This window comes from Sorghum bicolor, chromosome 2 (assembly GCF_000003195.3).
Source record: "Sorghum bicolor cultivar BTx623 chromosome 2, Sorghum_bicolor_NCBIv3, whole genome shotgun sequence".
Lineage (NCBI taxonomy): Eukaryota > Viridiplantae > Streptophyta > Magnoliopsida > Poales > Poaceae > Sorghum > Sorghum bicolor.
This window is the reverse complement of record NC_012871.2, coordinates 9,582,496-9,713,354: the sequence shown is the minus strand read 5'-3', so window position 1 is coordinate 9,713,354 and position 130,859 is coordinate 9,582,496. Positions and strand designations below refer to the sequence as shown.

General features: G+C 42.4%; 16 protein-coding genes and 2 pseudogenes across 30 annotated transcripts; 8 read left to right on the top strand and 10 right to left on the bottom strand.

The window, feature by feature from the left end:
* Positions 29,152-30,769, top strand: LOC8081819. 2 transcript variants are annotated; one of them, XM_002461722.2, is made up of 4 exons: positions 29,152-29,530; positions 29,627-29,816; positions 29,967-30,167; positions 30,312-30,769. In XM_002461722.2, the coding sequence occupies exons 1-4, from the start codon at positions 29,247-29,249 to the stop codon at positions 30,552-30,554; spliced, it is 918 nt and encodes a 305-aa protein (XP_002461767.1). In that variant the 5' UTR covers positions 29,152-29,246; the 3' UTR covers positions 30,555-30,769. The 2 variants fall into 2 exon arrangements, with proteins under 2 accessions (XP_002461767.1, XP_021308259.1); XM_021452584.1 differs by having other exon boundaries at positions 29,624-29,816.
* On the top strand, positions 39,097-40,675 carry LOC8081818. The gene is made up of 4 exons (XM_002461721.2): positions 39,097-39,470; positions 39,558-39,753; positions 39,889-40,086; positions 40,227-40,675. Exons 1-4 carry the CDS (start codon positions 39,181-39,183, stop codon positions 40,479-40,481), a joined length of 939 nt encoding a protein of 312 aa, XP_002461766.1. The 5' UTR covers positions 39,097-39,180; the 3' UTR covers positions 40,482-40,675.
* Positions 40,688-41,910, top strand: LOC8054426 (horcolin). The gene is made up of 3 exons (XM_002461720.2): positions 40,688-40,701; positions 41,296-41,416; positions 41,548-41,910. The coding sequence occupies exons 1-3, from the start codon at positions 40,688-40,690 to the stop codon at positions 41,800-41,802; spliced, it is 390 nt and encodes a 129-aa protein (XP_002461765.2). The 3' UTR covers positions 41,803-41,910.
* Positions 47,413-47,940, bottom strand: LOC110432603 (ethylene-responsive transcription factor ABI4-like). The gene has a single exon (XM_021453364.1). It carries the CDS (start codon positions 47,938-47,940, stop codon positions 47,413-47,415), a length of 528 nt encoding a protein of 175 aa, XP_021309039.1.
* Positions 48,672-54,112, bottom strand: LOC8054425 (IAA-amino acid hydrolase ILR1-like 7). 2 transcript variants are annotated; one of them, XM_021452702.1, is made up of 5 exons: positions 53,565-54,112; positions 50,173-50,298; positions 49,645-49,959; positions 49,334-49,462; positions 48,672-49,242 (listed from the first exon to the last, which is right to left on the bottom strand). In XM_021452702.1, the coding sequence occupies exons 1-5, from the start codon at positions 53,955-53,957 to the stop codon at positions 48,832-48,834; spliced, it is 1,374 nt and encodes a 457-aa protein (XP_021308377.1). In that variant the 5' UTR covers positions 53,958-54,112; the 3' UTR covers positions 48,672-48,831. The 2 variants fall into 2 exon arrangements, with proteins under 2 accessions (XP_021308377.1, XP_002459630.1); XM_002459585.2 differs by having other exon boundaries at positions 48,672-49,209; positions 53,565-54,110.
* On the bottom strand, positions 55,058-57,980 carry LOC8054424 (IAA-amino acid hydrolase ILR1-like 8). Its single transcript, XM_021454516.1, has 5 exons — positions 57,525-57,980; positions 56,549-56,674; positions 56,042-56,356; positions 55,788-55,916; positions 55,058-55,669 (listed from the first exon to the last, which is right to left on the bottom strand). Exons 1-5 carry the CDS (start codon positions 57,909-57,911, stop codon positions 55,295-55,297), a joined length of 1,332 nt encoding a protein of 443 aa, XP_021310191.1. The 5' UTR covers positions 57,912-57,980; the 3' UTR covers positions 55,058-55,294.
* LOC8054423 (IAA-amino acid hydrolase ILR1-like 9) lies at positions 59,600-63,142 on the bottom strand. The gene is made up of 5 exons (XM_002459583.2): positions 62,625-63,142; positions 60,778-60,903; positions 60,381-60,695; positions 60,126-60,254; positions 59,600-60,040 (listed from the first exon to the last, which is right to left on the bottom strand). Exons 1-5 carry the CDS (start codon positions 63,024-63,026, stop codon positions 59,663-59,665), a joined length of 1,350 nt encoding a protein of 449 aa, XP_002459628.1. The 5' UTR covers positions 63,027-63,142; the 3' UTR covers positions 59,600-59,662.
* On the top strand, positions 63,259-65,606 carry LOC110432602. Its single transcript, XM_021453363.1, has 4 exons — positions 63,259-63,575; positions 63,681-64,278; positions 64,357-65,452; positions 65,542-65,606. Exons 1-4 carry the CDS (start codon positions 63,259-63,261, stop codon positions 65,604-65,606), a joined length of 2,076 nt encoding a protein of 691 aa, XP_021309038.1.
* LOC110432190 lies at positions 65,577-66,584 on the top strand. The gene is made up of 2 exons (XM_021452153.1): positions 65,577-65,996; positions 66,082-66,584. Exons 1-2 carry the CDS (start codon positions 65,614-65,616, stop codon positions 66,404-66,406), a joined length of 708 nt encoding a protein of 235 aa, XP_021307828.1. The 5' UTR covers positions 65,577-65,613; the 3' UTR covers positions 66,407-66,584.
* On the top strand, positions 69,675-78,969 carry LOC8054421. 4 transcript variants are annotated; one of them, XM_021454290.1, is made up of 7 exons: positions 70,888-71,093; positions 72,997-73,122; positions 73,421-73,547; positions 73,641-73,708; positions 73,800-74,580; positions 74,693-74,920; positions 78,448-78,969. In XM_021454290.1, the coding sequence occupies exons 6-7, from the start codon at positions 74,759-74,761 to the stop codon at positions 78,637-78,639; spliced, it is 354 nt and encodes a 117-aa protein (XP_021309965.1). In that variant the 5' UTR covers positions 70,888-71,093; positions 72,997-73,122; positions 73,421-73,547; positions 73,641-73,708; positions 73,800-74,580; positions 74,693-74,758; the 3' UTR covers positions 78,640-78,969. The 4 variants fall into 4 exon arrangements, with proteins under 4 accessions (XP_021309963.1, XP_002461764.1, XP_021309965.1 ...); XM_021454289.1 differs by having other exon boundaries at positions 73,421-73,565; XM_002461719.2 differs by having other exon boundaries at positions 70,858-71,093; positions 73,421-73,565; positions 73,641-74,580.
* LOC110432301 lies at positions 81,185-85,696 on the bottom strand. 10 transcript variants are annotated; one of them, XR_002449716.1, is made up of 5 exons: positions 85,281-85,696; positions 84,950-85,063; positions 83,068-83,116; positions 81,700-82,266; positions 81,185-81,573 (listed from the first exon to the last, which is right to left on the bottom strand). XR_002449716.1 is itself a non-coding variant. In XM_021452416.1 (5 exons), the coding sequence occupies exons 1-4, from the start codon at positions 85,419-85,421 to the stop codon at positions 81,719-81,721; spliced, it is 396 nt and encodes a 131-aa protein (XP_021308091.1). In that variant the 5' UTR covers positions 85,422-85,696; the 3' UTR covers positions 81,185-81,573; positions 81,700-81,718. The 10 variants fall into 10 exon arrangements, 9 of the variants coding, with proteins under 9 accessions (XP_021308091.1, XP_021308087.1, XP_021308094.1 ...); XM_021452416.1 differs by having other exon boundaries at positions 81,700-81,810; XM_021452412.1 differs by having other exon boundaries at positions 81,185-82,266.
* LOC8081816 lies at positions 87,422-88,495 on the bottom strand (annotated as a pseudogene).
* LOC8081815 (NDR1/HIN1-like protein 2) lies at positions 91,587-92,840 on the bottom strand. Its single transcript, XM_002459579.2, has one exon. The coding sequence runs from the start codon at positions 92,557-92,559 to the stop codon at positions 91,888-91,890; it is 672 nt and encodes a 223-aa protein (XP_002459624.1). The 5' UTR covers positions 92,560-92,840; the 3' UTR covers positions 91,587-91,887.
* On the top strand, positions 94,872-96,005 carry LOC8054419 (NDR1/HIN1-like protein 10). Its single transcript, XM_021454502.1, has one exon. The coding sequence runs from the start codon at positions 94,898-94,900 to the stop codon at positions 95,708-95,710; it is 813 nt and encodes a 270-aa protein (XP_021310177.1). The 5' UTR covers positions 94,872-94,897; the 3' UTR covers positions 95,711-96,005.
* On the bottom strand, positions 100,037-101,472 carry LOC8054418 (annotated as a pseudogene).
* Positions 110,647-111,828, bottom strand: LOC8081814. Its single transcript, XM_002459577.2, has 2 exons — positions 111,616-111,828; positions 110,647-111,535 (listed from the first exon to the last, which is right to left on the bottom strand). Exons 1-2 carry the CDS (start codon positions 111,826-111,828, stop codon positions 110,945-110,947), a joined length of 804 nt encoding a protein of 267 aa, XP_002459622.2. The 3' UTR covers positions 110,647-110,944.
* Positions 116,129-120,559, top strand: LOC8054417 (protein CIA1). The gene is made up of 10 exons (XM_002461716.2): positions 116,129-116,479; positions 116,604-116,750; positions 116,848-117,066; positions 117,270-117,334; positions 117,923-117,988; positions 118,076-118,153; positions 118,711-118,773; positions 119,287-119,356; positions 119,881-119,964; positions 120,164-120,559. Exons 1-10 carry the CDS (start codon positions 116,297-116,299, stop codon positions 120,239-120,241), a joined length of 1,053 nt encoding a protein of 350 aa, XP_002461761.1. The 5' UTR covers positions 116,129-116,296; the 3' UTR covers positions 120,242-120,559.
* On the bottom strand, positions 120,988-123,769 carry LOC8081813 (vesicle-associated membrane protein 724). The gene is made up of 5 exons (XM_002459576.2): positions 123,267-123,769; positions 122,638-122,779; positions 122,430-122,550; positions 121,460-121,522; positions 120,988-121,378 (listed from the first exon to the last, which is right to left on the bottom strand). The coding sequence occupies exons 1-5, from the start codon at positions 123,529-123,531 to the stop codon at positions 121,220-121,222; spliced, it is 750 nt and encodes a 249-aa protein (XP_002459621.2). The 5' UTR covers positions 123,532-123,769; the 3' UTR covers positions 120,988-121,219.

Here is a 130,859-nt window from a genome sequence, read left to right as displayed (position 1 = left end):
CATCTCAGTCTCAAAACTACTTTGGGGAATTTTTTTTTGACCCTGGCAGCACGTGCCTACGTCACCTACTACCAGGCTCGGGGACTAAGTGGGCACACTTCACCTTGCGGTGAATATGCTTGCTATTTTGAGGTCTATACTTTTTAGAAAAGTAAAGTGGGCACACTTCAACAGGAAAGAAATCTTTTTTAATTTAGAGCACCATGCATTCTTCGAACAACTCGCTTCTTCGATGTCAATGTTGATCAACTGTCTTTTGAGTTGGTCAAAGAACCGTTGCAACTGTTCGGGCGACTTTCCTGCTTATTGAAGACGTCAAGTCTCACTGATCGAAGAAGCTCAAGACGGCGTGTTACATCACAATACATGGTGCTCGGGGACTAGCTGTGGGGGTATAAACCCCTATACCCTTACGGCTAGACTTCGGCCAGGAGGCTTGGCCCATTACGAGACGAGTTCAAGGCTTGATCCGACAACCTAGAGTTTCGCGCAAGGAAACAAGATGTGGAGATCAAGCAGGATTCTAGTCGGTTAGAATAGGAATTGATATCGAATTATCCATGGCAATTGTAACCGACTAGGATTAGTTTCCAGATCTGTAACCCTGCCCTCCAGACTATATAAGGAGGGGCAATGGACCCCCCTAGGATACACATCATATCCTCTCAACACAAATCAATACAACCAGACGCAGGACGTAGGTATTACGCCAACTCGGCGGCCGAACCTGGATAAAAAGCTTGTCCGTGTCTTGCGTCACCATCGAGTTCGTAGTTTGCGCACCGTCTACCGATAAACTACTACCGTGGGTATACCCCAAGGTAGACTGCCGACCAGCTTTCGTCGACACTAACCTTGTTGAGCTAGCAAAGAAGGACAAGGAGATCCAAAGATTAAACACAATTGTCAAGATTGGTTGCAAGTGCAAGGACAAGCAACCGGCAAATGTGTTCAAGGCATCAAGGCACCCCATAATCAAGGATGGCCTCAGTTACAATAGGTATAATGGTAAGGCCAATGGAAGAAACATGATAAATGGGGTGGCTTGTGTGAAGTTCAACAAGAGTGTGCCTCTTGTTGACCTTATTGACAAGGTGAACAATATTGCTACTCCTACAATTCCACTTACAAACAACAAGAACATCAAGAAGAAGCAAGTGGAGGTGCCCAAGCAACAAGTGCCTATTTCACGCAATCACATTTGTGATTACATGTGTTGTTGGGACAAGGATGGCAAGATTGTTGTGAAGTATGTGGGTGCCCTTAAGAAGAGACAAATCTTAAGGAGTGTTTGGGTGCCCAAGTCTTATATTTCTAACCCCCTAGGTCCCATCTCGGGACCTAAAACAACAGCTTAATCTCGTGTTGTAGGAATACTCCTCCGGTGGACCAAAATGGGTGCTTGATAATGGATGCACAAATCATATGACCGGAGAGAAGAACATGTTCACCTCCTTTCAATCAAATCAAGTTGCAGGTGAAAGGATTGTCTTTGGTGACAATAGTAAAGGAGATATCCTTGGTTTGGGTAAAATTGCTATCTCAAATGATAATTCAATTTCAAATGTATTACTTGTGAATTCGTTGGGATACAATTCGTTGTCCATCTCACAACTTTGTGAGAAGGGTTACAATTGTCTCTTTACGGATAAGGGTGTGGAAGTCTCTAGAAGGTCGGATTCCTCTATTGCTTTTACGGGTTAACTTAAGGGCAAGCTCTATCTAGTTGATTTCTCATCTAGTAGAGTGGGGTCCAAGACTTGTTTAGTGGCTAAATCTAGCATGGGCTAGTTATGGCATCGCTGTCTAGCTCATGTTGGGATGAGGAACTTGGCCGATCTTCAAAGAGGTGGATACATCCTAGGACTAACAAATGTTTCTTTTGAGAAAAATAGAATCTGCAGTGCATGTCAAGCAGGAAAGAAAGTTGGAGACAAGCATCCCACTAAGAACATCATGACTACATCAAAGACCACTTGAGTTACTTCACATGGACTTATTCGGACCCAATGCTTATATAAGTATTGGAGGTAACAAATATGGTTTTGTAATTGTTGATGATTTTTCTCGCTTCACTTGGGTGTTCCTTTTGAGAGATAAAGGTGAAACCCAAGGGATCTTAAAGAAGGTTTCAAGAAGAGCTCAAAATAAATTTGAAGTGAAGATCAAGAAAGTGAGAAGTAACAATGGGATAGAGTTTAGAAACACCAACATTGAAGCTTTCCTTGATGAAGAAGGCATCAAACATGAGTTCTCGGTTCCATACACTCCACAACAAAATGGTGTTGTGGAGAGGAAGAACCGGACGCTCATTGAAGCCATAATAGCAATGTTGGATGAATACAAGATTTCAGAAAAAGACTATTGGGCGGAAGCCATCAACACGTCATGTCATGCTATCAACCACTTGTAACTCCACAAGTTGAGGAAGAAAACCACCTACGAGCTTCTAACCGGTACAAAGCCTAAGGTGGACTACCTTAGAGTTTTTGGATGCAAGTGTTTCATACTCAATAAGAAATGCAAAAGCTCTAAGTTTTCACCAAAGGTTGATGAAGGTTTCTTAATTGGTTATGACACTAACGAACATGGCTACCGTGTCTTCAATGAGACCACCGGTCAAATTGAAATAGCGGTAGACGTGACTTTTGATGAAAGCGATGGCTCTCAAAAGGAGCAAGTCAATGCTGAAATTTTAGGTGAAGAAGAACCATCTCATCAAGTGATCAAAAAGCTTGCTACCGGTGAAGTGAAACCCGTTGAAGAATAAAAAGATGATGCACATATGCAAATTCCTCATGATCCAAACTTGCTTCATGGGTCAACCAATGCCCATGATTATACTTCCACTTCAAGAAGGGGTCATGACTCAAGGGAACAAGCTAGTCAAGATCCACCACAAGCTCAAGACCCAACCAAGGTGGTGATCGAGACAGTCTAGATCTTGATTCTCCAATCAACCAAGACTATGAAGATGAAGATGATGGTCTAATTCAAACAAGAACAGCAGTGCCTCACCCAAGAGTTCATCACTCCATCCAATGGGATCATCCCGTTGACAGCATTTTGGGAGACACACAATGAGGGGGTAACAACACACTCTCGTTTAGTTGGTTTTTGTGAATATTACTCTTTTGTCTCCTCGATGTTGCCAAACAGGGTGAAGAATGCTTTGAAGGACCCAGATGGGGTGATTGCCATGCAAGAGGAGCTAAACAACTTCACTAAGAATAAAGTCTAGTCCTTGGTGGAAAGACCCAAGCAAAATGTGTTAGGTACCAAATGGGTCTTCCGTAACAAAGAAGATGAGTATGGCATGGTCACAAGGAACAACGCACGATTGGTAGCCAAAGGTTTCAGTCAAATCAAAGGTTTGGATTTTGGGGAGACCTATGCACCTGCAGCTAGGCTTGAATCTATTCATATATTACTTGCCTTTGCTGCTCACCATGATTTCAAGTTATTTCAAATGGATGGGAAAAGTGCATTATTCAACGGCCCCCTCTCTGAAACCGTGTATGTGGAGCAACCGCTGGGTTTTGAAGATCCACATCATCCCGACCACGTCTACAAGCTTGACAAGGCACTCTATGGGCTCAAACAAGCCCCTAGAGCTTGGTATGGCTGTATCAAAGATTTCCTACTCAAACAAGGGTTGAGATTGGAAAGGCCGATCTCACTTTATTTACTCGCAAAGTCAATAATGATATTTTTATATGCCAAATATATGTCGATGACATTATATTTGGTAGTACTAATGCGGACTTCAGTGAGCAATTTAGTAGGATCATGACCAAGAGGTTCGAGATGTCCATGATGGGGGAGTTGACATACTTTCTTGGATTTCAAATCAAGCAACTCAAAGACGGCACGTTCATAAGTCAAACCAAGTACACCACCGACATGCTAAAGAAGTTTGACATTGACAAGGCCAAACCCATAAAGACACCAATGCCAACAACCGGACATCTTAACCTTGATGGAGACGACAAGGCCATTGATCAAAAGGTATATCATTCCATGATTGAATCTTTGCTTTACCTTTGTGCATCTAGGCCTGTTATTATGCTTAGTGTGTGCATGTGTGTATTCGAATAGGCAAAAACTCTTGTGAAAAATTGTGTAAATATTTCAAAATCTATTTTTCACAGCTCAAATGTGTCCATAGTTATGTAATGGCTTCATGAAATCTGGACAAATTTGAGTTGGTTTGAGTATACTATGTGGTTCACCTCCTTTAGAATTTCTGCTCACTGGTTTTTGACCTCCTGCAACTTATGACATTCAAGCATAACTGGAACACAGAGGTTATTTGTCAGTTTTGGGCCACAGTTTATATTGATGTAGAGCACAAGATACTTCACTAGATGACTGAGGGCCTTCACTGCCACTATGATTACCGCCAGTTCTCCCACCTTCTTGGGTTTGATCACCATGACTGTGATGCTCCTAGCTTGTATGGTCATTATCCAAATGGTGTGGGTAGGGCTGATTTCATTGAAGCAGCCTGATGATGATCCGACTAAGGCAAATGGTAAGACAGAAGGTCTAAAGCCTTATCTCTATGTGCTCAACAATTTGCTCCGTGCTACTATTGACCCAAAGGTTGGTGATGCTACTTCAGTTCAGAATCATGATGCAACCATCCTTGTTTGCTTTGGGCTTAAGAAGAGGTTCAGTGTGACAGATCTCCTGTGGCATCACATTGAGGAGGGTTCCTAGACCTCCAACCAGTCCTTCCCCTATGCTCTGTATCTCATGTATATCATTGAGCAAGTCATTGGCTTTGCATTCTAGCAAGACAGTAAGCACCTAGACTGGAATGTCAGATGTATTTAGGCTAAGTCCAAGCAAAGGGAAAGGGCTAGCAACAGATGATAATGGCAATGGTGCAGCATAGGATGATGAGGTGTAGCGTGACACTGAGTTTGAGCAGCAACAGGGTTTTCAGTGAACCAGTGCCTTTGATGATGATGATGATGATATTGTTGAGTAGTTCACCTACTGCCTTTGCCCCTTGGAGCTTCATGAAGCACTACCCTTTTTGGCATTTGATGCCAAAGGGGGAGTGTTAGGCTTATCTCATATGGTATTAGAGGCTTGGTATTAGGATTATCGTGTGGTGAACCATGTGGTAAACTTAAACTTTGTGTGTGTGATGGTTGATTGTAAGCTAAACACCTTTGCTTCATTATTTTTTCCTGCTTGTGTTAGCTGATTTGGGATTGTGCTGATGCAATGTTGTTTATGAATGGTTATGATAAGCTAAGTCCTTTTCTTTCTTGCATAACCATTCAAGTTCTTTCTTTTTATTCTTTGTGATATATCTTGTCATATGCATCACACTTTATTATCTCACACACACTTAGGCACCCCATGGATTGCAAAATTTAGGGGGAGCTTGTTCTTAATGTATGCCATCTTGATTCTAATCAAGATTTGAAATTCTGAATCCAATGCATACATTAAGGGGGAGCTCAACTTAAATTTTTGGAATTCAAAAGCTTCAACTCTTTCAATTTTTATAAGCCTAAGTTGGTTGTCATCAATTACCAAAAAGAGATAGACTGTAAGTGCATTCGCCCCCGATGTGGGTTTTGATAATTAATGACAACCAAATTAGGGACTAACATGTTTATCGAGCATAATCTACAGGTGTTAGTTCATTGATGGAATTGAACGAAAACATTCGGTGAATTATAGCACCCCTAGATTTCTAATGGATGAACGGTGTTTCGACTCAAGTGGCTACAAAGTTTTTATTCTTTGTTTGAGTTATAGGAAACGCCGCACTATCAAGAGGGATGCAAATCAAGTTGATAAGATGAGGATAAGGGTGCTCAGGTCAATTTACTTCTTGCGCTTGAGAGACACACTTGCACGCACGAAGCACTAGGAAATTTCTTCTCTGCCAGGGTGACCCGGTAGTACCAACCCTCAGGGCCGGTGGTACCGGCAGTGCCAGCCTTTCTCCTGAGTTTTGCGAGAAAATGAACTACCGGTAGTGCCGGGCTCGGGCCGGTGGTACCGGCCAGCACCAGTAGTACCGGTGTGAAACGCCGGTAGTACCGGCAGGCCAAATCTGCGCTGACTTTGGTTGCGGAGATTTGAACTACCGATGGTACCGGCCTTCCACCGGTGGTACCGGCAATGGTCGGTAGTACCGACAAAAGCCCGGTGGTACCGGTAGGCTTATTTCTCGCAAATCATAGAGACTTTTTACCGTTAGATCTGAGGTAACCGGTGGTACCGGTGGTTGCCCTGGTAGTACCGGCAGTTGTTCAGGACCTATGTATAAATAGCTCTTCCCTCATTTCTGACCGTTAGCTCTCCCATTCCTTCAACTCTACATCTAAGAAATCAGTCTCCAAGCTTTGTCTCACCCACTCTCTCTCCCTCTTTGCTCCTAGACTTCACTCCTTGAGAGATTCGAGCTAGAGAAGTGAGATTAGAGAGTTGGGAGCATCGATTTGTGACTTGAGCACTTGGATTCTTCGTCTTGCCGGTTTGGTTTGCATTTGTTACTCTTGGGTTCTTGGAACCCTAGCCAGCTAGGCGTTCTTCGTGGTTGCCCGTGTTGATTCATTTGTGAGGGCACCCCGAAGTGTTTGTATAACCCTTTGATTCTTAGTGGAAATCTTGAGCTAACCTGTGTGGTTGCTTGAGGGAGGAGACCTAAGTGGTCGGACCTTCATGGTCACCTCAACAACGGGGACGTAGGAACTCCTTTGTGGGGATTACCGAACCTCGGGAAAAATATCTTGTCTTGCTGTGGAGGTAGCATCGACTACCCTTGTTCTTGTGTTCTTCGTGTTCTTCCTCTCTACTCCCTTTCATAGGTGAACAAGGGCCGATCTACGTTTTGGAGAAGAACCGAGCCAAGGGAACTTCAACATCATCCTCTACTACATCTTAGAGAGTGGGGTAACTCTTAGATCTGAAATCAAAACTCAATCTACTCTGATTTTGTAGCTCTCATAGGGCGTCGGTAGTACCAACAGTTGTGTCGGCAGTACTGGCTGTCTTACGCCGGTAGTACCGGCCCAAACTGTCGGTAGTACCGGCAGGCATTTAACTTCCGCAACTTGAGTTTTTGAGTTTCAGGTTTTTTAAGATACGCCTATTCACCCCCCCTCTAGGCCAATTAGATCCTTTCATAGACCCGTTGGCTCTGTCATTAGGCAAATCTTGGGGGCACTGGACGCTCAGCAGGGTACCACCGGACACTCGACCCCCTATGTCCGGTGCTCTGGGGTTAGCCACGTGTCCACCTTTGAATCTCGTGCGTCAAACTCTAACGGTCACCTACGGACCACCGGACGCGACCAAGTGAGCACAGGACGCGTTCGGTACTCACCAGAACCGTGCGCAGAGAGGATCACAAAGACGCTCGATCACCGGACTCGGAGCACCAGACATGTCTGGTGCTCACCGGAATCGTACATAGAGAAGACTGCAAACCGCACTAACACCGGACGTTGAGCACCAGACTCACTCCGGTGTGTCCAGTGCCCTGTCAGAAAACCTTGCAGACTAGCTCGCTGACCCCAACAAGCACCGGACTCGTGAACAATAGTCTTCTTGCGTCCAGTGCAGAGCGTCCGGTGCGCTCTGCTTGTTCTGGTCAGACTCCGACAGTGCATCAGATGCGTTCGGTGCCTCTGCGCACTGCATCCAGTGTGTGTTTCTCAGCGAGAAACACTCCCACGACTTCCCAAAGACTTCCACCAGCGCAATAGAAAGTATACACTTAATTTTCTTAAAAGCGCCAAATCTCGCCTCCCAAGCTCGGCGGGAGGGAGAGAGGAACCAAAACCCCTCTCTACCCTAGGAACTACACCTCCTTTGTAAATGTGCTAACACCAACAAGTGTTCACCACCAAAGTGCATGTGTGTTAGCTTTTCACAAACATTTTCATCAAAGGAGTTAAGTTAGCACTTTACTAGATCCTAATGCATATGCTCAAGATATGGACCTAGTAGCACTTGATTTGAGAGATGACTGTGATTTCCCCTCTTGATAGTTGGCTATCTATCCTAAATCCGTTCAATCACTTCTCTACTCAACTTAGACCGATAAAAGTAAAACCCTATGTTTATACCTTTGCCTTGATCACTTTACTCCTCGTCTATCACCATGATGTTCACTTCATGCTCATCCCTTTGTGATCATGTGGCCACCTTTCCATGCCACCATGCACCTTCATCACATGTGTTGCTATGCCTAACTCAAATCACTTAAACATAAGGCATTAGCAACTTGGTGTCATTAATTACCAAAACCAAACTTGGGTTTTCAGACTGGAAGATTAGTTGAAGGTGCAGAGACAGGCTACTCCATGAATCCAGAGGATGTTAGATAACACTAGGGAAAGTATCCAGAAGCCGAGGATAAAAGCATGCTCAGTAAGGAAGATGATCCATAGGTGCTGGTGTCCCTTGTGTAATAAAGTTGTTAGTGCGTAGGTCATGTCGAGTCATTTAGTGTTTCATGAACTTGATTGATTAGTTGGATTGTTATTGTAACAATGTTTGAGTTGCATTTTTCTTATGATTGTTGGGAAAGTGTGGGCCTATCCACGACTTCCATGGTTGAAAACCTAAAGTTCAATTATTTGAATAAGTTATAGTTGGGGTTTCGTTTTATCTCGATCTTGCTGTTTTTTATATCCTGGAGTAGTCTATGTTCTTTATCATACACTATCATCAAGTCGCACAAAAATTATGAAAATTTGTGAGAACAACTAGAATTTTGTAACTTTCATATGCCTCAAGAATCACATTTTTATCAATTCTAGTTTTCAAGATCTAACTTAGGAAAGTTAAGTTTGCTGATTAGAATCTAGTGAAGAGTGTTGCGACCAAAAACCCCAATGTCTGCTACCGTTGTGGAGAGCTTGGCCACTATGCCCATCAGTGTCCTAAGAAGTAGAACCCACCAGCTCAACAGAACCAAAGCAGCAACCAGAGGCCCAATGCTCGACCCCCTTACAATGGTAAAGTGAACAATGTGTCCTCTGATACAGCTCAGGAGGTGCCCGAGGTTATGTTGGGTATGTTTAGTATCAACTCCATCCTTGCTATAGTACTTTTTAATTCTAGAGCTTTGCATTCTTTCATCTTGCAAGCTTTTGTTAAAGTGCATAACATAGCTCTGTGTGCTATGAAAAAACCATGTTAGTAAATTCATCGGAGGTAGCATGCCAGCTAGGTATTGGAGTCCCTCCACAAGTATTTCTTTAAAGGGGGTAGATTTCAAAGGGAGCCCTCTTGTGCTAATAACATCAAGAATTGATCTCATTCTAGGAATGGATTCGATGAAGCAACTCGAGCAGTGATGCAGTGTCAAGAGAAGTCAGTTGTGGTGACTGTTGACGGTCCTTAAGTACCAAATATAATCATCAAATAAATAAAGAAAAGGATCCAAATGCAACCAACACCCAGACTTAGGGTTTTAACTGACAGAATTCCACGAGTTTTAGTGTTTGTCTATTTCTGCAGGGGGTTATCAGGAAATATGGAAGAAAGGCCCACACGTCGGGTTTACATAGAGATATTAACGTGTCGCGCAATTTTCTATCATCTAGAAGACTCCAGAAGCCACGGGAACGAACGGGAAGGTGATCGGGCCCGGAGGCAGGGCGCCCGCCCTCCCCCTTGGGCGCCCGCCCTGATGCATAGACCAATCAGGTCCCGTCTCGCGGATTACGCTCCACCTACCTAAAGGATCAAGGATAACCATTCAATCAATGTCGGTTTGATCCGACGGCCCAAATTCACTTGAGGGGACTATATAAGCAGACCCCCTGGCCCCTGGAGGAGAACAAGTTCATCATAGAGTTGAGAGGTGCCCTCGAAGGATAACCTTTCCTCTAAATAGACTTAGGGCTTAGCATCCAATGTGAGAGTAGACTAGATCTACTAGATTGACAGAGATAGAGTGGAGGTGTAGATCGGAGGAAGCCCGGCCTGTCGGTGTCTACTCCGAGGTTGTACCTACGGGATCAAGTTCTCCTAACCCGAGGCTTGGTCCTAGGATTCTTCAGTAATTTGACTTCTAAATTCTAGTAAGTTCTTGTTTTATTGTTCTTTGGTTTATGAGTTTACTTTAATCTCTTCCGGTTGAGTTTAGAGTAATCATTGCTAGCGTAAACGTGGTGTTTGGGCTAGGGTACTCATAGATATCCCCTGACTAGTTGGACTGTGGTAGTAGCGAAGAACGTGACATTTCCGAGTTACTTTTGCAGCCCACATCTCGTTAGCAGGACGGGTAGGGTTTATAGGTGCGGGTCGAACATCCTCTGTGGTGTCTAGATTCCGTGAGCCTCCCTAATAGAACAGTAGATCATCCTTACCAAGGTTAGAACGAGATTACGGTTGTAGTCTTCTCTATACATCGCTCACATCGAATCACATTCTTTGTAGCCTAAAGGGTAGTAGCAATAGATTTGGTTAGTCAGATGCACGCTTTCTCCCAGTGGTAAAAATATAAATACGATACTCTGGATAACCTCCCGGGTGAAGTGCTCACCGATATCCGTGCGCTTGCGGATCATTTCCTGATGGCGTTACCAAATATCAACAAGCATTTCTGGCGCCGTTGCCGGGGAGAAAGACGGTTTGCTGAGATAACTTTAAGTCTTGCTATTATCTTTTATTATACTTTTATACTTTTATTCTTTTATCTTTTTATTTTTTCCATCTTTATGGATAACTCAAATTCCACACCTATTATTGAAATTTTTGCACCTTCGGAGACCAGCCATAGACCATGGGAGTGAACAAGTCCTTTCTTTGCCCCTAATTATGATTTGTGTCCGGAGTTGATTGCAATAGGTCAAAACCAACCCTTTTCTATAGCTGAGGTCCTATCTTTTAATCAAGAAGATAATGAACTTTTAGCTACACCAGGGGAATCTTTTAATCTTTCTATAAATTCTGGTTTAAACCTAGCCCTACAAGACCATATTTTTCCTCGATATTTTCACATTGGTCTTAATCATATAACCTTTGGTAGAGTTTTTCTTTCTTTATCTGATAGTAAAGCAAGGTATGTCTTCATTCGTGGACATCCTTCTTGCACTAGACTTCATAAAAAATCCTAGAGATAGAGAAGGAATCATCTCCCACACGAGGAAACGAAGTTTCAATAGCCAATTTCCAAACATTTCAATCCCATGATTCGGCTATCCAACCCAAACTTGTAATGCTCCAAAATAATCTAAGAGAAGAAGAAATTCTACCTTTGGAAATTTATTTTGGGATGAGCTTAAACTTCCTACTTCATAAGAGACCTTTGAGTGCATACAGTCTGAACCTTCCTAAGAAGGGATCTCTTAGAAAGCATCTCAAATCCAATCCCTTTGATGGACATCTAGAAAGACTCAAGGATGGCATCTTAAGTGATGCAATAGAAGGAGAGCGAAGCCATTTAGAAGACAATCTCATCTTCTCGCCTTCTATGCCCACTTTTGATAACTTATTCGAACCTATCTTTACACCCATCCTTGAGCCTAATAATTTCTACTCTTCTCTTTCTCTTGAACCTCCCGATGATCCTATGAATCTCTCTAGACATCCCATGCATAAGGAGGATCGAGAAGAGCAACATCAATGGCTAGAGGGCATTAAAAATCCATGTGCTATCACCATTGAGTGGATGGACAAGGAAGAAGCCTTAATGGATTCTGACTTTGGCTCAATTTCAAATGATGAGTTCTTGATTCCCTTTGAAGATGAGATTCATCCAACTACAGAAGAGGACATAGGCAAGACCAATCTAGGAGAAACTCCGAACATTCAGATTGGAGATGAAGATAACATTAATGAGCATGGAATTTATTTCATAGCCACTTCATTTACTCCATGCTCATTTGCAACATCTTCCCAATCTATTGGTCTCTCCAAAATCACCACATTTGAGATCTCCAACCCCCTCTTCCTTTTTATTTATGACAAATTTAAAAAGGCGGTTGTCGATGCATATGTCTATAATAAATATTGCAGATCTCGTTGAGTTGATCTTGATATAGGTCAGCGTTGGAGGGGAAACCACTTCGCCGACATAAATTGATGGTTTCCCAAGGACAAGCTTAGTGTCCTAAAACAAGCACTTATCAGATCGTAACATGAACTTCTAATTATTTGCAACATTGCCTTGTGTATTGAGCATATAAAGATAATTGTAGAAATATTCCTTCGGGTATTCGTGTCACTAACCTTTTTAGGATTGGAGCAAGAAGATCCGAGGATGACAAGCGCAAGGTATGCCCAACCAATCATCATGCAACATTGAATTAAAATTCATGCAATCTTGAATTTTGCAAAATTCAAGCTTGGGGGAGTACTTCACATGAAAACATCCTTTGCCAAGTTGCTATGTTGGTTGTCCCTACCTTTGAGACATGCTTGATTTGTTAAATACTAGTCACACTACTTCATCTCCACTTGAGTAGATCTCTATAAAATCCATCATGCTACCTTTGTTTATCCTAGTAAGTGTTGGTTTGGAAGTACTGGACATACTTCCATTGGCATTTAAATTTAGCGTAGTGCTTAGGTTAAATAGCCTTCCTTAATCTGATTAGACATGGAGTCTAGTTTGGTTACTGAACTAAAAACTACTTGAGTAGGCATTGGTATATTTTGTTGGACTAACCCCTACAGGAAAACTTTCATTATCAACCTTGGAAGTCCTGAGATACAAACTCACATTGGAGATAAAGGAGACACATGAAGTTTAACGATTTGCACAAGGAAGGACATAACACATTCATCATAGAGAGATGATCCATGGAAGGAGACAAAGTACATAAACAAGATACACACCCATTACGAATGGGAAGCTTCCACAAGGTGAGATCGTACCATCACTCTTCAAGTAAGGTGACATCTTAAGGTACTTGACTATCGCTTTTATAAGCTTCTCCCTGGTTCTGGCGTTCACATAAAATAAATAGACAAACATGTATGGTTTATAACTCCAAATTAACCAACCCAACTGATTCAGCATGTTTAGTCCTTTAATCTTTGTTTATAGTACTACCTTTGTGATCCCACACTCCTAATCATATAAGCTAAAATGTTGCACATTCAATCTCTGGAAGATATAAACAGAACATAAATATAGATAGATTATCTTTACATAAGGTTGAGCAATCTGATCTGACAAATGTTTTAAATGCTACACTCATGATCTTATTACCCATCAACTTTGTCTTGCTCACTATGCTTAAGGATAGAGAAGAATAAATATACTTTTGGTTCTGTTGGTGTTTTCCACCAACAGGATCCATGCACTTGATCTCTGCCTTGTCTCTATGAGCAGGACACATTTTGAGAAACATGGAGGATTTTTCAACTCCCAGACTCTACCAAGTGAAGGACTTGGATCTACGAGCACAAACACAATAGAGATACTGGACACTCGGGCAATCACTGCTCTGAGATGCTTGGGGACGTAAACTACATCAACAACTACTACTACTACAACCGTCCTCAATAAAATCAAGGTTAGAATCAACAGAGGCCTAACTACTCAGCTTGCAGATCAGACACTAAGTCTCCCAAAGGGAATATTGAAGAACCTTTGCGTCCGAGATGGTACCTTGTACGCTCCAGCAGACTTCATGGTGATAGAGACTGGTACTGATGAGAGGGCACCCATCATCCTTGGGAGGCCATTCCTGAACACCTCGAGAGTTGTAATCTACGCTAGTGCTGCCAAGATCAGTTTCTACATCAAGGAGAAGAAGGAGACGCTTTCCTTCAAGAACAAGACTACACAAATTTCAGAGCAATCCCGACATGAACCAGGGAAGAGGACCAACAGGAGGAACAGGAACAAGCAAATGTGGACCGAGTCAGCTAAAATGGTCACTGCAGCTCAAGGAGGTCAAGATCGTCCACTTAAGTCACCGTTCCTGACCAAAAAGGATGACCCAGGTTATTGATATGGGAGAAGACGAGTACAATCCACCCATCATCCTTGGAAGACCGTTGATCGGCACCGTTAAAGCAATCATCTACATTGGAACCGAGAAGTCCACATGCACTTCCCCTCTAAGAAGATGACGCAATCGCAACCAGAGGAGGCAAATCATCAAGGACGGATGGGTAGACTACGAAGGAGAAGTGGTAAGGTCTGAAGACATACAATTTGAACAGAACTGTCCTGAGGAGACCGTAGCACCGAATCAGAAAGAGAAGATAGTTATACACGAAGAGGAGGCGCCACCGAAATCACCGACTACGCCATCCAGCGAATCCCAGGACGACTGAGAAAATGAAGAGTCCCGTTCGGAGGACTTAAAAACATCGAACGCCTTTCCAAGAGTTCCAGAAAGCTTTGTTGTCTATTTGAGCTCCATAGAATTCAAGGATCAAAGAAGACTAGCCGGCGGAGGACATAGTAATCGCTGTCAGGGTGCTGCCGACATTCAAATACACCTCTGTCACCTGCTAGCTACATGAGAAGAAATTATGTCAAAATCCAGCTTGGGGGAGAGCACCCCCATTTATCCAGCTAAGTGTTTCTACTCGCGTTTATACTTTACTCAAATAATAAAAAGATGCATAATCATGAAAACCCAAATAAATTTTTTTTGTGCTTATATATATCTTTGCTTAGTTTGCTAAATAAATAAATAAAGTGTCTAGGCCAAACTGAACTTAAATGATAAACTCTTACATGGATATGATAAATAGTTGCTCTGCCACGTACTTAGTTTTCAAGTTTGAGCTCTCTCTCAAGTTTAGGCATAACTGTTATAATTTAAACCTGCTCTAAACCTGTACTTGTGGGAAGAGTACTTGATCTAAAGTCTAAGTCGTTAACGGATATGATATGGAAAGGTTGAGCTGCTGTTTATTTGTTCCTAGAGATGCTAGAATTCTGGAGAATTTTATCTTTGAACATCTTTAAAATAACACATGATGAGTTCCTGTATGATGAGAGTTTAAATTCTTACCACAGCCATATATACATACTTGGTAGACTTTGAGCCACACATTTACTTTTTACTGCTTATGAGCATTGAGTGTGGTCAAGCTGTGTAGACCCTTAGGAGCTTGTCATGCGGTTAAAATCAAGATCCACTTGCACTCACACATCCTGCTTCTACTCCGGAAGTACGCATCCACATATATCCACTCATTTCCATCTCCAGAGCCACCCAAAAGTATTCTACTCCTAATCTGGGAGAGAATAGCCAAAAACATTCTCCTATTTCTGTTTTCCCCTGTGCAATAAATGCTCGAGTTATCTTGGTTACTACCACTTGCTATATTATTTCAGGAGATGAGTGCTCTAAAAAAAGAGAAGTGTATACGAGGAAATAAAAAGGGGCAAGTGCCCGGAACCTCGAAGAAAAGAAAAAGTGAGATGAGAGGTAAAAATTGACAAGTGTCCGACAGTAGAATTAGGGGTACAAGATACCCACCTGAGGGAAAAAAAAAAGAAAAATATAGAGCATCTCATTCTCCTCAAAAAGCTTCAAAGTGCAAGAAAGGTATGTATCCCCTTAAAAGAGCAAAAGTAGAATTAGACTTTCACCATTGTTATCACCATCATCACCATACACCATTCACTCGCCACACATGCACATCTTGATTTGACTTATTGACTTGTTCTTCTGGATCCATGGTTTGACTATGCAATAAATGTCTTGTAAGTATGTATTAGCTGTCTCCCACCTATGAGCTCCAGATATTAAAGCCTCATTAGAATAGGGTGAGAGAGAAGGCAATATCACTATGCCTCATACCAAAAATACCACATACTTTGAGAGAAGGCAGATACCATCACTGCCTTGGTGAGGATCCAGAAATACCACAAAAGAGAGATCTGAGAGAGTCATACAAGGAATCTCTGAGTTTTATTTTGAAAATCTACAAAAACTCCAGAGCTATAGTTGATCAAGAACAAGAGACATGGCGCTTGACTTGACCGTTCTATCTTTTAACTGCTCAAGACACAAGTAACGGTTGCAAGCCCCATGGAGAAAGGTAAAATGAGTAAGTTTTAAGTCTTAACAGTTTACTCTAACTCAGAGATGAGATCTTGTTTGAACGCATGTGTACTTTTAAGGCATGAAACCACTGCAGAAACTCTTGAGTCCATCCTTGCTCAGAGACGAGCAAGAGGTAAGCTTGGGGGAGTTGTGGACGGTCCTTAAGTACCAAATATAATCATCAAATAAATAAAGAAAAGGATCCAAATGCAACCAACACCCAGACTTAGGGTTTTAACTGACAGAATTCCACGAGTTTTGGTGTTTGTCTATTTCTGCAGGGGATTATCAGGAAATATGGAAGAAAGGCCCACACATCGGGTTTACATAGAGATATTAACGTGCCGCACAATTTTCTATCATCTAGAAGACTCCAGAAGCCACGGGAACGAACAGGAAGGTGATCGGGCCCGGGGGCAGGGCGCCCGCCCTGATGCAGAGACCAATCAGGTCCCCTCTCGCGGATTACGCTCCACCGATCTAAAGGATCAAGGATAACCATTCAATCAATGTCGGTTTGATCCGACGACCCAGATTCACTTGAGGGGACTATATAAGCAGACCCCCTGGCCCCTGGAGGAGAACAAGTTCATCATAGAGTTGAGAGGTGCCCTCGAAGGATAACCTTTCCTCTAAATAGACTTAGGGCTTAGCATCCAATGTGAGAGTAGACTAGATCTACTAGATTGAGAGAGATAGAGTGGAGGTGTAGATCGGAGGAAGCCCGGCCTGTCGGTGTCTACTCCGAGGTTGTACCTACGGGATCAAGTTCTCCTAACCCGAGGCTTGCTCCTAGGATTCTTCAGTAATTCGACTTATAAATTCTAGTAAGTTCTTGTTTTATTGTTCTTTGGTTTATGAGTTTACTTTAATCTCTTTAGGTTGAGTTTAGAGTAATCATTGCTAGCGTAAACGTGGTGTTTGGGCTAGGGTACTCATAGATATCCCCTGACTAGCTGGACCGTGGTAGTAGCGAGGAACGTGACATTTCCGAGTTACCTTTGCAGCCCACATCTCATTAGTAGGACGGGTAGGGTTTACAGGTGTGTGTCGAACATCCTCTATGGTGTCTAGATTCCGTGAGCCTCCCCAATAGAACAGTAGATCATCCTTACCAAGGTTAGAACGAGACTACGGTTGTAGTCTTCTCTATACATCGCTCACATCGAATCACATTCTTTGTAGCCTAAAGGGTAGTAGCAATAGATTTGGTTAGTCAGATGCACGCTTTCTCCCAGTGGTAAAAATATAAATACGATACTCTGGATAACCTCCCGGGTGAAGTGCTCACCGATATCCGTGCGCTTGCGGATCATTTCCTGATGGCGTTACCAAATATCAACAGTGACACCCCTAAAGAGAGACAAAAATTGTGTGGAAGTGGCATTGATAGCACAACCGACTGCCACCGTGAACCAGATGAGTGATTATGCCAGCCAAGAAGGACCAAGTGGTGAATGAATTTCTAGATGTGTTCCCTGATGAATTGCTAGGTATGCCACCTAATTGTGACATCAAAATCCTTATTGAGCTTTTACTTGGAACTACACCCATAGCTAAGACATCATATAGAATGGGATAGATGAATTAGAGAAACTTAAGAAACAAATTAAGGAGTTGCTAGAAAAGGTTTTATTCATCCTAGTTCTTCACCCTGGGGAGCACCAGTTATCTTTGTTGCCAAGAAAGATGGCACTAGAAGAATGTGTGTGGATTATTGGCCACTTAATGAAGTAACTATAAAAAAATAAGTACCCATTCCATAGAATTGATGGCTTATTTGGTCTATTGAAAGGTACTTGTGTATTCTCTAAAATTGACTTCCACCCTGGTTATCATCAACTGAAAATCCGTGCATCTGATGTACCTAAGGCAACCTTTACTATAAGGTATGGCTTATATGAGTATACAGTTCTGTCTAACAAATTCACCTGCATACTTTATATATTTGATGAACAAGGTGTTCATGGAGTTTTTGGATAAGTTTGTGGTGGTGTTCATTGATGACATATGAATCATTGCTAAAATTAAAGAGGAACATGTTGAGTATCTGAGATTAGTCTTGCAAAAGCTATGAGAACATAAGTTGTATGCTAAGAGAAGCAAATGTGAATTTTGGCTAAAGGCGGGTCACCTTTTTGGGTCATGTGGTCTCTAATGGTGGAATAGCAGTAGATCCCAATAAGGTGCAAGATGTGTTGAAATGAAAATCCTCAACCAATGTTAGTGAAATCCATAGCTTTTGGGATTAGCTAGGTACTATAGAAGGTTTATTGAAGGGTTCTCTAAGCTTGCTAAGCCTATGCCAGCTCTCTTAGAGAAGAATGCCAAATTTATCTAGTCACATAAGTGTCAAGCTAATTTTGAGGAACTAAAGAAGAGGTTGACAATAGCCCCAGTGTTGACCTTATCGGATTTAAGCAAGAGCTTCTCCATCTGTTGTGATGCATCTCGCTTAGGCCTTGGGTGTGTACTTATGCAAGAAGGAAGAGTGGTTGCATATGCATCAAGGCAATTGAGAAAACATGAGCTGAACTATCCTATAATTTAGAGTTAGCAGAAGTGGTCCATGCTCTGAAGATCTAGAAACACTATAGAATTGGGCATAAGAGTGACATCTATATGGATCACAAGAGTTTAATTTATATTTTCACACTAACAGATCTAAACCTGAGCCATTGTCTTTGGCTAGAGTTGATAAAGGACTATGACTCGGAGGTGCATTACCACCTAAGAAAGGCAAATATTGTTGTGGATGCACTTAGCAGGAAGAGGTGTACCAATGGCTTTAGCTGACATTTATATCCATAGAGTTATGTGCTAAAATAGAACACCTCAACTTGGGTTGTTAACAATGCAATAGAATTGGTGATAGAGCCTATGTTGGAGCAAGAAATATGTAATGGTCAGTTGGAGGATGAGAAATTAAAGGAGATAGCAGAGAATGATGTGCTTGGAAAAGCACTAGGCTTCAGGTTAGATGAGAATGGTACACTATGGTTTTGGGAAAGGATGTGTACCTGCAGTAAAAGCTATTCGTGATACAATTCTTGTGTGAGGCACATGACTCTGCTTATTCAATACACTCTGGAAGTACCAAGATGTATTTGGATCTTAAAGAGAGATATTGGTGGTATGGGTTGAAAAGAGATGTGGCACAGTATGTGGGTTTATGTGATACTTGTCACAAGGTGAAAGTTGAGCACCAAAGACCTACATGGTTGTTGCAACCAATGTAGATACCTAAGTGGCAGTGGAAAGGAGTCGGTATGGACTTTATTACTGGATTACCTTGCATTCAACATGGATATGATTTGATTTTGGTAACAGTGGATCAACTCACTAAGGTTGCACACTTTTCTACTGGTCAAGACTACTTACAATGGTGCAAGGCTAGCAGAGTTGTATATGGATAGGATAGTGTGGCCACATCTAGTCCCAAAGAAGATCATGTCCGATAGAGGTACTCAGTTTACATCACAATTTTGGCACAAGGTACATAGAGCATTAGGGACAAAGTTGAACTTTAGTTCTTGTTATCATCCTCAAATTGATGGTCAAACAAAAAGGACCAATTAGATCTTGAAAGACATGTTCAGATCTTCCGCTTTGCAGTATGGTACCAGTTGGGACAAGAGTTTCCCTTATACTAAATTTTCATACAATAATAGTCACTAGAAAAATCTCAAGATGACACCATTCGAAGCCTTATATGGATGTAAGTGTAGAACACCTCTATTCTAGAACCAGATATGTGAAACTCAAGTGTTTGGACCAGATGTCCTAAGAAATGCTAAAGAATAGGTGAGAATGATTAGGGATAATCTAAAAGTGGCACAATCTAGACAGAAAAGCTATGTTGAAACCCGAAGAAGAGAGTTGAGCTTCAAAGTGGGTGATTATATATACTTCAAGGTATCACCAATGAGGAGCGTAAAAAGATTTAATCTGTTCGGGCTAGCTATCACCGAGGTATGTTGGACCTTTGAAGATTATAGAGAGATGTGGAATGTGGAGAAGTAGTCTATCAGTTAGAACTACCAGAGAGTTTGTCATGTGTGCATGATGTGTTCCATATTTCTCAACTAAAAACATGTTTGTGAGTAACAGAAGAACAGGTTCCTTTAGAAGAGGTTGTTGTTAATGCAGATCTTACTTATGAGGAGTATCCAATAAAGATCTTGGAAACCGCAGAAAGGGTTACCAGGAGCCGGACTATAAAGATGTACAAGGTTCAGTAGAATCGTTATTCAAAGGATGAGGCCACTTGGAAAGTAGAGAAGGACCTGAGAAAATCTTATCTGCAGCTGTTTGAGTAAGCACCATCTAATCTAGAGGACGAGATTCTTTTTCAGGGGGAGAACTGTAACACCCTAAAAAAATTTGCATCCTTTCAAATTAGTTAAAGTAATTTAAATAAGCATTTTGTGAGCATTCAAATATAGGAAAAATAATATTTTTATAAAAAGTAAAAACAAATATAAGGTAAGGAACATGTTGGTGCAAACATGCTGGTGCATTTTATTTTTGAGATGTGTGGTTTTTACCAAAATAAAAAAGGAATTCAAAATTTAATTTGAAAAGGCTTTGGAAATTCTATTTAGGAAAAAAAGAATCACTTTTCATTACCCCCCTCCCTTGGTTTTGAGCTACGCGGCCTAGCACTCCTATGGTCCGCCCGCCTCCTCCCCCTTTCTTCTTGGGCCAGCCCAGCCTGTGGCCTCGCAACTGCTGCCATCCTCCCATCTCCCTTAGTCGCTACCAGGCCCACCCGTCAATGCCTTCTTTCCCCAACTCCCTCCCTCTCTCACGCGCCAACGCTGCAATAGCCGGAGTTGCTAGTTAGCTATGATAATTGCTGGTTAGGTATGATATAACCAGTTGTAGTTTCCCACAATTGTAGTTTCCCAGAAGTTGCTAGTTAGGTATGATATAACCAGTTGTACCAGGGTGGTTGTTCAGAATTGTATTGATATTTGGTAGTTTTTTTTTTTGAATGAACCTTGTTAGTACTTTTCATACATAGAAATATTTAGCTTTGATTTCCTAGAAAGAACGAATTTTGAAGAGATGTGAGCTGATTCTGACTACACCAATTTCTAATTGCAGGCATTCATAACCAATTGTTCTGCAGCTGCAAGCTGTCTTTAGTGCCACAGGGTAGCCATAGAAACCAGTTGGTCCGTAGGCTGCAAGCTGCCTTTAGTGCTGCAGAGTAGCCACAGAAATAGCGGGAATAAATTAACTTGTTTAGTGAACAAATATAGCTGGTACATGTATTCTAGAATTGATATTGTATGAGCCGAAATATCATTTAAGGCTGGAATAGCCGAAATATCATTTAAGGCTGGAATATATTCTGTTGTATGGGTTGTTTATTACAACTAGCAAAAATACCCGTGCGTTGCAACGGGGTCAAAAATTAATTAAGACAAAGCAATATGTTTTACTTTCTCTGGAATGACACACACCATTAACATTTTGATAATAATACCACACGATGCAACATAGTCATGAGGTCATGGGAATTTTCCGGTTTGTTTTACCACTGAACATACAATTTATTGTGTCATAGAAAATATGCAACTTGTTGTGTAATGTGGATAATGATGCCATTAGCTATTACTACTACTTAATTAATTAATTATTAATAAAATAATTATATACACGAACCACTCGGCCACCCCGTTCAGTGCGACCAAACCAAATATCGGATTAACCCCTCTCCTCCCCGGGAAAGGAAAAAAATCTAGCTCCATCGCCCGCGGATGGATAGCCCACAGAACACATGTGCTCCTTACCTATTCGGTGCCCCTGGTAATACGCATTCGAATCTAATATCCAATTATGGGTCTGTTTGGTAGAGCTCCACCTTCTGTCAAAACAGCTTCAGTTCTAGCTTCACTTATGGAGCAGATTCACTTGTAGAGCTCAAGCAGTTTTTTAGACCATTTGGCAAAATAGTTTTGTTTCGTAGTCCAAAATAGTGAAATGTCTATAATACCATGTTTTCATTTTTTGTCTTTTCTTTTTTTTCTTTTTCAATCTTATCTGCTCACCACGCATGCGTATGAAGTAAACCGCATCTCCTTCAACCTTATCTCCTCTCTCGACGTGCATATACACCGCATCTCCGACCACGCCGGGTTCGCCCTCCACGTCCGTACGCCCTCCCTCACTCCCTCCTAGTAACCGCCTCTGTTCCCTGCCAATGCGGCCGCACCCTCATGCGCCTCTGCGACAAGCCATCCTCGCATTGTCTCTCCTCATCCCTGCGTGGCCTCTCCGCCTACGCCCATTGCCACGCGCCAAGATGTCGTCCCTTCCGCAAGGGCAATGACGACCATGGCTGGACGTGGGGCCCGCCGGTGGAAGCTAGCAATACCCATACACATCCCATCCTGCTCCGACGAACATGGGCAGCAGTGTACTCAGTGGCACACCTGGTGACCGACGACGAGAACAGGAAAGAAAAGAAAGATAGAAGAGAAGAGAAATAGATTTATTCTTTTCTTTTTTATTCAGATTCCTATTCACTAATAAAGAATTCTATTTTGGATAAATAAGTCAAATAAACACACGAATAAGGTTAGCTGTTCTTAGGCTTTGTTGGCCTTGTTTAGTTCTTAAAAAGTTTTACAAATTTTTTCAGATTTTACATCACATCGAATCTTGCAGTATGTACATGAAACATTAAATATAGATAAAAGAAATAACTAATTGCACAGTTTACCTGTAATTTGCGAGACGAATCTTTTGAGCCTAGTTAGTTTATAATTGGACAATATTTGTCAAATACAAACGAAAGTGCTACAACGTTTATTTTGCAAAGGAACTAAACAAGGCCTTATTCCCAAAATTTTATCAAATCTTACAGCACATGCATGGAACATTAAATATAGATAAAAGAAATAACTAATTACACTGTTTACCTATAATTTTGCGAGACGAATCTTTTGAGGCTAGTTAGTCCATAATTGGACAATATTTGTTAAATACAAATAAAAGTGCTACAGTGTCCATTTTACAAAGAAATTTTGGAACTAATGTAGGCCTTAGTGTTGAACAAGAAAAAAGAAACAGGTCCAAGAAAAAACAGAAAAAAGAAAAGTTAGAACGTGGAACTAAATGAAAAACCATAGCGATTTAAAGTTGGAAGGAGGGAGAGGGTGACAAACATTTTTTTCACTTCGTCCTTACACGTTTTTGCAAGACTTCTTAGAATTCCAACTTTTTTCTACATCACATAATGGATGTGGCGTGGTGCTATTTGTTTGCCCTTTGATTTTTGGAGACTGCACGATCAATTCCTTTAATAGTCTGTTTTTTGGCATATATATGATAATTTTGCATTGGGATTCTTATTGTCTTGGGCTCTTGGCCAGTATTATTTAAATGCAGGTCTTGCATGGGACAGCGCCAATACACAGGGCTTGCCGGTGATAATATCTGTTTACAGGAATTTGATTCCTCTAAAATTTTCCAAAGCACCTCGATGCATATCAAGCATACTATAATGCAAGTGCATACAGAAGGCAATGCAAGATATTCATTAGTAAGTCTCGCTTCAGATCATTATGTCAGGGCATCTTTCGAATACATCGTTATACTCCCTCCATCCCAAATGATAAATGATCCTAAGAATCTTAGAGAGTCAAACCATCTCAAGTTTGACCAAATTTATGCAATAAGATAATAACAATTGTGTTGGCAACTATATATCTTCTTTATTTAGTTATAGTTTCATATATGCCTCTTTAATGTCATAAATCTTTATAATTCTCTTTATAATTTTGGTCAAACTTAATATACTTTGACTCTCCAAAATTCTTAGAATGACTGATAATTTAGGATGTAGGGAGTAGTACACATGAATATAAATACTATATACCACCACTGCGAGGGAACGACGGAAGCGATCCCGTGAAGCACGTGAAATCACAACATCCTATATTTTTTTTTGGCTATTTTCTTATTTATTATTACGGACGTCAAGATCCAGAATCTCTTAATTAGAACCAAATCGATAATTAGATTAGATGGCGTTGACACCAAATTAGGCCACTCACCAGCAACGCGGCTAGCAAGCTAGCGAGCACACCCCACAGCAAGAACATAGCAAACGAGACAAAACTAGCAAGGAAGCCGGTTAGGCCGATTTGAAGCTCATCCTTCACTTCGTAGACTCCGAACGCCTTGCGGAAAGAGCCATCAAGGACGAAAGAGCCTGGCTAGTTTGGGTAGAGCAAGACCAACTTGGTCATTTTCTCACCGCTTTGATTTTTATTTCACCAATTTTTTTCCAATATTATGTTGATCAGAAACTTATTAATAAAGTCCCTAAATCTCCATGTTGGCACATTTTTTATCGTCAACATACCCCCTACTTTTATCTGAATCTTGCATGAACCTGAACACACAAAGCACGATAGCAACAACGTCCAACTCATTGGCTACGTAGCATCTAAGGGCATTTTATACATTGGCCATATTTTGTTTAAATGGCAATACAAATATCATCCATTGTTTGGAGTGCACTATAGGTTTCTAACCAAACTTGGAATATAATTTTATAAATACCTCCAATTAATTGCTCTTGGGAGACTATCATCTTTCAAAGTCTCAAGAAGACATGAATTGAATTTCCAAATATCACTTTGATAACTTTATAAAGACATTCCCAACTTTGTGACCACTTGCCAAACTTGTTGCTGTTCGTCACAATTGGTAGTATGGTCTTCCACACTAAGTCCAACTTGGAACGACTCTTTTAACCTTCTTGTTGTATGCTCGGGCCACTTGAATTTTGCCTTTCTCAATATGCATTAGAGCCTTAATTCTCTTGTCGGCCACCTCGTTAATATTATCCATCATCAAATCAACAGACAGATCTTTTACTTAGCAAGTCTATCTGCATCCAAATTCACCTTGACGGGTAACACAACTTCTTGCCCAAACACTAGCTCAAAAGGAGTAACCTTTGTAGCACCATGTCTAGATATATGATGTGCCTATAGCTTCAGACAATACCTCATGCCACCTTGGACTCTCAATTTCCTTCTTGATGAGCTTGATAAAAGTTTTATTATTTGACTTAGTTGGACATGAGCTTGAGCATAGTATCTAGATTTACTAAAGTCTAGCTCCTAACCATGAAAACGCCATGGTTTGATAATAGGATGTAACATTAATTACAACAAGCACCAGTTTAATATTACCAAACCATTGGTAGTCCTCACATCCTTTATAGTAGCGAAAACAATAGACCACCATGGTAGGCCAATAAACACAAACTGTACGTAGTGACCACTTCATCTTTGGGGCCGATTGATGTGTCCACAAATACCTTGATGGACTTCTCCCATAACCAACTTTGCCTAATCAAATCCCAAACACTTTAGTAACAAGTCCTCGATAGTTCCTCAGCATAGCTCATCATTGTGCAAAAATAAATTTGAATGCACTCTGCCAAATACTTTTGTCAACTTTGATGCTTGGATCATGTAGATATCTGAGAATAGAAGTCCACCAATCATCCAAATTGTCTCCAACATCACTAGAGTAAAAATTGAGCTAATCTGGACATTCAGTGGAAAAACCATCCTAGTCAGTGAAACTGGCTTGGTTGGTTTTGGCAAACCAGAACCGCCTTGATTTGTTTGCATCGTCTTTTCTTTGATGTAAACTTACTCCCACCAATGTCAAAGCTAGATGCTTGTTGAGACAACATGTTAGCCTTATAATTAATTATAATGCCTTGGAATATGACAAATCTGAAGTTTGGCAAAAAAAAAAAGAAATAATATCAAGGAACATATCAAAATGTACATTGAGTTATCCCTCCAAAATTTGAAACTCAGTAGCTACTTGTTGTACCACCAACAAAGAATCACCAAAGTCTTGAACATGGTTCACCTCCATGGATTGCAATATTTCCAAGCTGAATAAAAAAAGCCCCATATTTGGCTTGATTATTGGTGCAATGGTAATTTAATTGCCTCGACATCTCAAATTCAACATCTTCTCGAGAAATAATGACTATGCCAACACCATGGTCTTCTTTACAAGCCAATCAAAATAAGGCTTAATGCTTTTCGATGGTCCAAAAGTCAAATGATACTCAATTAATGCATATGTCCATTTACCGATCCTTCCATTAAGGATTGGCTGATATAGCATTTGCTTAATCACATCAGCCTAGCAAGCAACGAGGCATGTTTTTTTGCTAACAATTATAATGTCTCATTTTAACACATGGAAAGTAATGCGACAAGCAAAACTTTCAATATGGGCATACCGTGTCTCGGGATCAAGAAGACGTCGACCAATATGGGCGATCACATATTCTTTTCCGTCATCTTCTTAAGTCAAAACAGAACTGATGGTCTTTTCTTTAGCAGCAATATATAATTGAAAGGAGCTCCTCTCCTAGGTGCACGAAGAACTGATGGTGTTGACAAATATTCTTTGATCTTCTCAAATGCCTCTTGTTGCTTTGCCCTGCAAGTAAATTCAGATTCATCTCTCAACCAAAGTATGGGGTAAAAGGAATAATTTTCCTAGGTAAGTTTGCAATAAACCTTCTCGAGTAGTTCTCCTTTCCTAGAAACTTTTGCAAGTCTTTCTTACATGTAGGCACCTAAAGTTTCTTGATGTTGTCTATTCTCTTGGGATCAATCTCTATGCCTTTGTCATGAATATTAAGCCCAATGACTTCCCAGCTGACACACCAAAAGCACACTTCCATACTGGCGCATCCTCTCAAACGCAAGACACATATTAGCAAAATGAGATGTATGAATAGCCGATTTGACCATAATATCATCACTATACACTTCCATGATCACACCAATCAACTCATGAAAGATCAAGTTCATAGACCATCAATAAAGTAGCATGGGCATTCTTCAATCCAAATGTCATCACAACCCACTCAAAGAGACCAACAAAACTAGGACATATGAAGGTAGTTTTGGACATATACTCGTCGGTCATAAACATCTTACTATAGCCGACTTTACCATCAAGAATGTTGATAACCCAATGTCCCAAAGCATCATTAATAAGCATATCCACAATAGGCATAAAATATTCATCTTTTGGCGTGGCTCTATTCAAATCTCTAAAATCAATATAGACCTGTAGCTTCTTGGAGTCTTTTTCCTCTCAATTCGCACAATATTAGAGACCCACTCTGCATACCTCCATGGCTTAATGAATCATGTTTCTAGTCACCGATTAGTCTCTTCTTTAATTCGGTCGTATATTGTAGAGTTGATGAAGCAATGAGGATGTTGCTTATGAGGCCTAACCTAGGTTTGATGGGAAGACAATGCTCAATGAACTCATGACTTAATCCAGACATCTATGTATAATTACATGGAAACAATCAGTATATTTCTTGAGAAGCATGATTAGCTTAGCTTTGTAATCAACTTTCAAGTCTTGGTTTATAAACATCATCCTAGGCATGTTGCCATCCCCAATATCAACCTCTTCCAATGGGTTGACCTATGTAAAACCTTGTTCAAACTTATCGAGCTCCTCAAAATCATCAATTTCTTCATAGGCATTGGTCTTAGCAATGCATGCTGATGAATATGCATGGACAATCTTAACATCATCCCCAACCCACCAGATGAGTAAATGGTGCAAACTAGAAGGGACACACCAATTTGCATGGATCCAATCATGCCCACATATTAAATTATAGCTAGCTACCTTTGCACCTATATGAGAAGAAGGCAGTGGCCAAAGTCTTGCTCCTGACATAGAGCTCCATCGATGCAACCCCTTTGGCCAGAATAGGCTTGCCTCCTCCAACACTGTTGATCATCAAGTAAGTTTTGATGAGCTCATCATCTGTGCCACCAAGCTTCTTGTATAGCAGATATGGCATCAAGTTCACAATCGCCCCGCCGCTATCCACCAATATATTGTGAACTGGCATCTCATTGGTATGGCTTTTCAAATGCAGTGGCTTGTAGTGATTTACAAAGTCTTTTGGTGTCTTGAACACGACACTTTGAGTAGCAAAATCAAACTGAACCATCTTCGAACCATCTTCCACAAAATAGTACTCCAGAAGACAAATAAATCACATTGACTTCCTCCCTATCCGGAGTGGGTTCATAATCTAGTATCTCCTCGTATTGCTCCTGAGTGGACCCCGCAGAACATGTATGTAGGGAAATCAAGGCTTACAACCATCTTTTAATAGATCCATTGTAAACTTAAAATTCTACAATATGGAAATAACAACTTTAGTCACCTTCTCCGTATCTAGTTTACTTGCATTGTAAGATCTAATGGGTACACCTTATATATATACCATGTCTGGAAAACCCTATCAATAATATGTGGCAGACTCATAAATCACGAGAAGGTCGTGTGTGTGGGGGGGAGGGGGGGGGGCTAAAAAGTAAATGGCTAAAGATCTTAGTAGGGGCTTGTTTGATGGCCACACATGGTGCAGCATCATGATCGTGACTCACAACCCACAGCATAGAAAACACAAGCGCTAGTTCAATCTTGCAGTTTATGAATCCGACGCGTTGAATAAAAATCATGATGCCATGAGCTGTTTAGCGAGAATTTTTTTTTATTCTGCGGTGGGGTGGCTGCGGATATATCGGATTCTTTTGACATCTTTAATTTCTTGAACTTTCAATTAGCTAGTGGGGAAGCCAGAATGAAATGATCAAAACACACTCGTTGCCACAAAATGTCGACACAAGTAATTAGGCAACCGTGGGAAATATAGCAATCGACGGCAAGCATGTTTTCTTCGCTTTCACCCTACTTGAAGGCTCTATCGACTGAATTCCTTTATTTATTCAGCACGCACTAATAAGTTCGGTTCTGTTGGCCTCCTCTTCTACCTACACTAGTTTTGAGATTAACACTTCTCTGTCAAAAAAAAAACAATAAATTAGGCTGAGTCCAGTCGCTACTTGAGATCTAGATTGCCCTAAGATCGAGGTACATGTATATCTATATCTTCAACACTGGTGAGGTTGCAGCAGGAACCCGTGTGCTGCACGAGGCATAGTACAGCACGTGCACCATGCATCTTTAGTTCATCTCCACCTACCGCGGAGGCCGCCCTTGCCCACAGGCATTCTATAAATAGAGTTGCTCGCCCCCATCTTGGGACACACAACGCAAAAGCTCATCCTCATCTCATCAAGTCCTGAGTGCATTGCTAGCTAGCTCCTAGCTGAGAGAGAGAGAGCCATGGCCAAGCTCCAAGTCACTCCGGCTGCCGCGTTCACTGAGTACAAAGAGCTTAACTTCCAAGGCCTGTACCTGCACCACATGTTCTGGAACCGCCCAAAGGCCAACCAAGCTCGGATCATAGAAAACAAGGCACCGCTTGGTATTGGTGCCACCGTTGTTAACAACTGGGAAGTATATGACGGGCCAGGGGAAAACGCAAAGCTTGTTGCCCGTGCACAAGGCTCGCATATCTATGCCGGGAAATGGGCCAATTCCTTCAGCCTAGTGTTCGTGGATGAAAGGTACCTGCTGGTTAATCTGTTGTAATCTATCTTTACCATTCTCTGTTTGAGCAAGCCGCTGACACTGCATATATATATACTTACTGCATGGAGCAGGTTCAGTGGGTCCACACTTGAAGTGATGGGGATAGTAGTTGAAACTGGGGAGTGGGCTGTTGTTGGGGGCACCGGTCAGTTCGCTATGGCAAACGGTGTCATCTCCAAGAGGTTGCATAAATCGACAAGCGATGGGAATATCATAGAGCTTACAATCCGTGCCTTTTGCCCACAGCTCAAAGGAACAATGGTAAGATAGCTAGCCACACAATAGTATATGGTTGTTATTAAATTTTAGGTGGGGTTTACGATGTATATACATGTAGTTGTTAATAGTAGCTTTATTTAATTTGATTCTAAGAAAATAAGACAACTTTATTTTACCTATATATACATGCAGTATCCGGTCATAAAAGTTGGGCCATTCGGTGGGAGTGGAGGGTCTGCAATGGACATCACAGAAGCACCCAGGCGTCTGGAAAGCATCACCGTTTACGCTGGCGTGGTCCTGGACTCCATTGCATTCTCCTACATCGACAACAGTGGTCAGAAGCGCTCTGCTGGTCGCTGGGGTGGCCCCGGTGGAGGAGGGCCTCACACGGTAAGTGAACAGCATACACTGTAGATTTACTCTATAGGTTCTTCGATGGATTCGTAGACAAAGAAAATGTATATATATGATGAGTGACGGCTAATATATATAATCCACTCTTTTTCTCCTATTGCTTGTTGTTGGTGCTCACAGATCCAGCTTGGCGAGTCTGAGGTGATCACAGAAGTGTCTGGGACATTCGGCACCTACTACAATGCCACCACGATAACCTCCATCAAATTCGTCACAAACCTTAACAAGACCTATGGGCCTTGGGGCGGCGGGCAGGGTGCTTCATTCACCATCCCCGTGCAGCCAGGCAGTGCCATCGTGGGCTTCTTCGTACGCGGTGCGACATACCTCCAGGCCATTGGTGTTTATGTGCGGACCCTCTAGACACTGAGAAGCAGCCGCTTTGCAGATCCAGTTTCTTTCATCTCATTTCCTACTAGTTGGATCGTCGCTAAAGTTCTCAGTGTGGCATGTTTACCCTTCTACGTACTTCACTTAGTTGCTATTTTCCTAATAAAGTACTGTGGTCAGTGTGATGTATGTTACCTCTGTCATGAATTTTCACAAATACAGACCTCCATTCATGCTTGTGTTATTTCTCTTGGGCTGCCTTAGATGTCATCTATATTTTTATATTACTTTTGTTTCATTCCGACTGAGATGTGACTTTGAAGATAGACATTTGCAGTTCTCAAACCAAAGTGAAATTACTCCCTGCGGTCATAAATATCTTATCAGATTTCTAAATTTTTTACTATACATGAATAACATGAAGATCATTTACACAGAATACCACGACATTACAATGGGAAATATCCGGTTAATAAATCCCTTACGAGAAAATTATGCTGAAACCCAGAGGCAATTGATGTGTAAAACATATAGAGCAAGGCGAAACTACAATTTTTCTATTGGCACAAAACTAATTGAAATGTGCAACGTGAGCTTCACTATCAAAACCCCTACAAAAGCAGTGAGGCAATCAATCACATTTCAATGCGCCGTTCAATTTGCAGCAGTTGTGTGTTTGTTCAGGTATTCCAAGGCAGCTCCTACAGGCAGCACATCCTCGCAATAGCAATGTAATGGCCTGCTTGGAACACAGATATAAAAACAAAGGAGAAAACTATAGGAATCGAATAGAGTGAAAACTTCAGGATTTGAATAAATAGGAACGGAAAACTTAGACTTGTTTTGAATACAGGAACTGAAATACATGAATGAGAATGGCAGGACGAAGATAATAAAACCATTAGTAACTAGATTAGCACTAATCATTACACTCAAACTAAATCAATAGTCTCCTGGCACCTTTAGCGACTCATTTAATGTCTAAATTAATTTATCCTTGTCTGGATATGACTTGCCCGGCCTGAAGCCTGTAACCTGCATTGGGAATAAATAATATTAAATAATATTTGTGGTAATGCACGCATCTTTAGATCACTGTAAAATGTTATTTTAATTTTTCTTTTGATGTATTAGTAAATTTAAATTCAGATCCAATATATATTTCACTACCATCTCTGTTCTTATATTTCATAACAATAATGGAGTACCGTACATGCTATACTAATAAGAAAAAAGTATTGGCGGGGAATCAAAAGGCACTGTGGAAACTCGACGATGTGGTACACCACCGCCGACGACAATATATCATTGTGTCATAATATATAATAACCAATTAAGGACAACGGAAAATGTTCATCACGTTGCGCCATAATTTTCCTTTACAATTATATTATAGCTGACATCTGGAGGCAATCCAGTATTTCGAAAGCTTCTGTAGGTACTCTTCATTGGTGGGGAGGGTGGTCGGTGGCGAGCTCGGGCAGCGGTGTTGGGTGGCGGCGCTAGCTAGGGAGGCGCTGGCGCAAGAGAGGAGAGGACAGAGGAGGCGGCGAATGAGAGAGAAAGGAGAGGGAGAGGAATAAGGTCTTTCGGCTATTTTCTAATTCATTTTCAACAATTACACAACGTATTTAGTCCTCGAAGACTTGGCTCTTAAGCAATTCTAAGAGATCTTTATAGAGGCCTTGTTTAGTTCCCAAAAAGTACCAAAATTTTTTCAAGATTCCCCGTCACATCGAATCTTACGGCACATGCATGATGCATTAAATATAGATGAAAATAAAAACTAATTGCATAGTTTGTCTGTAAATCGTGAGATGAATCTTTTAAGCCTTGTTACTCCATGATTGGATAATGTTTATCAAATAAAAAATGAAAAAACTACAGTATCAAGATCTAAAAAATTTTGGGAACTGAACAAGGCCAGAATACAAATTCTTCTTTGCTAAATAACTCAATTCTTTTCAAACCTATTAGAACTCAACTATGGTAACTAATTGATAATCTGACATGGTGGCAGTGGTGATATATAGCGGCGGTGGCAGCCTGGGCACGCCCCTCCTCCCCCTTAGGTGCCAAGCCCTCTTAGGGCGCGGAGTCGGGGGCGCCCGACGCCCCCTCTTGGGCCGTTGCTGGCCCATTTATTCCACCATGAGGAGTAGCCTGCGTTAGGCATATAACATCACTGCCCCTTCTCCGATGAGCTCGTCCTCATGCTGAAACATTTGTCACGTGCTGGAGTTGGTCATTGGTTGATGATTGCCCCAAAGAATCTCCATGAGCTAGATAATCACATGCCCAAGTTCTCCATTGTCTGGCTCGCCATTGTTGTTGTCTGTAGCGAAGATGCAGGAGTAGTGGAAGGAGCCGAAGTAACCCAAGATGATGTAGTCGTATGTCATGCCTTCCCACTAGGAGCCATGTGCGTACATGGCCTCGACCAAAGCAGAGCGAGATAGAATCCCTACAAAGTGAATCGTTCACATAACCCGTGGAGGTTGTGGGAACGAATGTACCTGACCGGCGTTGATAGTGCCTCAGAAGCGTCTGCATATTGTAGCTGGTGCATGATGTATCGTAGTGGCACATGGTACCGAAGAGTGTGTTGTCCACAGTGTCGTAAGCTTGTGACACGAGCGGATGGACACTCTCTTGATGTTGGCAGATGTCGACATCGTTGATGGAGATGAAGTGGCCGTTATTGTCAAAGAAGATAATTGTTGCTGATGGTAGGGGGTCTTGCGGCCATGGTTCCAGGAGTTGGATGGTTGATGGAAACGCATGCCAGGCTGGATCTAAAGTTGCTAAATAGAATCCAACTACAAGGAGGTGTGGTGCTGTCATACCAGGTGACTGATCCAAGGTGTCCTAAAGTAGCGGTGAGGTGGCCGGGAAGTAGAGGCGGTTATCGTAGTAGATAACGCCTTCGCAGAGTGTCCAGGCTGGGTGCTTGAATTGCGATGTGTCGTATATAATTTGCAGTTCACGTTCATCCTCACTAGCCATACGTAGTTGGACGAGGATATCACTGATGTCAGTGGTGTATGGAGCGTCCTCAACTGCGTCCCTCTGTATGGCGCGAGGGGCCGGTGGACAATCTAGTGTTGCTGATGATACTGCTATGGCGGCTTGTTGTTGTCAACGAGCCTTGAGATCTGCTATATGGAGGTCTAGCCGCTCCTTGGCATGTGTGCCTATGACGTGGGTGTCGTCGTCGTGGTTGGTTAAGGGGGTATGGGCACCCCATCCTTCCAGGCATCCTGTTGAAGCTGCTGACCCGGGACTGAAGCTGGTGTAGCAATAGCGTGATAGCTATTATGTTGTCTAGGGTGTGGGCAAAGTTGATGGCCGTCCCTAGGTATAGTGAGAGGTGGCGTACCAACGCCTCTCGAAGCTCGTGTTGTAGGCCGTGGACGAAGAGGCTGACTTGGTGTTGCTCACTTTCAAGGTTGATGTGGTGAGCGTAGGCGATGAAGTTGTCGATGTAGTCGTTCATGTGGTCGTCGCAGCGAGCTGGTGCCATGTCGCTATCGGTTTCTCGGTTGGAGCCAAAGGTGCGCATGATGCTATCGGCAAAACATGACCACTTGGTGATGGGCGCCTTCGCAGTGGACCACATGTACCAGCATCCTGCCCATCAAGTCAAAAGCTGCGTACCAGATGCGTTGCTCCTCTATTAGATGGTAGAGCTCGACGAGTTGGTCCATGTGTTCCAGCCATGATGCTGATCTTGGTCCCTACATCAGAATGAGGAGGATTGCCAAGAGTTTCGAAGCTCTTCTTTTTACTTTAGTTAAATACCTTGAGTTTGAGTTTGTGTGGACTTTAGTGGTTATGCTTATAATAAGGAACAACTATATGTATTGGTCGATGCAGAAGCTGCAATATTAATATATTCACTTTTCAAAAAAAAAAAAGATAATGGCGGTGCAGCGGTGCACGGTGGCATGAGCTTCTATGATCTTTGAAAGAAGTATAAAGATATCATTTATTTGCTGTTTGAATTGCAGTACATAAATGTTAATTTGAGTTGATCTTGATCCACTACAGATTGATGGTGAAATCGAGAAATAGATCGAGTGTTTCTTTCATTGTTTACCTCTTTGATCCTCTTCATAAGATACAAAAACCCTTCTGTTTTCAAGCCTTCTCTGGAATGACATTGTGAGCATCACCTCCTTTCATGAACATCACCAAGACCACCTGACGGTGACAACAAAGACGAGATCATGCTATTATCACAGCAACATCTGGATTTGTTGATCCATTGTACTGCCCAAAGCTGAGTGCTACTGTCTGCGCCAACTTCTCTAGGAGCTCCATCTACCGCTTCCCTTTGCCACGGTTGCCATATGTGACAATGTCAGTGCTCTCTACATGGCAGCCAACCCCATTCATCACTGTCAGACCAAGCACATTAAGATCAACATCCACTTCGTCCCCGCGAGAAGGTTGTGCATGGTGAAGTTTGTATCCTACATATGCCATCGTCATCTCAGTTTGCGGATAACATGACACTGATTTTTGGTCCAGTCTATGCATCGTGAACCTTCCGCTATGACTACAGGGGAGGGGGTGTTAGACGTGTGTGTGTGTGTGTGTAACCCCTCTCTAGTGGAGTGAGGTGTTCTCCTCGTTCCTTTCTACAGAAGTTCCAGAAGTTTCTTGAATAGACTAGGTATAGAAAACTAGTACATGGAGGAGTGATAAGGATAAATGGTACGTAGCAATCTAGCCTTGAGCAGATGCTCGCCCCGAGCGTGAGCTCGCCGCGTCTGGTACTCTGGTTCCTCGATTCCCCTACCTTAGGTGCTGCTGTAACCTCACGTACCTGGCACCTGCATTGGTATGCCTACCTGGGCCAGCGCAACCACCGCCCAAGTCTTCCGGTCCGTCGCACAGCACAAGACCAATTCAACACTTCTCTTGCCCACTGCACGGCGCTAGTACTGGAAGTTCCTGACATTCCTCCGCTGATGAAACACGGTTTGTGCCCAAGTCGTTGCTACAGTAAACCACCGGGATCCCGTGTTTGCCAAGCACTCTGGTGATTCAGAGATCCATCAGAGAAAAGTATAGTACCACTTGCATTGCATCCCCCAGCATTTTTTTTGTTTCCAGATACAGATTAAACAACTCGTGTGATCAGCTTCGTGCTTTAGTAAATGAAATTTATGCTGGGCAATGTTCTGAATGTTTTTCTCATTGTCCATTTATCTTGAACCCCAGACTAAACTTCCTGAAATGATCACACGAATTGTCATCCCGTGGCCACGAGGTTCACTTCGAATTTGCTCCCAGTGAATGCCAGCAGCTTGCTGAATTTCACAAAATAAGCAGACCTGATTTAGATTCATGCTGTGAATCTTGCACCAGTCCAGTACATTTAATTTAGAACCCTCCGAATCCGCACATATAGAGCCTTCTCTTCGTGTACAGGCAAACTGAAGTACAACTTTCTCATTGCAACTAGATACTTGTAAAGTAACTCAATGCATTAGCACGAGCTTCAGCTGGATAGCAGCCAAAAGACAGCCAAGGCCAAGGCCGGAGCTCAATTTTCTGTTCTGCGACCTGCTTGTATACATGCAGTGCCCCTGGTTTCAAGCATAAGACCATCTTCTCATTTTCCCATTGCTTCTCAAGAGCAAGTGTCATATCCTGGTGCATATTAGACATTTTTCCTATTGCTGCCGTCTTCAAAATGCTAGTAGGTTGTTCAGGTACACAAATTCAGCTTTGATTGCAAAAAGCCCACTTCCACCCTTTGCGTTGCCACATGTCAACTAGTATTACATGAAGATGGCCAACTTTAATTTCTCAGCCCTACAAAGAAAAGGAATTTTCTGTACTAAATAGAGATGACGTTGATATTTTTTGTAAATGGCATAGAAATAATTCCGGAAATGATCGGACACGGGCGTCCGTCTGTCCGGACGGACCGCTCGCTCGCGGCGCGGCCCCGTTATTAACCCAAACAAGCAGGTCAGAACAGATATAGCTCTATGTGACCCGTTCCGCACCTGCCTGTGCCAGTTTTTTTAATATAGAAAAGTGCTGGTCTAGTTATAACTGAGTTCATAGACACAACTTTGCTAACATAACACTAGTATGTACATGTACATATATATGGCACATGAATACGTGACATACATGTATACTAGAAGAGAATATAATCAACATGCATGGAGAGATATGATGTACTGAACGACCAGCTAGTGCAACTTATAACGACCGTCTATACTTACATGTATGTGCACAAAAATGCCTTTGATCTAAAAACCCCTCTGGTGCATGCAGATCTAGCTCGCTGAGTCTGAGTTTGTCACAGAAGTGTCTGGGACTGTCGGCAACGACACTGGTTACACTGTGATAACCACCATCAAATTCGTGACAAATCTTAACAAGATCTCATTAGTACAAAGAACGGACTTAATATGAACTAACTAAAGCATTTAATGCTGAAAACAAAATGAGATTACTTTCCTTCGTCACAAATACATGATATTTTTTAGCAATATCTGATCAGACTTCTCAAATTTTTGACTACAAATAAGTTTTCAATCAAATTTATATATTTTTTTTTTAAAAAAACATGTTGTTTGTTTACATAGAACACCACCAGTGTCGAGTTTACAATGGAAAAAATCCCTTACCAGAAAAATTATACTAGAACCCATAGGCAATTGATGTATAAAATATAGAGCAAAGGCGAAACCACAATTATTTGTATAACCTGAGCTTCACTATCGTAATTCCTACAAGCAGTGAAGCAATCTATCACAGTTCAGTACGTAGTTCAGTTTGCGGGCCAGGGGTTGTGTGTTCGATCAGGTACTCCATTGCTACTGCAGCGTGGAAGGGAGCTCCTACTGGCAGCACATCTACATCAATCACAAAGTAAGGGGAGTGGAGGGGATCATTTTCCTCCATGCTCTTGTTGCGGACTCTGATAAAAACGAACGCCCCTGCGAATTTCCAAACTATTGTCAGTCAAAAATATTTGGCGGTTCTGCGGCAAAGTTTAAGTGATCCTTTCACGCTGAGGTGGCACTAAAATCTTGTTTTGGAACAAATATCGATCAAATATTGGAAAAGAAAAAAAATAACCTCATCATTAATGGTTTCCAATAATTTATACGTTTAATAGAAAATAAAAATTCGACCTACTAGAAGTTGCTTTTTTCCTTATAGTGTCATACTCACAACCGGATTCGCTTGCTTTGCTGACTGCTGGAGGCACTCGGTAAAGCCCCAAATGCATTTGGCAAAGGCTTTATTGAGTGCCACACTCGGTAAAGAGCACGCGCCAAAGATTTTGATGGTAAAGAGTTCTTTGACACTCGGCAAAAGCTTTATTGAGTGCTAAAAAGATACTTGGCAAAATAAAATAAAATAAATCCAAAAAAATTAAAATCGAGGGAGGCCCAACCAGCAAGCGCCTGCCCAACGGAGTCGAAGTCACAAGTCACGGCATTTTTCGTGTAAAGTTTGCATGCTATGTGGTCGGCGGGATTTGAACCCACTAACCCTCTCGCGCATCTTCACCTCTAACTGTTTAACCACACCATCACTTGTGTTTATATTTTGTTTTGGTTCCCCACATATTATACCATACCAAGTGTAAATTAATTATTTATAGTCCTAAATAAATTCAAATTAAAAAGTTGTCAACCGTAAAGTTTCATACTTTTTGATATCTATAATTTTTATTTACGATGTTTCTCTATCGACTTTCAATTTTGAAAAAATTAAACGTAGTTTCGCACGGCAAGATGATTTCAAATGAAAAAGTTGTCAACTACAAAGTTTCATAACTTTTGGGATCTACAGTTTTAATTTATTTAGGTTGTTTTTCCATCCGGGGTCATTTGAAAAATTCAAAGTTTAAACTTTTAAAATTCAAACGTAGTTTTGCATGACAAGATGAACTCATATGGAATAATTGTCAACTAGAAAATTATATAACTTTTTATGATCTACAAAGTTTATTTTGGTTATTTAGTCATTTGTTCATCCGGCATTGTAACACCCGCAAATTTGCAACCTTTGAAATAGATGTAAAATAATTTAATTTTTTATTTTTGTGCTTATGAAAATATAGGAAAAATAATATTTTTCATTAAATTAAAAATTATCATAGGAGTTAGCAAGTGGAAGATTGTGAACTTTAATTTCAGAGCCCTACGAATAAAATGAATTTTATCTACTAAATAGAGATGACGTGGATACGTTTTTAATTAATAAGGGATGACATTTTTCATATTTGCTGAGTTTATGTGGACGCACCTTTTGTTGCAGGATATTGATGCAAAGAATTCCAGTGTCCGTTGGTAGTAGCGCTGCATCTTGCTTAATCCAGGTTTCCACGGCTTTCTTCAAAGCACTAGATAACTCACCTCCCATCGACATATCTATATCATCTTCTCAATTAGGCCACCTCACCTGCAGCCAGCACATGTGTGAACTCACCAGACATGGGGGCATGTGTGAACTCACAAGACATGCATGGAGGGACCATGGAGGCGGCCCCTGGTGTTCTATAAATAGAGGGTTGCTCGCCTCCATCCTCTGCACACACACAGCACATACAAGAACTCCTCGACCCAAGTCTTGTTGAGTGCAAGCACAGAACAACTCCTAGACGAGAGAGCGCGCCATGGCCACCCCATCCAACCTCCAAGTTACTCCTGCTGCCGCGTTCACTGAGTACAATGAACTTAACTTCCAAGGCCTGTACCTGTACAGGTACATGCCCGGCAATGCGTATGCCAACCAAGCTGGGATCATAGACAACACCAAGATTGGTATTGGTGCCACCGTAGTTAACAACTGGAATGTGTGGGACGGGACAGGAGCGGACGCAGAGCTTGTTGCCCGTGCACAAGGCTTTCATATCCAAGCCGGGAATTGGGTCAATTCCTTCAGCCTAGTCTTCGTGAATGAAAGGTAACGTCGTTGTATACATCAAATGACCGGTACAGGGGACCATCTACTGGCTAATCTGTTGTAACCTTTACTCACATATATCTGCAGGTTCAGTGGGTCCACACTTGAAGTGATGGGGATAGTAGTTGAAACTGGGGAGTGGGCTATTGTTGGGGGCACCGGTCAGTTTGCTATGGCAACCGGTGTCATCTCCAAGAGGTTGCTTGATCACAGAAGCGCTGCCGATGGGCAAATCATAGAGCTTACGATCCGTGCCTTCTGCCCAGTGCTCAAGGAACCAAGGGTGAGGTAGCCACACAATAATTAATTATACGTTACTATATATACAAGTAGTTGTTCATCAAGTCGGTAGCTTTATTTTAGTTGCTTCTGAGAAAATAATACAACTTTATATATTACCTATATTGCATACACACAGTATCCAGTCACAAAAATTGGGCTGTTCGGTGGGAGTGGAGGGTCAACAATGGACATCATAGAAGCACCCAGGTCTCTCGAAAGCATCACCGTTTACACTGGCTGGGTCGTGGACTCCATTGCATTCTCCTATATCGACTACACTGCCCAGAAGCACTCAGCTGGTCGCTGGGGCGGTCCCGGTGGAGATCCTCACACGGTAAGTGGACCACGTGCATTGTAGATGACGTAGTAGATTGCTCGACAGATTCGTAAAGAAGAAAACGTCTATATATGATGAGTGATGACCAATATAATCCACCATTTTCTCCCCTCTTGGTATGGTGTTGGTGCACGCAGATCAAGCTTGGCGAGTCTGAGGTGGTCACAGAAGTATCCGGGACTGTGGGCAACCCCTACAGCGGTACCAATAAGTTGATAACCTCCATCAAATTCGTGACAAACCTTAACAAGACCTATGGGCCTTGGGGGGACGGGAAGGAGAAGGATGCTCCATTCACCATCCCCGTGCAGCCAGGCAATGGCATCATGGGCTTCTTTGCACGTGGTGGGGAATTCGTTGAGGCCATTGGCGTTTACGTGCGCCCCCTCTAGACTCTGAGAAGCAGCTTGGTTCCAGATTCTGCTTCCATTTCATTCCCTACTAGTTTGTCACTAAAATTGTCAGTGTGGTGTGTCTACCCTTCTACTTCAGTTGGTTGCTACTTGCTAATAAAGTGGTCAATGTGATGTGTGCTTCCTCTGTCATAAATTTCGATAAATAAAGACCTCGACTCATGCTCGTGGTATTCGAGTAATCAATGGGCTGCCTCAGGTGTCATCTAAATTTTTGTATTACTTTTGCTTCATTCCGACAGAGATGCCACTTTAATTTGAAATACAGACATCCAAATCAATGGGACTCTTAACAGCTAATATAAACTAAAGCATTTGCAATTCTCTGAAACCAAAATGAAAGTATGCGACAATGCTGACATTTTAATACATTGCTTGACATGCTGACATATATACATATCCAATCCACCGCCCTTCCCGCCCCTCTGGTGCATGCAGATCTAGCTCGCTGAGTCTGAGTTTGTCACAGAAGTGTCTGGGACAGTCGGCAACGACACTGGTTACCTCCATCAAATTTGTGACAAATCTTAACAAGATCTCACTAGTACAAAGAACGGACATTCGGTTTGCATCGGATTAGCCTTAATCCTGACCATATTTGGTTCCGACACTAAAGGTAAGTATAGTCTCAGTTGGAGCCACCAATCGGGACTAAAGTCCCCTGCCCAATGGCTTTTGCACGAGGGGACTCTGACCGCTAATATGAACTAACTAAAGCATTTAATGCTGAAAACAAAATGATATTACTTCCCTCGGTCAAAAATACATGATATTTTTAGCAATATCTGATCAGACTTCTCAATTTTTTTTACACTGGCTGGGTCGTGGACTCCATTGCATTCTCCTACATCGACTACACTGGCCAGAAGCGCTCTGCTGGTCGCTGGGGTGGTCCCGGTGGAGATCCTCACACGGTAAGTGGACCACGTGCATTGTAGACGTAGTAGATTGCTCGATGGATTGGCAGCGAAGAAAACGTCTAGATATGATGAGTGATGACCAATATAATCCACATTTTCTCCCTTCTCGGTGTTGGTGCACGCAGATCCCGCTTGGCGAGTCTGAGGTGGTCACAGAAGTATCCGGGACAGTGGGCAACCCCTACGGCGGTACCAATAAGTTGATAACCTCCATCAAATTCGTGACAAACCTTAACAAGACCTGTGGGCCTTGGGGGGATGGGAAGGAGAAGGATGCTCCATTCACCATCCCTGTGCAGCCAGGCAGTGGCATCGTGGGCTTCTTCGCACGTGGTGGGGAATTCGTTGAGGCCATTGCCGTCTACGTGCGGCCTCTCTAGACTCTGAGAAGCTGCTGCTTCGTCAGCTTGATTGCAGATACCAGCTGCTTTCATTTCATTTCCTACTAGTTCGTCACTAAAATTGTCAGTGTGGTGTGTCTTCCCTTCTACTCCCTTCTACTACAGTTGGTTGCTACTTGCTAATAAAATGGTCAGTGTGATGTGTGCTTCCTCTGTCTTGTATTTCGAGAAATAAAGACCTCGACTCATGCTCGTGGTATTTGAGTAATCAATGGGCTGCCTCAGATGTCTTCTAATTTTTTTGTTGCTTTTGTTTCATTCTGACTAAGATGTCACTTTAATTTGAAGTACAGACATCTGAATCAATGGGACTCTAACAGATAGCTAGTATGAACTAAACCATTTGCAATTCTCTGGAACCAAAATGAAAGTATGGGACAGCGCTTTGCTGGTCCCTGAGTGGTCCCAATGGAGTGCCTCGCAGGGTAAGCTAGCGTACGATGACATTGTACTACATTGGTTGACATGTTGACATATATACATACCCAATCCAACCCTTTTCCCCCTCTGGTGCACCCTGATCCAGCTCACCGAGTCTGAGTTTGTCACAAAAGTGTTCGGGCAGTCAGCAACCACAGTGGTTACACTGTGATAACCTCCATCAAATTCATAACAAATCTTAACAAGACCTACCACTAATAGAGTGATAGGATTACGGATCCTACCAGACACGTTGCGCAGGTTGTACGGGTGAGAGGGTGGTGGCCGGCGCTAGGTGGACAGCTCGGCGACGGCGCCCTGGCACACTGGTCGAGAGAGGAGGAGCACGGTGAAGGGGAAGACGCAGCTAGGGCAAGAGCCGGAAACAATAATATGTTTCTACTTAATTTCCCAAAAAGGGGTCTTTTACAATATATGGTCCTCCTAATAATAAATGCTGAACAATTACTAATAAATTGCTAATAATTGGGTAAATTTCCCCTAGCTGCCGTAGGCCCCCTTCTGACCACTATTGGGCCGACAACGCGTATACTGGATGCCGTGCCTAACATCTCTCCCCGCCTGCGCAAACAACTCGTCCTCGAGCTGGAAGTCAGGAAAGGAGGCGCGAAGGTCGTCAAGAGGCTCCCACGTAGCATCCTCCACCGGAAGGCCCTGCCACTGGATCAACACTTGCCATTCGCCACGGCGCTGCACAGCACACAGAGCACGAGCCGTGACTGGGAGCAGCCGACCATCCATGGAGGGCGGAAGGGCACCCAGAGCGGTCGGAGGCTCCCCCGCGGTGCTGCTTGAGGAGGCCGACATGGAAGACGTCGTGGATGCGGGCGCCGTCGGGCAGCTGAAGACGGTACACCACCTGGCCAATGCGCTCCAACACCTGAAAAGGCCTAGCATAGCGAGGGCCAAGCTTATGCCTGGAACACGGGTCCAGGGACTGGGTGGTGCGGTGCAACAGGCGCAGCCAAACCCAGTCGCCGACCTAGAACTCCACATCACGGTGACCAGCGTCGTAGTACTTCTTGGACAACTGTTGAGCTTGAAGAAGACGTTGGCACACCTCAGCGAGCATTTCATCACGGGCCTTGAGCAGGCCATTAGCGGCCTCAGTGCGAGCAGTCCCCGCGCGGTACGGCAAGATCGGCAGGGTAGAACAGCCATACACCACCTCGAACGGCGTTGTGCGGAGGGCAGTATGGAAGGAGGTATTGTAGCAATACTCCGCCCATGACAGCCAATCCACCCAGGAGCGAGGATGGTCGCCTGTAACACAACGAAGATACATCATGATCACCTTCTTCACCACCTCAGACTGGCCATCCGTCTGGGGGTGAAAAGCGGTACTCATCTGTAGCTTGACACCCGCCATATGAAAGAGATCCCGCCACACGTGACCAGTAAACATGGGATCCCGATCGCTCACAATGGATGTCGAAAACCCATGTAGTTGGACGATGTTGTTGAAGAAGGCGCGGGCGGTGGACGTGGCCGTGTAGGGGTGGCCTAGCGCAATGAAATGTGCGTACTTTGAGAAGCGGTCGACGGCAGGCAAGATCACCGATTTGCCGCCCACCTTCGGCAGTCCCTCAATGAATTCCATGGAGATGTCAGCCCACACCTGGGATGGCACCTCGAGCGGCTGGAGCAGCCCCGCCGGCTGCAAAGTCTACATCTTGTTGCACTGACAAGTGGCACAAGCATGCACCTAGTCCTGGACAAGAGCGCGATCACTAGGTATGTAGAAGTCATCGCGAAGGCGGTGGAGTGTTTTTTGGACACCCTCGTGGCCAACCGCATGGGCTAGCTGAAGCGCCTGGTGTCGGAGGTCCCCCGCGTCCGGAATAAAGATGTGGCGTCCATGCAGCAATAGGCCCCCATCCTCGCGCCACAAGGTAGCCAGGGCGTCGTCCAGTAGGCTACGCCGGAGCTGCTGCATGTCTGGGGCACACGTCGTGGCACTGCGGCTAACATCCAGGAAGGCAAAGGACGGCCCGGAAAGGGCCGCCACTGCACTCTCTGGAGCATCGACAACGGTTCAGGCTTGGCACAAAATACCGAGAACCGAGAACCGAACCGAAAATACCGAGAACCGAACCGAAAGTACCGAAACCGAATTTTTCGGTACCTTGTTTGGTTCCTAATTTTCAGGAACCGAATTTACCGAGGTAAATTCGGTATTGTACCTCGGGGAACCGAATTTACCGAAATATGCTGAGTTTGAGTGTAGTTATATTATTAATAACACTATTTTAGTCTATTATATTTTATACATGTGGTACTTTACTCATATAATTTTGTAGACTTATATATGTATGTATTTGACACTAATATTCTTTAAGAATTATTTCCAAATTATGTCAAAATTAGCTTTTGAACTTACTATTATATGTTTATGTGATCAATTCGGTACTTTTGGGTAAATACCGAAACCGAACCGAAAGTACCGAAACCGAATTTCTTCGGTACCGATTTTTAGAAGGAACCGATCGGTACCTATTTTTCGAGGAACCGAATTTCTATAAAAACCGAAGTACCGAATGCCCAGGGTGAACAGCAGTAATGTCGGCGTCATGGCGGGAGAGCGCATCCGCCACTGTGTTCAGACGACCCGGTCGGTACTCCACCGTGAAATCGAAGCTGAAGAGCTTGCTAATCCACTGGTGCTGCGGAACGGTGGACAAACGTTGGTCAAGCAAAAATTTGAGACTGTAGTGATCTGTGTGAACCAGGAAGGGACGCCCCCAGAGGTAGGGACACCAATGGCGCACTGCCCAATCAACTCGTGTTCGTAGGCAGTGAGCTTGAGATGGCGCGCTGCAAAGGGGCAGCTGAAGTAAGCGAGAGGTCCCGTGCCCTGGTGAAGGACGGCGCCGAACCCCGCGCCCGACACATTGCAGTCGACCACGAAGGTCACATCGAAGTCCGGCATCTGCAATACGGGCCCGGTGATCAGGGCGCGCTTCAGTGCATGAATGTCGTCGTCGCGTCGTCATCCCATGCAAACGCGTCTCACCGCAAGAGACGCGTGAGCGGGGCAGCGATTATGCCGAAGTCCCGAATGAACTTCTGGTAGTAGCCCGCCAGGCCCAAGAAGCCCCGGAGTGCCCGAGCGGAGCGGGGAAGTGGCCACGCAGCCACGGCGGCGACCTTGTTGGCGTCCATGGCGAGACCGCCCTCGGCGATGACATGGCCCAGATAGGCCACCGACGGTGCTCCAAACAAGCACTTAGAGCGTTTCTGATGGAGGTGATGGAAACGCAAGGCGTTGAGGACGATGTTGACATGCTGCAAAGGTTCCACCCATGACGAGCTATAAATAAGAATATCATCGAAAAACACCAGGACAAACCGCCGTAGGTAGGGACGGAGGACATCGTTCATCAGCGCCTAGAAGGTGGCCGGAGTGTTCACGAGCCCAAATGGTATGACCAAAAATTCAAAGTGGCCGTGGTGGGTTCAGAGCGCCGTCTTGGCGACATTGTCAGGGTGCATCCGCACCTGATGGTACCCGAAGCGGAGGTCAAGTTTGGTGAAGAACCTCGCCCTGTGTAGCTCATCAACCACCAGAATAGGAAACTTGTCTTTGGAGGTCTTAGCATTGAGGGCCCGGTAGTCGATGCAGAAGCGCCAGGACTTGTCCGCCTTTCGCACCAAGAGGACGGGTGCTGAGAACGGTGAAGTACTAGGCCGGATGATGCCCTGCGCCAGCATGGCCATGCACTGCCGCTCCAGCTCGTCCTTCTGCAGCTACGGATAGCGGTATGGACGCACCGCCACCGGATTGGTACCGGGCAGCAGATGGATGCGGTGGTCGTAGGGGCACGCTGGTGGGAGCCTAGTGGGCTCCTCGAAGATGGCGGCGTGCTGAAGGAGTAGCGCGTCCAGTAGAGGCAGCCGGGAATCTAGGGCCACTGTGGCCAACAGCTATGCAGCAGCGGCTGGCGGTGGTGTAGCAGCGCCGTCCACCCCCTACCAGACCACCCGACGGCCATTCCTCCAGAACGATAGAGTGAGGGCCTCACAATCCAACAAGATGGGGCCCAAGGTACGGATGAAGTCGAAACTGATGATGAAGTTGAAACCGCCCAAGTTGAGGCCAACGCAGGTGATGGCGAAGTCCTCGTCGTAGATGTGAACGGGGACGTCGCGGGCGATCCCTTCACAGGGCATGCGGTCCCTGTTGGCCACCGTGATGCGAAGATGCTCCCCACTAGCAGGAACAAGACCGAGGCGGCGCATGGTCTCCCCAGCAACAAAGTTGTGCGTCGACTCGGTGTCGAGGAGCGCGAGGAAGTGCTCGCCCTTGATCACAATGGGCAGCAGCATGGAGTTGGCGGCTCGAATCCCTGCCACAGCCTGAAGAGAAACCACAAAGGCGTTAGCTACGGCCTGCACAGGAGCCTCCTGGTCGACCGTCGGTTCCTCCTAGACAGCGGCTTCCGGGTCATCGTCGAGGTAGTCGTCGCACTCCAAGTAAAACAGGTGCTAGCACACATGGCCACGGACGTACGACTCATCGCAGTTGAAACATAGCCCCTGCCAGCGCCGCTCCTGCTGCACAGTCGGCGACAAGCGCCGGAACTGGCGCACCGTCTGGCCCCCTGGACCGGGGGGATCCATCGCGGCCTGCACGGGGCGCTGCGGCTACTGCGGCGCCCAGGGCGCCCGTTGTGGAGCCCGTGCACCCCGAGCTAGATAGGGAACTGTAGGGACAGCGTCCTCGAAGGCCCGCGCCAAATACATGGTGGACTGGAGATCCTAAGGCGCACGCAACTGCACCTGCTTCTTGATGTGATCTGGAAGGCCGCCCACGTATAACTCCGCCTTCTGGCGAGGGGAGAGGTCGCGGGTGTGGCAGAGCACGACGTTGAAGCGCTCCGAGAAGTCCTCGACAGTCGTGCCAAAGGGAAGGCGTGCGAGCTCGGCCAAGCGAGTGCCCAGAACCGGTGGGCCGAAGCGAAGCGAACAGAGGGCTCGGAAGCATTCCCAGGATGGCATCCCTTCATCCTGTTCCAGGGCATAGTACCATGTCTGGCGGCGTCGCGTAAGTGGTAGGACGCGAGCCAAGTCCACGCCAAGACAGGAGTTTGCTGACCCCGAAAGAACTGCTCGCACTGGTTCAACCAATTCAGAGGATCAGCTGAGCCATCATACGTTGCAAACTTGAGCTTGTATAATTTCGCCCCCCTGGGAGACCGTGGCGAGGAACGCCGCGAGGCCAGGGTCTACCGGCCCGGTTGCTTGGGTAACCGCGGCTAGAGGCGAGCTGAGGAGCAGCGGTACGTCCACGCCTCCGTAGAGGACGCCGCTGGCGGGAGGAAGCACGGAGGCCGGTAGCGTTGCTGGCGGTGTGTGTGTAGATGGGAACGCTGTGGTGATCGTTGAGGACGACGGCGCTGAGGCCGCTATCTGGGCGCGCAGCCACTCCGGCAGGGGCGACAACGAGGGTGGCCACTGCAGGTGGTGGAGCGGCATCGGTCCGCTGTGCGGCATCCCGTAGGAGAAGGACGCCGCGGGCGCAGCCATGGTGGATGCCGACGGCGGTGGGAACGGCGGCGGCGCGGGCGTCTGCAGCACACCAGCCCACGCCGACTGCATGGAAGTCACGACGGTGGCGATCTGATCCACCTTGGCGCCGAGGGACTCCATGGTCAGAGGGGTTACCACGGCCGACATCCCATCGGAGACATGAGTCAACGAAGGTGCTGGCGGCGACTGAGAAAATGTCGACAGGGAGGCGTCGGCAGCGGAGTCGACATCGAACCTGAGTCTGCTGATACCAGGTTGATAGGATTACGGATCCTACTAGACACGCTGCGCAGGTTGTACAGGTGAGAGGGTGGTGGCACTAGGCGGACAGCTCAGCGACGGCGCCCTGGCGCCATAGTCGAGAGAGGAGGAGCACGGGGAAGGGGAAGACACAGCTAGGGCAAGAGAAACTCCCGGCTCCCTTCAGGAAGCCGAAAATAATAATATGTTTCTGCTTAATTTCCCAAAAAGGAGTCTTTTACAATATATAGTCCTCCTAATAGTAAATGCTGAACAATTACTAATAAATTGCTAATAATTGGGTAAATTTCCCCTAGCTGCCGCAGGCCCCCTTCTAACCACTATTGGGCCGACGGCGCGTATACTGAATGCCGTGCATAACATAGAGAGAACAGATTTTCGGTTTGTATCAGATTTTAGCTTTAGTCCCGATCATATTCGGGCCCGAGACTAAATGTGGGATTAGTCCTAGTTGGAGCCACCAATCGGCAATAAAGTCCCCTACCTAACGGCTAGAGCCACAAGTTTTTGCAGGAGGGGGACTCTGACAGCTAAGATTACTCCCTCCATTCACAAATACATGACGCTTTTAGCAATATCTGATCAAAGTTCTCAAATTTTGTACTACGAATAAGTTGTAAATTAAAGTTTATATATGATGATTAAATTATGCTGAAACCCATATATAGGCAATTGACGTACAGAGCAAGGCGAAACTACAATTATTTGTAAAACATGAGGTTCACTATCATAATCCTTACAAGCAGGGAAGCAATCTATCACAGTTCAGCGAGCAGTTCAGTTTGCCGCGGCTGTATGTTTGATCAGGTACTCCATCGCTACTGCAGCGTGGAAGGCAGCTCCTACAGGGAGCACATCCTCATCAATCACAAAGTAAGGGGAGTGCAGGGGATACATTGCCTCCATGCTCTTGTTGCGGACTCCAATAAAGAAGAACGCCCCTGCAAATTTCTGCGCATAGAAGGAAAAATCCTCAGCGCCCATTAATTGGGCGCCTACCCTCACGTTCTCCTGCCCAAGCATGGTCTCCGCCACTTCTCTGGCGTGATGGTACATCCCTTCATCGTTTACAGTTGCTGGATATGGACGGAGCTCCTCCTCCATGAAGTCGATGACGGCGGTGCAGCGGTGGACGGTGGCTTGAGCTTCTATGATCTTTGAAAGAAGTATAAAGATATCATTTTCTTGCTGTTTTAAGCGCAGTAGATAAAATGTAAATTTGGATTCATCGATCCACTACAGATTGATGGAGAAATAGAGTGCTTCCTTCATTGCTTACCTCTTTGATCCTCTTCATAAGATACGAAAAGCCTTCTGTTGTCAAGCTCCTGAAGGTACCACCGAAGGATACTTTCTCCGGAATGACATTGTGAGCATCACCTCCTTTCATGAACGTCACCGAGACCACCTGCGGTGACAACAAAGAGGAGATCATGCTATTATTAGAGCAACATCCGGATTTGTTGATTCATTGTACTGCCCAGCCTAGGCTTCTTGTTTTTAATATAATTGGCAGCTCTCCCTTCTGATTCATTTTTTCTTTTAAAGAAAGATAGGCTGCAAAGTCACAATAATTCTGTGATCACATACTGCAGCCTGCAGAGGATCAATTTCCCGGGCAACAAGCATCTGAAGGCTGACGATGGCAGAGGATGCTGCAACAATGGGATCCACAGCATCCTGGGGCCCTGCAGCATGTCCGCCTTTTCCATTGATCGTCACCAAAAATCTACCTGATGCTGCTAGAAATGGCCCTGGTCTGGAGGAAACGGTGCCTACAGGAAGTCTTGGATCAACATGCAAGCCGAAAATGGCTGACACATCGTCCAGGACACCTTCTTTGATAACATGATAAGCGCCAGCGTGACCTTCTTCTCCTGGCTGGAAGATAAGCCTCACAGTACCCTAGAAAATACAAAGAAAAAGGAAAAAACAAGCAGTTTGCTAATAAGTGTTTGATCGAGTAAAAGGGCAAAAACAATGAAGGACATCAAACCTGTCTTATTTTTACTTAACGAACTCTAAGTAATCACATATCTGCAGGCATATATAATTGTCACTCCAGTCCAAGGAAGGTACAGGACTCGAGCTCACAAGTGCAGCTTTTTTATACAGTACCTTCAAATCATCCTTCCGAGCATGAAGCAATTTAGCTGCCCCAAGAAGCATCGTTGTGTGAGCATCATGTCCACAAGCATGCATCTTTCCACTTTCCTTGCTCTTGTGTTCCCAGTCTACCAATTCCTGCCAAATGAATCGTCGAAAAGCAATTGGTCAAAGAGAGACAGTTTCAAGCTGATGAACAGATTCATTTTGCAAACAGAAGAGCGAATAATTACTTGTCTCAGTCGAACGGGTTTTTTGGATTGAGGCTATTACAGTTCTATGAGTTTTGAGAAGCGCCATTACAATTTGTCTATTCTGAAATCTGCCATTTTAATTTCATCTATCATTCATCCATGTCATTTTCTATGACTACCGCGTATAAGGGCCCATTGTCTGGCATGTATGTGTACAGCAAGGTATACGGACGTCATGTTGCCGTCTCCTCCATCAGACCGTGCGAGCGCACCCGCAGCAGACGAGCACTCACCCACGGTGACTTGCGTTGTGTATGAGCAGAGCGGTGGCGCTCGCACGTGGTGGTCTGCGCACATGGGGGACGCATTTCAGAATTTTGGCGAAATTCGTTTCTATCGCCAAGGTCCTGTAAAAGCCCATACCAGCCTTTCAATTTCGGCTCAGTTTGAATTTATTTTCAGCCCAACCAACCCTATATGGCCCATGTTTGCAGCAATACAACTTTGCAATACAACAATGCATCTTCTGTTGGAGATTAAAGATCATCAGATTTATTGTTCAAAATTTGGGTTAATTTTGTCCAATCTCATATGGAAATTCAAATAGGTTTGACTATTTTTTAGACTGAAATTTGTCGAAAATCGCCGAAATTCACGAAATCCGTTTCTATCCCTGGGGTCCGATAAATTTTCATTCAACGGTAACCTGAACCATGGGGGAGCGGCAGCTCTCGCCCACGGCGGCCTGCATGCAAAAGAGCGACGGGAGTGGAGCGCTACTTCTGACGGAGGCTCGTTCAAACGGAGGAGCCAGGGTACTTGACGTTTGTATGTCTTGTTGTACATATACTTGCCTGATAGTGGGTCTTGTACACGGCATCCGTAGAAAATGGCATGGACGGGGAAGAGATGAAATTGTAATGGCAAATCTTAGGCGAATTGTAATAGTGTTTCTCAAAACTCGAAGAATTACAGTGGCCTCGATCAAAAAGAACCTTATATTTAACTACCAATGTGCTCGTACTTTGCAACGGAACCCAAAGTGTATAGAAATCCGATTCTGTATCAACGCTAGACGCAAGTTCTTCTAACTTGTATTCATATTTCATGAGTCCGGGTCATATATGCAATATGGAGGGCACAATCCAATATGTATTAGAGTCGGACCCTGCATCGTCATCGCTAGGCGCAAATTGTTTTAACTCATATATGTGTTTGGTTCATAAGTCCACATGAAGTAAGAAAAAAAAAGTGGAACGGAAGAAACTCTCCACCGTCCAGATAGTTAGATGAGTGGACGGAAAAAAAAAGGATGCACACGTATATCAAGATTCAAACTTTTAAAACTTTAACCATTAATTAGACTAATAATTATTAACTATTATAACACAAATTTTATATAATTAGATTTGTAAAGAATTATACTATCCAATGATTATAAGTTTATAAGCATAAATAATATAATATAAAGTAAATGAATGGTCAAAATGTAATCTAGAAGACCGTGTCAGTCTAACCTACGTCAGATAAAATTGGCCGGAGGGAGTATGACACAAGAGCTCTCTCAATTTTCTATATGGTAGCCCTTGTCAGGAATTGTGTCGTAACATGTGTGTAACTCGCAGCCATGTTTATTTAAATTGCATTGGATAACAAACTGCCCAATAGATAAACTTGGGGTCTGCAAGCCAAAATATAAGACTGGCTCCGGATCAAGGAGGGGATCTTGTACAAAATACACTTCTAAGTTGATTAGTTGGACCATTCACTGATCTTGATTTTATTAAGAATAGGTTCCATTCCTATTCAAAATCATATCAACAACTTATTTGTTATCATCTTTATTTCCAAACAAAGAGCCAACTATCAAAATAATATAGAAAATATAAGTGGGCCCATCAGACATAGAGCATCTCCAAAGGCTTTGGCAAATTGACTTGGCATTTGTTGTTGTTTGCAAACTTCCATAACAAAATGCAAAGGATAAAAATAGGCCATCTCCAAAGAAATTGGCATTTGGACTTGGCAAAGGATAAAAATAGGAGGTCTCCAGGCGCGCGCGCTTTCCTTGCGTGTGACTTTGCACGCGCGATCAGGTTTGCAAAGCCGTCTACAACTTGGCATTTTTGCCAAGTTTGCTCCGTCATTTGTCAAGTTGCCCAAATTGTAAACTCCAAAATGCAAAACCGTTGGATACCCCTTTTGGAGCTTTTTGGCAAATTACTCAAATGCAAACCTCAAATGCAAAACCCTTAGAGATGCTCTAATAATAAAGATCCCGAGAACAAGAAAAATCATAGTTAGAGGGAGAGGGACCAAATAATAGACATACTGAAAAATAGAAATGAAAAATAAAGATCCTGAGAACAGGAAAAATCAGAGTTAGAGAAAGAGAGGGACCAAAAAATGGACAAACAAAAAAATAAGCTGAAATTTTATCTTTTTATTATAATTAGGTATAGATAGACAAGCCCGTGATTCTTCTACTTTAACTAGCAAACCCATGAATTGTTTTGATAATGAATATAATGGCATGCATGCTGTTTCGTTGGTGTCATTAGTTTGTTGGACGGATCTCTAAAGTCGTCGTTGGTGTTATCATCACAAGGCATCCCAGTGCAACGGAGAGGACAACAGAGGACGGCAGAGATGCCAAAAAAACAAAAACAAAAAAAAAACTTGTCAAGAAGCAACCAAATAGACATGAAGGCAGGCACCATCGAAGATAGATTATTGCTATAGAAGGTTGACTTCTCATGAGTTCAGTCGAATTGCTTGCGTCTGTTCTTTTAAACAGAGGTACGATATGAATTTAGAACATTGAATTTTTGTGCTATTTGCTCAAATGTTTTGGAAATGAACCAAACAGGAGTACAACACAAACAGACGAAAATAGTTAGATATATAAGACCAACACGTTTTTCTAGCCTCTACATGCTCGGTCATCTAAACAACCTTGAGATATGTGCAGTAGAAAAAAGTGCAAAATACTTGAGAAAAAAAATGCTGAACACAACAAAAAGTGTGCTGCAGCACAAATCTTAGAGGTCTTTTGGATGGTAGGAGATAAGCACCCTTGAGCTGCCACATGCTATGATAACACAACAGAAAAATTCGAACTTTCTGCAAGAGAAGAAACATGCAGGAACCGATGCGAAACACGTGCTCGATCCAACCAACCAACTCACACGATCGAGAAGGCATACGGACCTGCAAGGGTAGCGCGTCCATGTCCGCCCGGAGCGCGACGACCGGCCCATCGCTGGCTCTGCCGCCGCCGCCGGGGGCGATGGTCGCCACGACGCCCGTCTGCGCGACGGGCCACGCGTACGGCACCCCGATCGCGTCGAGCTCGGCGCGGACGAGCTCGCTGGTGCGGTGCTCCTGGAAGGCGAGCTCGGGGCGCTCGTGGATGCGACGCCGCAGGCCGCGCAGCCACGCCGCGAAACCCGGCGCGCCGGCCGCGCCCAGGAGGTCGTCACCGAGAGACGACGGCGAAACCGCCGCCGCCGCGGCGGCGCGCGGCGAGTGGCCGTGCAGTAGGACGAGGAGGAGGAGGGAGAGGAGGGAAGTAGCGAGGAGAGGCCGCGGCGGCGGGGCCATGGCTGCGGTGAGCGGCGAGTGCCGAGTGGCGACGTGCCGGGAGCGACGGCTGAAACGCGCGTGCACCTGTTACAATCAGTGAGATAGCGCATCGGCCTGCAGGCAAGTGAGGATGCCGGGTTTGTTTTCTCTCCAAACCATAGTTTTTGTTCTCTCTTTGGTACTGGAATTTTGGAAAACTACTTTTTGATACTTGGAAAGCTACTTTCCAAAATATCTTCAGAAAATACAGTATTTGGCGGTTCTGTGGCTAAGTTTAAGCGATCCTTTCAAGTTGAGGCGCCGCTAAAACCTTGTTTTGGAATATTTCCAAAAAATATATATATATTGGAAAAGAAAACATAACCTCATTATCAAACGGTTTTCAATAAGTATGTCTAAAAAATAAAAACTTTTTTAGTCCTAGTGCCACATTAGGGGACTTTTTTGTCATACAGTGCCGGTGTCACCATTGTCACCGCCACTCGTCCATCTCTGGCACCTAGCTCATATTTTAAGAACCTCGAAAACAAGATCGTCATTACATGTTCTGTCTTTTAGTATTTTAGAAAGGCTTGCAAAACAGTAATTTAGAAGAACAAAGTCTGAAGTTTCTAAAACTTCAAAAAAAACTTACTGTTTCAAGAACACTAAACTTTTAAATTACATTAATGCATCCAAACACCTCTGATCTTCTAAAACCAAAGCATAGAGCATCTCCAAGAGTTCCCAATAAAGTTTTCCATTCTAGGATTTTGGACAAGAATAGAAATATTCATATCGAGTTTCCAATCTCACCTCCTAATCTTTTGGCACTTAAAAAACACCAAAGGTGCAGATATATCCATGCGTCTACCACACACATATCAGTCGTCCAATCTAAAGGTCTAAAGGTGTGAGGGGAAAAGAGTAGAAAAGGGTTCTCAATGCAAATATACATAAAAATTATACAAAAATTGTTAGAATTATTTAGAAATAGTATAGGATTCCTGATATAAAATTATCTACTATAGGACGTTGGCGTTTGCAAATTTTTCTGGCTTTGGTAAGTACGGCAAGTTGATGTTCGAAATGGTTCCAATTTATTTCTGAGTTTTATTGGTTAAGAAGTTTTGTAATCCTGACAAAGTTCTTTACCTACTCACAAAATAAAGACGGTGAAGAACATGGTAATTACTGCGCATGATGCAGCAAATTTCGACAGATATGCATTACACTTTACAACATTCGTGTGTATCCTCATCTTTTCATTCCAGTTTGATATATGGCACACTAACACTAAGAGAATCTGCATTTCCTTTTTCCAGGAATCCATCCAGCACCTTGATCCGACCAAAACTGCTCCTTACTTTCAGGAATCAGGTGCACTGGTTTTTGTTCAGATATTCAACTGCCACGGCAGCATGGAATGCCGCTCCAATAGGAAGGGCGTCCTCATCCATGACGAAGTACGGCGAGTGCACCGGACGCACCCTCTCCATGGTGGTCTCGTTGCCGACGCCGATCAAGAAGAAGGCGCCCGCTGCCCTCTGCGCGTAGAATGCAAAGTCCTCGCCGCCCATAGTCTGGGGAGCAATCTTGACGTTGGCTTTCCCAAGCATGCCCTCAGCAACTTGCTTGGCATGCGCATACATCCTTTCATCGTTGACGGTGGTCGGGTATGGCCGGAGATCCTCCTCCAGGAAGTCGACGGTGGCGGTGCAGCGGTTCACGGCGGCTTGTGCTTCAATGATCTTCAATTTCATACAAACATCATGTTGTCCCTTTGCATTGTCAGTTGGTGGGGGAAGGAATATCCATTATAGATAGAAACTGAGAATCCAGATGGGAGGAAATGGTGTTTTCATTTACCTCTTTGACCCTCTTCATGAGAAATGATAAACCTTTATCTGTCATGCTTCTGAAGGTGCCACCAATTGTCACGGATTCAGGGATGACATTGAAAGCATCACCTCCTTTCAGCATTGTGACAGATACCACCTGAAAGTTAGTTAGCAACACAGATGAGATGATAAATCGATCATTTTTCAGAGGAACTGCTAGCTACAAAAATAAATAATGAACAATCATATGGATGTTAATCAAGCTGATGATCATGTGCATACAGCAGCGTCAAGAGGATCAGTTTCCCGGGACACGAGTTGTTGGAGGCTGAGGACGGCAGAGGACGCAGCGATCACAGGATCAATGGTGTCGTGAGGGCCGCCGGCATGCCCGCCTTTTCCGGTGAGCGTCGCCATGAACCGAGCTGCTGCTGAAAGGAAAGGTCCTGGCCGCGATGCGACAACGCCTACTGGAAGTTCTGGGATGACGTGCAAGCCGAAGATGGCCGAGACGTCGTCCAGGTCACCTTCTTTCACAACGAAATAGGCCCCAGCATACCCCTCTTCTGCTGGCTGGAACACAAGCTTTATTGTACCCTGAAGATGAATGACATATGAATTCACCATAATTTATGACCCGTCAAGCATCAAACTCGTTTAACAATAATTTTTACTAAGAAAGAACATTGACAAGTGAGCAACTACAAGTCTACAGTATGGTAGTACTGTTCCTAATTACGATATTCAACAGTGACTTTAATTTCATCATAACTTTAGTTGCGAAATTACCTTCAGGTCATCCTTCCGAGATTGAAGTAGCTTAGCAGCTCCAAGAAGCATCGTGACATGAGCGTCATGTCCACAAGCATGCATCTTGCCATCTTCCTTACTCTTGTATTCCCAGTCTACCATTTCCTGCCGAAGGACGACATTATCTACCATTTTCAAGAAAACAGACACACAATAGCAGCATGCAACCTGTTATTAGAACCCTTGTGGTGCAATCACTGACATAGTATGGTGCTTTCAGTAAACATTGTTAACTTCTACCCAAAGCGTAAATTTTACTATCGTTTTCGTTCGTATAATGTACGCCATATATTTGATTTGTCTGACACTTTAATGCCGTGCAAGATGTGGCCAAAAAATGACTCATCAGATGTGTTTGTTGTTCCATGTCTTTTTCATTCTTAGTATTTACATCATGTGTGGCGTCATTTTGACTACTTAAACTGGGCGTTAAAGAATGCAAGCAAATACACAATGATGACTAATATCACACAGTAGGTCTCTAATGCATGTTGGGAGTTGGGAGTTGGGATTCATCACTCATGACTCATCAGTAGGCCTCCCTGTAGTTGTCTCCCTACCTTTCAGGAGTTCTCTATCGGACAAAAAATAGGAGCAGTTGGTAGCAATGACATATCTCCCAGATAATGACAATTATGCAATGGATTGCGACATATACGTCATCATACGCCGAACCAACATTCATCATCGTGCCTAAAAAACTTCACAAGTTTCCGTACTATTATATAGCAACCATCACATTCGCATTCGATCCTCAATTATGTTTACAGATCTGAGGATCTCCATACTTGAATAAATTAACGCATGAATCTTCATCAGTTCAGTGAAAACAAATTAACTTTTACTGCAACGAAGCATTGAACACTTGACAACTCTGATCATTACCTGATGTTCAAATGAAGAGCCAAAAGAGAGCGCAGTAGCAACCGTAGCAAGCGAGTAGTTCAACGCTAACCTGAACGGGCAGCGCGTCCATGTCAGCTCGGAGAGCGACGACGACGGGGCGACCGACACCGCGGCCGCCGGTGATGGTGGCCACGACGCCTGTCCGGGCGACGGGCCAGGCGTAGGGGACGCCGAGCTTGTCGAGCTCCGCGCGCACCAGCTCGCTGGTGCGGTGCTCCTGGAACGCCAGCTCCGGGTGCTGGTGGATGCGGCGCCGGAGGCCGCGCATCCACGCCGCAAACCCTGGCGCACGGGCCGCGCTTAGAAGGCCGCCGCCGTCGGCGAGAGTAGTCGTCGTCGCTGGGGCGGAGACGGCAGACGACGCCAGGTGAGTGACGAGGACCACGGCGAGCAGGAGGCGGCGGCGGCGAGAAGCAGACGACGACGACTGAGCCATGGACGCGAGCGCCACGAGACTTGTGCTCACGTTTTCTTCGTTGTGAGTGTTGGACAATGGTCAATGGGACACAGCAGACGGTCGGTAGGCCGCGGTAGTACGGCCACTTTGTACACTACAGTTGCCTCGAGAAGTGGAGAGATACTCTTTTTTTGTTTCTCACTCTGTTACAATTTCTAGGGTCTGTTGGGATGGAATTGCAATTCCTAGGGTCTGATGGATCAAGGGCTAACTCATAGCTAACTAAAAACTAACATAAATTAGCTCTATTGTATCAAGCAGTAGCGATAAGAGCTTGTTGGATCCCCTCTAAATAAACTTTAGAGTTTTAAAAATTTTAGAGCACTTTAGCTCAGTGAACCTTTAATGTGATGTGAACTAAAGTTTAGAGCTACATTTGTTTGAAGACTTAAGCTCTAAATTTTAGAGGGAGAAATCTGAACAAGCCCTAATAGGTGGGCTAATGTCTTAGGCAAGTTTTTAACTATTTGTTAGCCAATTAGTTAACCAACAATATTTAATTTAGGGTTAATTTTTAGCCCAACTAGTAACTAGCCATGTGTATCCATATATGCCCTTATTTCTAGAGGAGTCAAACGATTTTAAATTTAACTAAATGTATATAAAAATAATTATATTTATAATACCAAATAAATTATATTATATTAATTATGTAGTGTCTTTTTATCATATAGTTCGTGATCTAAATATGTTAGTATGTTTTTTCTTGAGAAAAAAATGTGTTAGAATGTATGAGACGAGTGGTTGATGCCTTGACGGTGTATAACTTTTTTTTTTAGGGGACGGTGTATAAATAATTGCGCGGGTCGTGTTGTGTCATGGGCTGAAATTAGGCTGGTAGCGGGCCGAGATGTAAAGGTCAGCCGGCAATGCTTAATAACAGAACCTATTCCCAAATTCCTATGATTGTCAAAAAAAATATTCCCAAATTCCTATGTATTCGTTATCTTGTTCTTGCTACTACTCAATTCTAGTCCAACAACAACAATAATTGTAACCTTCCTTGCTAGAAACATTTAGTATTAGAGTCTGCATTGCCGTTATTTCTCTTATTGAAAACGTAACAAAATATTAATATTATTTTTCTATAAATATAATTAAAATTTTTAAAAAAGTGCCTTGTCCTAAACATAAAAATTGCATTCTAACACAGTTTTTGTATTTTTGTTTATTTATATATTTCACACACAAGACCCCAAATACATTGATTAGTGTTTTATGGATTTTATTGTCAGAGCACTTCAGTTTAGCGACAAATGTAACTTAAAAGTCGTCGCAGACTTAGGACTGTTTTGTTTCTATTGAGTATTGACAGAAACGAGAGCGATATCTGTCGCATACTCGCATTAGTATATAAAAAAAATTTTCTGTTTTGGGCCCATTGTGGGAGAGCATAAATATGGTCCTGATTAGATCAACGCCACCCACACGGAACAATGAGCCCAGATATCGTATGGATGTCCAACGAATTTTTTGTATGATTATTTTTACTGCTTCGGTTAGTCAATTAATTCAGTTTGTGGTTTTAGTTCCATTCTCTATCAAACAGTCTTGTACAGATCCAAGGCTTTGTCAGAGTTTAGTTGGGGTGATGATACGTTAATCTGAAAACTTTAAATTTATCTTGTGCTAAAATTCAACCCTCCCTCCACCCACCACAATTCAGAAAAGCATAACTGGAGAATGCCCAAACTATTCAAACAAGGCTTTTGTTTTTCCAATTATTCAGTTTAGATTGATGCATGATTCTTCTTCACATATTCAATTGCCACACCGGCATGGAACGCAGCTCCGATGGGAAGCACATCCTCATCGATCACAAAGTAGGGTGAGTGAGTGGAATGGATTGTCTCCATGGTGCTTTTGTTGCCAACTCCAATGGTGAAGAAGGCGCCCGCCATTCTCTGCGCATAGAACCCGAAATCCTCTGCACCCATTACCTGGGGACCAAGCTTGACGTTCTTGTCCCCAAGGAGGCTCTCAGCCACTTCCTTTGCGTGAGCATACATCCTTTCATCATTGATCACAGCCGGATATGTCCTCATCGTGTCCTCCATGAAGTCCACAGAGGCAGTGCAATGATGTACCAGTGACTGTCCTTCTACGATCTTCCATAGAAACATTTATAGATAGTACTACATATTAGTAAAAAAAACTGAAACTATGAAGTTTAGGTAATGAAGAGGAGTTTACCTCTTTGATCCTCTTCTTGAGATATGATAAACCTTCATTTGTCATGCTCCTCAAGGTGCCACCAAAGGCCACAGACTCTGGAATAACATTGTAAGCTTCTCCTCCTTTCATAAAAGTGATGGATACAACCTGAAATATTCAGTGAAGGAGGAACCAACAATCTTTTAACATATGTAGACAATTTTACCAAAAAGTTCAAATTTTACAGTAAACGAAAAATACTAGTACAAAAGTATAGTTAAGCAGAAAACATACTGCACCCTGCAGGGGATCTATTTCCCGAGCGATAATTTGTTGAAGGCTGACGATAGTAGTGGCTGCAGCTACAACAGGGTCGATGGAATCATGGGGCATTGCAGCATGCCCACCTTTACCAGTAACCGTTGCTAGGAATCGACCTGATGTTGCTGCAAAGGGTCCTGGCCTAGATGAAACAACACCTACAGGAAGGGCTGGGTCAACATGCAAGCCAAATATGGCTGACACATCGTCAAGAACACCTTCCTGTAACACATAATATGCACCACCCTGACCCTCCTCTGCCGGCTGGAATATAAGCTTTACAGTGCCCTGATGATCAAGAAAGAACATAAACAATATAGAATCATGGAATTATTATATTGATCTATTGAATTGACTGGTTAAGCTGTACCTTTAGGTCATTCTTGCGATCTTGAAGTATCCTAGCAGCCCCCAGAAGCATTGTTGTGTGTGCATCATGTCCGCAAGCATGCATTTTCCCACTTTCCTGGCTCTTGTGTTCCCAATCCACCAACTCCTGCCAAAAAGCGATGCTATAACAGGGTAAGTATTTTTTTTCCCAAATGGTAATTGAAGAATGTGCAAAGTAAAGAAAGAGTTTGTACTAGCTTTAATTTATAAGGCATATCTAAGTTATGGTGCCAGTTTGGACGATGCAAACCATATATATCAATGTTGAATAATTATTTTCCATTTTCTCCTTGTTGATCTGATCTCTGCGTTTTAGATTACAACAACAACAAACTGATTTCTTTTAAAAAATCATTACAAGATTGATATTTTGCTTTCACATGTGGAAGCTGTGCCATACTATTACCCTCTACCAAATTTCTCAATGTTCTCATATGTCCAATTAACATGAATGGCCAAGAAAGCAATATCCTTGACAAAAATCTGGTTTTGTTGTTGCAGTTACTTGTGTAGCTTGGCTCCTTGTGACAGTGATAGATAACAGAAATATCAACAAACTAGCGAGATAAAGAGAATGTGGCATACAGATAGGACAAGATAAGATAGACGAGCATTTCCAAAAGCTCCAGAATTTGTGTGTGTGTGTGTGTGTTTGACAAAAAGGAAAAAATGATCATCCAACAGTTTTGATTTGAACTCCCTAAAGCTAAACATTTGGTAAACCTCTCCTTCAAATCCCAGATATGTGCATGCATTTCGCATTGTGCATCGTTCCTCTTGTGTTATTTTCCCCCCTCCTGCTTGCGGCCTCCACCCCAGCGCCCCTCCCCCAGCAAAGCTGGGAGCTCTCTACGACTGGGCAGCAGCAGGAGGCTGGGTAGCGGAATTGATTTTTAGCAACCAAACATTATAAATTATTAAAAGGGGTAAAAAGTTAGCTCCCTACTCAATTTGCCCAATTGGTATAATCCGTAATTTGGCAAGTATTTTTTAAGAAGTTGGTGCATATACTCTAAACTTAAAGTATCCTCCAACTGCTAGTTGGGTCCTAAATTAATATACTCCCTTTATTTGAAATAAGAAAGCGTGATTTCATTTAACTGGCTTCTGAAACTCAATTTTGACTTGTAAATTCCCTGAAACACTATTACAAATTTATGATTATATACGAATAACATCATAACCATAAGAAAATACATTCAGTGATGTAACCATGTAACATATATCATATATGTACAACAACACTGTTCTCATGTGAAAAATTTTGTTGTCCATTAATATAAGGTTTGGGATGAATTGGATGAAAACACAATTATAATAACATAGCACCCTTTCAAACTAAAATAAAATTAAACTATCTTAGGTTTGATCAACTTTGTAAAAAAAGAGAATATAAAAGTTAGAACATCATAAAAAGAATTATTGTATATTCAGTGTCATATATATTATTTTTATATAGATTTAACCAAATTTAAAATAGTTTGACTAAGGACAGTTTTAGAAGTTTTTTTTTTTTTTTGACAAGAAGACAGTTATAGAAGTATTTATTTTGAGTGAACGAAGTACTAGCATCCTACACAGAATCAACCGAAGCATCATCTTGTACACAAAATCTTCGCATTTGAGAGAATCATCAGAACCAGCCAAAAAAAAATCACAACCGGATGTATTTAATGCTCAAATTAAATTAAATAAACCCTTGGGCATCGAATCCCACGTGGGATTGTGCGAACTGGGGGCGGAACAACCAAGCGTGTCGTGCAAGATTTTGTCGGCGCCGCCGAAAGATCTGCGGGCAACAAACCGGAACAAGAGACGGGCACGGACCTGCACGGGGAGCGCGTCCATGTCGGCCCGGAGCGCGACGACGGGGCCGTCGGCGGCGGCGGCGCCGACGATGGTGGCCACGACGCCGGTCTGGGCGACGGGCCACGTGTAGGGGACGCCGATGGCGTCGAGCTCGGCCCGCACGAGCTCGCTTGTCCGGTGCTCCTGGAAGGCCAGCTCGGGCCGCTCGTGGATGCGCCGCCGCACGCCGCGCAGCCACTCCGCGAACCCCGGCGCGCGCGCCTCTCCCAGGAGCTCCGCCGCCGCCGACGCCGGCGCCGCCTCTTCTGCCGAGGCGAGGGTGAGGTGCGAGCAGGAGCAGAGCAGGAGCGGTAGTAGGAGGAGGAGGGGGAAAGTGGAGGAAGAGACGGCGGTGGCGGTGGCGGTGGCGGCGGCGGCCATGGTGGGAGTGGAAGAATGAAGATCACCCGGCCAGTGGCAACGGCCGGCGAAGGTGGAGGAAGGAGATCACTTGCGGGGAGTCGGAGTCGGAGTTGGAGTCGGAGTCGGGCAGAGAGGAGCTTTTTGGAAATCTAGCACTATGAAAAGTAGGCTTCGGAGATATACCATCCCGCGACGGGGCTTCGCCAGTTTATCATTATGAAACGCGACACAATCGCTAGAATGCCATTGGATGGATTTTGGAGCCTTCTATTCCCCTTCTACCCCTGTCTTCTTGTATATCCTTTCACGAGCTGCACTGGGACGGAACGGAGGCACAGATTACTTCCACCCAGAACGGATCGAGCGAGGAGCTTGTGGCGAGTGGGTGCTGCTGTCCCTGGCGAGCGGCTCCGCACGGCGAGCGCCCCCTCCCCCCGGTCAGCTCCCCCCGTTCAGCTTCCCATCCCACGCTGTTGCTGCTCTTCCAAGCTGCACCTACATCTGCATCTCCGTGAACTGCTATGCAGTGACCTTCCCCATGGACTGCAGATGGAGTGATTTTATTCGGTATGATTTCTCTTTCTCCCAATGTTTGTATTCCTCTAACTCAGTTTGGGAAACCAAAACACCCCAATGATTCCTAACACGGTATAATTTTTCTAATTTTACCAGGCTCGATCCAGAGCCTGAGGATAGTGTAGATGCAGTAGAAGAAATTGGAGATGTGCTTGGCAGTTCACAGCAAGCATGCGATTTACTTGTTAGTTCACAGTCTATAGAGTGTTATGGAGCTGTTAATTGGGACAGACTGCATATTGAAAGTACAGTTGATGAAGAGGGTGAGGGTGTGCTAGATATACTTAATGAGGATCAATTGTTCAATTTTTTGGGTTTGAGAATTGATGACGATCATAGGCATGATAAGCCTAGTGAGACCGAGGCGGAAGCCGCTGCAGAGAGGGACAACATAGCTGTAAATATAACTACTGATATTGATATTGACACAACTGGTGCTGCAATTCCGGTTGATGATCATGTGCCAGGGGAAGGACTTTATGGTTATGATCCTAACAAGCCTTGTATGGATATTGGCACTGTGTATCCAAACATGAAGGAGTTTAGATTGGCCATGAAACAATTTGCAATAAATGAGGAGTTTGAATACCGCTTAGTCGCAACAGATAAAAATAGGTACATTGCTGATTGCAAAGATGATGATTGTCCATGGCATATTAATGGCCGAAGACAACCTGATGGGTCGACTGTGAAGGTGTATAACTATTTGCTAACTGTATGTCACCATTTTTTGTTTGGAAATATCTAATATTTGGCTATTGGAATGTTGCAGGTTACAGCTTTGATTAAAAGACATACATGTACTTCTAGCGCAAGGAGGAGGACCACCATTCCATCAAGTGGCTGGGTGGCATCAAAGGCCATCCATCACCTCAAGAAGGATTCCACCATAGGCACGAAAAGAATGAAGGATCTGCTAGAAGATGAGCACAACTGTGAGATTCACTATGACACAGTCTGGAAGGGAAGACAAATGGCCATGGATGAGTTGTTTGGCAGCTGGCGACAAAGCTTCCAAATGTTGTTCAATTGGAGGGCAGAGGTACTGCAGCGATCACCTGGAAGTATAATTGAAATTGACATAAAGGAGGTAGATGGAGAATTGTATTTCCATAGATTTTTTTGTGCATTAAGTCCTTGCATTGAGGGTTTTTTAGAGGGTTGTAGACCTTATGTTAGCATCGACTCAACATCACTTAATGGTAGATGGAATGGGCATATGGCTGCAGCTAATGCTATAGATGGTCATAATTGGATGTATCCACTTGCTTTTGGTTTCATAGATGGTGAGACAATAGATAACTGGACATGGTTTATGACTCAGCTGCATAAGGCCATAGGACACCTACCAGTACTTGCTATTTGCACTGATGCATGCAAAGGGTTAGAAAAAGCTGTCAAAAATGTGTTTCCTCAAGCTGAACATAGAGAATGCTTTAGGCATCTAATGCAGAATTTTATTAAAAGATTTGGAGGAGACACATATTCAAAGATGTATCCTGCAGCAAGAACATATAGGCCTAGAGTTTTCAAATATTTCTTCGACCAAGTAGTTACAGGTAGCCCTCAAATATTGGAATGGCTTGAAAACTATCACAACTTGTTATGGATGAGAAGTGCCTTTAACCCTGATATCAAGTGTGATTATGTTACCAACAACCTTGCTGAGAGCTTCAATAATTGGATCAGAGATTGGAAAGACCTACCTATAGTTGAGCTTGCTGACAAGATTAGAGAGATGATAATGACACTATGGAACAAGAGACGTGCAATTTCAGAGAAGCTTAATGGAAAGATCCTACCAACAGTACTACAACAATTGAAAGCAAGGACTAGGGGTCTAGGAAACCTAACCGTTGTCAAGGCAGGTCCTTTTGCTGTAGAGATACATGACACAACTAGCACACACAATAGGCATGTTGTCAAATCACATTTGCATGAATGTACATGTCTTCAGTGGCAGCACACTGGAAAACTTTGTCAGCATGCCTTGTGCCTCATAACAGCACAACAAAGTATTAATGTCAAGATGGAAGACTTTGTTCATGATTATTACTCAGTGGAGAGGTTCAAGAATGCTTATAAGAGACTCATAGAGCCTCTTCCAGATAAGACCCAGTGGCCTGAAGTTGAGCTTGAATTTCCTGTTAAGGCACCATTGGGTAAAAGACCTGCTGGAAAGCCCAGAAAACTGAGAATCAAAGGATGTTTGGAGGGGGGAAAAGGTGGCATGAGCAAAAAAGATGCAAAGGATGCTGCCAATCAAGTTGATAAGGATGCAGAATTGGAAGCCCAGGAAGCTGCTCAGGGAAAGAGGCAACTAATCATGGGAAAAAGAAAGTGCAAGGGGTGTGGTGAATTGGGTCATGGAGAAACTAGCTACAAGTGCAAGCTTAATGGGACAAAAAAAAGGTAGCATCTTTTGTTTTTCATTTTATTTATGGACTGGTTGCACCATGTTATTTCAAGTGTTTATTTATTGTTTTCCACCATGCAGGAAAAGGAAGCCCAGAAAAAATACTACTAAATATGGGCCAAATGCTAAAATCCCAACAAAAAGGACAAAGAAGCAATCTGAGCAAGCAGTGCAAGATGCACAAGTTGAGCAATCTAAGGAAGCAGTGCAAGATGAGCAAGCTGAGCAATCAGCTATTGTCCCATTTGCTCCAGAAATGTCACTTGTAGAAACCAGCTCCACCAATCTGACCATGGAAACATATGTCCAGCCTACTGATGAGCCATCCAGGACCACTCGAAGAACTCCAATAAAGAAGAAAACGACACCGAAGAAGCTGATCTCAAGGAAGACGAAAACAAGCTGAGCAACATGTTTGCAGAATAAAGCTATGTTTGTTAACCTGTATCTTGTATGAACCTATGTTTGTGAAGCTGTATCTTACTATGAGGAACATGTGTCATTTGAACCTGTATCTTTCTGTTAACTTTGGCCATCCCAGAATTTATGGTCACGTGTTTGTGAATCCTTTTATTTTCTGCTCACTTGTTGTACCCATCTTTTTTTCTTGCCTGGTCAGTGTCTATCTGTGATGAAAAACGCCCCAGCCCTATAGAGCGACTACTCTGCAGCATCCTGAAATAACTCAGTCTTGCCAACAACTGAAAATAAACAAGCGGCTTGGCACAAACAGAGATAAAACACTACAAACGCATTTCCATTCATTCATTGATTCATTTAGATAACAAATACACAAGATTCAACCACTCTTGATAATTGCATACATAATGCTAACTAACACAAGTCCACAAATTAAAAGCAAACATTTGAGCAACAATACTATCTCCCTAAGCAGCTTCACTTGTTCTTTCTGTCTCGATTCTCCACGGTTCGGCTTGTTGTCGATAATTGACACTTGTTGCGGCAACTTGGTAGACTCAAAAACAGGTTGATAATCTGGAGGCACCAATTTATTGTCAACCAAGTATTGTTCATATCCTTCTTCCCATTCCCAGAATTGACATCCACCACCATCTCTCTGCCGTCAAAATAAATATAAACCAATCAAGTTACCAAATCACATAATCACATAGAAATTTGCAGCTATTTGTTCTCACCGTTCGAGTTGGACAAACATAGAACCGTCGGTCGTAGTTCTTGGGCGTCTTCGCTGTAAGGACCTTGAGAAGCCGACACTTACAGTGCTCACAATGAATGAGAGGGAGTTCATTGTTTGAAATCCTTCGGCTTCTCGGTATTGAATACTTGCTGTGCCTTGAGGGCGTCGCTGCGGTGCTATGCTCCATGGCAGGGAGCACCGACGTCGAGGCGCTGCTATCGCGCCACGGCGAGCTAGGGCTGGCCATGGCGGGTGAGCGGACAACGCAGTTGCAGGCGATGCTTGGTGGCCGGGCGCGCAGAACAGACAGACGCGCGGAGCAGGTGGTCGTGGGGGAGTAGGCGGCCAAGGCGCGGGGGAGGTGGCTGTGGGGGCTCGTCGTGGGTGCTGGCCGTGGGGAGCTCGGCGTCGGAGAGGACCGAGCACGCCCACGCTCGATCCGTTTCTAAGCCGTTCCGTTCCAGAGGCTGCTCCGTGAAAGGATATACAAGAAGGCAGGGGTAGAAGGGGAATAGAAGGCTCCAAAATCCATCCAATGGCATTCTAGCGATTGTGTCGCGTTTCATAATGGTAAACTGGCGAAGCCCCGTTGCGGGATGGTATATCTCCGAAGCCCACTTTTCATAATGCTAGATTTCCAAAAAGCTCGGCAGAGAGACGGCTGCTTCTTCTTCTTCTTCCTCAGTCACGTGGTGAAGTGGATCGAACGGCCGGGAGTTTTTTCCGCGGGTTTCGAGAGGGCCGGCCGAGTCATGGAGCTACAGTACCTGCCATTCGCGTACGGGATTAGCCTTGGCGTTAAGCATGCCCGGGCCCACACTTTTAGCCTGTGTCATTTTCAAATTGCCTCTTGATGACATTATTATTACTTTGGGCGAGACGGAATCATGACAAGTCAGTTGTTGGTCTTAGCATCCTCCAACAACTTTTTTATTTTTCGTATTTCTTATCTAGACGCAACTTGTTAGTTTAATTCCGTGTATATGTATCCTTGCGTTTTCGACAAGTTCAATAAATGAGTAAGGCCTTGTTTAGTTCAAAAAAAAATTGCAAAATTTTTCTGATTCTCCGTCGCATCGAATCTTACGGCTGAGTATTAAATATAGATAAAAATAACTAATTGTACAATTTATCTGTAATTTACGAGACGAATCCTAGTTAGTTTATGATTAGACAATATTTGTCAATACAAACGAAATTGCTATAGTGTCTATTTTTCATAAACTTTTGGAACTAAACAAGGACTAAATCACATGCATATATTTTACATATCTATTTTGTAAAAAATTTTGGAACTAAAGAAGGCCTAAATCGCATGCATATACTTTACATATGTTTACAGTGATTTTCTTCGGAAATTAAATCGCATGTATTTCATAACCTTCATTAATTGTTGATGCCACTACTCAATCAAGCAAACATTCATAATTTTTGCCGTGTTTCGCCGGTGAACGACGACGTGATTTCTTGTTTGGATGTGTTGTTTCGGGTATTTGGGATTGGTGCGCTCTATGTTTTTTAGCCAAACGGTTTCAGCTCCACGTACTCAGTTCGAAAAAAAAGGTAGAGTTGTGAGAGCACCTAAAGAGATACTCCACGAACTCCAGTTTTTTATGGAGCCGCTCCACGACGGAGTTTATGGAGCAGTTCCAATCACCCCTTCGCAACATACGTGTCGGATGGCCAGCGGTACACGGTGAAATGCTGCACACAGACACGGACCATCCTTCAAAACACATCAACCGGTTCGGGGGCAGATCGACCCCAAAGATAATTAAGAGGGTACTACAGGGTCACGATCGACCCACACCATTTTCATCACATGCTTTAGTTTTCAACAGCTTGATCACCCTGACATAAGGATCCGGCTAGTTAAAATGTCTAGAATACCCCCCATCTCGTTTCTAGCCGGCGACCCTATCCTCTGCACGCCCTCGTTAGGAGCCATAGCTGTAGAGCCCGGTGGCTCTTTTGCAGCGGGCGGTGAGCAGCCGCGTAGCTCAGAGGGGTGTGGGCGCGTGGATTCAAGGTCGTCTTCTTCCGCGGCTTTACCGGTGGGGATTGTTGATTTATTTGGAGCTAGGCTCAATTAAATTTAATAAATCAAATAAACTCTATGGTATGTAATTGTGAATAATACGAGTTGTACCAGACATGGCGAGGCGAGCGGAGCCAAGCAGACAGATATGCGGTGTAGTGACGTGGTGTGTTAAGTTTTAGCACTCACTAATTACAGGAGTTTCAACTCCGTGTTTAACTCACCAATTGCTGTCTCTTCGGCTGCCATCCCTTCCTCTCCTCCTCTTCTGCCGCAAGGCTATAAAGAGGACATGAGCATTTGGTCTTGTACACACAACACACAACTCAGAACACAATCTTGTTGCAAAGAAGGAATCATCATCTCGTAACTCCGCGCGCACGGAGGAGCGAGAGGGCAGGCGCCTCCGAAGCTCTTGCCGTTCGAGACCTTGCACGAGGGATCGACAATTAGAATTTTGGGGAGCAACTACGCGACTGTCCAATCCACCGCCGTTGTTCGTCTTCCTCAAGCCAGTTCGGGCGGATTTCTTCTTCTTGGTGGAAAGATCGTCTTCATCCTCTACATCATGGAAATTGGTCAAGGATCGGGATCATCGGAGCGCATGGAAGGGTATGATCCGTTCATCTTCCTGCTGTGTTTCGTCTTTCTGTTCGTACATGTTGCAGTAGTGTGTATATTTTGTTGCGCATATTTATTCTGGTTATGTTTCATATGTTCTACCATGTCTTTTCTGTTTTTATTTTATATATGTTTTTGATAGAATTTTTTTTATTTTTAGCCCAGATCCGTTTATGAAAATATTTTTAAAACTAGGCCGTTTGGACCCGCCGCCATGCATGGCGGGGCAAATGTGATCCGTTTATGAAAATATTTTTAAAACTAGGCCGTTTGGACCCTGCTGACGTGGCTAACACGTGGCGGGATACGTGGTAAAGAGTACCCCGCCACGCATCATGGCGGGATGCAACCCCGCCACGCATCATGGCGGGGTGCTCCCTGTCTGACAAAACAGCCCACCCCCTACTTTCTCTGCGTTCTCTGGTGGCACTTTCGTTAATTTGTGTAATTATTATCTTTAAATTGCACTAATTATACAGTTTACCTGTAAATCACGATACGAATCTTTTAAGCCTAGTTACTTTATAATTAGATAATTTTTATTAAATAAAAACAAAATTACTACAGTGTTAAAATCTAAAAAGTTTTTAAATTTAAACAAGGCCAGCCATAGTGTGTATGTGTGGAGAGAGAGGGGTTAGGCTGCGTTTGCATGGACAACATCAGTAGTCTAGGGTGTTGGGCCTTGTTTAGTTCCTAAAAAATTTTGCAAAATTTTTCAGATTCCCCGTCACATAAAATCTTTAGACGTATATTTCTAACTTTAAATAAATTTATTCAAAAATTAGATTTAAATATCTATCTAATGATACTAATTTTATATACACTGCAAGAATGTCCTCTCAACAATATCTATGGCTATTTAATTATGTTTTTACTCCCTCCGTCCCTAAAAACATGAAATTCTAGCATTCAAATTGTGTCTCAAAAAAAATGTAAATTTAGGTGTCTGTCAGCTTTTATGTGGGGCCCACAGAATAAAAAAAATAACCGCATGCCGCACCACCTTATCCATCTGCCGGTGGTTCTCGTCCACAACATCCGCCTTTTGTGGCAAAAAAAAAAAAAACCCAGATGACTCAAAGAATCCCTCGCCTCACCTCCGCGGCTCCGCCCCTTCGCTTGCCCCCCTCTAGATCCTCCACAGGCTCACGCTCCTTCCCCGTCTGCTGTTCGCTCGAAGGCGCGCGAAGGTAGGCAGCGGCGATGATGGTCGGAAGCTACGCATGGTGGAGGCGGGCGCTCGTCACTGCAAGATCCCCAGATGTCATCTTGGTATGTGATATTGAAATAATCTTTATGTGTTGCGATTGTGTGCTTTTGCGATTGTGTGCTTTTGATTTCAATAAGCCAAAATACTTGTACCAATGCTAGTTCCTTGTAGCAACGATGATGGATAATAGGTGGTTTATCTTAATAAAATAATGGATTGAGATTTACATAACATTGGAAGGCCTGACAATTTTTGTGACTACTTGAATTAGATTCCTGCAGTGCAGTTTACTGAAAAATGATTTTTGGTTGCACTTAAGTCAATGCCACAATTACAATATGAGTCGACATTATCGTAGTGTATGTACACTTGTGTGCTTTTGGGTTTATAAAAATTATAGGAGGTGGGCCTAGCTGAGTACGTATGAGATTATAAAAAAAGAATGGCTTCAAATTTAAGCCAAACCATCATAGCAAGTATCAATGCATTGCTCATACAGAACCACATTGATATTACAGTTTACACTGCCATGCATGACAGTAGCGTCACATCGGAGCAAAATGACTATACTACATAATCCTAGAGCAACTAGGTAACCAAGGACTCCATCACACTCTCATATAGATGACGATCACAATTTAGGGATCTGGGAAGTACTCCTAGGGCCTCTAGCCTTTCTTTGTTCATGTGAGGGATCCTGTATTTGTTCCCTCCACCAGCTTTCATCACCTCAATCAAACAGCCTTGTAATGTGAGGAACACATTTCTCAGATCATTTACATCATAATTTTGGAATTCGTTCTCGACATTTGCAATCAATTCATCCAAATTTCTAGAAGTTGTTGTATCTGTCTTTGATTGAAGAGAAGCAAAAAATCCTAGATCTAAGACATTCATATCAGGGGAATTAGGAGGTTGGTTGATGAGGCGGATGTCAAACCCAGTATGGGCTGCTGCTCTTGCAAAGTCTTCATCATCAACCGGGACATGAGTTCTAGCATTATCCTATTGAATCCAAATAGTTCTCCCTGCATCTTCTCGAGGCCAACGAGTTTTGATGGCTTGTAGGACTTTACCAATTAGGTACGATCTCATAGTATCCCTGTAAACCTTCATTGTCTTGGTGATGAGTGTCCCCCTTGGTCTGTTACCACTTCTCCTTTTGGCGGGTTCCTACACATAATGCCACACAAGTTACCTTTGCGAACACATAACATAAACTAATTGGTATGAAGCATGTAGGTTTGGCTACCTTTCTTATAAAAGGCCAGATGCCTAACTTGCCATCAAATGTGCAATTACCTTTGTCATCGAACCGAGGCTTAGAAACTGCAGTTAAGAACATCACCTTTCCAATGGCATTCTTGTTGCAGACAGTCCTGTGAGGCTCATCCTCGTCTGGATGCAAGTAACAAGTCATGTTCTTTTTTGTGGCGTTGTACCACTTCTCATCTAGGTGGATGATGTTGTCCATTTCACGGAACTTTGGTTCAGTTTGCAATGTACTTGGATCTAGCATTGAAATACACCACGATAATCTTTCCTTTTTGTTCGCTTCCGTTAAATATGGCTTTATTGTGTTAGAGTGTCGTCTTAACAGTCCTTGTTTGAACAACCTATGTAATGTGCTTTTGTTTGTACCTAGAGCTTCAGCCAAAGATCTTATAGTTGACCTTCTGCGCAGTGGAATTGTTGGAACTTGTGATAGGTCAACTTGAACCTTTTTTCGGCCGGAATTCTTGGGCTTTCTAGAACTGATATCCACTGGTATTCCACTATCACGACATAGCTTTGCACGCTTCCAAATCCGCCACACCGCTGATCGATGGACATTGAATAATTCGGCAACCATATTTGTACTGTTTTTCCTTAGTTTTCCGTTGACACTTCTCTCAAGCAAAGCTTCATATATTTGTTGTCTTTGAGTTGGAGTAAGATCTTTTGACCTGTTGCGAATATTTGCAGTTGCATGTCCATCCTCGGTGGCTGAGCCACGCATGACCTGTTGGTTGAAGACATTGTCCACTTCATACATGTGCATGTCGTCCTCCATGGCCGCTACAAAGGAATCATTGACTACAAATCCCAAGGGTAATTGTTTAGTGCACATTGGCCATTCACATCATGAAAACAACTTAATATTATCGATTAATTAGAGCCTGATAGGTCCTGATAATTGTATAAGAAAGTGATGTGTCCTACTAAACATTAATGCAGTAAGTCATTTTAAAGTCACGTGTGACCTCTATATAATCTCAGTAAATCAAAATTTTGTGCATAATTATGAAAAACATAGAAGACTAGCATATGTCTGTGATCATACTGTCTTGCATTTCTTCATATTGGGTAGAAGCTTGTAAATTGAGATCAAAATAATCTTGGTCTGTAGGAACACCAAAGGTGGCATCTTCATCTGCTTGGCAGTCATCACCAGTAGGTGGCACATTGAGGTCTAGTATGGCCTGCCCTCGCACATTTGGTTGATGATCTGCATCATCAGCATGCAAGGAAGCAAGGTCAGCATAGTTGCATAGGTAAAATTTGATTCTTGCACTCATACTACTTGTGGAGATGAAGTTATGAGACATCTTATCTGGATTATTTCCTAGTTGCCCTCCTGCAAGCTGGGTTTGTTGTGCTTCACCAATTTGTATGGATTCTTCGTCATTCAAGTCTGGTAAGGCACCATGGATTTGGAAGGTTCCTCTGTCTGGTGGCTCCTTGAGGTCTAGTAATGCCCCTTCTTGATCTGGTGGTTCTGCATTCAGATTAAAACCCATAGCTGCCACTATGTAATGGAAGATGGAAATATTGCAAAGTGAGGAGAAAATAGAAGCAGTGAAGGCACGGTGAGGGAGGAGGAAACAAAAGCAAGAGGAAATGGAAGCAACTAGTGTAGCGATGGCTGTTTTATATAGGCTGTGAAATTGGCGGCACTTTGAAATTTGAAATGTGTGGACAGGATTGTTCCACCAAACTGTGGCACATTTGTCTCCATATTTAAATATTGTTGTGTGGCTGCCATTGCTCCACCTGTATACGTGTGAATCCCTGTACTTCTAAAGAACACTCCAGACAGGATGACTGTGTTCGTGGTCTGACGTGGGGTCTGAAGGGTGCAGGAGGGGCATAATCGTAATTTCACATGTCTGCTAATCTGGCCTTGAAAAGTGAGATTCACATGTTTTTAGGGACGGAGGGAGTATGTCATTGCAGGCCTGGGAGTAGTATTTTTGTGCTGACTGACTGCCGTGAAGGTGAGCTGCTCTCAGCTGACTTTCTTCGACCCTCTGCCAGCACGTTCGTTCACCAGCATCCCTTCCTCACCAAGAACTCGTCTCGGTCTCCTCTCCTGTAACGCGATTCCACGCGCTTCCTCCCCTCCCCTCTGTATCCCTTCTCCCTCCACGGTGCTCCTCCACCGTAGCCCCAGCTGCCGTCTCCCACTACCCCTAGGCAGCTCTCCCAGCAGCACCTGCAGCCGCCGCCTCTCCTCGCGCCGTCCGCCGCAGCCCTGACCTGACCGCCGGAGATCCGGGGCTTCTCTTGGTAATTAACCCTTCCTGGTTCTCCCCGACAAGTCTAGTTCGTCTCCCCGACCACGTCCGGCGTCCGCCTCCACTTGTTGACTCCTTACCGCGTTCTTTCTGTGGGTGGCTAGGTTCTTTACGCGGAGGCGGAGACTGGTTTTTTTTTTCTGATTTGGGGATCGGCTGGTGGTGCGGGGATGAATACGAGGCCGTTGGTGCTCGTCTTCCTTCTGCTCGTGCTCGTCATCACGTCGCAGTTCGAGTGGAAGCAGCAGATCGGGGAGGCCGCGGACGCCAACCCGGCCGCCGCCCGCCGCCGGCAGCAGCTGCTCGCCAGGGAGGACGCTGTCAAGGAAAAGGTTCTTGCCAAATCTGCTCCACTTCCTCTTTAGTAGTTGTTCTGTGGAGTCTAGTTGCATTCGTGATTTATTAAATTATAGCAGCTGTTATTATGCTTGTTGTGATGTTGTCCCTTTTCCTCTACCGAAGAAATCTTGTGGCAGTGACATCTGAACTAGATTTAGGTACATGTTGAAATTGGAATCGCCATTAACTGGGAACTAGATAAATTCTGCTGTTTCTTTAATTGATTTTGGTCTTTCAAGATGGTTGTTAGGGATATTGAGAACCTGTCTATAGATAGTTATGTTTAGTTAACAATAAGTTGATTTCTGTTTTCAGTAAGCTAAAAGGTGGATATTAGTTTAGAAGCTTTTTTAACTGGGGAGTGCATTGTTGAGCCTGTATAACTATTTACACACAAAAATGAATACATAGAATGTGCAAATCTTCACCAAACCAGTTCTTTCCAGCAACTGCCAAATTTATCGCTTAAAGGAAATCCGTGATGCTTCCTTACATCATATATCATGAGTCCTTGTAATCTTTTGCATCATGAGTCCTCCACAAGGGCAGTGACTGTCAATTCTGGAATGATATACATATCCACAAAGTCAGTGACAGGAAATACGTATGTAATGCACACATTTGCATACCTATTTCTGGAACAGTTATGTATGGCAAGCATTTGTCCACCTAATTCTGGAATGGTTTGGGAGCATAGTTTCTAGTTGCGAGCTGACCTTGTGGATACAGTCACTGACAATATGATACTATGAGAGTGACAATTCATACTTTAATTGGCAACTACATTGATTAATTGTCTAAAATAGCAATAGCTGATCAAATTTTGGCCAGTTTTCAGATCCAACTATCTGGTAAAGAACCCTAGGAGTTAGTAAGGCAAGAGTTAAGCATTTTGGTGAGTTCATAAAAAATAACAGAGATACAGGAATAATCATGCACTTTATATCACCAAAAGGGAATTGTTGGTGTGTTCAAAGCATCACAAGGCCTAAGCTTGTAATGTAATGCATGTTTATTAATAACAGCACATTTTGGGTCCATGCCTGAGTGGAGCTAAATCAAGATAAGAGTTGTATAGCAATCAATTATTGCATCTTTTGACTTCAGCTTTAGGTCCATAGATAACCTTTTGAACAAATGGGAATATTTTTGGAAAATCAAGTAAGTAGGTTTAGTTGTTTCCAGTAACTGGTTTAATTAGGCAGTTCCACCCCTACTACACCGTGTACTATGTAATACAGATTTCCTGCAGAATATCATGTCCACTTGTCACAGTTTGTGCATGGCCTCATGGGCATCCTTCCAAAAATATGAATTGGTAAAAATCATTGATGCAGAACATATTCGTGCATGTGCCATGTAGCATCGACAATAATTTGCATAAACATGTGAATATGTACTGTATGGAAAAGACAAGTGCAGATTTATATGCAAAAGTATGTGTGCAAACTTGTGTTATGTATAATGGGTCATGGATGAATCTTTTTGTTTGCTTTTCTGCCCCTTCTATTTTCAATTTTTGCAAAAGTGCATTTGCTCTAACATGGTTTCGATAAATGAACTTTGAGTACTTTTCTAAAGTTCACAGCTGTGCGTTTGGAGAAAATGGATCTAGTGGTAATATGTGTAGATCTGTTTTTTATTCTGTGGATAATGCACATTGTGTAATACCTAGATGATTGTCAATATACTTTTGCAAAGTGCAGATGAATTAATTTAAACTGCCACTCTGGAGTTTGTCCTATATACTATATGTCTAGAGGGGAATAAGTTGTTTTAACTTGTAATCATGCCATAGAGTATAATAGTTTTAGAAATCCAAATATGAGGTTCAGATAAATAAAATGCCCTGTATCCTGATTTTTGCAAATAAAAAAGTTTGGCACTGTAGTGAGGTTTTTGAGCTGATTGCCTTTGGCTTTCTTGCTAGGCATATTAAATTCATTTAGGTTCCAGGTGATGAGGTTTATGGGTGCACTGTAATTAAACATGATTCTGGTGATACGTTGGAGTATCACCTTGCCAAATATAGTGTTTGTGTACTCCCATATTTCTTTGCAAACAATAAATGATGATATCCATTCATGTTAATGTTCCTAACCGTGGAAAGCATGTTACAGGAACTCATGCCTAGTAATCATGTACATTATAATTAGTTGGTCATTAGTCATTTAATTGATGCTAACAGATGATCCTTCTTGGGAACAATGAATTGTTTATGTTAAATATGTTTCATTAAGATCCACAAGTGCTGTTCTTCAATCTGATTTATAATTTTGGAGTTGTCGAACCTGCTAAACTGAAATTGTCCAAATCTCAAATCCTGAACCAGATTGGAGCACTTATGAATTGCAAATTGCATAATCGTGTAATGTAATATCTAATATAGGAAGTAGCTTTGGGCCAGAGGATCCAGCATTCCCATGCAAAAACACAATAATCCAACATGTTGCAGTGCTTCAAACAATTTCCATGAAAAATCATGTATATAAGGTACATAAAGCCAAGTAATCTGACAATTTTGATTTCACTCATCTTTGATATTATGATTGGAAAAACCCAAATGGTCCTTTTATAACATCATGAAAAATATCAGATTGAAAGCTTGTCAGTTTTGTTTCTTCATCTAGGACAAATTTTACATTTTTTTATTACTGAAACATCATGGAAAGGAGGTGTGCTGGTGTGTTGTATGTTTCTCTTATCCTATTAATGCAATGATACACAGTTCTCCTACCTGTTCGAGAGAAAAAAAAATGCATCAGTATTTATGCAGGTTTACTGAACTTTGTACGTACATACATGGTTTTGTTTTGACGAACTTTGTATGTACAACCTAAATCGGTACTAATGCAATGATACTCAGGATTTTGAAATGTTCCATCATAATATGAGGTACTGATGGTAAAAAATTAGGCACTTTGATTGCACACAGGAAATTGCCACTTATTTGTGACTTGGGAGTATCATCTATTTCATCAATAATGTATTTATTAGAAAACTGCTTCTCCAACTTATGTTTTGTTTTCAGAAATATATTTTAGAGTAAATATCATAGGATGGAACATGAACAAATGAAAAGTCAAGTATCACATTAGTTTGACATATGCAAGTTACTTTTCATAGAAGATCACCAGAACGGTTAGAATTTGATAGCATCATATGAAAAATTTGTTCCTGCTCCTACCAAATATTTGGATTCTACCAAACTGAGACCCTACCTTCGAGTCAGATCGTTGCAATCAATCTCATGCTTTAAAGTCATAAAAATTATATTCCAGAATTTGTACTTGACAACTTGATTCTTGTTGTAGAATACCTGATTTCTGAAGAAGCACTTCCATTTAGTTTGCAAAATATGATATGTGCAACACTTAACCATGTGATGCCCTGTAATTGGGAAATCAGTCCTTTATCTGCCTTTTGGTCCACGTTTATTTCTTGAGGGCATGGTTTTGTTAACCTTCATGCCTAGATATTCAGTTTTTTTCCTGATACAAAATTTACATGACATCTGCAGATTATATTATCTCAGGAGAAAAATATTCAACAGCTTAACCAGCTTATCGAGAGCCTTCAGCGCCAGCTACTGCACTGTCGCGGTAGCAATAACACTGTCCATGCTGTTACTGCTGCTGCTGCTGCTGCTGCCGCCACAGAAGTAAGTGAAGTCGAGGGACATGAGATCATCGAAGATGAGAATAGACGATGATCCAATGCATACATGATTCCACGATGCTAGTACAGCTGCCGAAGAGCAAAACAGCCCTCTGAATACTTGAATTCACTGTATTGTATATCTGACACTCGCCGACTAGTGGATTTCCTCCCCCCTGGTAAGCCTGTAGAGAATTGTAATTTGTAATGTGCTTTAGGTCGCGGCTACTAATTCACCTGGAAAAGTTACCTTACCATTCTTTCTTCCCTCAATGGGTAAATTATATGCAGTCTCTGATTTTTGCATTTGACCTGTGAATGCATTCATCAGATTAAAAGTTGGCTGATGAACTGTTCAGTTCAGGCATGTTGCCTCATTGTGCTCCTTCTCAACTTGTGTCCCCGAGAATATTTATAGTTAAATATTATATAGCAAGTATGGACCTTCATAAGACAGTCTCTGACCGTACAGACAAGATAGAAAAACAAATTATGATACAAGGAACGGAGGGAGTATGTAGCATATGTTATTGCTTGACATAAGTCACACATATTGTGAAGTAGATATATATTTTCTGAAGAAAAGATGGATCTCATGGAGCTTTCTGTGGACTGGCCTGCAATAACATAACAACGGGCTTAAGAATGTTGTTCTGTCTGACAGCATTTCTTGCTTGTATCATTTAGGCCAGCTTTGATGGATGGGGATATGGACTAGCAGCCCATTGGACATTATCCCTCGGTTTTTTCTTTTTTTTTTTGTTTAGGAACATCATCCCTCTGATCTACCTCGAGAAAGTTCCCATGGAATTGATGGATATAGGCCAGTAACTGGTTGGACATCATGGGCTGACCAGTACACATGTCAACAAACAGTGAGGAAACTACGGCAGTGTTTGAAAAGTATATTTGGTCCTATTTGGTTAAGCTTATCTGCTGAATCTGTCAGCTATTAAATAATATTTTTCTCTATAATAAATAAGTGAATAGTATTTTCAGCCATGACTTTTTAGACAAGCGAACATGCTTAATTGACTAGTCATTGTTAACTACCTTTTGTTACAACCAAACAAAAAAAAATCTACACAAGTACCGTGCCAAAAAATAAACAATTGAGAGAGAGAGAGAGAGAGAGTAAATCCATGCAATTTGGATTAGCTATTGGCCCTAAGTTTATCTATAAATTTATAACACTTACTTCCATGAAAATTACTAAACCATGGTCCATGAATGAAAATGAGTTTGATGGACTAGTGCAACAAAATAAGCTTTGCAAGTATCTTCAAGAGTCCTTTTTTTAACTTCTTACTCCTTAAATCATTATTTGTAGAGCCATTTGAATAAAAAGTCGCTCTCTATGTCTCTCCACCCTTTCACAGATTTCCTATATTTTGTGCGCACTCCAAAGAGTAAATTCTACTCTTCATCTTTGGCTCTCCATCTTTGGCTAGCCAAAATCTGAAATAAAGCATGTCAATATTTGAAGATCTAATTAAATAAGGCTTTGTTTAGATCTAAAAAGTTTTTAGATTTTGACACCGTGGCATTTTCGTTTTTATTTGACAAACATTGTCTAATCATGGAGTAACTAGGCTTAAAAGATTCGTCTCACGGTTTACAGGCAAACTGTACAATTAGTTTTTGTTTTCATTGTAAGATTCATTGTGACAGGAAATCTTGAAAAGTTTTTGTTTTTAGGGTGAACTAAACAAGACCTAACTTGGCCATATAGTTTTTTCACTAAAATTTCTATTTGTATCGATAAAGAAGGATATATAGAGGCTCCTGAAGTTGCCTTAGCGATTAACGATAAGTAAGGTCAGTCTCAATAGGGGTTTCATTAAGTTTCATGCACATTAAATATGCTGATGTGGCGCTATATTAATAAAGAGAGAGATGATAAGAGTTTTATAGGAGTAGAGAGAGTTTCATCCCCATGAAACTTCTATGTACTGTTTTCCAAAATATGGATGTGTTGAAAATTTTGTCATAAAACTCCCATTGAAAATGACTTAAGAGTAGCATATTTCACCAATTTTTGTGTTTTGTCTTTATTGTGCTTCCAATTTAAAGAGGCGGTCAGTATTACCAACCTAGCAAGAATGTGCAAGTGGGTTGTGTCTCGTGTTTTGCTAACCACTTTTAGGATGAGATGAACAAAAATTCAAAGGCCATGTGAGCACAAGTAAACCTTCAATTGCGTAGGCCATTTGCAAATGGTACCTAGCTAATAAGGCCATGTTTACTTTGAAAAAAATTGCAAATTTTTTAAATTCCTCGTCACATCAAATTTTGCGGCACATGTATGTAGCACTAAATATAGATTAAAAAATAACTAATTGTATAATTTATCTATAATTTGCGAGATGAATCTTTTAAACCTAACTAGGTAGTGTGCCCATGCGTTGCTATGGGACAAATAAACTTTTATACTCAAAACATACGGATCGCACGATAAGATAATAACACTGTAAAACTAATCAGACATTAAAGTGATATTTAATCCAAAAGACAAAGTTTGTGAAATTAAAACAGTCATGAAGAGCACTATGCTGCAGGCTCACCAATTCTATTGTATAGACCTTTTCGTGCATTGCAACTGGAACAAATAATACCGTAATAATTTGAGCATAAACATATTGTATTATTACAAAAAGTGATTATGCGAATATTACAAATTGAATTTTGTGCATGGCTAAAATTCTCATTGATAGTTTGCAAGCATCAAGGAATGCATTTATAGTATTGTATATTTGTGCATACGCACATAAAAGTTCATGTCACCATAATAAGATCAATTTATTCTGCAACCTTTTAGAACTAACCATCTCTTTAAATTACCGGTTTGTTTCGTACATGACTGGTATACCAAGACCACCCTTTTTTATATTTTAGATAATAACATTGCCTTCAACCGTACGTCCCTAGTATTGAATTATGATCCAGTTTAGTATGCCATTGACGCTTTGAAACATTGTTCCATTAGTATCTGCAATTAGTAGCTCGGTGAGATGTAGGCAATTATTTAACTCGATACGAAATACTTGTAATTCTATAGTTCTAGCATACTGTAATGGGGCCATCATAAGTCAGAAATTGCAACAAAGCTACTCACCATTCAGGACTACGTACATTCACTGCAGCCATATACTGCAAAACAGTGTACCAACCTGAGTCAGGCTGTGTGGTACTCCACCAATTGTACAGTTATAGTGCTGAATCCCTCCTAAAATACAATGAGCCTGTGATTGACCAGTTCAACGAGCTTGTCGAGTGCCTCCACTCTTTTTTTACATCCTCACTAATCCAATTGAAGAGGGAGGACCACAATTGAAAAACCAGTATAGTAATGGAGCCATTCAGCAACTACCTCCATATCACTTTAACTACAAACTATATGCAACCTTCGTTGAAACTGTGGAAAGCATGAATCAGAAAGCATAGAGAAGAAAATAATGGAACTTGCAGTTGGCAAGACATAGCCACATAGCTGCACATTGATGCATTTGCAACATAGAAAAAAATAATAGAACTTGTAGTTGGCAGGGCATAGCCACATAGCTGCACATGGATGCATTTGCAACAGAGAAGAAAATAATGGAACTTGTAGTTGGCTGGGCACAACCACATAGCTGAACTGGATGCATTTGCAATAGACCATGGTGACCGCCGCTGCTGCAGACTGCCAAAACGACCTAGATAAGAGCATAAGCAACAGAACTACAAGAATGAGAATTACCAACACAAGAATGACTCTAATAGAGACCACCACCTGCTCATCCATCGCAGGCATAGGTGCCAGCACGGAGGCTAAAACAATCCTCTAGGAGACAAGGATGGCTAGTGGCTGGGGTAAACAGGCTCAGGATGGGGCTAGATGAGCCGCTGCGGCCATCTACAGTCACGGGCTTGCCATTACCATCCGTGGCGCTAGCGAGCTCCACGTGTGCTCCCATGCGTGCTTCGCTGAAGGCGAACCAACAGTTAGTGGTCAAGTTGGCGCAAGCACCCGTACGCTCATTGTGCGTGTGGTGTGCGTGAGCACTGAATGAACCCGACTGTAGCAACACCAGATCCAGCTACCCCAACGCATAGCCAAGATAACAACCCGATCTCATTGTAGTTGAAAGGGACGAAGGGGAAAGGCAGGTGGGGTGCAGTGGCGGAGCTAGGATTTGAAACTTGGATATTCCCACTTCCATGTCATAAAAAAAAGTGTAATCCATAAACTTAAAATATAACAAATAACACTGCAAATCAGTATTAGTTTCTAGAATCTAGACTTCTAATTGAAAGACTAGTTTTTTACATGTTTTGAGCTTAGATGTGGGAAAATACTATAGATTATAATATTATACTCATATATATAAGTATATATACATATCTACATAAAAGTGTACCAAAATAGTTGGGTATTCCCAGAAATACTGGGGAATACCCCTAGATCCGCCCATGGCGGGGTGGGGGTGGAGGGCAGCAGTACCTATGGCATGGCAGGGCAGGGCCACCAAGAGGAGTACGGGAGCTTCCTTCTGTCAATGCCATGGTGAATTAAAACAATAAGAATATGGTTTTACTTCATATTGATACATAAGTGCAGGTATGAATTCATAGGTAACAAGACAAATTATCAAGGAAAAACATTCGTCCACTTTGCATCAGGAATCAGGGATCGCTCTAGAATAGTATGCTTTTAATCTAATGATATCAGAACACAAATTTACTTTAACCAAAATGAATCAGGACTAAACTAATAATTTTGAGCAGAATGTCTTGTACAAATGACTTGAAGTATCAACTTTGAAGAATGTTCAGCTAAGAAACAAAGACTACAAGAATTCATATGCTGTCAGCAGATCATGTCAGGAGAATCAATGCACTACAACAAACAATTGTATCTGACAATATTCGGACACAACATATTTAGATAACTCAAACAATTCAAATGTTAATATTCAAATATATAAAGGTGTGTCGCTGTTTCCATTATGGAATAACCAAATTAAAAAATCATGAATAATTAGTTCTTTGTTCATCTTTGCTGCCCATAAAACACGACATCTAGGATTTGATCGATGAATGAAGTTGTATTTGAATAAATTAAGTGGTGTGGCAAGAAGACACAGTTCAATTAACTAATTTAACTAAAACTATGGATGCTAATGTGTAGGCCGTCCCTGAAAAAGTAGGGCCGAGGTTAAGATCGCCAAAATGACTTTGACCCCTTCTGTGAGATAAAATTTAGCGAGCATTACAAACAGAATTAGATGTTACTGACAAATTCACATGACCAAATGGTAAAGCAGGTAGTATGGAACATTGTGGCTGCAAATCTCAATGGTCCAAAATCGAGCACAAACATTGCTCTTATACAAACTTTGCAGGAACACAGAACTAAAGCATAAACATTAGCTACATCTGAAGATACAAATTTGCAGTTCCGTACAGCTACAGTGGCACAGACCATTCTATTGTCTTTGTTTTGTTCTTTTTATTAGTTGTATAGGAGATTAAACACTTATCACTTGACAATGAACGTTGTATATCAAGCTATCACCGTTGCAAACTTTAATTGATTTTCTTATTAGAGGATGATTAGGTACCATATATTCAAGCCAACTAAAACTATAGAACAGTGAAAATACTTAATAAAGCTTGGTTTCTGCATGCGGGGAGATACGCTTGCTGCATTGTAAATTAGATCATGTTTCAAATTCACCCAAAATTCAAGTAAATTTAGTTGCTTCTACAAGCAAACGGAAAGGACAGATAAAGGGTTTAGAAGCTGAAGAGTCACAACAAAAATACAAGTATTACATGTCAGAGCAGCTGGCCAATTGTGTTATTATATTACATCATTTTATTAATTAATATAAAAAATATGATCTAAACTCTTAACTTCAGGCTAATAGATGGCCTAATACAACGTGTAGACTTCTCTACTGCAGACATATAACAAAGGAAGTTTTCTAAACCAATGGAGTCAACTTACCTCTTCAGCAATGGTAACAGAAAATTTAGATTAGCAAAAGATATGTTTGATAATTAAAATCTTAATGAAATAAATCAACAGTTAGAATGGTCAGAGTAGTTTGACAATTTGGCAAGCAACAATTGATGTTTGGTACCCCTGAATTTCATCATTTTTATTTAGTCAACAAATCAAGTAAATTTCTAAACATCATAAATACAACTATTTCAGCAAATATAATGTGGGGACCGAAGCAAATTATTGGTAAGCACATAATGCAAGCCGTCTCTAAATGGTGAGCCACACACAGAAAACAATGGTGGGTGTTTAAAGCATATTGATTTTTTTGTTAAGATTAGAAGGAATGATAAAAGGTGAAGAAAAACTTACATACCTCACTCACCCTATTCTCAACAATGGATCTGAAGCGAACCTTCCTGGTTGCTTCCATCTTTGAAGAAGGCTCCAACTTTTGCTTTGCTGGGACACTGGGACGGCAACACCGGCTCTACAGTACATAACTAAACAAAAATGAGCATGGTAAAAATTGTAAGACATTACTGAAGGGATCAGCCCTGCCCAGATGTGTTCTCGTGCTGATAGCTAATCCGAGTAGTGTTGCAAGTAGCAATAAAATATTTTAGGGGAAATAAAGCCCTCAATGTTCTCATTTGGATCTAACTATTAGCAGCGGGTTAGTTTGTGGAGGCGGCAGAGCATCCAACATCGAGGCAGCGGCGCGTCCCGCGGTGGTCGGCGGTGGCAGCAGCTAGAGCGTCCTGCAGCGTCGAGGCAACAGCACGTACGGCGGTGGAGTTCGGACGGCCCATCCTCCAATGGCGGCGGCGCGTCCGCGGGTAGCTCATCCGGTGATGGGGGCCGGAGGACGAGGGGATTTGGATTTTAGAGCAGATGACGTGATTTCGGGACAGCGGTCGCGCGGCGGAAGACGAAGAGGTGCGGGGGCAGGGTTTCACGAGGCCAGGTGAGCGTGGTGCAGGGTGGGCGGGATGCGGGATCGTCGCTGAGGGAGGGGAGACCGCACAAGCGAGGATATCGCAGGCTTTCCTTGTCGCACGGAGGCAATGACGGAGCGAGCAGTGCTTTCCTTTTTTCCACCGTGCGGAAGCGGGAGGGATCGCACGACGAAGCGGACGGACGGAACGAGAGAATGTCGCATAAAAAAAATAGTCTTACTTTGGTTCTTTTTAGAGCAACTCTAGACCAACATGCAAATTGAGCCTTTTTTCATTTGCATGGTGTCCTGCATACAATAGGGATCCAAAATTCGCTTCAACTCCAGCCCAACACCCTATCCACTCCCGGAAGAGCACGCCTGCCACCCACCTGCTGCCGCCCACCGCCGGCGAGTGGAGGAGGAGGAGAGCGCGGCGAGCGGACCAGGAGCCTCTTGTCCCCCTCGTGCAGCGCCAGCACGACCAGGAGGACGAGGTGCCCCGACGGCGCTCCATGGCTCGGGCTCCGGGCCGCGTCGAGCTACGACGCCGCGACGTCGAAGAGGAAGTCGTCCTCGTGGAGCTCGTCAAAGAGTAAGTTTGCTCCGGAGCGCCTCAGGCGCGCTGCGCCGCCGCCTGCTCCGGCGCCCGCTCGCGCGCTGCTGGCCGCCCTGGCTGTCTGCAGGTGCTGCTGGAGACACAGAACCCCCGGGTGAAACGCGGAGCCTCCGGGCGAGGTCTACATCATGTTCGTCGCAGCGTCGTGGGCTCCGTCTCCTTTTCCACCCCGTTCGTCGCAACGTCGACCTTGTCCCCAGCCCCGGCTCTTTGGATCTGGGCGGGCGAGCTCGGGATATGGGAGGTGGCGGCCATGGTGACGAGCTTGGGCCCGGAGAGGCGGTGGCCATGGTGAGCTGGATCTGAGCGCTGGTGCGGGTCGCGTCGGGAGGCGACGGCTATGGTGAGCTGGATCCCCCGCATGAGCAGCCGTGACGGCGCCATAGGGCGAGCGGGCAGATCTCCCGCGCGGGAGGTCAGGTGGGGTCGGTGAGGGAGGGAACGGGACGGACGGGCGGGGCGGCGTCGGTAGGGTCCTCTGTTGCTGGGAACTCAAAACTAAAATTTGGAAGGACATCTAAAATGAGAGCACAAATAGGAGACTCAGAGTGAATTTTTTTTCTCAAGCCGCTAAATTTAGAATAGGGATCTAGTAGGAGTTTGGGCTGGAGTTGCTTTTAGTTATAGAAAATTTGTCTATAATGTCTATTTTGTAAAAAGTTTTGGAACTAAACAAGACATAAGCTGCTGGACGGGTTGTATTCCAGAGGTAATTTTCTTATTCAAATCCTCACTCGGATTGGCCAATCGAAAGGTCTACTGACAAAGCATCTCTCAAACATTACGCGTTAGTGCGTTACCATGTGCCAACTAGCCGTTGTCGTGTCGCGTGCCTGTCTTTTCCCGTGACCTGCTGCAAGTGACTTGTGTCCCATTCCATTCTTTTATTCGCAATTTCTGTCCTCTTTTTTTATATTCTTTGTATTCTTTTCCTTTTGATCAAATATTCTTCGTATTCTGAAAGAGTGTTTTGCGATTCCTGTCCCCGCTTCCAAGTAAATAGAGCTTACGTGACACGAACAAGGCGCCCTTGTGCGCAAGAAAAGAACCTTCAGCCGATCACGGACTCCCGGCTCGCCGGCCGGCGTGGCGTCAACCGCCGCCGGCGAGCATTGCGACGACTCGTCATCCACCTTGTTTGTTTGGCTGTTAAATTATAGTAGAGAGTACTGTTAGCTTAGCTGATTTGTTATAAATGATTAACAGTCGGCTCATAAGCTCAAACAAACATGCTCTAGTTGCTATCCGCGGTCACTTCGGCCCTGCCATTTCCAGTGTAAGATCAATGTGCCTCTGTTCAGACTCTCGTTCGCTAATTCCATGTGCAAGAACAAATGTATGTAAACAAAAGGTGACGAAATAAACAAAATGCTATAGAAAATTTATAGTATCAGACAAACTGAGCTGAAACAAAAATCACATTCGCATAAATTGCAAAACACACACGCTGACACACACTAGAAATCCTGATTAACGCAGCACAGCAGCACACAGCAAGCAGAACGCAATAATGCAAGTCCAGCTACGTGCTAGCAGTTCTTCTCCGGCTCGGCGAGCTTGCACTTGACCTTCTGGAACACGACGGCGGCCGCCGCCGTCCCCGGCGGCGGCGCGAGCTGCAGCTTGAGCGGGCACGACGCCTCGACCTTGCACTTGGTGTATCGCGCCGTGTACCGGACCTCCCCGGCGACGGCCACCTCGACCTGGAACGTCCCCGTGGCGTTCTCCTTGCGGAACTCGGCCTCGCCGGCGTTCCCGAGCATGACGGCCCTGGTGGTGCCGGCGGGGGACAGGTGGTACACGCGGGTCTTCCCGGCGGGGTGCTTGCCGCCCTTGTCGGCGAGCTGGAACCGGTCGAACGCCTGGTCGTCGAACTTGTACTGCGCCTCCAGCGGCTTGGTGTTCTTGAGCGCCATCGCCCAGTTCGGGTTGCGGATCACCAGGGTGAGGGAGAGGGAGGTTGTACGACAGCGACGTCACCGGCGAGGTCGAGAGCTCGAACCGCGTCAGGGAGGCGTCGTCGACGGAGATGTCGAGGTGGCGGACGAAGCCGTAGGCGGCGAGGAGCACGGCGAGGAGGACGACGCCGGCCACGATGGCCACGCAGAGCAGGCAGTACTTCCACTCGTCCCACTTGTAGCAGCAGTCGTCCCAGCACTCGCTCAGCTTATTCCCCATGTTTCGCCGGCGACCGGCGACCGGCGACCGGCGTCGGCGTCGGCGTCGGCGTCGGCTTTGGGTGCTGAATTGCTGGTGGCGAGCGAGGGATGGCGAGACAGGGCAGCTCCCGGGTTCCTCTCCTCTCCTCCCTGTTGTTGGATCTTTGATGCAAGACAAGAGAGGTTGACTTGACCAAGGAGAAAACGCCGTCAACACACGGTAAACCAAACCAGCCAGCGTGAGAGATCCCATCAACCAATGACAATGTGCATCTCAAAATAAAAATAATAATTTTTTTTAAAAAAAGACAATGAGAGTTCCCCATCGGCGAGAGAGGTCCCAAAGGCCTTGTTTAGTTCCCTCTCAAATTTAAAAACTTTTCAAGATTCCCCGTCACATCAAATCTTGTGGCACATGCATGAAGTATTAAATATAGACGAAAATAAAAACTAATTGCACAGTTTATCTGTAATTTACGAGACAAATTTTTTAAGACTAGTTAGTCTATAGTTAGACAATATTTATCACAAATAAACAAAAATGCTATAGTCGCAACTAAACAAGAGGCCTTACCTTTTCTCTCCCCAGAATGACAGTTCTACGAGAACCGGAAGAGGTACACCGTACACGTACTGAAAGAATGCTGGAGATATTTGACTATGAGAATTGAGAAATACAACACCCTGGCTTAGGCCTTGTTTAGTTCACCTCAAAAATTTAAAACTTTTTAAGATTTTTCGTCACATCAAATCTTGCGGTACTTGCATAAAGCATTAAATATTGATGAAAACAAAAACTAATTGTACAGTTTGCCTGTAAATCATGAGATGAATCTTTTGAGCTTAATTATTCTATGATTGGATATTTGTCAAATAAAAACAAAAATACTATAATACCCGAAACTAAAATTTTTTAAAAACTGAACAAGGCCTTAGTTTACTATGAGAATTCACCTAGTCCTTCTTTTAGTTCCCAAAACATAGAGAATGCTGAAGAATTCACACCAAGTACATTCACCTGATACTTTTCAAGCAGTCATATTAATTTTACTACGGGAAATGAGATTTACAAACACCCTCAAATGGCTGAGTTTAGCCCACGATGGTATAGGGATTCAAAGACGTGTAACCGAAACGAAAATACGTTACGTCCCACGGTGAACGCACATTACATGTTTGTTCAAAAATTCTATGCACGCTCTAACCACTAGGAACTCAGATTTTTTTTTCAAAATTTATTTATTTCCATTTCATTTTAAATTTCAGCCACGATTACTACGTTGGGTCCAATTATTTCCAAACTCCGTTTCAAGTCTCACATTGATATTATCCATGGCATTTACACTCCTATTGATATAGATAATTAAAATGTATTTTATAATGAGTCCAAAATAATACTAGTTTGATGTGATAATTTTCTTATTCTTTTATGTATGCTTAGTCAAGGTGAACTTATGTTTTGTTTAAGGATGATTAGAGTTGGGATGGATCGATCTTTTATCTCTCTTTTTCATCGGCGATCAATCTCATTTTTACTATTGTTGGATGTGGGGGATTCATGCCAAGGAACATATCCACACGATACACTTTACATATATAACTAGTGATAGAAGGGATTGTAGTAAAAAAATCTTCAATAGATCCCCTTTTCAATCTTTTTTTCTTGATATTTTTAATTAAGAAAATCAATCCCTCAATCCCATGAAGAGAGGGGAACAACCAACAATCTCTCACAATCTCTTTTTGTTCCTTCCCCTCTCACTGACGTCTCGGGCCCCACACTTATGCTATTGTCGTGTTGCGCGGCACTAGCCTAGGCGAGTAGCCGCCGCCGTGCCTCGCCACACACACGCAGGGCATGCAGGCAGCCATTGCCAAGCCATGCCCATGCCCATGCCACGGCCACGCCTTGTCCTATGTCGAACTAGCATCCATTGCCATGTGCACAAGTAGGCCGGTTAGCTATCACCGCACCGATGGGCAGCCATTGTCGAGTAATGCTTGTAGTTTCATGCCTGTGCACGTACCATGCGGCCCACACCTACTTCGATCTATCAGCAACAAGAGAGACAGGGAGTGAGAGAAGAGAAGAGGCGAGAGCGAGCGAGAGAGAGAGAGAGAGAGAGAGAGAGAGAGAGAGAGAGAGAGAGAGAGAGAGAGAGAGAGAGAGAGAGAGAGAGAGAATTGCGGACATGTGTTCCCACATATAAAGGGGATAGGGGCTTTCACAGTCTAATAGAACTCATATCTTCACATGTTTTACAATTCAGTTTTTTCAGTCCCCTCTATGCTATATTTTAAGGAAAAAGGAAATGGGGATCCAACGGAGATACTCTAAGAGGAATATAACCCTCACATTCAAGGCACCCGTCAAAAAATCGAGGAGACAAACTCCTCCCTTATCATGTTATTGCTTGTCCATCACCATGGAGCAGCGCACGAGTGGCTTCTAGTCTTTGGTAGAGGATAGCCGCCATTGCAAGTTTGACATTCTCGTTGCTGCTACCCCTCCCGTTTCTCTCTTTTTGGTCCTCATCACCAACAACAAGCAAAAAAGTGCATGGACATGGGGGTAGATTCAACAAGGCGCACGAACATGGAAGCCTAGGAAAGCACGACAAAGGCGGTGAGTCATAGCTTCAAAGTACCGGTGGTTAGGGAGTGAGACAAGGCAGCTCTGCTGTTGGGTATTTGATGGAAGAAGACGTTGACTTGACTCAGGTCGGTCAAGGCTTGGCACTAGAGGGCCTGGGGAGTGGGGACGGCCACGGACGGATGAACTGCCAGGGTACCAAGCATGTTCTGTAGTATTTTTCTAAAAAAGACCCCAAGCATGTTCTGTATGATTACATGTCTCATCTAGTCTAGTACTTAGGCCTTGTTTAGTTTGCAAAAATTTTAGCTTTTGGGTACTGTAGCACTTTCGTTTGTTTGTGGCAAATATTGTCCAATCATAGACTAATTAGGGTCAAAAGATTCATCTTACGATTTACAGACAAACTGTGTAATTGGTTTTTGTTTTCATCTAAATTTAATACTCCATGCATGTGCTGCAAGATTTGATGTGACGAAAAATCTTGAAATTTTTTGGAACTAAACAAAGCCTTAACACTAGAGATGCATTCATATGGATAGTTCAATTTTTTTTTTCAACTCCGTTTACATTTTACTGTGAATTCAAGATGTACCAGGCCGTCCAGTGCTCGCCCACCAAGTCCGTTTAGCACGCCGTTTACATTTTTACTGTTCTCTGTGCTCTGTTAATCGAGAACAGGTTTAAGTGAAAAGGTGAGCAAGATTTCGAGACACAAATCTTCTGAACTCCCGGATAGAGAGAAACTCTCTCCACATCCTATCCAGTTTGTGAAATCCTGTTCACAAACGACTCAAGAATTACACAAACTCGCCTCCAATCAAACAGGATGCTCGGTACAAATTCCAACAAACTAGCCACAAATTTACCAACAATTCCAATTCAAACAAATTACTGTGCTCCTTGCTACAAATTTTTACCAAATCCAGCGCAATCGTCAATCACTAGCTCATCTCTTAAAAATAAATCCAACAACACTCGCCATTCGGCCGGCTGGCTAGCTAAGCTAGCAGTTCTTGTCGGGCTTGGCGAGCTTGCACTTGACCTTCTGGAAGACGACGGCCGGCGTCCCGGGCGTCGCGAGCTGCAGCTTGAGCGGGCACGTCGCGGCCAGCTTGCACTTGGTGAAGTGGGCCTGGTACCTGACCTCGCCGGCGAGCGCCACCTCCACCTGGAACAGCCCCGTGGCGTTCTCCTTCCCGAACTCGGCGACGCCGGCGTTCCCGAGCGCCACGTACGCGGCGCCCGCGCCGGAGTCGAGGTGGTACACCCGTGTCTTGCCGGCCGGGTGGACGTCCCCCTCGCCGGCGAGCTTGACGCGGTCGAACCGCTGGCCGTCGAAGCTGTAGTCGGCCTCCAGCGGCTCGGTGTTCTTGATGCTCATGGCCCAGTTCCGGTTGCGGACGGTGAGCGTGAGGGAGAGGTTGTAGGCGAACGCGGTGGCCGGGGTCGTCACGAGGGCGAACCTGGTCAGCGAGGCGGCCTCGACGGCGACCTCCACGTGGCGGATGAAGCCGTAGGCGGCCAGGAGCACGACGAAGAGGACGACGGCGGCGAGCACGAGGAAGCAGATGCAGAGGCCGAAGATGGTCTCCCGCGTGTCGTACGAGATGCAGGAGCAGCACCGGTCGCAGAACGAGTCGTAGCAGCCGCAGCAGCAGTCGTCGAAGCAGCACATGGCGGAGGCGGAGCAAATCTTGCGCTCCGGTGGCGATGGAGGGAGAAGAGAAGAGATCCGCCGCGGAATGGAGATGGGGAACTGGAGATTTGGTGGGTAATTTCTGTCTTGCCCTGACAATAAAAGAACCGTCTTTCCTTACTGCCTCCACAGTGACTTGCTGGTTGTACACTTGTACATTTGTGCACTAGTAGTAGTAGTAAATTGTTGAGCTTCCTTTTCGTTTTACTTATATGTCGATAAATCAACAAATAGTAATTTTAGCTATAATTTTTCAGATAAATAAATAAACAATTTTGTTTTTCCTACTGTGGCATGCTATATACTCCCTCAGTCCATGGATTCGGAGGTTGTACTTGTACCTAAAATCACAAATAGTTTTAGTTTTAGGACTCCTTTGGAACAGCGATTTTTTTCATTTATTGTTTTTTTGAAAATAAATAATTCTTGTAGAGTTATTGCATTTCAAAGGGCCTCTTAATTTTTGTAGATTCATGAATAACATGACTCGCATTCCTACTTATATACATATAAAATAACTAAAATCTTAAGTCTTAAAATAACTCACATGCTGCTAGAAAATAATTTTATAAAATAACTAAATTCATAAAAAAATTATCCTAAACATTTTTTTCTCATTAAGGATTTGTTCATCCCCACACAACAAAATTTATTTTTTCCCAACTAAAACATTTTTAAAAGAACATTCTTTCTTTCTTAGTTGAATATTATTTTCTAATAAATGAAACAATCTCCTTTGGCTTCTGGTTTTATACGCCATATACCACTTCGATTGGCTTCTTCTTGGTTGGCACGACATGTTCGACCTGATGTATGATGAAATTGATGGGAAATGATCATATTGCCCTTGAGTGGTTTGCTCATTGAAAAATTAAACTTAACCCTTGACTCACAATCACCCCTCCCTCTCTCATTCGATTACTCATTTACTCCTCAACCATGCGTATGGCAAACCCCAGTTCAAGTGGCGACCATGGTATCGATGACAAAATCATCCATATCAAAATCTATCTGCGCTAGAGTGGTGGTGTAAGATAGGGTACAACGATGGTGAATCTAAGGTTTCGGAGGTAAATTTGAGGAGTGGGCACGAATTAGGATCGGAGTAGGAATGGCGAACATAGAGCTAGATGGATGTCTAACTTTGCTTTCAAATGGGGGAGTGCTCCCTTCTCCTACTCGAATGCATCTCATTTCATTCAAGAGATTGGCTCATTGACCGCATGAGACTGAACCCTTAACTCTCGATTGTCCCCGTTGTCTCTCTTCCTTCATTTTATTTTATTTTTTTGGCTACACATTTACCAACCTTATATTACTTTTAGATATTTCATACTCTAAATGATCTTAAATGAAAAAAGTTGTTAATTGTAAAGTTGTAGTGCAGTACTAACTCTAATATTGACTTTGTCTCTATTCGACATTGTTAACTATCTCAAAACTAATTCGAGAACTTATACTGAATATTTGGACATATAAACATTCTCAAATTAAAAATTGTCAATTATAAAGTTTTAGATCTCTTTGAACTATCCAATTTTGATATAAAGTTTATCTTATCCGACCTCATATGAAAAATTATGAATCTTTTTGTGCAAAATAGTAGCCTATCACTCCTATTGAATCCATAAACCGACATTGATACGTGGACTTTGATTCATGGCTATAACCAGAGTGATAGTATGTTGTATATCAGTGCTGGTTGTAGCCACAAACCGGCAGTAAAAGTTCACATATTCACTACTGGTTCCAAATCAACCAACAATGTTAGTTTGATAGCTATTTACGTGTTCTGTGTGGTAGTGGTTGAAGTGTCGACGAAGCCTATGATTCAAAAGGCTTTTTTTTTAAAAAAAATCCGTGTGTGCACTATTGTCTTCAGTACATGTTCCGATATTCGAATTGTGAGTGCATGCCCATTGAACTTAAGACTCAGGATCACAATTGGCCATTGTACTGTTCCACCCTTAATCTAGTTGACTCAGACAAAATGATGGTATTATGTTCTAATCTTAGGGGGTGTTTAGGACTGCTCTGCTCCATATTTTCTAGTTCAATGATTTCAGCTCAACGCACTTCGAGCAAAATAGATGAGTTGTGAGAACATCTAAAGAGTTACTCCATAAATTTTAGTTTTTTTCGAGCTGCTCCACAAGTTTTGTGGAGCCGAGTTGCCCGGCAGATGCTCTCCAGCGTCTCCATGTGCGCGCAACAAAAAATTAAAGCGCCGTCCAGATAAGCCCTGGGCCAACTAGCTGTATTGAAATGTAAAAACAATGACGAGGACCAAGATTATACAGATCTACTAAATAAAGCTATGTCTATTATTCTTTACTTGCTCCTTTCTCAACGCATCATCATCTCATTACCTGCCGGATCGACCTCAAATTCGATCCCAACTCAAACCGATGCAAACTCCAAGCAGTACAGCCTCCTTCCTACATCTGAAGCAAGAACGCCGCCTCATCAACCGCGTGGCGACGGCGACGGCGAGGCAACCATGTGTGGCTGCTGCGGCGAGTGCTGGGACAATGTCAAGGACTGGCTCATCTGTCTCGCCGTCGTCATCGGCCTCATCGTCATCGCCGGCGTCGTCATCGTCATCGTCATCTTCGGCGGGCCTCTCCGCCACGTCAGGATCCGCGTGGAGGACGCGTCGCTCACCCGGTTCGCGCTGGTGACCACGCCCACGACGGCGCTCGCCTACAACCTCACGCTGGCGCTGACCGTGCGCAACCCGAACTGGGCCATCGGCATCAAGCACGACAAGCCGCTGGAGGCCGCGTACAGCTTCGACGGGCAGCCGTTCGAGCGCGTGCACGTCGCCGACAAGGGCGACAAGCAGGGTCCCCGGAAGACGGTGGTGTACCACCTGGCGTCGAGCTCGGAGGCCCGCGGCGTGGCGCTCGGCAACGCCGGCGAGGCCGAGTTCAGGAAGGAGAACGCCACGGGGGTGTTCGAGGTGGAGGTGGCGGTGACGGGGAAGTTCAAGTACACGCTGCGCAAGACCAAGTGCAAGATCGAGGCCACCTGCCCACTCAAGCTGCAGCTCGCCGCGCCGGGGGCAACGTCCGTCGTGTTCCAGAAAGTCGACTGCGAGCTCGCCAAGTCCGACGACAAGTACTGCTAGAGATGATGATTATATTGGTTTGCAAATGCATTGATTTTGATTTGGAGCTCATGTGCTGTGTTTTACTCATCCTGTCCCCCTCTTATTGGTCCTTGTTGCAATTGAGTTGAACTGTGTGTTGAACTCTCTCTCTCTCTCTCTCTCTCTCTCTCTCTCTCTCTCTCTCTGTGTGTGTGTGTGTGTGTGTGTGTGTTTCGCCTTTCACATTATTCATTGTTTTCGATGGCAAATGTTTGAACAAGAGTTCTTCACATGAGATTTAAACAATGCAGCAATGTATTCCTGTTTCACAAACTTTCTTGCTGTGAACAAACCTAGTTATTGCAATGCGATTCCGCATGTTGACAATGGACAAATCTCTGCCTGTTATCTTTTATTTTTTACCTCTTTTGGTCTAGGCGGCGGGTACGCATTGTTTAAGTAGTAGAAGTCATATCCTTACCAGTTAAGTTCATAGAACGAATGGAACGTGGTACGGGAATAGGGTACGTGATACGATATACACTTCAAAATGGTGGAACATGGAGGGTATACAGCCTCGACTCCTCCCTTCAAGTACTAAAACATGTACCAATTAAATAGTAATGTGTAGGGGACAAGTTGGTTGGTCCATGCAATCTAGATTTGTTTGATTTGATAATGCAACATCTAGAGTTCAAATCCTTGCAGCATCTACTTTTTTTGCCAATTGTTTCTTTTTTTTGTTTTATTCATTGGACCGTTGCATGGTAATCGTCCACCACTAAACACTAAAGCTCATTTAGTGTCCAGGACTCCAGGCAAACTTACAAGAAATCGCCGTCGCCCATGCTCGCCCGTCGCCACCCCCCTGACCCCATCCAGCCTTCTTCTCGCTCTCCGTCCTTGCTTCTTCCCTGGTTCCTCGCTCTCTGCGTTGCGGCAGAGTTCTTGTGGCAAGCAGCAAGGACAAGTTGATGTTCGTGGGTGCCCCTAACTCACCAGGGTCACATTCCACTAAATTTTGAGACGGTGTTCCGTTATGTTCCCGTTCCACAAATCAGAACGATGTTCTCGGAACATGGCCACGTTCCCATTCCCTGACTGTTAAGGTCATATCCCAACGTACGAGTTTCCATACACTATAAATAATAACATACTTATTCAAGACATGCCACGCACTAGGACAAATTGACGTGGCACGATCACTACTAAAAACACATTAGAGATGGCTAGGATGACTCTATAAAGCGACTAGTATGTGCATTACTTTTCCACCTTTATAAATCATTGACCACCTCTATAAATCGGATTTTTTTAGGACAAGTGCTGAAAAGAGGAGCTATCTTTAGAAATTGATTTGTAGAGATACTATATTTCAAGACATGTCTACAAATTGCGGCTCAAAAATCACAAATCTTGGCCCAAAAAATAGAAAAAAATTAACGAGGCCTCGCTAGCTAGGTAGCCACATGCGTGTGGCGACTGCAGGGCTCGTGTGTTTCTGCCCTAACCACTCCACCCATAAGATAATATTGTCCATTTAGGATATTCGTCCTCTTTATTTTATCTTCGTCTAATTTTAAAATGAGTATTTGAGACTCTAAATGAATTCAAATGAAAAATTTATCAACTAGAAAGTTGTATTTCGAGGTCTACAACTTTGGTTTTGGTTGTTTCTCCATCCAAGGATGTTTGGAAATTTGAATTCAAATGTGAGAAATTCTAATGTAATTTTCATTGCATGGATGATTTCAAATGAAAAAGTTGTCAACTACAAAGTTGCTTAACTCTTTGAGATCTACAACTTTTATTTGGTCGCTCTCCATCCGAAGTCATATGAAAAGGCCGAATTTTACTATGTAGCCCCTATTTTTAGATGCGGCTCTAAATTACAGTCGCATGTACAAATCGATTTTTAGAGATGGCTAAAAGTAGAGCCGCCTCTATACAAATGTGTTATTAGAGCTTAGTTTGGATGTCACTGTAGAAGCTGTTAGAAACTGAGCCACCTCTATACAAAGAAGCTCTTGTTGGGTAAGATCAATTCTTTAGTAGTGAGTGGGGATAAGAGAGAAATTGTGAAACATAAAAGTGAAGATCGATTGATGTTAAAGGAGGTGACTAGTCTACTAAAAAGTTTTCACAAGGTACAAACATAAATAGGCATAAGCGGCCCAGTTCACTTCCCTTATAAGCCATACTTTTTCTACCGGCTAGCAGTATTTTCTCTCACAATAAATCAACGAACAATACTTTCAGCTATGACTTTCAGATAAGCGAACAGAATAACCCTAATATGAGCCCTAATAACCACTACAAACACTGAGACTAGCAAGCCAAACAAGATAACCCTAAAAAATCTAGTGAACAACTAGCTACTCAACTACACAAGGGCTACTCGAAAGAAACACTAGCAACTACTTGGGTACGCTAGCAACAAGAACAACTACATAATCAAACAAGCAAGCTAGAGAGCTAAAGACCTACACAAGCTAAGAAAACACAGAGAAAGAGCAAATGTAGATATTGCAAACCACAAGGGAAGACAAAGATGATGATATAAGATTTTTTTTCTCCGTAGATTCGGTTGCTTGCCAGCAGCGCCGCACTTACTCCACATTGAGGTGTGTCCAAAGAGTGTCACTCCCCTACTAGCTCAACAAGCCTCGAAGATTGGTTCTGACATGAGTGCTAGCGTGTAAGGCAACCAATCACAAGGTACACCGATAGCCTCAATTCTGCTAGAGTTGCACTTCACCATAGTCAACAGGGATGATCACAGTCGATATTTCAAGCACCTTATAGTCTCAAATTGAGTGCTTCATTAGAACTCTAGCCGTTCCAAACCATCTAGCTGGCAACAACCACCAAGCGTAACATGAATCTCGCAGCTTCAATAAGTCACTAGAGCCACTCACAATTGATGTTGCAATCACCTCACAATATCCAATTGAGTGTTTCAACGGAACTCCAATTGCTCCAAGCAATCTATGTGCCACGAACCACCAAGAGTCATAAGCATCCCATAGCTTCAACAAGTCACTAGGCCATTAGATGCAAATTGCCAATACAAATGCACTAGGTGAACTCCAATCTCACCCAAAAGCAGTATCATCAACTAAGCATGATTATCCATAAATCACTCAGTTGTTCTCTATATAGGCTTAAAAATCATTATGAACGCCAACAACCATTATAATACTCCATAGTGCATATTAATCATACCACAGGATGACCTCCAACACATTGAAATTAACACCAACAACCAAGACGTAAAAAGCGACAATTTTTCTAGCTCTTAGCCTTACACACAGTTGCACCCGTTAGCAACCTTCTTCCTCCGGTCCTTGGAGTTTGTACTTGATTTCTCGTTAAAAGTAGATTGATCGAACGAACAATGATCCACGGTGCTACCTTGTCACCTTGATCTTGCAACAGGTGCCATGCTCAGGCCTATTACATCGTTATTTTCTTCAGCCAAAAGTTAACAAAAGCTTAAAATTAATTGAGCTAGCTTTTGGCTTAGCTCGTGCGATAGAGACTAAAAGCAGGCTGTACACTTGGCACTACGGGAAAAACGAAATTCGCCGACAGCTCAGCCTTTTCCCGACAGCCGGGACCTGAGTTGTCGGCGAAGAACTTCTTTGCCGATAGGCAAAGTCCGCTGTCGGGAAAGTATTCTTCGCCGACAGCTCTAAGTCTCCTGGCTGTCGGCGAAGGAAAGTTGTCGGCGAATCCGTTCTTTGCCGACAGCCCTGTTGTCGGCAAAGAAGCCCTGTCGGCGAAGTTTAGGTGGGGTCAAACGGTGCCGCCGTCGTTTGCTTCGCCGACAGCACTGACGTCAGGCTGTCGGCAAAGGGAACAGTGCTTTGCCGACAGCATCTACTGCTGTCGGCAAAGACAGCTCTTTGCCGACAGCTTTGTCACAGCTGTCGGCAAAGATTTTGCACTTTTTTGGAATTTTGACTTCAAACTTTTTAGGTTGTCTAGCTATATTGTTTACAAGCACATGTTCCAATTTGGAAACTTTTTATAACTTTTGGCTATATTTTGTTGATTTCTTCTGTTTCCTTGAATTTTCTCGAAAATTCCAAGTTTGAACTGCAGGTGCATGAAATATTGAAACTTAGCCATTCAAGAAATGATATTCACTTTGGAGATTGTATTTTGAGGCCGTGTGCAGAAGCTCACCCCAAAGTTTGAAGTCCTCGTCCACGGAACAACACTTTCGCGACGTGGTAGAGGTATTTTTTAATTATATAAAATCCAAACGAAGTCGGAAAATCACAAAACTTGTCGGGGTGTCATGTTATCTCATGTGGAGCCTATGATAAAAATTTCAAAAAGTTTAGAGCAATTTGTGGTGTCGGATGCTCAAAACCCAGACATTCCGAATGTGGTTCTATATGATAAATGTGGTTTAAATGCAAGAAATCAGCAAAAAGAAAAGAAAAAATTTGCCCAGCTTTGCCGACAGCATATGCCACAGCTGTCGGCAAAGCTGGGTATTTTCCCAGCGCAAACACCTGCTGTCGGCAAAGGGCAGCCCTTTGCCGACAGCATAGCAAGCTGTCGGCAAAGACTTTGCCGACAGCCGACGCAATACTATCGGCAAAGATTAGCCCTTTGCCAACAGCTGTTCCAAGCTGTCGGCGAAGAAGACGGCAACCGTCTTAACGACGTTGTGTCCTTCGCCGACAGGACACGTAGCTGTCGGTGAAACAACGCCGACAGTCCGTCCATGCCTGTCGGCAAAGTGGGCTTCGCTGACTAGAGCTTCGCCGACAGCTCTTCGCCGACAGACTCAGAGAAATGCTGTCGGCAAAGTCTTCGCCGACAGGGTTACTCTCTTCGTCGACAGCTTCAAGCTGTCAGCAAAGAACCCGTTCCCTGTAGTGTGGATAACCCTAACTGCCGGCATTCCCCACTTCTTGCAATTTATTTATTGATGATGACACCATCTGAAGATACACCCCACCCCAAGGCCGTTGCCCGCCACGCTAGCAGTTCTTCTCCGCTTTGGCGAGCTTGCACTTGACCTTCTGGAACACGAGCGCCGCCGGCGCCTGCCCCGGCGGCGCGAGCTGCAGCTTGAGCGGGCAGGTGGCCTCACGGCGCACTTGGTGACGCGCGCCGTGTACTTCACCTCGCCCTTGACGGCCACCTCCACCTCGAAGACGCCCGTGGCGTTCTCCTTCCTGAACTCGGCGACGCCGGCGTTGCCCAGCGAGACGAGCGCGCCATCGGAGCCCGTCGTGAGCCTGTACACCCTGGTCTTGCCGGCGGGGTGCTCGTCGCCCTCGTCGGCGAGCCTCACGCGGTCGAACTGCTGGCCGTCGAAGCTGTACGTCGCCTCCAGCGGCTCGGTTGTCGTCATGCTCATGGCCCAGTTCGGGTTGCGGATGGTCAGCGTCAGCGAGAGGTTGTACGCGAGCGCCGTCGCCGTCGCCGTCGTCGTCGTTGCGTTCGGCGTGCCGGCGGCGACGAGCGCGAGGCGGGTGAGGGAGGCGTCGTCGATGGAGACGTCGACGTGGCGGACGAAGCCGAACGCGACGACGAGGATGACGATGACGGCAATGACGGCGAGGATGGCGAGGCAGAGGACGCACCACCAGAAGTCCTTCCAGCTGTAGCAGCAGCAGTCGTCGCAGCAGTCGTCGAACGCCCCCATGGACGATGATGGTGCAGTGCTGCTTGCTGGAAGTGGAAAGTACCTATAGCTACAAGGGATTGACCTAGAGAGCGAGCGAGCGAGGGCGTCAATGCGACTGCCTCACTTTTGCGGTTGCGTTGTTCTGGGATGGATCGGATCGGATATGTGCGTGCATAATTAGCATATATATATATAGATCGACGATGTAGCATATATATATATTGCAACTCGAGACTTTTAGAGATTGACTTGACTTGACTTGCATCAGCCAATGGGGCTAGGTTTTATCTAAGTGTGTCTATATATATATATATATATATATATATATATATATATATATATATATATATATATATATATATATATATATATATATATATAGACCATAGACAAATATTTTAGACTAATATTTAGTGGTCACATGTGGATGGGATATACAATATAAGTTGCTTATATGTAGTTATTATGTAGTACTTGTTCCAGGGATGAAAGAATAGTGTACATGTATTATCCGTGATGTTCGCGTAAAAGTTAGAAAAAACTGTGTAAAACCTTTTGTATACTTTTAGATCAAACGTTAATTAAGGTCCTTGGGTCAATCTGAAACTTCAATGTAGTTATGACCATGGCTTTTGAGTAGTGGTCTTTATAACTCGTTACATATACTAATCCCACGGATTATATGCTTACAAATCAAATCCGGTTTGCCAAAAAGAAATAAAAAAGGTGAAATAGAGGTTTTTTTTTATCACAGAACTAAATACAGACACTCATGCATGCACTGAAACTAACCCCTATATGGACACATAGACACACGTGTTCACTCCTATAAACACCTTCAAAAGACTAGGACAATATATTTTAAGATTGATAAAGTTAATACGGACGTCTTGCTATCAAGGCGACAATCGTTTACCAGTAGAACAATATAATGTCACTAAACCTTTGGTCTTATATATAAATGATATTCGTGAGAAATGCGATGACATAATATATGATCCATGGATGTCGATAAAAGAGGAAATCAACTAGCAACCCATGTTCTACAGTCTAATTTGGCTTCTACATCGTTGTGGAATTGTTAATGAACTACGAAGACTTCATTTTTATTAGTTTAGTGGTCATTATTACATCCTAATTCTATAGTGATATAGAAATGTAAGAATATCAAATGATTAGAATTTAGAATTCTATATGGAAAATTATTGTGTCGGTCTTGGGACAGAATTAACCCCTTTTGAATCATATGAAATTTCATTGCAATGGCTCGTTCCACGTGGGGCTCCTTCAATACGGAACGCAGGAATTTCATAGAAATAGTATAGCAATTTCACGCGAATCAGTTCATTCTTATCGAGATTTAGGGCCTAGATTTTAGAGTACTTGTAGCATGAAGGTCTAGTATATTGGAAATGCTCTGTATCTACATCTTCTGATTCCTATTTTTTTATGCACTCAACATCGAAATAAACCACGAATATTGATCATAGATCGGTTGTTTAGGTTTCTTGTAGTGAAACCTATCACCTAAGTTTAAGTTCTCGACTTGGCACGTGTGTTCGTATTTTTCTTGATTTGTTTCAGAATTTAATAGTGTTATGCTTTCAGTGGTAAGCAACATCTCTGCTTATGATGACTATGATGACTTTGTGAATCTCAAGATCTGCTAGATTTATTATACGATTTAATGACGCTATGCTTAATTTCAGTTGTAGACGACATCCCTGTTGATAGCGAGGCGTCTAATAATTTCATGAATCTCAAGATGTGTCGGCTCAGTCCTTCCGAGGTGTTCATAAAAATAGGATTTGTGTACATGTGTTCATAGGGGTGAGTATCTGTGTGTTATGTGTGTTTGTGTTCTCTACTGTGTAATTTAAAAAAACATCGAATAAGCTGTCATTATTTCCGTGACTTTCCTTTGCTTTTCCATTGTATTGTAATTTTCCATTGTATAGTATTCAACGTGTTAAGGCACTGTAATTCTATGTTTTGTACTCTTCATTTTAGGCAGTCCTGCAATTTCTAAAGAACCGATATTGAAGAATATGGAGTAGGCCTTTTTTTTTACCTGACCTACGGTACTAGTTGATGTTTATGAACTTGTCTACCGAATCTGTTAGCTCATAACAAATCAGTAAAAAGTACTTTTAACTATGACATTTTAGAAAAGTGAATAGGCTCGTGTCGTGTGCAGTTTTCTGCCTGCCTGATTTTAAGAATGACCGTACCTAACATCTCTTTAGCGTCTTTAATTTACTCATCGCGACAAACAATTGGCCCTGTTTACTTTCTAAAAAAAATATCATCATATCGTTTTGAATTTTTAAACACATACGTCGAAAATGACCAAATTTCTAGAAAAAATATTAAAATTTATAGTATCAAATTAGTATCATTAGATTCGTCGTAGATATTGTTACTCTTTTCTATAAAGTTAGTCAAACTTAAAAAAATAACTGGTACGGATTTTAGAAATTGATTCTTTCGTAGACGGAGGAAGTAATTACTAAATAAAATAAATGCTACAGTACTCACATCTAAAGCTCTCTTTAGTTTCCCACCAAAAAATTTTCATCCTTCCCATCGAATCTTTGGACACATGCATGAAACATTAAATGTAAATAAAAAATAAACTAATTACACAGTTTGGTTGAAAATCGCGAGACGAATCTTTTAAGCCTAGTTAGTCCATAATTAGCCTTAAGTGCTACAATAACCCACATGTGCTAATGACAGATTAATTATAATTAATAGATTCGTCTTGCAGTTTCCCGACGAGTTATGTAATTTATTTTTTTATTAATTTCTAAAAACCCCTCCCGACATCCTTCCGACATATCCGATGTGACATCCAAAAAATTTTCATCTTCAATCTAAACAGGCTTTAAAAAAATATGGCGAACAAAACAAAGTCATAATAGTACATCATAGCAAGCAAAAAGTAAAAGATGCGAGATGGAGCAGTGGTGGACAGCAACGTCCGCGTCGATCCGCATGCACGCGGTGACAACGCGGTGGCGAGCACCGCGTTTTGGTAGTTGCGTACTTGCGTCGCGTCAGCACTCTGTATAGAGAAATAAATAATCCACTTCATTTTGAATCTTCGATCCAGACGCACAAAGCACAAGTGGAAATCGTAGCTGCGTAACGTCAAGTGGAGTTCTAATTTTGTGTGATAAGTATTGTTTAGTATTATGAATATTTATATTTTCTAAAACATGTTGTGGCAAACTATGTTTAAGCCCTCATTTTGACCAACAACTACATGTTTACCGCCTTCTTTTTAGACTTTGCAGATTTGTCCTCATTTTTTGAATTACAAATTTTCCTCTCCTCCAATTTTAAATAGCATCACTTGAACCAACTTAGGCCTTGTTTAGTTCCCGAAGTGAAAAATTTCGCGACACTGTAGCACTTTCGTTTGTTTGTGATAATTGTTGTCCAACCATGGATTAACTAGGCTCAAAAGATTCGTCTCGTCAATTTTGACCAAACTGTGTAATTAGTTTTTATTTTTGTCTATATTTAATACTCCATGCATGCGTCTAAAGATTCGATGTGACGAGGAATCTTGAAAAATTTTGATATTTTGGGTGGAACTAAACAAGGCCTTAATGGAAAAGGAAAAAAGCAAAGAAATGAAAATGGAAAGCCGAAATATATAACTTTAATACCCATGTCTTACCCTCCACGGGCCACAACTTCCTCTTATCCACATCGAGCGGTGTGTCTGGGTGAGAGGCGTCGTGGGATAGCATCAGAGCAAGTTTAATAATACAGCCAACTTGCTGGCTGTAAGGTTTTTTACAGCCTTCTCCCAGCCTAGGGATGAAAACGGTATGGATATTTTCCGACCGTATTCGAGACTGAATTCGTTTAGAGGGGTTCAAATCTGTCCGTATCCGAGTCCGAATATTCAACATCCGATACCGTATCTGTATCCGAATATTTAAATCATATATTTATGATGTCGACATCCAATCGTATCTTATCCGACATGATTGAGATTATCCGTATTCGAATCCGAATCCGACCAAAAATATGAAAACAAATACGATATCAATGATATCCGTTCGTATCCGATCCGTTTTCATCCCTATCCCAGCCCACCCATACAATAGTTAGCTATTCACTATTAATACATGACCCATTTATCTCTCTCACAAAGTTTCTTGGTTTTTGTGTCTAAGCTGGCTGTAAGCTTACAGCCTGCTTCTCCTCTCTCTCCTCCCTTCTCTCTTCCACATCAGCATTTAGCCAGCTTACAGCCCACCATAATACTTGCTCTCACGACCCGCCATCGGCTGGCGGGGCAGGGGAATCGAGCGATGGTAGTCTCATAGTCTGTGTAGGTGGGTGACGTGGTGAGTTGTGCAGGCGGGGGGCAAGCTTCAACAAGTGACTTGGGAGGCTTCTCCGTCAATGATTGAATTACTTCCTTAAGATATTGTGTAAGCTCTTTGCCTTTTGTAACTAGAGATTGAATTTGGTTTAAAATAAGATTTAGGATTGAGCTTACTGTAGTCATTGGACGATGCTTCTATTGAGATTGAGATTTGAACTGATGACTAACTTTTAGAATGGTTTGAATTGAACTAAGGGAAAAGAATGTTGCACATTGATACCTAGATTAATGAGTTTGGAGGGCCGGTGCATATCTTGCCATCTTTTATGTCCAGATATGCAAAAGGGTATGGATTAGGGCATGTACAACCCATAGACGGGGATTTGTCTCTAAGCACATCGAATTTATCATACAGACAAATATAAAGACTGACCATACAACCCACAGATGAGGTTTTGTCTCTACGTTGTTTAATACTCCGCATGTAGTTATGATCAACTATAAATAAATATTTGTATACTATTCTATGGCTATTTGATAGAAAATGTATCAAAGATAAATAAGAGCAACATGATTACAATAACTTTTTAGCATATCCTAGTATAGTAGCTCTTTGTTGTTTTCTCTCTCCACTATAGTTTGTAGAAACTAAAAGATGTATGGCACTCTGCACTTCACATGCTCTTCCTTACTCACTGGCTCAGCGCGTTGTACATGCTTATCCTTTGAATACTTTAGGCGAAAATTTCTTCTCGGAGTGCGAGCTAGGGTCATCCTCTCGCGAGACGACGACCTCACTGTCTCTTGACTCTGTTGGGGGTCTTTCTACAAAAAAATAATGGCATAGAGACGGCACAAAGGGACCTGTTGTACGTGCCCTTATATGACCATTCATGGCAAGGGCATATATTTCTTTGCAGCCTCTAGCAGACACGTTAGTCTTACTTTTGACAGAACTCAAAAAAATAATGGCATAGAGACGGCACAAAGGGACCTGTTGTACGTGCCCTTATATGACCATTCATGGCAAGGGCATATATTTCTTTGCAGCCTCTAGCAGACACGTTAGTCTTACTTTTAACAGAACGAGTATGGTTCAAAATGGTGGTAACTCTAGCTTAGTGGAACGAGTCCACACTCAACAAGCAATATGTTCCTACATGTACCATTCTCCTTTCAAATACAGTTTTTTTTTGAGAAAACAGGGCTCGATCACCAATTATTTACAAACTCTAATTGGAGGAGAGATGAACCACACATGCCTACGTCTAAGGTAATAGAACTCTTAGCAAACCGATGTGCATCAAAATTCAATAGCCTTCTTTCATGTTGGCAAAGCTCTATATTTTCTTCTTATATCCAGGATGATAGGACCATACCATTCCCTCGGATCTTGCCATATTAGCACAGTCCGTTGACGGAAATCGAATTGGTTGTGCCGCGGCAACGAGGCAGCCCAACTTGAATGTGTTTGTTTGAGCTTATCAGCCGAATCTGTCAGCCATTCAGAAATAATTTTTCTTTCACAACAAATCAGTCAAACGAACAAGGCGTCGTGGGGCCGTATGTGGAGAGAATCAGACACACACAGTTGTGGATATACGTGGTAATGGATTCAAGATCTAATTGGATTTGGATTTCATTGGGTAATATGAATATCCAGTTGCGTTGGATTTCGTTGAACAAATGAAATGAAATACTAGGATAATCCAATTTTTGGTGAACAGTGAACTCCGCAAAATCAATCATGAACAAACATGGGGCTTAGCTAATGCTAATAGCTAACACGTCGTTCGTAGCAGAACTTCATCATAAGACTAACACATACGTAGCAGTTGGGATCGCAATTTTGTAGAATAATGTGCCAAAACATCTTCCATATATAAAACTGAAAAGCATGCATTAGTGAAACTGAATAGAACAGACTAGATATTTCTCCAATGAATAAGATCAATCCGGCAACCCAGCCATTGAACCACGTATATAAACCAAGGGCTAATTCCTATAGCTAGCTAAAAAGGAGCTTAAATTAGCTCCTGCCAGCGGGCTAATATGTGAGTTAATTTTTTAAACAAGTCTTTAACTAGTTGGTAGTTAATTCAATTTGGGCTAATTTTTAACCCATCTAGTAACAAGCAAATAGTCATGTATCAAACATGCTCTTATTGGCTGCTACTACTACCAGTAACAAACTACTACAGTATGTTTTCTAGAATCCTAATCCTTAGTGATAAAACTGCATATCAGCACGTATCTATTTAACTTCTTGAACATCATGTTTGAGTTCTGAAACATGATTCAAAGTTGATCATATTTGGAGGGGACTCTAGGTGAAACCTGGTTGTTGAAGATATTTTAAAGAACAATGCAGAAATACGGAGTTTTTTTTAATGTTTCCACAACTGTGAAACTGCCGAGATCTTTTGTTGGATGAAAAACTGCCTAAAATCTGAATATACCGGAAACAGAGCTTTTGACTGACATTATATTGCCGAACCATCATTAAATCACACTGTTATCCAAAACGATGTGCACTTTTTTTTTTCTTGCCTCTTTAGATCTTTATTAGGTTTGCTCGGATATAATGTTGGAATAGGTTTGCTCGGATATAATGTTGGAATTGTTGGCAGCAAAGCAATTTCATTATACTCCGTATAGATGTCATAAGAAACTGGTGGTGGCTCTGTTTTAAACACTCTGATTATTCACAGGCTCAAGAGAACTCTGACTGTATTGTTAAAGTCGAATCATCATTCATCACGAACAAACATCGTTTACAGGATCAAACAGCAATGCACCATATCATCTGCAATGAACAATCCCATATCTATGTTGAATCAAATGGAACAGAATCCCATATCTATGTTGAATCAAATGGAACATCACGTTTCTGTTGGCTGTAACCCTTGTGTTTCCTAGAACATCAAGGTGAGTTCTGATTCTGAAACATGATTCAAATCAAATCTGATCCTATTTGGAGGGACTTTGCCAAATATGATGAAAATTGTATGAAACGTCCATACATTCAGTTGAATCCTAAGTGGAAAGTGGTTATTGAAGATATTTTAATTTTATAAAAAAAACGCTGCAGAAATATGGAGTATTTTTTTATGCCTCCGCCTGCAAAACTGTCTAGATTCTTTTGCTGAACGAAAAACTGCCTAAAATCTGAATAATACCTAGTTGTTTGTTGTGACGCAACATTATATCGCCGAACCATCAATTTCTTAATCTTAACATCTATAATGAAATTGCTGCCAACAATTCCAACGTGATATCCGATCAACCTAATAAAAAACAAAATCTCACTCCTAAAAAGATAAAACAGGAGACGTCAACACCATTTCAACGTGCCTCCTAGCTTCCGCGTGCTCCTTCCGCTCTAGCGAACTGCGCCGACAGATAGATGGCTCCACACGCTCACATCTCACACGCAACGCTCGCGGGAACTGAGCTTGGGCGGGAATTACAGCTGAACTGAGCTCTGGCGCGAATTGCAGCATTACGTATAGGTAAGTTTTCTTTTCTCTTTCTTTTTTCTTTTTTCTTGTTTTCTTTTCTCTTTCTTTTATCATTTTTCTTATTCTTCTCGTGTACGTAAGTTTTCTTATCTTTTTCAACTTTATTCTTCTTTTTTTCATATTTTCTCATTTCCTTCTTTTTTTCTTTCTCTTTTCCTTTCTTTTCCTATCTCTTTTTTCTTTCCGTGCTTCATTTTTTCCTTTTGTTTTATTTGATTTTTTATTATTCTTTTTATTTTGTATATTTCTTTTATTTCCTTTTGTTTCTTTCATTTCCTTTTCTTATTATTTTTTATTTCCTTTTGTTAATTTATTTTAATTTATTTATTTTGTTTCATGTGATTTTTTTATTTTTCTTTGTAACTTTTATATCTTTATTTATCTTATTTTATTTTTGCTCGTACTTTAATTATTTATTTGTATTTGTATTTTTTGTTTATTTTTTATCTTACATTATTCCCTTCATTTTTATATATCTTTTTTGATTTTACTATAATTAATTAATTGTTTGTCTTATTTCATTTTTTATATTTTATTATTTTTCCTTTCTTTCTTTACTCTTTTTATCTTTGTCTTTATGTATTTTATAGTTATTTTTATTTTATATTTTATATTACTTAATTATTTATTTATTAAATGTTTAATTTTAAATTTTTATATTTTATGAGATGTTATGTTCATATGCTATCATGATGATGTTTTATGGTGCTTTTTGCGATGTTCGTGTAATATACAGATGATGTTCTATGATGTATTTAGTGATGTTCGCGTAATATATATACAATATTCTCTAATTTATTTAGCGATGTTACAACATTACTAACTGACAATGGAGAACTCGCAGTTATTGACTCATCAATGATAGTATTGCATCACCCACTTTCTTCACCCAAACACGTTGAACCATTTCACACAATTCCAATTCGTTTCAGGAGGTCTCTATAAGTTTCAGCAACCGGCACTTAACACACAGCCCAGCTATGGAAACAACACGCAAAGCAAATGTTATAAACCTTCTCGACAGTGGAGATGGTAGCGTCTGCCTGTAGCAGCGTGACGGTGAGCAAGCGGGTGCCCGGGCCAAACTCGAGCACGACGTCTCCGGCGCGGCGGGCGTTGGCGAGACGCAGTGAATCACCGGGGTGGGCCAGGGCTGGCGGCGGCCAAGAAAAAATAAAAAAGTACATATTGATAATACATATGGCGATATGATTTTTTTAGAAATTGTGCTTTTTTATTTGCAAGTGGATCAGAATAGTATGTTAGTCTATATATTTTGACTCGGTATAATTTTTTATATTATTGTGCATTGAAATTTTATTTCCGTACCAACGCACGGGTATATGCTAGTTCAATGAAAAGAGGCAAGAAAAATGAGGGTTCACTGTCCAAGAGGAAAGAAAAAAAGAAAGAAAAGAGAAAGTTCACTTCAAGTTTTGGAAAACAGTGTGAGTTCACGGGGTAGCATCACTTGAAGCATGCATGTATCACGTACTGAAATTGATTAGAACAGACTCAGATCATCAATCTCCGATCAGCAAGATCCATAATCCGGCCCCCAAAACTCTGGGCATCAAAAACACAGGTGGATCCATCTCGATCTAGACGGCAAACCCCAGCATAGATCTACTGCTACTACCAGTCTACGGTATGCTACCATCGGAGTACCAAGCAGGAAGGAAGGGCTCAGAGTACCAAGCAGGAAGGAAGGGCGAGGATGAACATGGATGGATCCACATACGGACACGCGATCAGTCGAAGAGGTTGAAGAGGGCGTCGTCATCCTCCTCCTCCTCTTCCTCCTCCTTCTTCTTGGCCGCCTCCTTCTTGGCCGCCTCCTCCTCGGCCTCGGCAGCTGCGGCGGCGGGAGCGGCGCCCACGGCCACGGCAGTGGCTGCTCCTGACGGCGCGTAGGCGAGCTGCTCCCTACCCGCGGCGATGAGGTCGGCGACGTCCTTGCCGTCCATGAGCGCGAAGAGCAGGTCGAGGCGGTCCTCCTCCACCTCGGCGCCGACGGAGCCCAGGATGCGTCGCACGTCGTCCTTGGTCGGCGGGAGCGCGGGCGCGGGCGCGGCCCCCTCCTCAGTGTTGGCGGCGGCGGCGGCTTGTTCCGCGCCCAGGCACGCCAGCAGGTACGCGGCGGCGAACTTCATCTCGGACGAGCGCGACGCGGACGCGGACGCGGCGGGTTGCGACGACTTGCGAGAGCTTGGGGTGCGGCTGCGATTGGTGGCGGGGGGTTTTGGGATGGGAGCGCAAGGGGCGGGGCGGGGCCGGGCCGCGGCGGCGGTTATATATATGGAAGGCAAGCTGGCGGCGGTTATATGCGAAGTGGAGCGTGCCTGGCTGGCCGCAGGGAAACTTGGCGGCTACGGTCTACTGCTTCCTTGGGCGCCACGAAAACGGAGGCTCCAGCGGTTACTGTCTGTGTCTGTCTGCTGCTGTTCCTCCTACTCTCTTCGTCTCCGTCCCGAAGAACGGAAGGGAGGCAGCAGAGCGTGTGTCGCTGGGGCGTGGGGCCCGCTGGGTGAGAACGGGAAACTGGCATATTATTTGGAATGGGCCACCGTTTCCGCTTGGGAAGGCCCAAGGACAAATTCGTAGGGTCCAGGTCAGCGAAAGCCAATTTAACCATCTTCTTGACTACTACTCCCTCCCTCCGTATCCATCTCCCTACCCATAAACGAAATCGTTCAAAGTCTAACTTTAACTCCTTGTTTTTATAAAAAAATATTTATCAAAAAAAATATATGTAAACTTTTATGAAAGTATTTTTCAAGACAAATCTATTAATATGGTTTCCATTCACATTTCTAAATTCAACAACTTAAAAGTTATTCATGATTTATATTCTCAATGTTTGACTTAAATCTTGTTTAAAATGACTTTCTTTATTGGTATGGATAGAGTACTACTCAGACCTTGTTTAGTTCACCCCAAAATCTAAAAACTTTTCAAGATTCTCCATCACATCAAATCTTGTCGCACATGCATGGAGCATTAAATATATAGATAAAAAAAGCATAACTAATTGCACAGTTTTTTCTGTAATTTGCGATACGAATCTTTTGAGCCTAATTAGTCTATGTTTGGACAATAATTATCAAATACAAATGAAATGCTACAATACCCAAAACCAAAAAAAATACCAAATTATATGCCGCAAGATTCCCCGTCATATCGAATCTTGTGGCATATGCATGGAGCATTAAATATAGATAAAAATAGAAATTAATTGCATAGTTTACCTGTAAATCGCGAGACGGATCTTTTAAACCTAGTTACTCCATGATTGGACAATGTTTGTCAAATAAAAACGAAAATGCTATAGTGTCAAAATTAAAAACTTTTTAGATCTAAACAAGGCCCAAGTGTCAGAGATAAAACAATTGTCTACTAATCATGCACCACAAAATCCTACATGTAATGTAGTAGAGTGAAAGAGTTCTTTGCACAATTTATAATTTTTGAACCTTCGTTTTACAAACCATTTAGTTATGGAATATTTTATTTCATATTTAGTTAGCAAAAATATTTGTAGATTTATTCTCTCTCCGACTGAGATGATTGGCATGGAAGGTGGCTAATCTAGCAAATATACCCTTTGGTATCCTTAACTGGGGTTTAGGTTTACTGGATTACAGGTTAAACTAGAGTTGAAACTAAAGAAAGAAATATGGTCGATAGGAGTCTTTCTCACACCAGGACATGTCTTCACGGGCCAACCTAGTACACAAGGAGCAGAGGGCACGTGCCCCCACTCAAATTCTAGGTTTTCAAAGAAAATATGCATTTGTGTAGCTGTAGAGATTTATCAGTAATAGACCGTTACTTAAATTTTATGCTAATTCTGCTTACGCAAGTGTTGATGTTTATTGGATGAAAGAAAACAAATGATCGACATTACAGAGTTAATATTATAATGTTTTTGTGGGAATGGATGGTCCCTGGAAACATACACTAGTCGGTGGTCTTTATGTAAGCCTAGAGCTAAGCTAGTGGCGGAGCCAAGGCCCTCCACATATGAAAATATTTTTTTACTAGTATAATCATGTAAATTTTATCTATATTTAATGAAAGAATATAACAAAATTATTATATTTGACTATAAATATCTTCTACTCCTTCGCTTAATAAAAAGTGTCATTCTCATTTGCAAAGTCAAATATTTTTAAATTTAACGAAATATATAAAAGAAAATATTAATATTTATAGTACATAATTAATATTATGAGATACATCATTAAATATATTTTTATAATAAACTTATATCGAGATATAAATATTACTAATATTTTTTAAAAAACATAGTCAAACTTAAGGTCAACACAAATTACATAGCAACACTTTTTATGACATTGAGGGAGTAGATAATAAAATTATAGAAAATACATTTAGATAATAAAATCATCCCTACGAACACCTTCGCAAAGACTAAACTGGTATCTCTTAAGATTTATGAGGTCACCATAGAGTCTTGCTTCAATTGGCATGTCACATACCACTAAAAGAAATAGGATCTTAGATTCTAGAATACATATAAGAAAAGGGCGAGCAATTATGTCCAATCGATGAATTAACTCAGACAATCACCGTGAAAAGCCTAATCAGTTAAGCTACACTTAGCTTTTACAAGTTGATTTTTTTGGTCGGTCCCCTACGTATAATTTCTGGCTCAATCTCTAAATGGTACAATATAAGAATGAATTATTATTGAATAATCAAATTCCCAGGATTACGAAAATGTAGGTGGGACGAAGAAGAGAAGTAAACTATAAAGAATAATAAAACAATTTTTCATAACTGCATGGCATATTTATATAGAATCATATATTGAGAGCAATGACAGGTACTCTCTTTATTCCAAATTGTAAATCGTTACAGCTAGATTCCTAGAAAAAGCAAAATGACTTATAGTTTAAAATGAAGAGAGTGCTTAATTGGTATAGATGAAGATGAAACTCTCAAAGAAGAGCAAGACCTTCTTTGGTATGAAGGATTTTTTTTCTTGTTTCTTGTTTTTCATTCATGCATAAAATAAATTGATCATTATGATTTTCTATATAATTCTTATTGAATTTCTATGTTATAGAAGGACCCTTAACAATATTTGCATAAAAAACAGCATACATCAATTTATCAATAGAAGAAAAGACCAACATAGCCAATTAGAAAAGGAAACGAAAGAGTTAGTGACTAAATAATGAGCAAACGGATATATCAAAAAATAGAGTATTGTCTATCAGTTTTCAGTACATTCAAACAGGACTAGTACATGAGCTAATTTTGTAGCCAGTTTTCTACTACAGTTATTGTTAGCTAACTAACTAGTTATTCATAGCTAGTTTGGACTAACTTTAGCTTCACGTAATGTGGCCATGGCTATCAAACAGCCCTATTTGTCGGTGTCTTATCATAAACAAAAGGAGACAGGCGAAGACGCATGCCGTGGACTTGAGTATGATTCCAGTAATATTAAAAGGAAAAAAAGTTTACTTTTTATCTCGCAACTTTTGTGAAAATCTGTTTTTTCTTTCCTTTCCTCCAAAACCGAACAAACCGTCTCCCTCTATTTTTGAAACCGTGCATTTTACCTCCATGATCCGGTTATAAACAATATTAAAGGTGGTTTTGTCTTTTTCTTTATTTTAGCTGAATCTTTGAAAAAATCATAGTAGATCATAAAAATTATAAAATAGAAAATTCAATTTTGTTGAACTCCACATGAGTAGATCTATACAGTGAACATATAATATGGTCTAGTATAAGTTTTTGTTGTACCCTTTTGATCTATTCTTTTCTATCAATAATTTATAACTACAATTTCTATGGTCCGACTGTGGTAAAATTTTTAAGATAACCTAATTATTGTATGCTTGAACATACTCATTAGATAATGTATAACTTAATTATAGATTTATTTAGATTTAACAAACATAGACCCTAAATAATTCTGTAATAATGAGTATGAATTTTTTACTACTACTTAAGCATACAATAATTAGGCACAATAAAAAGGTTTACCACAATTGGAATACAGAAACTGTGGTTATAAATTATTTTAATTAATTATAGAAAATAATAGATCAAAATCTACAATAAAAACTTTGTACTAAAGCATACCATATTATATGTTTATTGTGTAGATCTGCTCACGTGGAGTCTACTAAAATTGGATTTTCTATTTTTCTATTTTTTCTGTGATTTACTATGATTTTTCAAAGATTTAACAAAAAGAAAAGAAAAGACAAAACCGCCTTCAAAACCGTTTATAACCGGACCAAGGAGATAAAGTGTTTCAAAAGTTAAGAAGGTGGTTTGACCGGTTTTGGAGTTTAAATAGGAAAAGCGGACTTTTGTAAAAATTGAGCGAGAAAAATGAACATTTTTCCATATTAAGGCCTTGTTTAGTTCGTGAAAATATTTGATTTTGGCTACTATAGAATTTTCATTTGTATTTGAAAATTATTGTCCAACTATAGACTAACTAGGTTCAAAAGATTCATCTCACAAATTACATGCAAATTGTAAAATTATTTTTGTTTTTGTCTATATTTAATACTCCATATATGCGTCCAAAGATTCGATGTGATGGAGAATCTTGAATTTTTTTTAGAACTAAACCTACCCTAAGCTCTTGTTTAGTTCAAAAAAAATTATAAAATTTTTCAAATTCTCTGTCACATTGAACCTTGTGGCACATACATAGAACATTAAATATAAATAAAAGAAATAACTAATTACACAGTTAACTGTAATTTATGAGATGATTTTTTAAGTCTATTTAGTCTTTGAATATTTATCAAATACAAACAAAAGTGTTATTGTGTTTATTTAAAAAAATAGAACTAAACAAGGCAACTTTTATTGATGTTTGATTTCCGTGAAAAATCAAATGTCGTGTATGTTACCCCACAGGCCGGCCTAGTGCCGTCACACTTCCCCTCGGCCCCACACCAGGCCTCGCCGCCTACTGACGGTTTGACCTCACCTGCCCCTCCCCTCTCCTCTCCTCTCCTCTCCGCCGCCGCTCCTCCGAGTGACCGTACGCCGTAGCCCCCCCGAAACCCTAGGGGCGCCGCTGACTCGCCGGAGGCCCAGCCATGGACGGCGGCGCGTCGGAGCTGCGCGAGGCCCACCGCCTGACGGGCCACGGCGACCGCGTGTGGGCGCTCGCCTGGAACCCCGCCCCGGGCCCCGGCTCCGGCCCCGTCCTCGCCTCCTGCAGCGGCGACAAGACCGTCCGGATCTGGAAGCGCGCCCCCGACGGCGCCTGGCAGTGCTCGGTAACTAACGCCCACCCTCCCTCCTCTCCCCCGAAGCCGAAGCCCTGTTCCGTTTGGTTCAGAGCTACGGGTTGGTTTGATGCGTCTCGTAGCTTAATTTCGTCCGTCGGCTTGGTTCGGGCAGGATGTGCTGGAAGACACGCACAACCGCACGGTGAGGTCCTGCGCCTGGTCCCCCAACGGGAAGATGCTGGCCACGGGAAGCTTCGACGCCACCACAGCGGTGTGGGAGTACAAGGGCGGCGACTTTGAGTGCGTCGCCACGCTGGAGTTGAGTTTGCTAAGCTTGACAAGAATCATTATTGGTGTCGCCACGACTTGGTGCGCTTGATGTGGATGTTGACCTCTATTGTTCTCTGGGCGTGCAGGGGCATGAGAACGAGGTGAAGAGCGTGTCGTGGAGCCCGTCCGGGTCGCTGCTCGCAACGTGCAGCCGGGACAAGACGGCGTGGATATGGGAGGTGCTGCCAGGGAACGAGTTCGAGTGTGCCTCGGTGCTGACGGGCCACACGCAGGACGTCAAGATGGTGCAGTGGCACCCGGTCCTCGACATTTTGGTCTCCGTCAGCTATGATAATACCATCAGGGTATGACCATGTCCAACTCTGAACAGATGCATCCATTGTGCGATTGCATTCACTTATCTGATGTATTGTGGTTCAAGTTCTTCCATGAGCAAGTTTGTTTTGCTATTTTGGGACGCTATTACTTAGTGGCAGGAAGAAGAAAGGTGGAGCCTCTTAATTCTGCTGCTATTGAATTGGTTCATATGGCAGCTTGTATGATGCAGGTCTGGGCTGATGACGGAGACGACGAGTGGCACTGTGTGCAGACATTAACTGAAGCCAATAACTGGTAAAGTGCTCTTTGATCTATTGCCTTTCTTCTTGCCTTGCTTATTACATCATGACTTCACATCCAAACTACTACGTTCCAGGTTCTCTGGTCCTTTTTATCTATGATATGAAAAGATATGATGCATGGATTTTGTCCCATTTTATTTCTTATGCGGTGCATTGTTGTTGATTCTATTTAGACTAAAACTTTTGTGTGTGAAAGAAACCCACCTTTGGTATTTTGGTCCTGCATTTTTTGAATCAGTGTCTCCTCTAGTTATTTGACCTGCTTCTTTCCCCTGTTCTCACTTTGCTGAGTCACCATCATGGATTCCATGTGATTAACAATTTGTTTGTGTGATTTTGCAGTTAATTTAGGGTCGTTTTCCATATGGTTCCTTATTGAGATCAATACGTGCCACCCTTACTAAATATTAAATATATAAGCATTACATAATTTTATGGTTTTATTCATTGTTCATGACAGTTCGGTACTGAATTAATGTTCTTTGGCTTATAACAGAACACAAAGTTTTCATTCTAGTTTCAGTGTTTTACCACTTGCATTATTGCGATGTTTGATAGGTCAAATTTTTCTTAATTCCAGTGGTCATTCATCAACAGTGTGGGCATTATCCTTTAACTTTAAAGGTGATAGGATGGTCACATGCAGGTTTGTTTGACTGTTCTTTCATTAATGATTCTCTTTTGCTGGGGTTTTCCCTAGAGTAGTTACTAATGTCATACATCTGTTATTCAGTGATGACCAAACGTTAAAGATATGGGACACCAGCGCTGATTTGTCTCAACCAAAAACTGGCGAAGGCCATGAATCTTGGTAAGACGTTAGTTTTCTTTTAAGGATTGTGTTCTCTGCATGAATGACATCCTTCAAGACTTTTATGTATTTGGTAACCCAGGAATTGCAAAGCTGTGTCCAGAAGCTTAGGCTGTAAAGGAACTTGTAGTTACAATTCCTTCACCAGTCGTTGAACATCTACTATACCACTATGTATCAAATATATTAATGTCCTTTTGCCATCTATTAATGCTACTTTTGTGCATCAAGACTTTGCATTTTCTATTTGTCTTGTCCTCTTGCAAATGCAGAACTAACTAGCATGTAGCTTCTCTTTACAGAGAAGTGTTTCTCTTGTATTGTCCTTTCAAATTGTCTGAAGTTGACAGGCTGAGAAATACTTCCTAATATGCTACACTTAATGTCTATGGATTGACTTAAGTACTAACTGCTGTAGTTCTCTTGATAGTGTATAGTATCTTTCAGGCAATCTTGACAATTAATTGCTATTGAGTGACCTCCGTCAAGATAGATGCAGTCTTTCAGCCTTCTTCACTGCACCTCCTAAACAGAATAGTTGTTATTTGATTTTTCAGGCAACACCTTTCTACTCTCACAGGATATCATGGACGAACGATTTTTTCAGCCCATTGGTCAAGGTCAGTTGAATTCTCAGCCCCCAAAATGAAATTCTTAGGCAAGTTTGTCATTTAAGATAAGATGCAAGGAGAGTCTCTCAACTTATGAATTCTCTCATATTAGCTCTGGCTTCTAGTTGTGAGAATTGCCACTGTTCTACAAATTGTGCCCTGTTGTATTTTTGTTGATATACTTTGTTATTTCACATATCTAGACTTTTATTAGACAATGGCCAAAATCCAACAAAAGCAGCTTATATCACTTTTGCCTGAATCCCTATGCTGTTGAAAGATTTCTGCCTGAATCAGACCATCTCTGTTTATAGCTTCAAAGTATCATCACCGTATTGTTATAAGGTTCTTATGTGACCACACTTTTAAGTCCACAGCATCTATTGCTTGGTGGAGTCATCTAACAGATAGTTTACTTCTCATTTTGTGACAATTGTATCTAGTTATTTGTTCGCTGATTTTGGTGGTGGAACTGTCTCTTATATTCTGCTTTGGCATTTCCTTGTTCCTTGTACATGACAGCGAGGATATTATAGCTAGTGGTGCGGGTGACGATGCAATCTGCCTTTTTACTGAGGAGAAGAGTACCATGGTATGTTGTTCATCCATTGCACATTTATGTTTTCATGATTCCAGTCCTTATATGGTGTGTTTAGGTGGCCCTGTTCAATTATATATATTTGTTATAATTATGAAGTACAATGTTCTAATCAAATTTAGTATTCAACCTTCCCTTTTAATAAAGGGCTGTGAGCTGTTTAGTGTTTACAATTTTGGAAAGCACACATAACCTTTGGAAAGGACACGTAATCAAAATTTAGTAATCAGTTTGCATCAACCAGCAATGATGTATGGCTCTTATTTCCCCCAAAAATGTTTGATTATTATTTTGGAGTACTGTAATGGCATTTTTCGTTTGCAAAAGCTGATAGCAGCTTGTAAAGCTTTCACTCATGCGGCTGTGAAATTATTTTTAAAAAAGGATAAAAAGAGAATATATATATATATATATATATATATATATATATATATATATATATATATTTGTTTTAATAAAGAGAATATAATGTTTTGTGTTTTGCACAAAGTATACTGAATGTAATCTCGGTCGTGCAGGTTGAGAGGCCCTCATACAGATTAATATTAAAGAAAGAGAAGGCACATGTTATGGACATAAACTCTGTGCGATGGTGTCCTCAGGTAACTTCTGAGAATTCACAACAAAACAGTCTCTGTTTAGCTGGCGGGTATTGTCTGGGAATTAGGAACAAAATAGTCTTTGATTTGTTTAGCTGATGCAATGAAGATTACTATCTACCTTGTGTGTTTCTCTTTTGCTGTGCATAATATTCTGACCTTAATTTTGGATAGAGATACTTATTTTCTCATTAATTTCTAGGACCCAAGGTTATTGGCATCCGCGAGCGATGATGGCATGGTGAAATTGTGGGAACTGAGAGGGAATGTACTGGATTGAGTTTTGTTCTATTTACTGTAGTGTACCTTGAGATTATAGAACAGATTAGGCATCACCTTTGGATTTCTGTTTTACTGAGCTCTGCTCACTGTAGTCCATACTTGTATATCAAGAGGGTGTTTGTGATGGTCTTCCACCAGATTTACCATACAAATTATGAATAGTGCCATCCTCTCTAGACATGGTATTGATCGTGTATACATTAAGGCCTGAAGGGACAACCAAACATGTGATCCAACCATTTTTTACTTAATAAGTCATCAGAGACACCATTCATGTACAATGATGAGTGGTGAATACAGATTTGCAGTTCTTGTCTGCCGACTTGTGTCTGGATGTTTTTCTGTACTGATGCTGGTTAGGGACAGACTGATCAAACATTCAGATGTCTGGCCCTCCTAGGCAAAGGCAAGGTTGGCGATGGTGATCGATAATGCACTCACATGACGACCCTTGTTTTTGACAATCTAGTGGCGGATCAAATAAAAAAAATTGAGGCAATGGATGTCTCTTAAAAAAAAAAGAAATACACTAGTGTGGTACTGTCATTTCAAAAAAAAGGTGCCCTCCACTGAGGGGGGGGGGGGGGTACACTTCTATTTCTGTTTGTTATAACCCAACACTATCTTGGAGCAGTACCAGCGAGATAACCCTAATTAACTGCAGTACCACAGAATGAACATCAACTCTTGTATGTTCGCCCTACATGTAAACAGGGTGAGCAAAAAATGAGTGGTGGATATGCATTTTGTGCTAGATTCTAGCGAATTCAGCTATTCATATCAAGCCAGTCTTACGTTGCGAGTACACCTCAGGCGTGCAATAAGACCAACTCAGATTTATATTTGTACCGTAATAATTGTCCGGCGGAATGAAACTAGAGAGCCAAAGCATACGAGGTACACTTGACTTCACCAGAACAAATTCACATCCATCGCAACTTCAAGCTAGAACTATAGTAGTGTTGTACCACTCTTACTATGTTTCATGCTTGGTGCAGTCAAAGCCTTGACAAACAGAAACCCAGACTATGATTACAAGGAGCAAAAGGATTCCAAGAATCACCAACTTAATTTTCATGTTCTGCAGCCATGTCTTCCTACGAATCTTCACCCCCTGTTTTTTGAACTCCTGGGCCTGAATTACATACATGTGACGCAGGTCCATTATAGAAGGAAAATAAGCACAGAAGTGGTATGTTGATAAGGGATCATGTACCTGACTATGTAGATCAGAAGTCTTGTCTTGGAGTTCACTCAACTTTTCTCCACGGCCCAAAGTCTAAAAATACAAGGGGCAGAAATGACGAAATTATAAGGGATTGCCAATTCAAGCTAACAGTAAAATGAATGCTTAAGTGATGGTGGAATTCAACAAATAAGTAGAACTATGGTAACACTATAGAAAACACATTGTTTCTATGATTATTACAAGTTTACAACGTCCATACCAGTCGTAAGAACAAGTTGGTGATTCTCATGCAGCACACTCAACTTGCACAAACACTACCATTTCCTATTAATGATGTGTGCATGGCATGTCTGACGTATAACTAAGGCAAGCATGATAACCATCATACTATTGTGTAATCTACTAATTATTATTATGCTTCTAGCATTAAACTTTATTTTATCAATTGAAAATCATGTACGCACGAAACAACTCATGGGAAGTTAGGAATTAGGCATGCACGGTCAAATTAAATCTGAGGAGATGTACAAATGTAATTCATTTACCTACTAACGTCAACTACTTTTATTGCATATGAAATCAAGTAACATCTAAAAAAGGGGTACCTAATAAAAAATTGAGAAAACGATAAACTGTACACCTAACCAGGCATATAATTTCCTTCACATTCATTGCAAAAAAAAACAAAAAACAAAAAAACAAATCCTTGTATGAACGATGCATTCTTTGATTGTTATGTATGCAATTAAGAAGTTATCTCTATTAATGTGACACTCCAATACTGCCTCTTTTTTTCTTTGCAGAAATGGAAATCAATTTCTGTCCATGAGCTCTATCCATAACTTCGTCTATGTGGCACCTATATCATCAACCAAGGATAGCACACATTAATCATTGAACCCTGGCCCTGTTCTATGTTCTTTCAGGTGCTCCAATACACATCAACCAATAACAACAAAACAGCATATGCTCTCGTACAAGATGAGCTATAACATACCTTTTCTATGTTGTCTAACATGATATTTTTAACTTCTGAAACTTGGGCTTGCACTTTTAATGTTTTATCTAGTTCCTCTGAATGATCAAGAACATACTGAATGTGCTGCTTTATAACTGGTCTGCATTGATGAAAAGCTCAATTTTCAGAAAAAAAGGAATAAAACATTCTATGCATTCTCAGCAGCACTTATTATAATAAGACATACCCATATTCTTTATTTAGACTTTTTGCAAGAGCTGTATCAGCTTTACCACCACCGTATCTCTTCATGAAGTCATCTTTTAACCTCTCAAGAAATGCCACTGAGACATTCTTTGGAACGGATTCCTTCGCAACTACACAATAGGCTACAAAATGTCCAAAGAGCAAAGGTGTCACCATGAATATACAGATTATCATCATCATGTCATCAATAGCAGTTAAGTTGTAGGCCTGTAGCCAGATCTCCAAGATCCACAACAATGCATAGTTCAAGATACATGGTCACACATGTCAAAGGAGTTTAGGCTCTTGGTGATAACAACATTGCTGTTGAACTGTTATAGTTTCAGTCTGGTATGTGTGTTGCCATAAAGATTGGTGATGCCTTTATGGGGGTGATCTTGCAATCCAATTGCAAAGAATCCCGAGCTCGGTTACTTATCTTTGCTTATGTGGTACAAGCTGCAGCAATCAACATCGGTGCTTTGCCACTATCATTTTTAGCACAACTAAAAAGGCCCAACAAATTAGTAGAATCCTTGGGCCCCCATTGCACTTCCTATTTCTACTAGAGCATCGCTGATGCAAAAGCAAAAGGCTTAAAGGGCATCGATTGATCACATCGTATCTCACCGTAGCCGCGATGCAGGAGGAAGTTGAATGTGTGCCCGTCGCAGGCGTAGCTGAACCGTACCGGCGCGCCGCCGCGGCCGTCAGGGCCGGTGCTGGCGGCGGAGGACGATCCGGCGGGTAGCCGCTGCAGGCACTGCGCAGCGATGGCGGGGAAGTTGCCGGTGAACTCCGTGTACTCCGCCAGCACCGCGGTGCCGCGCGCCACGAAGGCGTAGATCAGCCACTCCGCCTTGCCGCCGCCCTCCCCCGCATCCTTCCCTCCCATCGGATCAAGACAGGACCGCTCGGTATCGCAGGCGGATCTTGGATTCTTGGCAAGATCAGGAAAGAGGGACCCGAGGGAAGATGGTGGTGGGGGCGATTTCGTAGTTTCTTGGTGCTGGGGGAGAGTATCCACTCTCCAGCGCGAGCTCGTGAGTGTGCAGTGCCGAACGGCGCCGCCTGCGTGCCTGTCAATGCTTGGAGTAGGAATGCGTGCGTTGCCACTTTGCCAGCGTCCGGCCGTCTTTTCTGGTCGCTTTTTTGCGCTCTCGTGCATTCCTGACATTATTATTGGTTGCTTCTCTCTTTACCCCTTGCTTTGCCATTATTTACGACAAGCTTCTTTTAGGAGGGTTAATTGCCCTCTGCGCTGGTTTGAAAAGTTATAGCTAAAATTATTGTTGGCTAATTTATTATAAGAGAAAAATACTGTTGTCCGGCAGAAAAGTATGGCTTATCAGTCAATTTTTATTTTTTTAACTATAGATGCCATCAATAATTTTTTTTACTAAGGCCTTGTTTAGTTTCGAAAACTGAAAAGTTTTCGGAACTGTAGCACTTTCGTTTGTTTGTGGTAAATATTGTTCAATCATAGACTAACTACGGTCAAAAGATTCGTCTCGTGATTTACAGTCAAACTGTGTGATTAGTTTTTATTTTCGTCTATATTTAATGCTTCATGCATGAGCCGCAAGATTCGATGTGACAGGGAATCTTGAAAACTTTTTGGATTTCAGGATAAACTAAACAAGGCCTTGTTTAGTTGGTGAAAAAGTTTAGATTTTATTACTGTAGCACCTTCGTTTGTATTTGATAACTATTGTCCAATTATAGACTAATTAGACTCAAAAGATTTGTCTCGCAAATTACAGGTAAACTGTGCAATTAGTTATTTTATTTATCTATATTTAATGTTCTATGCATGTGTCGTAAGATTTAATGTAACAAGAAATTTTAAAAACATTTTGGAAACTAAACAAGGCCTAAATCTAAAATATTTGTAACAATGCTAAAGCAAGTTGGTGAGAAATATGTGGATGTTGCTTTTCATATGTTCCACATTATGAACAAGGCCCATTTAGCATGACTCTGGTTCTCTACTATGGCGCTCAAATAAATCAGAGCTGGTGAAGGCAAAATATAGTGATTCATAGGGTCCTAGTTTGTTTTGAGAGAAAAAAGAGAAAAACAACTTCTTACTCTCTCATTTTAGTTATCGTTCTGGGCTCTTGGTCCGTTTTCGCAAAGGATGACGTACGCTTGCAGGGTAAGTTTGGACACGAATGCCCCTAGCTTCGACTTCATGACCATAAAAAAGTGTGTCCGTCAACCTCCAGCCTTGGACCGGAGAGAACTAGCCACTTGAGCTACACAAAGATTGTTGTAAAGGTGACACCTGCAGCGTTATTTAATAAGGGCAAAGGAGAAAAAATATTCTAATTAATCACTCTTTGGTAAGCACAATCATATTGTAAAGGACAACTAATTCATGTACCGACGGAGTACTAGTTACTACAATGCAAGTAAGAGCTAGAGCCGGCCAGAGCTCCACTAAACAAGGCCTAAACATTTACACATAAATCTTTGAAGATTTACACAATTTTATTTCTTTTATTTGTGAAATGATACATCTCATTTTAAGAATAATTCCAACAAATTAGAAATGTTGTTTTCTCTTATCAAAATCAACAATAAAAAAACTATGTAAATGAGCATATCTTCTGGGTCAGGTACCATAAACCAGGGTACCCAAACTGAGATCATAACAACCTAGATCTCCTTTTTTAAACAAAACAAGAAAAAGGCGAAGGCCCAAATACCCAGCTTTGCAAAAAGGATAGTTGGGCTGCCCAAAAACATCTCCATAAAAACCGAGCTGGGCCTCGAACAAAACCAGAGCTATTTCATCTCATCCGAGGCCAAGCCTCAGACGGTTTCTGTCTCGCTCGAGGCCAAGCCTCGGCAGACTTCCATCTCGCCCGAGGCTAAGCCTCAGACGATTTCCGCCTCGACCGAGCCCAGGCTCGGGCGTCCTCTTCCTAGTAAAGCGCTGCCGTACGACGGATGGGACGTGGGGCACGTCCTCACATCTGCACCACGCCAAACAGAGCAAGGCATGGCGCGTACTGTTCTGTCAACTCCTGTCACTGTAGCACCTGTCCCTTGTCACTATGCGTACGAGCCAGTAAAGTGGAAAGGGCAATGTTAATCCCAACCACTGCAGTCACGAACCCGTTAGATCTCCTGGATGCAGATTATGGGGAAGAGGCCTCAGAGGATAAATCATATGAGGAACATGGATCGACATGGTAGATATAGGCACAAGCGTCTTGTCCACGACATCAGCATGGCTTGGCACGAACAATACAGCAAGTCAGCAACAGGAGCATCCATACCGCAACCACGGTCTTGCCGTCCCATACGACACCATACCTTGATCCACGCCTCGATCAACACCATGATGTCATAACACGAAAACATGTACCCCTACCTTCCCTTGGAACTATAAAAGGGGAGGGAGGGTCTCATTCGAGGGCAAACCAACACAGATCACCACAACTAAACACATCAAAAACACAAACTGAGTTTCACACTCCACACCTAAAGCCGAGACCTGGGACACACTCCTTCTCTCACAACGCTCTTGTAACTCCTACTACAAGTACCCCGGGTGCAGGATAATACAAATCTCTCCTCCCACTAGACGTAGGGCATTCTAGGCCTAAACCAGTATAAACCATGTGTATTTCTTCTTGCATCACCATTTGGATTGAGTGCACATAAACACAAGATTCCTTGTTAGTATCTAGACCGCGGGTCTAGACACCGACATCTTCAATATATTGTTTTGGTTTCCACATGTGTTGAAGAAATTCAAGGTTTGCTAAAGAAGTTGCAAGGTAGTTACAAAGATTAGGTTCTCCTAAAGGACCACGATTGCTCTATTATGTATTAAAACGACAGTGGTAAGTGATCATATTAAGTCAAGTTAAAAGTGGAGGCAATAATTGGTAAGTGATCATATTAGTCAAGTTAAAAGTGGAGGCAATAGTAAGATAGCATAGGGATACTTCATTCTTTCGGTTGATGTCTTGCTAACATAAATGTCCACTAGATATATAATTTAACTCATAAAATGATATGGTTTGAATTTGAGAAAACATATGATAAAGTGAAATATAATTTTCTCGAGAAAATTTTGAGATTGAAAAGTTTCTCACATACTGTACTTTGATGTAACTAGGTTGAGGTTTTTTGTTTGGGTGGCAATATAGGAATAAAAGTGAATGAATAAATTGGCCGTTGCCTCCAAACAGAAAAAAGCCTAAGGCAACAATATGATCCATTGTCTACTATGTTGTTTAAATTTGTGGTAGATATGTGTTCACGGTCATTATTTCTAGAGCCAAGGAGGATGCGTAAGTGAAGGGCATAAAACCACATTTAAATAGTGGATGACTTATCTATCTTGCATATGCACATGATATGGTGAGACCATAATGTAGAACAAGCAAAGAACATGAAGTTGTTACTTTGCACGCTTGAGAAAATGTCTAGACTTTAGATAAACTTTTGCAAAAGTGAAATCATTTGATTTCGACAAGGAAAAAATGTTAGGTGCAATGTTATGTTTGGTTGTCAAATTGGTATTTATCCTTTCCGCTATTCTGGCATATCAATGAACTTGAGAAAACTAAATAGCAAAGATTGGAAGGTTATTGAGGAAAGAATTGAGAAAAAAATTGTCTAGCTAGAAAGAGAAATCGCTTTCGGTGAACAGAATGCTAATGTTGATTAACTCTCTTCTATTTAACATACCTATGTTCATGCCACAGAGATCCCTTAGGGGAACGTTAAAGAAAGTTGAGTATTATAGATTTAGTTTTTGTAGCAGAAAGATGAAGTATATAAAATCAACATGATCGACAAAATGGTTGACTTTACGCCAACCAAAAGTATAAGGAGGTCTCAGTATATGAAATCTAGACTTGCAAAGTGAGTGTTTAGCAAGTAAATAATGATTTAAACTTCTCTAATGCAGGTAGAATTTTGCAATGTTTCTTGAGAAACAAATACATCAAAGACATAACTTTAACTCGTATACAGATAAAGGCTAGTAATCCATATTTTTGAACTAGTCTTACGAAAATGAAGGATCAATTTGTAAGTCTAGGAAGGTTTAATTTGAACAATGGCTCCCAAACAAATTATTTTAAAAGGTCTATTGGAAAATATGGCCTCTAACAATACCTTTGAAAATTATTTTTTCAAGAAATAGGTTGTTTTAAGTAAGCATAGCTTAGCCAAATGAAAGTGACATGGTAACAATTTACGCTGTTTTTGTTACAAGTTGGAATCTATTCAATATATCTTTTTCATGTAATTATGCTATTTTTTTAGAGCAGTACATACTGTGCTAAAATTAGGATCCATACTGAATGTCGAAGGCCTTTTTAGTCGCTAGTACAAATAGGGAGGCAATAAAAATAACTTAGCATTGTTATTAAATAATAGGTGCTTATCCATTTGCTAAATAATAGCATGGCTTATCAGAAACGTTGTAATGGTCTGATTGATGATAAGGAGAACTTCATTCAAGTCCATTGGGCTATGTTCTTTTGAATAACCCTTTAATGCTGGACTGAGTTTTGAGTTGGAGTACATTGTTTGGTTAAGTAACGGTTTTAATTATAAGATGATCTGATTCTCTCATTTATGTTTTTATTAACGCTTCAGTTGGTTAGGTACTCTCTCCAATTATAGGTTGCTTCATTTTTTTGGTATATCAATTTTGTTATGGGTCTGTTTGGCATAATTCAGCTTTACTAGTGAAGTTAATTTTTTAGAATTTATGAGCAACTTTCTAGGTAAACCTGAGCTGTTTTAGAAAAATTGTTTGACAAAACAACTTCACCAACAGTTTCATGCATGAATGAAAGAAAGAAATTGAGAAGAGAGCTAGGATAAGCTAATTTTTTTTAGCTTCATTCCAACTTATATTTTTGTGAGAGTAGAAAAAAAAATAGCTTCACCCATAAAGCTGTTTTGGAAAAGAGGGTTTGACATAAAAAAAAGCTCACAACAGCTCATAAAACTTACCAAACAGACCCTATGTATCTAGATATAACATATGTTTACATAAATAAAAAAATTATACATCAATGGTAAAAATAACTTATAATTTAAACAGAGGGAATACATCCGCTTGTTTTTGTTAAAAGGAAACCTTTCGGAAAAAAATTAAATCTAAAATAACAATATTTAGGGTTTTTTGGATTCTCGCCATTACAATTTTCCAACTTTTGAAAAACGCCATTACAATTCACCTTATTGGAGATTTGCCATTACTATTCTGCTTCTCCCTCATCCTTGCCCTTTTCTACGTTTGGAGCATAGCTAGGCCCACCTGCAGGTCATGTATTTGTGTATTGCCCCGTATTGCCCCTTGCTATGTGGATAAGTCAAGTGAAACTGCCTCTTCCGTTCTTCTCTCTCCCTCCCCGTGTTCTTCCTCGTTCTCCCGTGACGAACCCTAGCAGTAGTCCGGTGGGCGGCGATTGGTGTCGGGTTGTGGCGATTGGAGGCTGGCGCCGGCGATTGGTGTCAGGCTATACACCCTAGCCACCGTTGCGCGTTGGCTGTAGTTGATGGAGGCGCCCTGATGGCATCGTCGGGGTCGTTCGTGCCTCCTCGTCGCACTGGTGCGGCGACGATGGAGGACAGAGGAAGCAGGTACCTTTTCTCCTTATTTGTCTTTATTTGGTCATCATAGTTGGGGATTAAGGTTGATTTGCTTGGTAATTTTTGCATGTATACACTTTGATTGGGGGTTCAATTTACTACATGGTAGGGATGGGATGTTTGCGCTAGAGGTTAAAGTTGAAGGTTTTGCTTTCAAAGACATGTCTGGTAGGAAATCATACACGAAAGGCCATGTCTTTAAGTGGGATGTGGAGTATGGGTCGTTGACCCTTGACTTGCTGTTGAAAAGTCTGGCAACTGAATTGAATCTGAGCACTGACCAGACACCCACTGTTTGGTTCTATGACAAAAGATTAATGGAGGATGCCAGATTGGTTGATGAGATACAAATGGTTGATTTGTTTGAAATGTATAAGGAGGAGATGAATTGCCAGATTATAGTAGGAGTATTTGATAGGGCAGTTTGTGGGGAACCTGAGTTTGATGCACTGGAGCCTCTCTGTGTGGTTCCTCCTACTGATGCAGATGTTCAGTTAGAGCCAATTGTTAGCATGCCTAATCAACCCACTAGTGTTGCTCCTGAAAATCCAGAGGCAGTGCATGAATTAGAGCCAAATAGGGAGCCTGATATGTTTGATAATGCCGAAGAATATGTGGGAGTTGATGATGAGGGCATGTATGATACAGTGCCACCTGCTCCTCAGTTTGCACAGCCAACTGACAATGCTAACACTTATGCTTCTACTGCACCATCTGATGATTTTGTCCATGTTGAGGCAGAGGTGGATGATGATGACCCTTTGGAGGTCCATGTACTGCATGATCCTGAGAATCCCAAAATAGTGAAGGGGGAGTTGTTTCCTGATATCGTTACATTCAGAAAAGCAATAAGGCACTATGCAGTGAAGACTGGATTTGAGTTTGCTGTTGGTTACAAGACAGACAAGACAAGATTCATAGCAAAGTGTGCTGCTGAGGGCTGTCCTTGGAGAATTCATGCTTCCACCATTTTTGACAAGAAAACAATACAGGTACACACTGTTATTTTTCTGTGCTGTTCAATTATTGCACCATGCACATATTTGGAAATAAATATCTATCTATCTTTCTGTAGATCAAATCACTTCCTGCAGACCACGATTGTCCTAGTACCAAGCTTATAGAAGGAAAAATGGCTTCTCAGGGTTGGTGTGCAGATAGGCTTGGAGATTGGGTTAAGAAGAACCCAACAAAGAGAGCAAAGGATGCAAAAGACAAATTGGAGAGTGACTTTGGTATAAAACTGAAGTACTCAAAAGCTTGGTCTGGTTTAACGGTAGCCTTGGATCAAATTCATGGTAAGTATGAGGAAAGCTTCCAACTTCTTTTTAATTGGGCTGCTCAACTTGAACAAAGTTCACCTGGAAGTCTTGTAAAAATAGAGTTAGACAAGATTGGTAAAAAGAATAGGTTCAAGAGGGTTTTTGTTGCTTTGAAGCCATGCATTGATGGATTCCTAGCTGGTTGTAGACCATTCATAGGAGTAGATGCATCTTTTTTGCATGGAAAGTACACTGGACAGTTGGCTTCAGCAACTGGTGTTGATGGGCATAACTGGTTGTACCATATAGCATATGCTGTATTTGACTC

Coding starts and splice junctions, on each gene's coding strand:
- LOC8081819 (XM_021452584.1), top strand. CDS start 29,247: ATGGCCAAGCTCCAAGTCACTCCGGCTGCCGCGTTCACTGAGTACAAA. Junction 29,531..29,623: donor CTAGTGTTCGTGGATGAAAG/GTACCTGCTGGT, acceptor TACTGCATGGAG/CAGGTTCAGTGGGTCCACAC. Junction 29,817..29,966: donor CACAGCTCAAAGGAACAATG/GTAAGATAGCTA, acceptor ATATACATGCAG/TATCCGGTCATAAAAGTTGG.
- LOC8081818 (XM_002461721.2), top strand. CDS start 39,181: ATGGCCACCCCATCCAACCTCCAAGTTACTCCTGCTGCCGCGTTCACT. Junction 39,754..39,888: donor CAGTGCTCAAGGAACCAAGG/GTGAGGTAGCCA, acceptor GCATACACACAG/TATCCAGTCACAAAAATTGG. Junction 40,087..40,226: donor CCGGTGGAGATCCTCACACG/GTAAGTGGACCA, acceptor TGGTGCACGCAG/ATCAAGCTTGGCGAGTCTGA.
- LOC8054426 (XM_002461720.2), top strand. Junction 41,417..41,547: donor CCGGTGGAGATCCTCACACG/GTAAGTGGACCA, acceptor TGGTGCACGCAG/ATCCCGCTTGGCGAGTCTGA.
- LOC110432603 (XM_021453364.1), bottom strand. CDS start 47,940: ATGTCGGCCGTGGTAACCCCTCTGACCATGGAGTCCCTCGGCGCCAAG.
- LOC8054425 (XM_021452702.1), bottom strand. CDS start 53,957: ATGGCCCCGCCGCCGCGGCCTCTCCTCGCTACTTCCCTCCTCTCCCTC. Junction 50,299..53,564: donor TGGACGCGCTACCCTTGCAG/GTCCGTATGCCT, acceptor TTCATTTGGCAG/GAATTGGTAGACTGGGAACA. Junction 49,243..49,333: donor TTATGAAGAGGATCAAAGAG/GTAAGCAATGAA, acceptor CGCTTAAAACAG/CAAGAAAATGATATCTTTAT.
- LOC8054424 (XM_021454516.1), bottom strand. CDS start 57,911: ATGGCTCAGTCGTCGTCGTCTGCTTCTCGCCGCCGCCGCCTCCTGCTC. Junction 56,357..56,548: donor CTCGGAAGGATGACCTGAAG/GTAATTTCGCAA, acceptor ATTCATCTTCAG/GGTACAATAAAGCTTGTGTT. Junction 55,670..55,787: donor TCATGAAGAGGGTCAAAGAG/GTAAATGAAAAC, acceptor ATGAAATTGAAG/ATCATTGAAGCACAAGCCGC.
- LOC8054423 (XM_002459583.2), bottom strand. CDS start 63,026: ATGGCCGCCGCCGCCACCGCCACCGCCACCGCCGTCTCTTCCTCCACT. Junction 60,904..62,624: donor TGGACGCGCTCCCCGTGCAG/GTCCGTGCCCGT, acceptor GCTTTTTGGCAG/GAGTTGGTGGATTGGGAACA. Junction 60,696..60,777: donor ATCGCAAGAATGACCTAAAG/GTACAGCTTAAC, acceptor CTTGATCATCAG/GGCACTGTAAAGCTTATATT.
- LOC110432602 (XM_021453363.1), top strand. CDS start 63,259: ATGGATTTTGGAGCCTTCTATTCCCCTTCTACCCCTGTCTTCTTGTAT. Junction 63,576..63,680: donor AGATGGAGTGATTTTATTCG/GTATGATTTCTC, acceptor TAATTTTACCAG/GCTCGATCCAGAGCCTGAGG. Junction 65,453..65,541: donor CCTAACCGTTGTCAAGGCAG/GTCCTTTTGCTG, acceptor ACATGTCTTCAG/TGGCAGCACACTGGAAAACT.
- LOC110432190 (XM_021452153.1), top strand. CDS start 65,614: ATGGAAGACTTTGTTCATGATTATTACTCAGTGGAGAGGTTCAAGAAT. Junction 65,997..66,081: donor CTTAATGGGACAAAAAAAAG/GTAGCATCTTTT, acceptor TCCACCATGCAG/GAAAAGGAAGCCCAGAAAAA.
- LOC8054421 (XM_021454288.1), top strand. CDS start 69,766: ATGGAAATTGGTCAAGGATCGGGATCATCGGAGCGCATGGAAGG. Junction 69,810..71,001: donor TCATCGGAGCGCATGGAAGG/GTATGATCCGTT, acceptor GTTCGCTCGAAG/GCGCGCGAAGGTAGGCAGCG. Junction 71,094..72,996: donor GATCCCCAGATGTCATCTTG/GTATGTGATATT, acceptor GAATATTTGCAG/TTGCATGTCCATCCTCGGTG.
- LOC110432301 (XM_021452412.1), bottom strand. CDS start 85,421: ATGAGCTACCCGCGGACGCGCCGCCGCCATTGGAGGATGGGCCGTCCG. Junction 85,064..85,280: donor GGACGCGCCGCTGCCTCGAT/GTTGGATGCTCT, acceptor TATGTACTGTAG/AGCCGGTGTTGCCGTCCCAG. Junction 82,267..83,067: donor CCTGCCCTGCCATGCCATAG/GTACTGCTGCCC, acceptor TCGTTTTGGCAG/TCTGCAGCAGCGGCGGTCAC.
- LOC8081815 (XM_002459579.2), bottom strand. CDS start 92,559: ATGTGCTGCTTCGACGACTGCTGCTGCGGCTGCTACGACTCGTTCTGC.
- LOC8054419 (XM_021454502.1), top strand. CDS start 94,898: ATGTCTATTATTCTTTACTTGCTCCTTTCTCAACGCATCATCATCTCA.
- LOC8081814 (XM_002459577.2), bottom strand. CDS start 111,828: ATGGTTAAATTGGCTTTCGCTGACCTGGACCCTACGAATTTGTCCTTG. Junction 111,536..111,615: donor GCAGCAGACAGACACAGACA/GTAACCGCTGGA, acceptor GCGGCCAGCCAG/GCACGCTCCACTTCGCATAT.
- LOC8054417 (XM_002461716.2), top strand. CDS start 116,297: ATGGACGGCGGCGCGTCGGAGCTGCGCGAGGCCCACCGCCTGACGGGC. Junction 116,480..116,603: donor ACGGCGCCTGGCAGTGCTCG/GTAACTAACGCC, acceptor TGGTTCGGGCAG/GATGTGCTGGAAGACACGCA. Junction 119,357..119,880: donor CTGAGGAGAAGAGTACCATG/GTATGTTGTTCA, acceptor TCGGTCGTGCAG/GTTGAGAGGCCCTCATACAG.
- LOC8081813 (XM_002459576.2), bottom strand. CDS start 123,531: ATGGGAGGGAAGGATGCGGGGGAGGGCGGCGGCAAGGCGGAGTGGCTG. Junction 121,523..122,429: donor TGTTAGACAACATAGAAAAG/GTATGTTATAGC, acceptor TTGTATTTTTAG/ACTTTGGGCCGTGGAGAAAA. Junction 121,379..121,459: donor CTTCTGATCTACATAGTCAG/GTACATGATCCC, acceptor TATGTAATTCAG/GCCCAGGAGTTCAAAAAACA.